General features: G+C 53.0%; 4 protein-coding genes, 2 long non-coding RNA genes and 1 other non-coding gene across 9 annotated transcripts; 4 read left to right on the plus strand and 3 right to left on the minus strand.

Moving 5' to 3' along the window:
- Positions 1-15,362: 15,362 nt before the first annotated feature.
- LOC124230363 (uncharacterized) lies at positions 15,363-20,004 on the minus strand. The gene is made up of 2 exons (XR_006886144.1): positions 19,917-20,004; positions 15,363-16,631 (listed from the first exon to the last, which is right to left on the minus strand). It is a non-coding gene; the product is annotated as an uncharacterized LOC124230363 (long non-coding RNA).
- On the plus strand, positions 18,287-23,453 carry LOC124230362 (uncharacterized). The gene is made up of 3 exons (XR_006886143.1): positions 18,287-18,473; positions 19,070-19,204; positions 20,489-23,453. It is a non-coding gene; the product is annotated as an uncharacterized LOC124230362 (long non-coding RNA).
- Positions 23,454-39,970: 16,517 nt separating this feature from the next.
- LOC124230189 (NADH-cytochrome b5 reductase 3) lies at positions 39,971-64,662 on the plus strand. Its single transcript, XM_046645993.1, has 9 exons — positions 39,971-40,099; positions 47,465-47,596; positions 50,807-50,879; positions 51,249-51,355; positions 53,596-53,725; positions 54,216-54,299; positions 54,520-54,605; positions 59,298-59,397; positions 63,484-64,662. The coding sequence occupies exons 1-9, from the start codon at positions 40,079-40,081 to the stop codon at positions 63,654-63,656; spliced, it is 906 nt and encodes a 301-aa protein (XP_046501949.1). The 5' UTR covers positions 39,971-40,078; the 3' UTR covers positions 63,657-64,662.
- A 3,073-nt stretch (positions 64,663-67,735) lies between these two features.
- LOC124230666 (U12 minor spliceosomal RNA) lies at positions 67,736-67,885 on the minus strand. Its single transcript, XR_006886269.1, has one exon. It is a non-coding gene; the product is annotated as a U12 minor spliceosomal RNA (small nuclear RNA).
- A 301-nt stretch (positions 67,886-68,186) lies between these two features.
- On the plus strand, positions 68,187-91,196 carry POLDIP3 (DNA polymerase delta interacting protein 3). Of its 3 annotated transcripts, none has more exons than XM_046645989.1 (9): positions 68,187-68,326; positions 77,817-78,207; positions 78,910-79,005; positions 80,179-80,274; positions 82,130-82,309; positions 82,882-82,959; positions 85,387-85,516; positions 87,675-87,741; positions 88,940-91,196. In XM_046645989.1, exons 1-9 carry the CDS (start codon positions 68,268-68,270, stop codon positions 89,115-89,117), a joined length of 1,275 nt encoding a protein of 424 aa, XP_046501945.1. In that variant the 5' UTR covers positions 68,187-68,267; the 3' UTR covers positions 89,118-91,196. The 3 variants fall into 3 exon arrangements, with proteins under 3 accessions (XP_046501945.1, XP_046501946.1, XP_046501948.1); XM_046645990.1 differs by having other exon boundaries at positions 78,910-78,996; XM_046645992.1 differs by lacking the exon at positions 68,187-68,326 and adding an exon at positions 68,515-68,905.
- A 12,240-nt stretch (positions 91,197-103,436) lies between these two features.
- RRP7A (ribosomal RNA processing 7 homolog A) lies at positions 103,437-109,840 on the plus strand. Its single transcript, XM_046646593.1, has 7 exons — positions 103,437-103,532; positions 104,788-104,930; positions 106,213-106,338; positions 107,058-107,175; positions 107,478-107,575; positions 107,978-108,176; positions 109,337-109,840. The coding sequence occupies exons 1-7, from the start codon at positions 103,460-103,462 to the stop codon at positions 109,420-109,422; spliced, it is 843 nt and encodes a 280-aa protein (XP_046502549.1). The 5' UTR covers positions 103,437-103,459; the 3' UTR covers positions 109,423-109,840.
- A 144-nt stretch (positions 109,841-109,984) lies between these two features.
- SERHL2 (serine hydrolase like 2) lies at positions 109,985-121,209 on the minus strand. The gene is made up of 11 exons (XM_046646695.1): positions 121,008-121,209; positions 120,785-120,898; positions 120,350-120,391; positions 119,890-119,909; positions 119,313-119,387; positions 117,731-117,840; positions 117,024-117,103; positions 113,809-113,843; positions 112,835-112,917; positions 111,219-111,312; positions 109,985-110,282 (listed from the first exon to the last, which is right to left on the minus strand). Exons 1-11 carry the CDS (start codon positions 121,207-121,209, stop codon positions 110,163-110,165), a joined length of 975 nt encoding a protein of 324 aa, XP_046502651.1. The 3' UTR covers positions 109,985-110,162.
- Between the last annotated feature and the right edge of the window lie 17,979 nt (positions 121,210-139,188).

Here is a 139,188-nt window from a genome sequence, read left to right on the forward strand (position 1 = left end):
GCTGGCAGAGGACCCCCAACTGGGCTGACGCAACTCCCGTCTGTCCCGGCTCCCACTGCAGCCCCGGGGGGTGGAGGATCCCTCAGTCCCCTGGGGCTGGACAGGGCGGAGGAAGGAGGCAGGAAGGGCTTACCTGGCCCTCCGAGGTGTGGCCCTGATTTGCCTCTGCAGCTGCTCTCACTGCTCACTCTGTTTGTGTCTGAGAGCGCCTCCCCCATCGGGCTGGGAGCTCCTCCAGGGTGGGACCCATGTCTGACTCGTCCATGAGCCCCTCAGCATCACGCTGCCTGGGATCTGTCACAGCGGAGGTATTAGGTGACTGTTGACTAAATGAATGAATGAGAGAAAGGAAGCGTGGTCTCCGTGTTTCCGCCAGGGTCCAGTCAGGAGAATAGAAACCTTACCAGTTATTTTGTCATAAAGCATTTAAGATCAGGAATTGGTTAAACAGGAATTGAAAAGCCGCAAAGAGAACCCAGAGGTCAGCAGCGACAGCCACTCCCCAGGAAGCAGCTACTGCATCTAGAGCTGGGGGACAAATGGAACAGGTGGCAGTTTCCAGAACCTGGAAGCTTGGAGGAGGTGCTCCAGGTGCTGGGAGCCCACCTCTGAGGGGGAGACGCTGCCCCCAGAGCTCGGAGGGAGGATCCTCGGAGCCAGCCCCCAGGCTCTGAGGAGGGGGCGCCCGTCAGCTGGCGCCAGAGTCCCTGAGGAGGGGGACGTGGCTGGTTCTCGGAGTGTGGAGAAAAATTTGAAATTGGCACTAAGTGCCACTGCGGCCTGAAGAGCGCAGAAATAAACCTTTACACTTCAGGCCAATTGACTTTTTTACAAGATAATTCAATGAGAAAAATAGTATTTTCAACATATGGTGCTGGAAAACTGGATATCCACATGCAAAAGAATGCAGCCGGACCCCTTCCTCACCCCATATACTAAAACCGATCCAAAATGGGTCAAAGATGTTAACGTAAGAGCTAAGACTATAAAACTGAGAAGAAAACACAGGAATTAATCTTTATGACTTTAGATTAGGCAATGGTTTCTTAAATAAGACAAAAAGCACGAATGACAAAAGGAAAAAAAATTGGACTTTATCAAAATTAAAATTCTTTGCGTTTCAAAGGATGCTATCAAGAAAGTGAAAGGAGAAGCCACCGAATGGAAGCCAATCTTTGCAAATCATGTATCTGATAAGGGACTTGTATCTGGAATATATCAAGAACTCTTAGAACTCGAGAATAAAAAGGCAACCCAATTAAAAAATGGGGAATGGATTCAAAAGGCATTTCTCCAAAGGAGATACACAAATGGCCATAAAGCACATAAAAAGATGCTCAACATCATTAATCATTAGGGAAATGTGAGTCAAAGCCACAATGAGACACTGCTTCACACTCCCTAGGATGGCTATGACCAAAAAGACAGGCTATGGCAAGCGTCAGCGAGGATGTGAGCACTTGGAACCTTCATACAGTGCTGGTGAGAATGCGAAATAGTGCGGCCACTGTGGAAAATAGCTTGGCAATTCCTCAAAAACCGAAACATAGAATTATATGACCCAGAAATTCCTTTCCTAGGTATAGACCCAAGAGGATTGAAAACATAGACCCACACAAAAAGCCTGTACACGAATGTTCATACCAGTGCCATTCATAATCGCCAAAAGGTGGAAACAACCCAATATCCATCAACTGATGAGTGGATAAATTCACACCGTGGAATATTATTCAGCGATAAAAAGGAATAAAGTACTGACAACATGGATGAAGCTTGAAAACATGCAAGGTGAAAGAAACCAGACAGAAAAGGCCATATATTATATGATTCCATTTATATGAAATGTCCAGAATAGTCAAGTCCATAGAGACAGAAAGTAGATCAGCGGTTGCCAGGCGCTGGGGGGAGGGGGAAGTAGGAGTGACCACTAATAGGTACAGAGTTTCTTTTTGGAATAATGAAAATGTTCTAAAATTAGTGGTGATGGTTGAACAGCTCTGAATATACTGAAAAAACCACTGGGCGAATGTTATGCTATTCCAATAATGTTATTGTTTTAGAAATATATAATATATATTTTATATATTACATATCTGTTTATGTTTTTAATTTTTATTTATTGGGGCCGGCCCAGTGGTGCAGCAAATAAGTGCACACATTCTGCTTCTCGGCGGCCCGGGGTTCACCAATTCGGATCTTGGTTGCAGCCATGGCACCACTTGGCAAAAGCCATGCTATGGTAGGCATCCCACATGTAAAGTAGAGGAAGATGGGCACGGATGTTAGCTCAGGGCCAGTCTTCCTCAGCAGAAAGAGGAGGATTGGCAGTAGTTAGCTCAGGGCTAATCTTCCTCAAAAAGAAAAAAATTTTTTTTAATTTATTTATTTTGGTTCAGTGGACCAGGAGCCTAACATAGCCAAGTGACAGTCTCAGTTCCCAATTCAGTGGGACCATTGTTCTGTCCCCTGACAGTCCCCCCTCCAAATTTCAGGAACAGAAAACAAAAATTCCGTGAGTGATTACTGAGTGTGGTCATGACTCTTGGCTGTGTGTTCTGTTTGGGATATGCTGGTCTCTGAGCACATGCGCTCAGTCACCTGAGCCTATCTTCTGTATCCTCTAAAACAGAGCCCCATCTTTTCAGGTGTTGCCTCCCAACTATAGGCCTAGTTTTCAAGTTCAGTAGGTCCTGCCCCATTCTACTGGACCAGCTGTTTCTGGGTGGCAGGGCATCTTAGCTTAATAAAGGCCCACTCTGTGCTGAAAGATCCCCATCTGGTCTGTGGATGAGGTCCCTACAGCCGTGCTCCCCAACGCTGCTGAGCGGGGCTGGGGGTTGGGGGCTGGGCTGGAGGGGGTGTCAGCTTCGACCCCAGGTTGATCTAAAGTCAGGAGATGTGATCCTCCTCTAAGCTAAAATATTTAGGAGGAGTTCCTTCTACTCGAGTCTGGGGGCAAGAACAGGGACTGATGACAGGGGAGGCTTAGGGAGAAATGACAAACTTGTTCCCCAAGATCCTGCAAGATAATATTAAGAATAAAAGTGACCATGAGCCACAACACTGTGAATGTGCCTAATACTATTGACTTTACACTTAAAAACAATTCAGAGGATGAATAGTATGTTATGTATATTTTACCACAATTAATTTTCTATTCTTTTTAATGCTTGGTTTTTGTGAGGGTTTTTTTTGGTGGGAAAGATTGGCCCTGAGCTAACATCTGTTGCCAATCTGCCTCTTTTTTTCTTCCCAAAGCCCCAGTACATAGCTATAGGTCGGAGTTGTAAGTCCTTCTGTTTCTTCTATGTGGGATGCTGCCACAGCATGGCTCGATGACCGGACTGCAGATCTGTGCCCAGGATACAGACCTGCCAACCCCGGGCCACCAAAATGGAGCACATGAACTTAACCACTACGCCATTGGGCGGGCCCCTTGACATTCTAAATAATAATGAAAAGGAGATGGGAAGTGTGAGGCAAGGTCGGGGGAAAAAGCACTTGAAACTCATCCAACGGGTATGTGTCATTGTCGACTGAGCTTAAAAGACAGAAATCCCGACCCAAGCTTCCTTGAATTTCGCAGAAATTGAAGCGCCTTCCTTATTTGCCTTGAGCAACCACTGTTTCCAGCGGCATGAAGCTTTCTTATGAGAAAGCCTTTCTTGGTCATGAGAGACCAGGGCTGACTCCAGGGAATAACTGTCTGTTTAAGCTAGGACGGGGGGATGATGATGGCAATGACAATGGTGATGATGGGTGGTGACAATGGCAGTGGCAACTAACATTTCGAGCCGTTATTCTCAGCCAGATGCTATCGTAAGTACTTTCTGTGTCTTAACTCACTTAAGCCTCACATTCGCCCTTTGAGGAAGGCGCGATACTGACTCCAGTTTGTAAGATCTGAAAGCAACTTCTACGTCAGGATGATACATTTGTGATCAGTGTCATTTTTGTGTGTGTGTGTGAGGAAGATTGTCACTGAGCTAACGTCTGTGCGAATCTTCCTCTGTTTTATGTGGGATGCCGCCACAGTGTGGCTTGACAAGCGGTGCTAGGGCCGTACCTAGAATCCGAACCTGCGAACCCCGGGCCTCCGAAGCAGAGCACATGAACCTAACCACCATGCCACCGGGTCGGCCCCACGGTCAGTGTCATTTTGATGTTGGCCTTTAACCAATTTCCACTTCGTCCATGTTTGGCCAGTCTGACTCTTTGCTTCTCTGCCCTTAGACCTCTGTCCACGACTGATGCTGCCCTGTCATGTTCTCCTCCGTTTCTGCCTCTGCCTGAGCCTCGCCATGCCTGGGGCTCCAGGCCCCATCCCCCGACAAACCCTCACCCCATCTCAGTTCGGCTTTTGTCTCTGCCAACCCCTGAGCCTCCCCATTCTGTTTCCTGTCCCAGGGAAGTCCCCATGTGCCCAACAGCCTCAGAGAAGCCAAATAAATCTGAATATTTCTTCAGCAGGAAGGTCCACACCTTAGCCGTGCTGGGAAAATAAAGTGTTTTGTTTTTTTAAAATCAGAGTCAATAAAAGCCCTAAATGACTCTGACGTTTTGGCAGAGGAAAAAAACAAACAAAAACAGCATTTCACAAAATGAATTTCTGGCCCCTGCAAAATGATCATAAATTATCCCAACTTCCCAGAGGAAAGTTCATCTGCAGACAGCTTCTTCCTTTCCATTTGGGTTTTAAATGCAGCCCAGCCCCAGTTCAGTTACAGAAGGTCAGAGCTGAGGTGGAGGGAAAATAGTTCACGTGAGGAGAGGAGGAAAAAATCAACATCTAGTCCAGAGCCTAGAAACTGCTGGAAGCCCTCAGCCCAGCCCAACCCTTTCCCATCACAAAGCCACAGAATTCCAGGGCCGGGAGGGACCACAGACCTACCCGCCCAACTGTGACATCCCTGGACAAGCATTACCCTTCCATTCGAAGATAGCCTGTGAGTTATGATACAGTTTCAGATGCAGAAACAAACACTAAAATTAACAATGGCTTAAAGAAGGTAGAATTTTATTTCTCTCTCAGGTAAGAGGCCAGAGGTGGGCAGTCAAGCTCAAGGATTAGGCTGCTCCCCAAAGTCATCCAAACACCCTAAGCTCCTGCTACCCTGCTCTACTTCTCCACGCTCAGCTTTCATCTCATGGTTCAAAGCAGCTGCTTCAGCTCCTGCCATTGCACCCACACTCAGCCAGCAGACCCAGCTCAGAGATCACCCCATCACTTCTGCTCTTCTCCTCATTGCTCTTAACCCTTAATCTCCTTAGTTGCAAGGGGAGCTGGGAAAAAAAGTTGTTAAGTGGAGAGCCAGGTGATCAGCTAAAAGGTCTGTTGCTGCATAAGACAGAGAAATGGGTACTGGGGAGAAACTGGCCGTGAAACTGCCACAGAGGGCTCCTGTGGGAAAATGCAGGCCATTCTACGGCACTATTTTCCAGAACGTACTGTGCTCAAGCATGAAGAATGTCGCATTTTGTTTGATTTGGAACTCTCTAGCGTCTTGGGTACAGTTCCACTTTGTTGTTAGTGCCAAAACTGGGTCCCAAGACAAAACATGTAATGGTTTTTGGACTCTGCTGCTGGTTCAGAGGCTGGGCTCTGGAGCCAGACTCTCAGCTTTGATTCTGGGCGCTCCTCCTACACGCCATGTGGCTTTGGGCAGGTTTCCCACCCGCTTGTGACTCAGTTTCCTCATCTGTAAAATGGGGATAATAATCCTTCCTGCCTCAGGTGATTGTTGTTAGATTGCAAGTGGGAGCAACCAGCGTACTGGGCACGTGGGAAAAGCTCGATAAATGCTGAAATCTCTATTATTCCTCTGCCCCCTGTGCCCCCGGTCCCACTGCTGAGTCTCAGTTTTCTCACGTGTAAAATCAGGGGCGTGGTAGCTAGCCTCCCAAAGATGGCTCTGAACCACCCCTCCCCTCTCTGTAGACACATGCCACTCCTCCTCTTGAGATGTGGAGCTTACATCTAACCCCTTGAGTCTGGGCTGGGCCCAGGACTCGGCAGAAGCGGCGGCATGCCTCTCTGGGCCTGACCTTTTGGAGCTCAGATACCATGCTGTGAGGAGGCCCAGGCAGCTGCCCGGACAGGCCCACACGGGGGCTCAGGGAGGCTCCTGGCCCACCGACCGTCTCAGCTGAGCCCCCAGCCACAGGAGGGAGCCATCTGGGGAGTGGATCTTCCAGGCACTCAGCTATCCCAGCCGATGCCGTGTGGAGCTGAGACGATCCTGCTGAGGCCGTGAAATTGCAAACTGTGAGCAAATGAACGACTGTTGTTTTCAGCTGCTAAATTTGGGGGTGGTTTGTTACGCAGCCGTAGAGGACCGGAAGACAATTTGATACGTAGAAGTAGGATGCTGTTGAAATAAAAGCTTGAAACGTGTGGCATTGGTTTGGGGACCAGGCAGTAGGAAGGGCCCTGAGGAAACTGTGAGTGAAAGCTTAAAGAACGGCGAGGACATAGCCGCGGGAGGCCGAAGAAAACAGCACCCCGTTGCAGAAACCAAGTGAGATAAAAGCAGACACTTGTTTTAGCCTCTCCCTCTTCATCTCAGTGGTGACATTCCCGTAACCCTTAGGGGATGGGAATGGCTGGAAACACGACACCAACACTGGACAGATGAGACGGACAGCAGTTTGTGAGTCACGTAAACTCCCAGCCCAGCGGAGGAGGACACCGCATGCCATGTGGGCTCACACCTGGCTTGCACTATGAACAACCAGGGGTGGTGGGAGCCAGGCTTTGGAGAATCAAGAGGGTGGGGTGCGCCTGGTTCCCCTGATGGGCTTGTTTGTGTAGTTCCATGGGCTGCCAGGGAACCGAAACCAGCTACACAGGGATAAACAGGAATTGTAGCTGGCCCACGTGATAGGAGGGTTGTTTAGCTAGGGGACGTCATCCACAGGAGCAGAGCTGGGGTTCTGCGGACTTGCCCTTAGGCCATTTGAGGTCCTCCCAATCTCAACGGAAGTCAAGGCATACATAATATCGGGCCTTAATTTTAGTCTTTCTACCACAATACTTAGCAAAACTGTTGCATTTGGTGATAGGGAAAATAGAAAAGGTGTCCAGTATATGTATAGAGCCGGTTAAAGTGACTTCCGGGCAGAACGTTGAAAATGCCAGCCCTCTTCTTTTAGCTGCCTGTGATAAAAGACAAGAGGAATGAGGGGCCCAAAGAGGGACTGTTCAGATTTTAATTAGAATTAAGAGGAAATATAAAGGAGCCAGGATTTGCTGGCCTCAAACATATAAACCACTATGTAATTTCATTTTTTTAACGATGCAGTTGATTTCTTTGATAATAAAATTAATCTCAGAATGAACGTTAAAAAGAAAAAATCTTGGCTGTCTTGGTGCCTAGGACGGAGCCCGGCATGACGCTCACCCACATGAGTATTTGCAGAGATGCAGTCCACCACCAGCCTCTGTCAGTTTCGGCAGGTTCTCTACCTGCAAAGTCTTCTTCCCACGCAGAGCTTAATTAAGCAGAGCAAGCGACCCCAGCAACAAGCAGGCTGCCTGGGGAGCTGAGGTGACCGGAAGTTACCAGGAAGGTATTTTCCAGGCAAAGTTATTTTTTTTCTGAGATGGCATCAAGGACCGCAATATTGCTGCCCAGAGAAAATGGTCTGTGATGTCTAATAGGGGATGCTGAGGACTCGGGGCTGGTTGCTCTAATCTTCCTCCAGTGTGACCTCGGGCATGTGGGGAACGGGCAGATGAGTTCAGGCTGCCACAGTTCCAGCTCACTTTGCGGGTTTAATTCACAGAACCACCTTACTAAGCTGTCATAAACATTCCCATTCTAGAGATGAGCCTGTTGAGGCTCAGAGAGGCAGCCACACAGTCAAGATTCGAATTCATGTCTCTCTGCAGATAAAATTCATGCTCTTTCAACCACACCAGGGCGTCCCAAGCTGTGTCCCAAAGACCCTGCCCTGTGACAACCCAGGGGACCCATAAAAGTCCTACATCTCAGATGGGGTGAAAATACACGGCAAACCCCACCCTTTTCATGTTCCAGTGCAAAAACCTGCAGAGCTCATCTGTGTCAGCGAGCAGGGTGGGGTGTGGATGTCCGCGACCCCAGTCTGACTTGGTGTGTCAGCACAGTGGGCCACACCCTCTCCACAGGGCACTTTTACAGCATCATTCATTCAACCACTCTTTCCTGCGGGCTGCTACGCCCACACATCCCTGGTGGAGTGGCCTGTGTCCAGAGAGGCGCCAGAGCGCCAGACTGCCTGGGTGTGAATCACCCTCAGCTGTGTGATGCGGAGTGCGTCACTGGCCTCAGTTTTCCCATCTGTAGAATGGTGGTAATACCGATGTCCACCTCCCAGAGTGGTGGGAGGCATGGAGGAGTTCAGTTCTGTGCACACTACCAGACGTATAGCAAGCACTCTCCTTTCTTTATTATTGTCATTTGACGAATGGATGGATGGATTGAATTGCAAAACTGTAAGCTAGACAGGAAAGGCTATGATTAACTCCATTTTACCAATGAGAAAATTGACGCTTGCAGGCATTAAAAACGTTGCCAGAGACAGAATAGGTGTAATTATTCTCATTTCATAGACGAGGAAACTGAGGCTCAGGGAGGTAAGTAACAAGCTCAAGGTCAAAGCCAAGCCCAGGCCAGACCCCTCTGGCGCAGGCCCCCCATCCCTCAGTAATATCTCCCTCTTTGGAGTTCTGCACCAACAGGGCAGGGTTTCTTTGAGGGGAAAGTGGCCCTGGCCGCCACTGCCCGGGAGGAAGGGTGGCCTGGGATGGTACAGGTCCTGCAGTACCTTGTATCCTCCAGGCGAATCTGCCGGGGCCTCACCTGCTCTGGCTCTGCAGGGCGTCCCCTGGGAAACGCAGGCTCAGGAACGCCCCTGCCCCCTACTGGGCTCCCGCACCTGTGCCCGACTGGCTGGGAGGAGCCGGGGGAGGGGGAAGGAGCTGAGACCGGCTGGGACCTGCTGACCCTCAGGACCCCACTGTCGCCCTGCTGGATTAGAGGAGCCCGGCGCTGTGCCTGCAATTCCACGAGGATCACTTCCTTTGGGTTTAAGGTGCTATGAAGTCAGAACTTTCTCGTAAAATAGAATGTTACCCTGAAGGGAGACTATTGCGTTCTTAATAAGTAGAAGACGGAAAGGGAGGGGCGGGGCGTCTTTCTTGATTTTCTATAAAGGGAAGCAAAGGGAGGGCGGTGGAAAGGGATGGAAGAAAGTTCCAGAGTGGGAAAGTTGGAGGGGGAGTGACTGGCACCTATGGGGCTTGGGGGGGGAGACCGCAATGAAGAAGCGCTCCCTTTGATTAAGCACCTCCTTTGTGCCGGCTCTGTCCTCAGCACTGACCGGCGTGACCTCATTGAACCCATCGGGTGGGGACGCCTAGGGGACGCCCTGCCCCGCGGATGCCAACTCGGCCTCCATTCAAGCGCCTCATCCCACCATCTGGAGTCCCCGGGGCGCTGGAGAACCGGGGGACCACGCCAGAAGTGCTGAGCGCAGCGCGGGTTATAAGCCGGATGATCGGGTGGCACCGGGAGATGGGGATTTCCTCGCGAGCACCGGAGGTTGGGTGCTGCCACCTCGAGGCCGGGCGGGGGACCGAGACCGCGGCCCCGAGGCTGCAGAGGACGCCCCGCAGCCTCCCGATGGGAGCCGCGGGGGTGGCGGCGCAGGTCTCCGCAGGCCTCCCCCTCCCCGGGCTCTCGGTGCGTCCAGCGCCCCCAGCTCTCCCACCTCTGGGCCTTTGTTCAAGCTGCGCCCTCGGCCTGGGACACCTCACATTAAACTCCTCCTCGTCCTCCCAGGCCGCCCACCCGACCCCTGGGCAGAGTTCGTTCTGTCCTCCAGTGTCCCCGGAGCCCCACAGCCCGAGGACACAGCACCGCCCTCGGGGGTCCGGCTTCTCGTTCCCACCGAGGGGTCTGCAGGGCCCTCGCGGGCTCGTTGAACAGACGCCAAATGAACTGGAACATCTCCCGGAGCAGCGCAGATGAGGGGCGGGGTGGATAAGCCCCCGCCGACTCTCACACACACCCCCTCCCAGGGCTGGGTATTATGGATGGAAGAGACTGCAGGACCGATCCCGGGTCCTGGCTCGGGGGCGCCCCCTGGAGGCCGGAGCCTCCCAGCTGGCGCGAACCTCTGCCCTGCGGCCCCCTCATCTCAGGACCAGCCCGGGCCTCCTGAGACCCTTAGGCTGGGTCTCCCCCGGCCCGGCCTCCCCACACCTCTCCCCAGCGTCATCGCGGTCTGGGGGTACCGATTGCCGGTCTATGAAGGCTGTGCGCCTCCTCCTGGGTGTACACCCGGGGGCCAAGGGAGGGAGCGGGCGGAAGAGCTGACGGCCTGTAGATCCGAATCCACCGCGGACCAGGCCTTTCCGTCCCGGCTTCCTTCTCCTCTCCCCACCCTGGATGACACGAGCACACCGCGAGCACAATGCACGTGCAGGGTGCACACACTCAACGCACGACCCACTACGCGCATGCAAACAGGCACTCAGTGTGCGCACGCACATGCGTACAGGCTCGCAGGCACACTGCCCTGCCCTTTCTGTGTGGTCAACCCTTTTGGCTCCTTCACCTCACCTGGTTCATCACCAGGCTTGTTGGTGCCCCCGGGGCATCCCCCACCCGCGGCCATCGTCAGAGACTGGGGGCCCTGTTCCCCCAGGCTTGGGTCCCCCAAATCCCTCTTGCTCTCAGGTCAGCTGCAGGGCAGAGGAAGTAGCATCCCCAGCTTCCCGGAATCCCAAGGTGGTGCCCACCGCTCAGACCAGGCCCCTCAGTTCCCACCTCACAGGTAACCTGCTCCTGCGCCAGGCCCCCTGGGGGAGCAGAAGACAGGCCAATGTGACCACACCTGCCCCCAGAGTGAAGGGCTCTGGGGGAATTTTAGGTCGTGTGACAGGTGAGGGGAAAGCTCTCTAGCAGGCTGGGAGAGCCCTTCCTCACAACCCCGTTTATCAATTCATCTTCCCCCCTCCCCCACTGGAAATGCCACCTTGGTACTTAGGGCCATTTCTGGACTCTCAAATGCTGCATTGCTCTCTATACTGCATTGGACAGAACAGTTTTCCTCATCCAGGGATAACAGGGGAGCTTTCTGTGGGGTTGGGAGCCTCCGCCCCTCCCCTGCTGCCCTGCTGCGAAGGGGAGGAAAACTTCCTGCCGCTCCTTTAGGTTCTGTGGCTGGCCTGAGAGTTAACTGGCATAAGATGAACCAACAGGAGAAAGGCATGCACATTTATTTAATATTTTCACGTGTACACTGGAGTCTTCAGAAGAAAAATGAAGACTCAAAGAAACCGTTGGGCTTAAAAGCTTATATACCCTTTTCAACAAAGAAAGAAACATTGTGGGGAAGTGACAGACGAAGGGGTTTGGCTGGGGCAGTAAGTGGGGGGACAGTGACTGGGAAACATACGGAGGAAGCTAATGGAGGAGAAGGGTTATTTTCGCAGGTTTGTTTGCACAGATCCGTTTTGTCACTGCCCCCCAGTCTCTGGTGATGAGAACGCTCTCTTCCCGGGGCAGGAGGGTCCTTTCTCATGGGAAATTTGACGACCTGCTTGTAGGTAGAAACAGGAGAGCAGAGTCCTTGCTGCATCTGCTGGTCCTCAGGGGCCGTCAGCTCAAAATAATCAGTATTCCAAAGCAGCATGTTTTGGGGTGGCATGTTCTGAACTCCTTCACCTGGAAGGGATTTTCCCCAATACTTAGATCTCTGGCCGCAGGACAGGAGAGAGGCTGACCTGACTGGTGAGTTGGGATGAGGAACTGGACATTGAACCAGGATACCCCCGCTCACCCTCACCCCAGAGAACCCCTCCCCTCCTACCTGGGGGACTGGTGGCATTCATGGCTGCCTGCAGCTGGATGGGGAAAGTCTGTCCATCTCTGGGTTGGTTTTCTTTTCTTTCTTTCTTTTTTTTTTTTTTTTTTGAGGAAGATTAGCCTTGAGCTAACATCTGCCACCAATCCTCTTCTTTTTGCTGAGGAAGACTGGCCCTGAGCTAACATCCGTGCCCATCTTCCTCTAGTTTATACATGGGACGCCTACCACAGATGGCTTGCCCAGCAGTGCCATGTCCCCAACTGGGATCCGAACCAGTGAACCCAAGGCCGCTGAAACAGAACACGCAAACTTAACCGCTGCACCACGAGGCCAGCCCCCTCTTTTCTTTCTTTTCTCTTTAAATTAATTGATAGACTTTATTTTTTGGAGCAGTCTTAGATTTACAGAAAACTGAGTTGCTAGAACAGAGTTCCCACGTACCCTCTTTCTTCCTTGCTCACAGTTTCCTCCATTATTAACATCTTGCATTAGGGTGACACATTGTTGAAACTGATAAACTAGAGCCAGCCTTGAAGGCCTAGCGGTTACAGTTCGGTGCTCACTGTTTCCGCCGCCCTCACTGTTTCCGCCGCCCAGTTTTGCTTCCTGGTCATGGAACCATACCGCCCATCTGTCAGTGGTGGCAGCTCACACAGAAGAACTAGAACGACTTACAACTAAGCTATACGACCATGTACTGGGGCTTTGCGGAGGGGAAAAAAAGAGGAAGGTTGGCAACAGATGTTAGCTCAGGGTGACTCTTTCCTTGCAAAAAAAATAATAAATCGATGAACTAATACTGATACACCACGATTAACCAAAGTCCATAATTTACATTAGAGCCCCCTCTTTTTGTTGCTTAGTTCTATGGGTTTCAAAAAATTCAAAATGTCATGTATCCACCATTGCAGCATCACAGAACAGTTCCCCTGCTCTAAAAATCCACCGCGCTTCGCATACTCGTCCCTCTCCCCGCTGCCCCGGAGTCCAGGGCAACCGCTGATCTTTCTAGTGTCTCTATAGTTTTGCCTTTTCCAGAACGTCAGATAGTTGGAATCACACAGTTTACAGACTGGCCTCTTTGACTAAACAATTTGCATTTAAAATTACTCTATGTCTTTTTGTGGCTTGATAGCCAATTTCTTTTTAGGACTGAATAATATTTCATTGTACAGACATATATTCCATTTTCCATTCGCCTATTGAAGGACATCTTGATTGCTTTCAGCTTGGGGCAATTATGAATGAAACGACTATAAACATTCATGTGCAGGTTTCGGCGTGGACACGCATTTTCAAGTCAGTGGGGTAAGTACCAGGGCGCGTGATGGCTGGATCCCGTGCTAAGGCTGTGCTTAGCTTCGTAAGAAACTGCCGAACTGTCTTCCACAGCGGCCGTGCTATTTTGCATTTCCACCAGCAACGAATGAGAATTCCAGCTGCTCCACATCCTCACCAGCATTTGGGCTTTTTTATTTTAGTTTTTTGGATTTTCATAGTTGTGTAGTGGTATCTTGTTATAATTTGCGATTGACTGATATACATGCTTTTGGCCGTCTTTCCCTATGCTTATTTGCCATCCGTATATCTCCTTTGGTGACGTGTCTGTTTAGATCTTTTGCCCATTTTTTAATTGGGTGGTTTGTTTCCTTATTGTTGAGTTGTAAGAGTTCTTTGCATAGTTTGCATACAAGTTCTTTCTCAGATAGGTGTTTTGCAAGCGTTTTCTCCCAGGCTGTGGCTGGTTTTTTTTTCTCTTGATGGAGTTCTGCTTTAAGAAGCTCCTTGTTGCTACTGCCTCTGCGTCACCCTCACCTAGCTTCTGTCAGTAATAAGAAGTCTGTGTGGCCCTCTGCGTCCTGACCTGCTGTCCTCCTCTCAGTGGGTGTGGACTGGGGCAGCAGGAAGAGGGTACATGTCCTGAGCCCCTAAGACCCTAACACCTACCGCCTCGAGTGCTGTGCTGAAGATCAAATGGTTCAGTCTCTATGAAGCCCTTGGAGCAGGGCCTGGAACATGGTGAGTGCCCAGTTACCTCGGATAATTAGGATTGCGAGCATCGAGCATTTTAACAGCTAATGGAGTCAGTCCTCCCCCATAACTCCTCCCTTACAGAACCTTCCTGGCTATTTGCACACGTTCATTCTTCTAGATGAATCATTCGATTAATTTTGAAAATATCCTGTTGGGATTTTATGAAATGCATAAGTCATTTAGAAAAAATAGACGTTTTCACGGTGTTGCGTTTCTTCTCCAAGAATAAAGCCTGTCTTTCTTTCAGGTCTTCCTTTAGGCCCCTTTTCTTCATAGAGAACTTACACAATTCTTGCTGGATTTACTTCCTGGCATTTTACTCTTTTTTTTTCTTGAATGCAATTATGAATGAGGTCTTTCCTTCAGAGGCACATTCTAATCGATTGCTATATATCCATTTCTATACAGAAGCAATTGATTCTTTAATAGACTTTATTTTTTAGAGCAGTTTTAGGTTCACAGCAAAATGGGTGGAAAGTACAAGGAGTTCCCGTTTACCCTGTGCCCCGCACATGCACAGCCTCCCCCGTTATCCACGTCCCCACCAGAGGGGGACATTTGTTACAGTTGCTGAGCGTGCATCGACGCAGCAGCATTGTCGAAGTCCACCACGTTCACTCTTGGTGTACATTCTGTGGGCTTGGACGAATGTGTAATGACACGCATCCACCAGCATAGGATCACACAGAGTAGTTTCACTTGATTTGCGAATATTAATCTTTTCTAATCTGTTTAAAGTTTCTAATAGTTTTTTGAACTGATTCTCTTAGTTTTTCTGGGTAATAATCCAATCTAAAAGCAGTGGGGTTTGGCCTCTGCATAGCCAACACTTATCCCTCTTATTTGTGTGTCCTGTCTAATGGCTGGCTGAGCTCCTCTGGAGCAGCAGTAAATATTAGTAGTGATAGGAATTCCTTGCCTTGTTCCAGAAGTTAATGGAAATGCATCCAGTCTTTTGTCAGTGAACATAAATGCTGGCTTTTGGTGTCAAATATTTATATATATATATTTTTTACCATGTTAAAGCATAAAATCTATTCCTATTTTAATAAAGTCTTTTTTCTAAAATCAGGAATGGACATTGGACTTTATCAAATACCCCTTTAGATCTATCGAGATATTGATTTGGTGTTTCTCCTACAATCAATACATTTGGTAAAAGATAGGTTTCTCTACAGTTCAGCAAACAAGGCTCAGAGAGGTCAAGTCACTTGCCCAGGGTCACACAGAAGCAGATAGCAGAGTTAGGGTCTCTTTCTTTGGGCCCATGCTCTTTATCCATGCCCCCAGTGCTGCCTGCTCTGAACACCTGCGACCTTGCAGCTCCTGGGACATCCCGTCCCCTGGCCCCTCACCAGGCCTTCCCCAGCCCTTGCCCACAGTCCACATAGCCTCTGTGGCCCCCACAGCCCCGCTCACCTGCAGGAGAAGCCCGTCCAGCTCAGCAGTGTCAACAAAAACAGAAACCAGTCTAAGAGGCAAAGCGTTTATTTGGGATCAAAGAATTGCAATTCGGGAGCAATTCAGGTAGAAACCCAAATAGTGCCCCGATTCGAGGAGACGGGCTCAGGGTTTTTCCGGGAAAAAGGGAGGATGAGTTGAGTTGTATTAAAGAAGAGTTCGTTGGTGCTGGATGAGGTCAGGCTAGATTTGCGCTTCGTAGATTGGCCGAGGTTCGGTCATCAGGCAGAAGGCCAGCCTCGTACTCCGTCGATTGGTTAGCAATCCAGTCCTCAGCTAAGTCCAGTTGCATGAGTCCTTGCAGACAGGATATTCTCGTCCTTTCTGACTTCTTGGGATGTTGGCGGTTTGGTTCAGTTTGGAAGATAATGAAAACAAGATGTAAAATGAAATTCTTCTGAAATGGCTGCCCTGGCTGTATTTTAATATGGCTCCACTCATGTCGTCTTTCACAGCGGCCACCCGTGTCTCACCGTGAACACGGTTTAAAGTCACAGGAGACAGGCCTGGGATGAGTGGGGTTTCAGGCAGGCCCAGGGTCGCAGAACCTAGGAGGGCAGAAGAGAAGCATGTGTTCCTTCGCTTCCGCCAGGCTTGATAAGACACAGAGGAGCGCGGGGTTGCCTCCAGGCCGGTGTATGGCTTTGGGGGTGGATTTGCAGTGGGCACAGAGAGGGCGGGTCCCAGTGGGCATCTGAGTTCAGATGAAGAGCCTCGGGCTTTGGTTCAAGTCCATGCTGGCCAGCCCATGTCCTTGTCTCTGTGTGAGGAAGGCCCTGGGGTCTGGGCTGGCACACAGGCAGGCGGCAGGGGAGGAGCTGGCCCACTCTGCCTTCAGTCGGGGTGCCACCTCCAGGTGCTGCCTCCCTGGCCCCCAGCTGGAACAGCTGAGCCCGGAGGTGTCTCAGAGCCCCAGCAGGACTAGCATTTACCACCGAGATTCTGCCCGAGGCCACATATTTTGCATGCACTGTCTCATTCAATTTAAATTAATTTGCTGTAATTAAATCCTCGTGTGACCCCACTTGGAAGCAGACAGGGTCTTCTCAGTGTCGAGTGCTTCTCACACCATCACATTCACCCACTTTACAGATGAGGCTGAGGCCAAGGGATGGAAAATAACTTACGCAGGTTGTTCAGGGGACGGTGGCGGGGATGGCAGTCGGAGCCAGGGTCCCCTGCCTTTGATGGCAATGTTAGTATTTCTGCCTTCTGTAGATTTCCTGAGACCTGCACGGTCTCCGTGTGGCTTTGTCATGCTGTCACCATTTTCCACGCCACTGAAAACAAACGGTGTGGCTGAGGATGGAACCCCATTTCACATACGACAAAACTGAGAATTCGAGTGGTCTGCCTGAGGCCCTGGAGCAGGTAAGTGGTAGAGGCCGGATCCAGGTGGGGTGGCCCGACGCTGCTCCATGGGGTGACTTCACCTCATCTGGGGAGTAAGGGCAGGGCCTGTTTCCTTTCTCCTTTTCCAGTGTTTTCAGCCATTCTCAAATGGTCCACCTGGGGGCACTGGATAACAGGCTGTGGCAGGAGCTTTGCAGAGCCCTCTCTGCCCACCGGCCTAGGACGTCGGCTCAGGGCCCACGGCTCACCTGCACCTCCTCCACGGCCACGCAGCAGCCCGGGCAGACCCCCTGGTGCCATCCTTGGCTTGCCCTCTCCCGCCCTGAATGTGAGAGGCCCAGCCTGTGCTGATCAAGTTCACATATCTGGCAGCATGGCACCTCCACCTCGCGGGCCTCTCCCCTGGCCAGCTGGGCCCTCAGCCATGCCCCCTCGCCTCTTCCATCTCCAGAACTCCTCCTTTTCCTTCATCTTCGCTCTAAAGCTCTAAAGCCTGGAGCCCAGACAGGTTAGGGGTGGCTGTGACCTCTGGGAGCTGCTCACAGGCTCACGGGAGACACTTGGCCTTCCCTCCTCCTTGGTGCCCCACGTCTCCCTCTCTATAACCACCTGTTTCTGGGCCTGAGGCCCTCGGACCTTCAGCTTCTTTGTGCAGTGCACTGAATGCCCAACAGCGCAGGTCCCCTTGCAGGCAGAGGGGTGCGTCCACACAGGACAGGGCCTCTAGGGCCAGAACCGGGGGGGGGGGGCGGGTAGGGGGCTGCGGTCGGGTCCTCTGCCCCTGGCATTCCCAGCAGGAGTGGACTGTGGGAATTGGCTGTCTGCTAAGCAGATTCCAAGAAACTGCCCAAGATCCCAGAATGGCCAGGTCCAAATCCACGCGGATGAACACACCTGTGAGGCGACCTGCCTGGGTGGGTGGCAGCCAGCTGTGGGAGGCCTTCAGCCACAAGCCCAGCACTGCTCCATGGGAGGGGCTTTTGGGTTCACCAGACCAGCCCTTTCCCACTCCGCTCGGTGGGGTGTGTCCCACTGCAGCCAGGGGGTCCTGGGGTCATTTAGTGCTACATGGACGTGGCCTTAACTAACGCGGAGAAATTTCCTGCCTTTTCAGGTCTCTTCCCAGCCTTCTGATCAGGTCAAGGAGAGAGCCTCCGCTCAGTGTCAGACCCCTGGTGGTCTCTGTAACTCTGGCTGAGCATTCTTTTTAACCAGAGGAGAACCTTGCCCCCCCTCACCCCACCCCCCACCCCCAGCAAGGCCTCTGGCCGGCAACAGCCTGCAGCTAGAATTTAACCACATTATTTCCATGTGCTTATCTTTATGGCTGCTTTCTAATCTCTTGAGTAATACTTGTTCTCTCCCTGTGATGACAGAAAGTTACCTTTTTTTTTTTTGAGGAAGATTAGCCCCAAGCTAACATCTGCTGCCAATCCTCCTCTTTTTGCTGAGGAAGATTGGCCCTGAGCTAACATTTGTGCCCATCTTCCTCCGCTTTCTATGTGGGATGCCTACCACAGCATGGCTTGCCATGTGGTGCCATGTCCACACCCGGGATCCGAACTGGTGAACCCCGGGCCACCGAAGCGGAACGTGTGAACTTAACCAGTGCACCACTGGCCCAGTCCTAAAGTTTCTTTTTCTTAAGGAAAAAAGTGTATCAATTTAAGGGCATAAAAGAAGAGGTGGGGCTCAAATGGAACAAATCTCTCGAAGGACTGGTGTTTGGGAAATGAAGAATGCGCTCCTCTGACCCTCCCAGCCACCCGGTAGGTGCCCAGCTGGGGTATTGTCCCCCCTGCACAGATGAGGAATTTGAGGCCCTGAGGGGGGACGTGACCATGACAGAGGAGCCCCTTGACTGTGTGGGATTCTGCCACCCCAAGCCCTGGCATCCCAGAGCCCAGGCCCCTCCACTCGGGCCGTGGAGCCCATTCCTCTGCTGGCAGCCTGGGCCTCGGGACCCCGGATGGCAAAGCCCTTGAGTGTCAGGAGCCTGAGCAGCAGTTCTGTCTCCAAAGCACTCACCACTGGCCCGCGTGCTCCCTACCTTAGCCCTGCGAGGCCCCTCTCACAGAGGAGGGAGCGCAGACCCACAGAGGGCGTGTGCATCACACAGATGTGGCCATCGCCACTCTGCAAATGGGGACGCAGACTCCAGCCAAGGGACATGCCCAAGGTCACACAGCCGGTGGGTGGAGGGGCTGGGCCTGGAACCTGGGTTCTTTTCCTTTGTCCATCTCGCAGCTCTATTAAAGATCTGAATCCTGGAGGCCCGCTCCTCGGGGACCCACCCCAGGCCTCTCTCTGGACTCATTTCTTTTTGCCATGTTTGTTCCCATGATGCTTCCTGTTGAGGCTGTAGAAGCATGGAGTGAGCCCCACACTGCAAGTCCACCCCTTCTGTGAGCCTCGGTTCCAGCCCCTGGGAAACGGCGCCGTTAACCCTGCCCGCATCCTGCACCGGCTGCTGCGTGGGTCCCACGAGGTGGGAGACAAGGTGAGATTGAAACCTGCCCCTCACCTCACTTCCCTCCGCTCCCTGTCCAGTGGTCTCTCGTCTCCATCTCCCCACACAGCACCTGGAGCACAGGATGCTGTCCTGGAGTCACGCAATGAGGACCGTGGACGGTCAGTTATTGAAGAATAACTGGACTTGAGGGCCATAAATAATGAGTGGCGCGTGCACGCCTTAAACAGTTTGCTTTAACGGCCGACCCCGTGGCACAGTGGTTAAGTGCGCGCGTTCCGCTTCGGTGGCCTGGGGTTCGCCGGTTCAGATCCCAGGTGCGGACATGGCACCACTTGGCAAAGCCATCCTGTGGCAGGCGGCCCACGTATAAGAAGTAGAGGAAGATAGGCATGGACGTTAGCTCAGGGCCAGTCTTCCTCAGCAAAAAGAGGGGGATTGGCAGTAGTTAGCTCAGGGCTACTCTTCCTCAGAATAAATAAATAAAACAAAGCAAAACAGTTTGCTTTAACTTGCATAAGTGGACATCTGTTGTCCTTGGAATCTGTTGACGAGGATTCCAGACCTTTCTGGAGACTGGGGCTGCTTGCCTAACCCACCCCCATCAGGCAGCACCTGCAACTTCCAGGCATGGCTCCCAAGGTGGAGCTTGAACCTACAGAGGCTGGAGAAGCCATCTGAGCACAGAGCCCTTACAGATTTTGGTGGTTTCCTCCCAATATTTAGCAGTCGTCTCACTCACCTCATTTGCAGAAATTTGTTAAGCAACTTGCCTTTATCAGGCTTTTCCAAGGGATTCAAGTTTATTTTCACAGAAACTACCCTTCTTCTGTTTGCCCTCAAGTTTCAGCAGCTTGTATAACACAATTACAGCAGGGGTTACAATAACAAGGACACAATGGGCGCAAACCGGTTTGGGGACAAACACCTTGGACCTCATTCTGGTGGGGGTGGCCTTGAGAGGAGCCAAGTATAGGCCCTCCGGGCACCCTGTGGGTGTGGAGGGTGAGTGCCAGTGATGGGAGCAGATTCTGCCTCTGTTTTGTGCCAGCTGCAGGGACCCTGAGAGCATCCCCAGAGACAAACAGGATGGCACCTTCCCTGCATCTCCCAGGGCCTGTGCAAAGACAGGTGCCCCAGGTGGTCCCCACTCCTAGTGTCCTGCGGATGGCGGCATGCCCTCTGACCCCCTCCCCTCCTCACACCGGGACACCCGTCCCACCCAGAGTTAGCCCACACCCGGTCACTGAAAACCTCTGGGATGGATGAGATGCCCATTACCAAGGCCCACGGCTGCTTGTTCTTTTCTTGCAGATCAAGATCAGCACTTGGGTGAAGCGAGCGGGGCACACCCCTCAGGCCCCAAATTGAAGGGGGTTCCCTAAAGCCGTAATCAAGACAGACAGCCCAATGAATAGCGGGAAAAGGGTCTCAACAGACATTTCTCCAAAGAAGATACACGAATGGTCGACAAGCCCGTGAAGAGATGCTCAACATCACTCACCGTTAGGCAACTGCAAATCAAAGACCACAATGAGATACCCTCTCACAGCCACTAAGATGGCTAGAATAGGAACAAGACAGACAACAACTAGTGTTGGAGAGGATGCGGAGAAATCGGACCCCTCACCCAGTGCTGGTGGGAATGCAAAATGGTGCAGCCACTGTGGGAAACAGCGTGGCGGTTCCTCAGTAAGGAAAACACAAAATTACTGTGTGACCCAGCACTCGTTCCTCTTCCAGGTAGACCCCCGGAGAAATGAACACACGTGTCTACACAAAAATGTGTACACAGATGCTCACAGCAGAATTATTCATAATAGCCAAGAGTGGAAACTTCCTAAATATCCATAAACAGACGAACAGATAAATAGAGAATATTTCCGTGCAATGGAGCATTATTCAGCAGATCTTTGTTTTGAATACCACTCTCCAATAAAAGGAGCCGAGGTTCCTTGGAGAAATGGCTGACTCTACGACCAGGGATTACACAAGACGAGCCTGGAGCACCTTGTAGGAGCCAGGAACTAAGGATGTGCTTACACACCCACACACACTGTGTCAAAGACACACACGGGCCAACTGAAAGAGCTCCCAGTAGCCAAAGATGGAACCATTCGCGAGGAAGGGGAGAATCAGATTATAACCCAAAGTAGGGAAAATTCTAAAAAATATACCCGTGATTCCATACTGATAGAAACAAATGTTTGGATAAACAAATGAATGGGGAGAGCAGACAAATCCCTCACGCGCAAGAAACGCACGATAACTACTGTAGGTTCTCCCCCTCAAGCGGGCGGAGCGTAACTCCCCTCCCAAGGGCCGCCCTGCGTGCGCGTGGAACCTTCCCTCCGAAGAGTGTGATGACCTGATTGGACCCTTTCAAGAACTCCACTGGGTGGATACCATTCTTATCCCCATTTTACAGATGAGGAAACTAAGCCTCAGCGAGGCCAAGCTCTGGGTCCTTGGCTCTAGGTGACACGGCTGGTGACTACAGAACTTTTCAGCTCCTCCAGAGGGTCCTGTGCTGTCCATCCAGCCTGTTCCCCGCAGTATGCCTAGGGTCTCGCAGGGTGTCAGGGGTGTAATGGGTGCTCAGTAAGATTGTCAAATGAGTGAAAGAGAGAGCAAGCAGAGAGGAGAGGACAGAAGTGGAGAGAGAGAGATGGAACTAGAGATTGGGTGGTCCCTGGTGCCACTGCTGTGGGTCTGTGCGACTCTGGCCAGGTTCCTTGACCTATCTGAGTCCCCGTCCCACTTTCCTCATCTGGCTTTCCTACCTCATAGGTTGATGTGAGAATAGAATGAGGGCGCTGGTGTGTACTCTACGTGAATCTCACTCCCTGCACACCGTTGTGCAAGAAACACTGTTTTCTGTTTTCTAAGAGGCAGTTTCAGCCTCTAAGCCGCCTCTGCCAGGCCGGCAGGAAACAACTTCAGCTCTGGAGTCTGTTTTAGGTGCGGGATGCGGGGGTCCTCGGTCACTGATCCTCACAGGTTTCCGCCTGGACGCCATCTTCACAAATCAGCGTGGGGTGGCTGAAACTGAGCAGCTCCTGGCGGCCTTCTCATCCCCTGGGGCCCGGGAGGCTTTTCTGGGGAGACTGCCTGGGGTCCACTGGCCCACAGACCCCAGGAAGGCCCCTGCTCTCTGGCAGCGTGGCCCACACAGGAAACAAGTATAGTTGAACCCTCTTGTCCTGTTGTGCAAGAACTCAGCAGAGGTGGGAGTGGAAACCCAGCGTGGCCTCTCACCTAGCCCAGGCTCCAGGGGAGGGGCGGAGGTGGGGACATCCCCTACAGGGGCCCCTTTCTCCAACTCACACAAAGGCATCCCATGGCCCAGCAGGAGGGCTGGGGGAGGCCCCTTGGCTCCAGGATCTGCCGACCTCCTTAGCCTTTCCCCACTTGCCCCAGCCCTGGGTCCACCTCCCTGGTCAGGGCTGGGAGCCGTCCATCCTCCAGGTGTCCTCCAGGAGCTCTGTCCAGGCTGGGAGTCCTCTCCCCAGGTGGGCTGCAGGCTTGCTGCCCCACCTCGCCCTTCCCCTGGGGCAATGGGTACAGGGAAAGGGAAGGAGTAAAATACAGGGGAAATGGGGAGGAAGCAGAGTCCAGATCCACATCTCTGATCCTGTCTCTCCCACAGGCAGAGCGCCTGGCTCCTGCCAGGTCACTGTGCCGCTGTCCCCGGGCCTCCCTTCCCCATTCATTTGCATGAAATCTCGCAGCGTTTTGAGGTTCTCAGCGCACCTTCTCATCTTCTCCTTGCCCGAGGTCACACAGCACATCAGGGATGGAGATCTTTTGGCTCTGGGACCCTGTGGTGACCCCCACGGGATGACAGCCAGCTTACTTCGATGCCTCCGTGGCCACAGGTGTGCTGACCCCTTTCCTGGGGTCCCTCCTGTGCCCACCTGGCAACAGGCCTGTGATCCCAATGGGAGTTATCAACCCCCCACTTCGCTCTGCCTCCCTCAACAGTGATTGGTGAATGGGTAGGCACCTGATCCAAACTGGGCCAACTGGAGAGTGCCAGCCCCCTGGTGGCACTGACAGGCCCAAAGATGGACACATGACACATGACAAAACAGAGTAATCAAGTCCTTCCCTAGGATTTCTCTACCCTGACGGGCGCAGCTGGAGGCCAGCCCCTTGGCGGCACTGATGGGAGCCAGCCAGCCCTGGCTTTGAGTCCCTTGCAGCACTCGCTCGCTAGCTGTGTCACCTATGGCATATTGTGATTTATAAGAAAGATAGATCTTGTCTTTGCCCCATTTCTGGCACAGAGTTCCTAAAACCTTTGGAATTTCCTGAGATCAATAAAGGTGTTGTAGGGGAGGAGGACATTTCCTCTCCCCAAATGTGGGTTCATCTGGCTGGAGAACGAATTAAATTCACATGAGACAGAATAGCAAGAGAAAATTAAACAAAGCTTTATGAGGCACCAACATTTTCTCCTGCTAATCTAAATTTAGAAGAGCAAAAAAACTCACCACTCTTGCTTCCATTGGACTCTGCCGGCAGAGATCCGGGAGACTGACGTGGTAAGAACTCTTACCTCTTGCCGGCTCTCGTCAGGGGTCCGGGATCTCTCGGCCGCAGCAGTCCAGGAGCAAGCAGTGTCCAGCCAGCGAAATTTCATCCTGCCGACTACGCCAAAACTGTAGGGGAGGGGAGTCAGTTACAGGAGGTTCCAGACTAGCACAATAAAATGCTGATTTAAGTCCTTGCCTTTGGTATTGATTAAGAGTTTCTGGAGAGAAGGTCATCTCTTTTCTTCTTCCTGGTACAGAGAGGGAGGCACATTTTACAGATAGAGATTTACCTTACAAATGTAAATGTGTCCTAAGGAAGGGCAAGTTCCATTCCTCAGAGCCTCCTTCCCTGTCCCAGTTTATCAAAAGCAATCAGCCTCAGATAATCCTGATGCCAAAGAGACATATCTTGGGGTGGCCAATTCCAGGTCACTTACAGTGTCTTTTGCAATGTCAATGAGGTGACTTTGGGATCCCACCTGAGGAGGGGCACCGGCTGCCAGAAGAACCAACCTTGGGATTAGAGGACTGGAATTTTCAGTCCCCACCACCACTTCCGGGGAGGCGAGAGGAGCTGGAAGTTGAACCCATTGCCCATGGCCAGTGATTCAATCAGTCACGAGTACGTAACAAAGCCTCCATAAAACCCCGAAAGGACAGGATTCTGGGAGCTTCGGGGCCGGTGAACACATGGAGATGTGGAGAGAATGGCATGCTCAGAGAGCATGGAAGCACCATGCCCATTCCCCATACCTCACCCTACGCATCTCTTCCATCTGGATGTTCATCTGTATCCGTTATCGCGTCCTTGTCTGATAAACCAGTAATCCAGTAAGTAAAAAGGGTTCCTCTGGGCTCTGTGAGTCACTTTAGCAAATTAATCAAACCTGAGGTGAAGGGGGTGGTCACAGGAACCTCTGATCTATAGCCAGCCTGTCAGAAGCGCAGGTAACAACCCGGGCTTGTGACCGGCATCTGAGGCAGAGTCGGGGGCACAGCCTTGTAGGACGGAACCCTTAACGTGTGGAATCCAACGCTGTCTCCGGGTGGGCGGTGTCAGAATTGAGTTGAATTGTGGGACACCCGGCTGGTGTCTGGAGAATTCCTTGGTGCTGTGAGGGAAAGCCCTGCTCCACACCGTGGAAACTGAGTCAGAACCATTTTACTCAGTATCCCGGATGTAACCCACATTGGCTTGTTGTGGGCAATTAATGAGTTATAAGCTCACCTGGCACACAGGAAGCCCTTGATAAACACCAGCTCTTCAACAAGGAGCCTGGTGGGTCCCACGTCTTCTGGGACCCCCGGCAGCTCCTGCCTGGTGCCCGGAGTCGGCCGGTCTGTCCATCACAGCAGCCTGGGCGTGGTTTGCTTCCTTCCCACTGAGGGCTGGACGCTGACCCTGGTGACGGAGGCTGCGGCGGTCAGCCCTACCCTTACTGGCCGTGAACTCTGAGCAGAGCTTCCCCGGGTGGCTCACCTTGGCTGCACCGGGCGTCGGTTGGGGTGCCTCCTCGGGGGCTGGAGGACCTATTTCCGAGCTGGGATTGTCACATGGCTGGCAAGTTGGAGCTGGCTGCTGGCTGTTGGCTGGGAGCTCAGCTGAGCTGAGGCCTGGAGGCCTCAGTTCCCCCCAACCTGGGCCCCACCGTGGGCTGCCTGGGCTTCCTCACAGCACGGCTGGGTTTCCAGAGCAAGCATCCCAAGAGACAGGAAGCAGAGGCCACCAGTTTCGTATGGCCTGGGCACCCACAAAGTGGCACAGTGTCGCTTTGGACATACTCTACTTGTCAAAAAGTCGCAGAGCCCAGATTTAAGGGGAGGGGACACAGACCCCCATCTCTCAATGAGTGAGATATCAAAGAAATGAAAGACGTTTTAAAACTGCCGTAGCGTTGCAGTGAGGATTAAGTCAAATCATGTAATCACAGTCTCAAAGGATCATCCCGTGGATGACTTATTAAATACAAAGAGGGAAAGGACCTTTACAAGGAGAAGCCTGGCAGACGTGGCTGAGCCAAGTAATCAAAGCTGGCATCACAGTAAAAACTGACATCATTGTTGCTTCTTAAAGAAGCCAAGCATACGGCTGCCTCAGGGCCTTTGCACTTGCTGTTCTCACTGTCTGGTTATCCACAGGGCTTGCTCACTGACTTCCGTCAGGTCTCTGCTTCAAGGTCATCACCTCAGGAAGACCTTCCTGGCCCCTGTATAAAATAGCCACTCCCACTGCCACCTGATTCCTTCTGGCCCTGCTCTGCCTTTCCTTTTCCACTTCAGGTTACATGTCTATTTTTCTTTAATTGTTTCTTTATTCTGTTTTCCCTCACTAGAATGTCAGCTCTTCAATGGCATTTTGTCTGTCTTGCTCATGCTGTAACCCTAGCACCTAGAATGGTGCCTGGAACATAAGAAGTGCCCAGTAAAGATACAAGGAATGAACAAATGAATCCGGTGGTGGCAGCTCAAATGTCACCTCCTTTGTGAGGTCTCCCTTGATTTCACCCATGAGTGAAGCACCTGGACCTTGGGTTCCTCTGCACTGTTTTCAGCTTGGGGCTTCTCTGTGTCTCTGGGGACTGAGCCACGTTTATCTCTGAGTCCCCAGCCTCGCCCTCAGCACATCACAGACATTCAGGTAATGGGGCTTCTGGGTCTAATTTCTACTTGTCCGCAGACCAGGCTTTGTAAAGCTGCTTTATATCTGGAATCTCAGTTAATCCACACCACGGCCTTCTGAAATGGATGTGATCTCTCCTGTTCACAGACATGGTCTGAAGAGGAATGGCGGCTGGCCCAAGGTCAGACAGTAGGTTGGGGCAGAACCAAGCCTGGAACCCCATCTCCTGCTTCCCAGGGAGAAAAGTGCATGAGAAGTAACCCTGTGGGGCCCCCCGGGGGCATCTGAGAATGGGCTCCACTAGCGGTTGCAAACCCAGTACCTGCAGGGCCCCCAGCTGGGAGCTGCTCCAGCAAAAGCCTCAGATTTGTCACAGGAAGGCAGAAATCCGGACTTGACAATTGATTCATATGAAGCCAAACTCCAGAACAGATTATTCCGTGGGCAGGATGCCATCCTTTGGCCAGCAGTTTGCAACCTTTGCTCTATCTAGATTCTATCTAGATTCTGGATGATCCTCCATTTTACAGCCAAGGAAACGAAGGCCCAGAGAGGGGAGTGACTTGCCCAAGGTCACACAGCAAGAGCCAAGATTTGAAAATCTCTGGTCTGGAGAAGGCAGGATTTGGGGGGAGTGATACAGAGCCTCCCACCCCTGAGTCAGTCCCTGCCATCTGCTACGACATAGCCCGGGCCAACGAGGAAGACGGAAAAGATGCCTAATTCCAGGGGTAGGCGGCTGCAGGGAGAGCTGAGTTTCCGGAGCAAACAGACCCGGTTGAAACTGTGGCCCCAGCCCGCACCAACTGTGTGACCTTGGGCAAGGCTCTTCCCTCTTTGAGCCATGGTCAATCCTCTGTGAGATGGGGACAGGATGCCCCGGGGAAGGGATGACTCGCGGTCAAGCTCGGCTGGCCCAGCGCTCCTTCACCCACCTCCCAGGTCCTGGCCGGCTTCCGCTGGCCCGCGGGTCTGGATCCTCCAGACTACAAAAGTGCTTTAACTGCCACTTCAAGGAGCGCTCCCGATGGGTTACCACCCAGCAAACGCGCACGGCGCCAATTCCCGTTTCATCAACGTCCCGGCTCTGCTCCCGCGGAGACCGTGCCAGAGCACACTGTGTGGCTTCCAAAGCGGCCTGAGCAGGACAGGCTGGGGGACGCTGGAGCCCACCTCTCGTCCCAGAGCCTCTCCCTGCGGAAGCCAGCGCCTTCGCAGACTGAGCAGGTGCCCGAGATTCCACCGAGGACGCTTTGGTCTCTGGGGAAGGCGCTCTCCCAGCCCTGCTGTTGCTTTTTTAACACGCTCCCTCCTCCAACTGCAAATGCCCAAGAAGATTAATGCATCAGCTCCCAATAAATCGTTTCATAGGCCTCTCCAGACACTCAGCTAGGGGTGGGGGTGCGCCAGCGGTCCAGCTGGTTCCGGCTTCCCCACTCCAGGAGGGAGGAGATCTTGCCCTCCCCTCCCAGGGCCCTGGGGTCCAGCCAGCTCCTCACAGCAGAAACGAGGTGGGGGGAGTCACTGGGGTAGAAATGCCTCGGAGGAGGTCCCCACACAGCCCGCCACCCTGCCCTGCCTCTGCATCCCCCCTTCCCTGCCCTCGGGCCACTCTCTCCTCCTTGGCTCAGCCCCTTTCAGAACGGCACACACTGCCGGCTCCCACAGTCCCCCCAAGCCTGTCCCCTCCCACACCCGGTCAGAGGCCTCCTGCCCACCCTCCCCGGCTGATGGACCTCAGACCCCATTGGTCCTGCTTCCTGAAGGCTCTTTTCATCCCCTGGCCATTCGCCTGAGCCGCATGGCATGTTGTTGGCCACTGCGGCCGCCCCCAGATTGGTCCCTGGCCTTTAGTGTTGCTCCCCTCTGCCCATGCTCCCCTCCATCCCATAGCCAGAGGGAGCTGTCTAGAACTGTCTGGCAATGGCCGTCCAAACTTAAGTCCCTTCTTTCAGGGCTGTCATCTTCTTTCAGAAGGGCAGCTCATCCCGGCATTCAAGGCCCCACAGACTTCACCTGCCTCATTTCTTACATCTGATAACACCTGCCACACACGTTTTAATTCCCCACATCTGGGTGAAAAATTATTCATTGTTTCCCCAAAATTAAAATGGAACTGGGTGTCCTATATTTTGCCTGACAACCCTAGTGTCAGCCCAAACCGCCGAGACGTCACGAGCTTCTAGTATAATGGTTTAGTGTAATGTTTAAGTGCAATATTTGGGACACACTTATACTAAAAAATTATTCACTGTTTATCTGAAATTCAAATTTAACTGGGCGTCTTGTGTTTTTATTTGTTGAATCTGGCAAGCTAGGTCCTGCACAGGAAACGAGGACCAGGGGGACTGCCAGGGGTCCGACAGCCCCAGCCTGGACCCCAAAACTCTGACCTGCAGCCGGGTTGAAGGCCTCCTTTCCAAACTCCCTCTCGGTCAGTGGAGGGGCTGGAGCCCAGAGACCCCTCCTCCGGAGCTGCCCGGAGCTGCCCTGCGCTGCCCACGTCTCTCCGTCTCTGGGCCTGAGTTTCCTCCTCATAAAATAAAACATAAAATAAGAATGGTGTCTCTGCCCTGCCTCCCAGCCTTTCCCAAGGACCAGACGCTGGAGGAGAGGAGGGGATTCTGGCGGACCGGACACACTCAGGAGGCCAACGGGCTTTCGGGGAGGGACCTGGAGGGATGGGTAGGACAAAGGTCTTTGTTTTCAAAGCCTCTTGTAAAACCCCCTCAATAAGAACTGATTCAGGCAAAGATCATCAATAGATGCCAAAACCATTGGAGGGAAGTTTGTTGGGGATTCTGACATTCACACGGTATCAAAGTAAATGCTACCTTCACAACAGGGAGAGCAGGCGGGCGCCAACGCGGGGTGACCGTCACCTGCCCTCTGAGCCGGCCTGTCCCCAGGTTAAAGGAGACCAGAGACCTGCCAAGTAAACACGACAGGCTCTTGACCTGAGGCTAGAGCCTGGACCAGAGCAAATAACAGCTGGAAAGGACTTTAAAGGGCAACGGGGGCAGGCAGTGTGGACTGGGGATTAAATGATAGTGTCGCATCAGTGTTAAATTTCCTGAGTTTGGGCACTGCACTGCGTTGTGTGGGAGAACGGTCTTGTTCTTAGGAGATATGTGGCGGAGTATTTAGAGGTCAGGGGTCACATATTTGCAACTAATTCTCCACAGTTGAGCAAGAGCAAACAGACAGATCCTGAGGAGGGGGGGAGGGCGGTGGCAAATGATAACGGTGACTCCAACAGTTCACCGGACTATTCCTGCAACTTGTTTGTCTATTGGATATTTCTCCAAATAAGAAGTCCAGGGGACACACACTCAGAATGAAATATCAAAAGTAGAAGTGTCTTAAGGATGCTGTGGCCCACCCCCACCTGCCCTTTCTCAGAGGGGACCCTGAGAAGGGCCTGTGGTCACGCAGTGAATGGCAGCTGAACCGCCCCCCTTGCTTTGAGGCCCAAGAGCAGGAGGGGCCACCTGCTCGGTGTCATCCAGTTCTTCTCTCTGCTCCCCTCCAGCCACCCCCCATCGCTGTGCCCCCTGAGGCAGCCTCACAGCCAGTCCTCCAGGAGGGGAGCAGCCCCCATGGAGTCTGTGGAGAACCCGACCTCTCCCCCTACAAAGACACCGGGCCACGGCTCCCTCAACCTGCACGCCCACCAGCTCCAGAGAGACATCCCACCTCCCAGGGTGCAGGCAGGGTCAGGCGAGGGGAGGGGGGGAGAGGCAGGCTCAGAGAAAAGGGGACAGGATTTGTGACAGTGTCCCCTGGAGAGCAGTGAGGCCTGGGGCCTCCCTCGGCCACCACAAGCAGCTCCGAAGCCCCGGACGGAACTCTGTTTGGAGGTGAGCCCCAGGTCAGCAACAGGTCAAAATCAGCGCCCCTGGGCTAGTCCGCAGCCAGGGCTGGGGGCAGCCAATGACAGGATTGCCGGGCCCGGGACCCAGCCGACTGGAGGGTGAGGCTGCAAGGGGTCTCTGGTGAGCGGGAGCCTTCCCAGTGCAGACTCCCGAGCAACTGTCCTGACCGCAGGAGCGCCGCAAGCACATAAAATCTGCCCCCACTTTTGGCTTTAGTTTCAGCTTTTGCCCTCTTTCGCGATGGGTGTGGCCTCCCCAGGTTCACATGTGGCCATGGACTGTGGTCACACAGCCAAGGAGGAGCCAACGCCAGCATGAGGCCAGGCCTGGCCGGCAGGTCACTATCTAGGGAAGTTTCCAGATGTAACCAGGAATGAAATCTCCTTTGGCGCTTTACACACTGAAGCGTGTCAGTGGACTGAGCTGTAAACACAGACGGGACTCTTAGAGCAAGAGCAAAATGCTTCAATAATTTATGCTGTGAACGACGTCAAATTTTATCTACAGAAACAAGTATGAAGGAGCTGAAACAGCTAAGGAAGGAAACAGACAGTTATATGATCTTGAGAGGCAGTAATCACATGATGACTTTAGGAGAAACGCTAACTCCTTTTTGAGTCTACGAATACATAGAACAATTTATAGGACAACGCAAGGCAGAAGAATAGGGTCCATCCTAATTCTGATTTTGTGGGGTCATTGGCTGGAATAGCATTTACAGCCTTAATCTGAACAATATTTAAGCTTAGTTGGTTTAATGCCATTTAGGCCATGAGTCATTCTAGGAAAAGCCTGGGTGAGAATTTCTCTCGGCTTGTGAAGATGACTAAAAGGAGAAAGCCAACTTAGTCACCTCCAAATTCTGCAAGGAGAAGAAACGCCAACCTCACACGCCCATCCGTGGCAATCAGCACTGATCCGGATGTAACAAAGAACAGGAAGAAAAGCAGAAGCGACTGGGGAAGTGAGGAGGTGCAGAATGATCTGCTCCATTGGCCACGTGGGAGCATCCATGGAGAAGGGCGCCTGCGCCCTGGCTGGCCCGGGAAGTGCCCAGCAGCGGGAAGTTACTGGTCACACACACTGAAGCCAAGCTTTCTGATTTGATTACTTCCTTTTGATATTAGAATAGTGATCATTAAAACGGCAATAAGGCCTAACTGATCTGCTGTCACACTGACCCTTGTACTCTGTGGTAGTAGACCCCTCTCTTTGTCCCTCTCTCCATCTTGTCCCCAGTGCCCTTTTAAAACCAGCCAGTCACTTCCTCACCTGCCTACATCCTCCAGGGCTCTCCGCATTCCCCCACGTCCCCCTACATGCCTGTTCCTTCCACCCAGGTCCCCACACAGCCTCACCCTGACCTCACATCACGCCACTCTGCCTCCAGCTCCAGCCTCACCAGCCCCTCTGGCCTTGCTGATTCTGCGTCTGTCCACCTCCTTCCCGCCTCCAGGCTCTGCCCAGTTCCTTCTGCCTGGAAGCCCCAGTTCTCTGCCAGGAACACATCGTCCACGGCAGGAAGGCTGCTCAGAACACCAGGAGCTCACTTCTGGGCCCAAGACCACGCCAGGAGGGCAAGGCCAAAGAGGCCCTGGGCCCGCAGGGGCCTACACAGAGGAGGGGCCCCGTCTGCTGAATCTGCTCATTTAACAAGTGTTAAATAACAATTGAACACCTACCATATGCTAGGCTCTGTGGTGGGCTCCAGTCGTGCAGCGGACTTCAAACTGGAGTCCTGCCCTCGGGGAGCCCACTGTCCACTGGGATGGCATGGGGCTGGGGGCAGACCCTCCCTGAGGGAGCACACAGGATGACTCCAGCTCAAGGCTATGTGCTAGGAATGACACGGGCTTGGTGAGCCGAGGAGTCGAAAGAAAGATTTCTTGGACTCTCAAGGTCTAGCGTTAGTGCTCCTTTACTCAGAGACTAGCATGGAGTAGCATGGGGACAGGGCCCATGGGCAGTGAAGAGCTGCAAACATGGGTTGAGGGTATGGCTAAATTTATGAGGCATACGCATGTGAGTTATTTCTTTACAAGACAAAGGAAAGATGATGAAAAAGTCGTTAAAATGGTATCAGTGCAGGTGGGATCTGTTATTGGGTGGTCCTATAACTTTGGATACGAATCAAGCTGGATCAGGTCAGGACGTCCTATGCTTCCTGGAGGATGATGCAGATCGGTCTGTAGGGCAGGACGCCTTGGACTTCTCTCCCTGGGGCAGACTTGATCCTCATCATAAACCCCCCCGAACCCATTGGGCCCCGAAATCTTTTGGGGATATGGATGATGGTCAATCTTCTGTAATTACTTCCGGCTGTACAAGGTCGTAGAGCTGTCCTTAAGTGGGGCCATAGGGGTTGAGGCAGGAATTTCAGTGGACCGGAAGGTTGCGTCTGCAGAGTCCAAGGCTGATGAGGTGTGCAGATCCTCTGGAGACGAGAGAATCATTTGATGAAAAGTGGTCCAGGAGGCAAAACTTTGTCGACATGAGGAAGACAAACAATGAAATAGACAACAAATTACAATAAGAAATCCAAGCAATATGATTAACCCAGTGGATAAGGCTTTGGTAGGAGTCCAGAGACCTAGTCCTGACCGGGAGTCCAATCGTTTAGGGATAGGGTGGGGTCAGACATGGATTTAATTTGGTGGCTCATATCAGATAGGAAGCCAGAGATATTTTGATGGTAGTGAGGAATGAATACAGACACAACATTCAGCTTTTATAGTGGCACAAGTGCCTCCCTGTGCTGCTGTCAAGACATCCAGTGCCGTTTGGTTTGGAGGACCGCCTTATGCTTCTGGGATACTTCTAAACAGAGCAGCAAAACACCACGTTGTGTATGGTTTAATGCTTTCACGGTAAATTTGTTTAGGGCTTCCATGTGCCAGATGACACTTTCCATTCCTAATTGGGGAAGGAAAATTGGGGCAAGGTGATCACACCACTGGAAGACAGAGCGGGTCCAGCATTGTTGTGGGTTGGGTAGGCTAGCAGGAGGAGATAGAGTAAATGTAGTTCTACCTTGCATCCAGACAAAGCTGAGGGTGTGTCGTCCAATCCATCCAGGCAGCAGCCAAGGCCATAAGATGGAGCCACATAACCACTGAGTGCCGTTAGGGGCTAACCAACATGTGCTGGGCCGTCTATCCCAGTCAGTCCCAAACCAATCAGTATTTTTTTAAGGCTATGATATGAGAACATATATAATGGGGACTTCGGCCCATAGGTCAGGTGCTATTAGCCCACGTTATCACAGGTGTGATTGGTTTGTTACCAACATAGAGTGGCCTTGTGACTGAGTTGACCACTAGTAGGAGTGAGCCAAATATATTCGTCCCAAATTCGGTATAGTCCATCCTGTGTGTATCGATAGGTTGGGGACTTTACCTTTGGAACTTGCTGTTTATGATCCACCTGTGACAAGGCAAATTTAGCTGGTATTTGGGCAGTAGAATTGAAGGAAAATGTTTGATTGTGGCCAGGGAGCTCCCAGGTATCAGAGACAGATGGCCACAAGGAGACACTATGATTAGTAACAGATGAATCTTGTGGAAGAGAAGAGCTAGAATCTAACATCCATGAATACATACTATAGCTTCTACTGAAATAGAATTTTTCTCTCTAAAATCATCCTCATTTTTACAAAAGGTAGCCAAGTTAAGATCAACTGGTTTGCAAAATAAGTGTAGTTTCCATAAAACTTGGTCCAGTTATTTACATAAGTGCAGCAAGAATAGCAATTGATCATATAGGCTCTGCTTTGCTGGAATTTTTTATGAGGAATCTCAGACTGAACTTTAAAGGCCTCTTGAGGCCAGAAAAGCCAAGCCAAGGACTTGCCATCAGATTTTGCCTGCAGTACCTACAGATTTGGGTGGACTCCTCTCTTTCCAAGGTCCCCCCAAATATTTCAAGGTTCCTTGAACCTGCCAGATAAGTGAGCTTCCTTACTTACCAGGAAAGATTGCTGGAATCTCTGTAAACAAGGTACCAGGCCCATATTTCCAAGTGGCTTTATTCCAGAAAGTCCAATCTTTGTTCCTGAAAAGCTGTGTTGTCATATCTGAGCCTGTATGTTTCTCTCAAATATGACATTCCAGTCAAAGCCTTGGTAATATAACCAATGTGTCCTGTATAAGGAAAACAGGTTCTTACTGAACTTATGCAAATAACTGTATTGCTACGAAATAACCATACTCACTCACAAGAGTTTCCAAATTCTGGAGGGACCAGGTAGGGAGAAAAAGATAAATGTCTCAGTTCTGCTCACCAAGGTATAATTTCACCAAATTGCTGTAAGTCATAGTTAGCATAAGAGAAAAGAGAAAAAGTTTTCCTTAAATCTGAGAAAACAAAACAAAACATCAAAAAATTCAACATTTCAAACAAAAGTTATAAAAAATTATAATCATCCTCATCAGTTCACACAGTCCTGTATAATCAACTCTTGATCTTAATCTTCTGTTAGCAGTTTTACGTGGTCATCAGTTTCTCCATTAGAATTCTGTAATTTCTTACCCAGTTCAGTTTTATGATCTGCAAGTTTATCAGAAAGCTGTATTTTAGAATTCTGTGTCAGAATCCTTTCCATGAATTTCTCTGAAGACAACATATTTGCAAAAGCAAAAAGCATCAGAGTAAAACAGCAACTATCTGCAAATGACAAAAAACTCAAAAGGGCAATTAACAAAGAAACTAGGCTACTTCTGTAACATACAACACTTCAAGATAATAACTAAAATTATGGCTGACAACCAGGACAGATCAGAATTTTAGGAATGTTATATAATTTTAAAACATTTATATCAATAGCATTCACCCACATAACACCACCTAAGAAAGTTTATCATCACTCATTTGACAATGCTTCCTGTGTAATTTAATAGATCAAATAAGCCTAATTAGTTTAGTATCTTTTTTATAGGAAGAGAGAACAAATTTCTTTGAGAAGTCTCAGGGGCTCTCTGAAAATCCGCAGAGAAATTTTCTTTCTTCTATCAGGTCAAAAGAAAGCCTTCATTTCAGGATTTGAATTTTTGAGGGAGAAGCTTGTCAAAAATATCAAACTAGGGGCTGGCCCTGTGGCCCAGTGGTTAAGTTCACGTGCTCCGCTGCAGGCGGCCCAGTGTTTCGTTGGTTCGAATCCTGGGCGCGGACATGGCACTGCTGATCAAACCACGCTGAGGCAGCGTCACACATGCCACAACTAGGAGGACCCACAACGAAGAATATACAACTAGGTACTGAGGGGCTTTGGGGAGAAAAAGGAAAAAAAATAAAATCTTTAAATCAAACTATTTTAAAACACTTGTTCAAATAGGAAACAATGCTTACTGCGAAACAATGGTCAGGTATCTATTCAAAGTGACAACAGAAACAGTCAATAAATCTTAATAGAGAGACTTCAGTCCTTCTGAACATAGGAAGTTATTTTAACAAAACAGATTTTCTGTCTTTTAGGTAGACTTACTCAAAGAAACACCTTTTATAATCTCTTTATCAGGAGCAGACCAAAAGTTCAAGAAAACTATCCTTTCGAGAGAGAAAACCAAATTCTAATTTATGCACCAGCTTATTATTAAAACTTAATTACTTAATTGGATTTACTTTAATCTTAGCCAACTTGACCAGGCATAAAACTCTCTCAGAACTTCTCTTTCACAAACCTATAACTTTTTACACTCAAAATTTGTCCCATGCTTGCTTTCTTCCCTTCCAGCACTTTAGGACAAATTGATCTTTCTTAACCCAATAAACAATAATAATTCCCTTCTTTATACCCTCTTTACTGAAAACATTTTAATTTCCTTGTATACAGAGCTGTTTTCCTTAGTAATTTTTAGTAGCTTTAATTACATACATTAATTAGAATTTTTAACCCTTGCAGACCCTAGCAAAAACTAAAAAGTAAGCAACTATGAACTATCTTTTGCATCAGCATTCTAAATACTTTTCATAATTTCTTGGAAACATGCTACTTCACAGTAGTAAAACACAGGTATGTTTACTAACAGGCCCAAACACTTTTTAGTTTCTCTGTAGTAAGAAGCCAAAAGCAGATAAACTTAGACATGTTCAGCAATAATGTTTCAGTGTTCCATTCCGTCCCAAAATGACCCAGATACTCAACAGATTTTTATCATTTAACTAAACTTGGCAAAACTCTAAAGTTTTAAGTTACCAAAAAGAATTTGGAAGCTGTTTTTTCCCCAGGTATACAGACCATAAAACATAATTATTGTACCCAGAACCTCTTGCCCATTTTTATCTATTTTTTTCTATATTTTATCTATATTTAAATCATTGGTTTCCAACACTTATGTTCAGATTACCCACAAAAACTTCATGAGACATTAGACAAAATTAGCTATCATTTAAAGCTGTTATTTTGCTGATGAACTTCTAACAGACAACGTGAGCTTATTTGACTAGTAAACCCAGGCTACATGTCTGCATCATATCCAAATACTGACAATTGAGGACATGCCTATTTCAATCAAACCAATAATCTTAAACAAGCTTTCATTTACCAAAGTTAACCTATAGCATGTTAACTTGAAAGACATTGGGTTAATTTCTACTACATTTAGAATTTATGTAAGCGCTTACTTTAAGCCAATTAAACGGAGCCCTTAATTTTGGCCATACCATCCAGAGGTAAAATATCACACACATGTGACATACATATAGACATATAGACCAGTTATGAATCCAAATTTTGTTTTGAGCCTTTTTACTAATATTTGTGGAGAAAACATTTAAGATGCTAGATTTTTTGGCAAGGGCACGCTTATGGCTGTTTTTTCCTTTTTCCCTTTTTTTTTCTTCAGTCTTAGGAATTAGTGATGGGCTAGGTAGTCCCCAGAGGATTTGCAAGCTCTCTGAGAGAAGGGAAATGGGTGGAAGCGGAACCACCTCTAGAGCTGCTTTTCCAGCCTTACAAGGATTTCCCAAGGACGGTTGCTGTTGATTGCTCAGAAACTGGGTTGCAACTCAAATGACATTCTAGGTTGATCTACCTGTCCAACGACATCACTAAGGCACAGAGAAACCCCTCAAGTTTTCTCCATGATGCAGTTTCTAGGGCATAACCCATCCAATTGAAAGTGTTTCCAATTAGTTAAAATGCACCCAACGGGTGAGTCTCTGGGTATGCTTGGGGTGTTCCCCATGGCAGTAAAGCCAGTGTCCAACTGACAGCTGCTGGAGAAGGGTGCAGAGCCCGACTGCAGCCATCAATATAGTTAAAAGATTTAGTCAAATCCCGCTCAGCCCGGGCACTTAGTCCCTGAGCCAGCACAAGGCGAGCCAGGGAGGCAAGAGGCAAAGGCCTAGAGCTGGCTGGGGGTTGGGACTCCCAGCACCAGGGTTGAGAATTAAGTCCCTGGCAAAAGGGTTTCAAGTTTTCAATTTTTTTTTTTAAAGATTTTATTTTTTCCTTTTTCTCCCCAAAGCCCCCCGGTACATAGTTGTGTATTCTTCGTTGTGGGTTCTTCTAGTTGTGGCATGTGGGACGCTGCCTCAGCGTGGTCTGATGAGCAGTGCCATGTCCGCGCCCAGGATTCGAACTAACGAAACACTGGGCCGCCTGCAGCGGAGCGCGCGAACTTAACCACTCGGCCACGGGGCCAGCCCCCCCAAGTTTTCAATTTTACAGATGGTCCAGGTTCTGCTCAGGTCCAGCCTGACCTTAACCTCAACTTGGTGACAACAGAGGAGGTGACAAACGAGACAGACAAAGAAAGGAAAAGAAGAGATCAGGCCTCGCCCTCATGGCCTCTTCCCAAGGGTTATCAAGGGTCACACAAACCCAGCAGGACAGTTCGCAGAATAAGTCACAGGTCTCCTATCTGCACAACTGACTCTGTAGGCGCCCAAAATACTCAACAAGTCAACTGCAAAGAGAGGGCACCCAAGTTAGGGTTGCTGGGGGATCAGGCCCAGAAATCAGAGTGGGGGCTCCCAGGGGTGCAGCCTTTGACTCTTTAAAGATGTCTTTGTTTCTCGGTTGCAAAGCTCAAAAGGAACCCAAAATGGTCACTGTAACTTTAAGAGAGACAAAAGAAAAGGGTCCATTACCTTGAAATCCCCCCTGAGCCTAGGGCAGCATCCTACCCATTGGTCCTCCTGTGGGGTTCCTATAGCAAGGGGTGACAGGGTGTCCCCTGCATTGCATCCCTGTATATCTTCCCTATTATGCCTGGCAGTAATAGGTGCCTGGTGAATGGTCCCGGAAATAAAAGAAGAATAGAGAAAAACAGTGAAGAATTTTCTGCAGGTCTGGGGGACATTCTACCCAATTGCGTCCTGGAGCCATTCTCCCAAGAAGGGGTTCCCATACTCAACCGAAGGTTAGAGTTTGGTACTTTCCTTGAACCGGAGTCCTGATTGGGACTTTCCCACGTCTCAGAGTGTGGTCAGGAGCCAGAGAGAGGGATCCCAATCCAGCCTTAGGAAAAGAAGCCTGCCACGGGAGTCTTGGAGATTGGCGACCATCTAATGACTTAAGTGGTGGACCGGTGCCCATGTAAAATTTATATATTAGAGACAGGATTAGGAAGGAATGGATAAATTCATTCTTCATCACCCTCGGGCTTAAGGCACTAATTCTCTTTGGGCTGATGCCATGTTTCGCCCCATAGAGTAGCCATGGGCAGCAAACGTGGATTCACACAGCTGTCTGAGAAGGTTCTCGATGAAGAAGTGCTTTTAGCTCTATCCTTGAAAAAGAGGAAGGCACAAGGAAGAAAAGTGCACTTACCAGAACTTTAGCTCACAAGCCAGTGAAGCAAGATCCCAGTACAGGCCCCCAGAAGAAATGATGTGGGCTCGGCGAGCCAAGGAAGCGAAAGAAAGATTTCTTGGACTCTCAAGGTCTGGGAGTAGAGCTCCTTTACTCAGAGACTAGCATGGAGGAGCATGGGGACAGGGCCCCTGGGCAGTGAAGAGCTGCAAACACGGGTTGAGAGTAGGGCTAAATTTATAAGGCATAGGTATGTGAGTTATTTCTTTACAAGACAAAAGAAAGATCACGTAAAAAAGTCATTAAAATGGTATCAGTGCAGGTGGGGTCTGGGTTATTGGGTGGTCCTATAACTTTGGATATGAATCAGGTCGGATCAGGTCAGGACGTCCTATGCTTCCCGGAGGATGATGCAGATCGGTCTGTGGGGCAGGACGCCTTGGGCTTCTCTCCCTGGGGCAGCCTTGATCCTCATCAGGAAGACCACGGGGGGGCGGCCTGGAGAGGGGGTCACGGCAGGCTCTGAAGAGGGGACGTTTGACCTGATACCCAAACACTAAGCAAGGGCTGGCCCTCAGGCAGCTGGGGACAGTATTCCAGAGACAGGGAAGGACATGTTCAAAGGCCTGGAGATGGGACCAAGCTGAGCAGTTTCAGGAACAAGAAGACCTTGTGGGGGCGCAGCAACGAGCTCAACAAAGCGATTTGAGGTCAGGGCAGGCGCGGCTGCAGCGAAGTTTCCGGATTTTATTTTACATCCCATGGCTGGAGGGCGCTCTCTTCTTCCCTTTATGGTGGTAAACGAGGCCCAGAAGGGGCCAGCATCCCACCGGAGGCCACAAAGAGGGCCGGAGTCCAGCCGCGGGCTCCTGGGGCGACACTGCCCGCGGGCCCCCACTCAGGGCGCACCTAGCGAGCGCCCAGGGTCACCTGCCAGGCGCGGGACCCCCCAGCTGCATTTCCCGGGCGGAAGCGGCTCGGCCTCCGCCCCCGCGCGCGCCGACTGGCCGCTCGGGCCCCGCCCTCCTCCGGGTGACGTGCGGGGGGCGGGCCTGGGTGCGGCGGCGCCGGTGTCTCGGCGGCGGCGGCGGCGGGGAGCGAGCGCAGCGCGGCGGCACCATGGGGGCTCAGCTGAGCACGGTAGGCGGCGGGGGCGCAGGGGACCCGGGCGCAGGGGAGCGCGGGGGGCGCGGGACCCGACCCCACCCCGCCCGCCGTCCCGCTCTCCGGGCCGGGCGTGCCCCGCGGGCGCCGGGATTCACGCCCTGGCCTCTGTCGCCGCGGCGCAGCCATCCTGCCCGAGGGGCGTGCGGGAGGCGGCCGCCGGGGCGCACGGGCATGCGGCGCCCCGCCCCCGGGCCCGGCCGAGAGAGCGCAGGGGTGTGAGCGTGAGTGAGTGTGAGAGCGTGATCAGGAAAGCTTGTGTGTGACAGCGTGTGCGAGGGAGAGCGAGTGGATGTGGCTTGTGAGTGTGTCCGAGCCAGTGTGAGTGAGTGAAATGTGCATGTGTGTGTGAATGCACATGAGGTTGTGAGAGTGCAAGGGTGTGTGACTGTGGATATGTGAAGTGTGAGTGTGCATGAGAGTATGAGTGAGTATGAGTGTGTTAGTGTGTATGTGTGTTGAGTGAGGATGTGAGACTGAGCGAGATTGTGTGGGAGTACCTGTGAGTGTGAGAATGTGGGAGTGTGTGCATGTGTGGTGTCGTTCGATGGTGGGGTTTTCATGCCCCTTTGAGCCAGGCGGCAGCCGGGGCCCTGTCAGTGCTGGCGTGTCCCAGCGCCAGGCTGCGGCTGTCCGGGGCCGCACTCTTAACCTGACACCTTGCCAGGCAGCTGCCCTTCGCCCCGTTTTGCAGGTGAAATGCAACTCAGACTTGGCCACAGTTCTGCAGCTGGCCGAGCCTGAACTTGTGGGGCTCCAGAATCCACTGTCATGTTGTCACTTTTGGGTCCTCCCCAGGGCCGTCCCCCCTCCCCCCTAGGCCCACCTCCTCCGTCTAGTTTCTCAAAAGCCACAGGGTGGGGCTGGAGGCTTATGCTCCGCCTGGAGGCTGTAGCCAGAGGGCAGCCCCCAGCGCCGACTCTGGTCCCCTGGTGCTGGCTGGGCGTGGGGAGGGCTGGCACTGGGAGGACTAGGCCCAGGGCCTCTTGCCTCCTCCTCACCTCCACCTCCACGTCCACCCCAGGCGCCCGGGACCGTGCAGGGCACCTGCCTCCCCCCTCTGCCTCTGTGAGGCTCCTCCTCGGGACGAGGCCAAAGGCCCCAGGGCCTGGCTGTTTGTTCGCAAACGCGAACGTGTGGCCCAGCCCAGGACTCTGGGGGACGTTCTGACCAAGGGGCAGCCTTGCCTGGGGTGAACCTGTGGGCATCACCCCAGCCTTGGTGTAAAGTCATGACCGCCTTCCCAGCGATTGCCTTCCTCCTTCAGTGCTTGACCCCCTGACCCCCACCCCTGCACTGTTTTCCCACGCTGATTTTCCCACACTTCTTACCTTCTAGCCCCGTGGATTGGGTTTGTCACTGCATCCCCAGCATGTGGCTGCTCCGTACGTGTTTGCTGAGCAGCCCGGGCCCTTGCGGCCCTCTGTGAGGGGCAGAGCCCTGTCTGGGAGGTGGGAGACCTTCACCAACTCCCTGGCCTCCACAGTCCAAGGGGTGGGCCGGGAATGCCCCTTTTCTGTGGGCCCTGCTGGGATCCCGCGACCCCATAACAGACCCAGCCGGGCCTCCTGGTGTAGGTGCCCCCTGCGGTCTGCGGGAGGCTGGCTTGCCTCCGGGCACAAGGATTCTTATCTGGGGCGTGCAGGCTCCGAGGGACGCCTCTTCCCAAACTCCCTGGGGCCCACCAACAGCTTGGCGCTTGAGTCTGCCAGCCACCTGGAGGGAGCGTTGGGGGCTTGGCGGGCCGTTCTGGACTCTGGCTCCCATGCCCGCAGCGCAGCTGTGAGTGGCTCTGGGCCCTGACAGGCTGTCACCATCACAGGTAGAGTCCAGGGCTTTCCCACAACCCCTGGCAGCCCCGTGCCCAGTCCACGGCCTGGATCCCCAGCCCCTGGAAGCAGGGCCGTGTCTCCCCTGCAGAGGGCAGCTCTGCTGTCCACCTGCCCCTCCTCCCAGCTTCCCTTCCCCCACGGTTCCAAGCCAGGAGCCCCCCGTTGCAGAACTTCCTCCACTCCCTCCCACTTCCTCCCACTTCCGGAGAAGGGGACCAGGAGGGAGGTGGACGCTCAGATCCCAGTGGGACAGCTGGAGGGAGGGCGGCGAGCAGGTAAGCCTCAACACAGGCAGCTATACCTGGGGGGCCAGGCCTGCCAGCTGGGGGGTCCTGGCAGGTCCCTCTGCCCCCCTGCACCTGACCTAGGCAGAGCCTGTGCCAGGTCCCAGTGGGGAGCTCCAGAGGGTGAGCAGCTGGGCAGGGTGCCCTGTGGGGAGGAGCAGGGCTCCCTAGCCCCTCAGCTGTGCTGGGAGAGCTGGGGGCTTTCTGGAGACACCCTGGGACCCTGGAACCCGTCTCCGTCTCCTCCTGTGTTATCAGAGGCGAGGAAAGGCAGGGGGTGGGTTCCCTGGTGGCGCAGAGGACGGGCAGCAGATCAAGGCCTGGGAGACAGCTGTCCCCTAGACCCCCTGGGTGGCTGGGGTGAGGTCGTGTGTGTGTACACGAGCCGCACAGCTAAGGAGGAGCTGGGGCGAGGCCTTGGCCTCAGCCATCTGCCTCCTGTTTACTCGGTCCACTGCTTGCAGGGGTGGGAGTGGTGCTGTGGACTGGGAGGGCGAGCAGAGCCACCCCATCCCCAAGTCGTGGGAAGAGGGCATCCTCCCCCCGAGAGTCTGGGAAAGCCTCTGACTTTGTGCAGACGAAGCCTTCCTTCCCCCACTGCACCTGGCCGTGTGTACACCCTTTGCTCTGCCTGGGTCTGTCTCCCCTCCTGGCTCGAGCTCCTCAGGGGCGGGGACCGCTGGCCTGTGTCCCCCACACCCAGCATGGGCCCTGGCCCAGGTGCGCCCACTGGGGTTTGTGGCCTGAAGGACTGACTGACAGTGAGGGTCTACCCACAGCTGCTCCCCAGATAGCAATTTGTACATATACAAAGTCCCCCTCTGCTCTCTCCATGGCCAGATGGTGTCCACGGGCGCAGAGAGGCAGCATGGGACCGTGGCTCAGTGCACAGACTCTATTCCTGGGTTCAAATCTTGGCCCTTGGGCCCGGTCTGTCACCCAAGCCTCGGTTTTCTCACCTGAAATGGGGGTGTAACAGCTCCTGGCTCCCAGGCTTGAGGATTACGGGAGATAATACGAGCAGAGAGGCTGTACCTTCTCTGCCTAGCCGTGTTGTTGGGAGGAGGGGCTGGAAGAAAGGCCACTGCATTTATCAGCTGCCCACGTGAGCAGCTCCTTCCAGCAGTGGCTCCATCCCCCCCCCCCCACACCTCTGGGAGGCAGGGGTGCCCAGCAGGTAGGGAAACAGCCCGGAAGCCAGGTTGCTAGCCTGCCTCTGCCTGTGGCCTGTGCTCTGTGGAGGGCCATGGGTTAAGACGGACAGGATGAGCCAGGCCCCACCCTCACCCCGGAGGGATCTCGCCTCTTGCCCTGGTTCTTGAAACTTCCAGACAAAATAAAGAATCAGAGAGAGACTAGAGTCTGGGGGCTTGTTGTCCCCTCACTGATTTGTCCATAAGCATTTGTTGAGGGTCCCTGCTCTGAGTGCTGGGGATGCAGTAGTGGGGAGACACACGGGTCCCCTGCCCTCCTGTGGCTTCTGCTCCGGGGCCTGCCGTTTCTTGTTGGCCGTGACTAGGCGTGGGGAGCTGGCCCAGCCTTTGCAGCCCAGGGCTGGCATCCAGGGCCTGAAATGAGATCCAGGATGGGTGAAATGCCACATGGTGCCCAGAACTTGGCAGGTGCTGGTTACAGAGGCAGGAGGCCAGAGACCCCTGCTGTGTGGCCCTGGGCTGGGGGGCTGCACTGGGCCGGCTCCTGTGGGCCTTCTCTTCAGACCCATCGGTCGCATACCGGGGGCCCAAGAGGCGAGGCCTTGGCTGCACCCGGCGGAGGCCCTGCCTGGAAGAGAGGCACATTGTTCTGAGCCCAACAAAGGGCCTGTAACCACAGCCAGAGCGGGGGAACTGGAAGCCGCTGGGCTGGTTTCGGGGGCAGAGGCCAGGCCTGGCATGGCATCCTGGTGCCTCTGCCCTCTGTCACTTGGGTGTTGCATCTCCGGGTGGTAGCATCCCCACGAGGTGGGAGGGAAGCTCCTGCGTGGGCGCACACATTCCCCGGGCTATAGACCCCCTGTGACCCAGCCCTCTCCGTCTCATCTCACGTGCCAGCTCCTCTGGGAGGTGGTGGACAGTGACTCTCACCTTCCTTCTATAGATGAGAACATCTAGGCTCAGAGAGGCCTCAGATCTCAGCCAGAGGGCCCTCCTCAGTTTGATAGAGAGTGGGACGTCCTGGCAGGACTTCCAGGAAGAGGAGAGCAGCAGGGCTGGGCGTTGAGAGGTGAGGGTCATCTCACCCAGCCCTGAATAGGGCAGGGGCACCTTCCAGGTCTGTGTTCTGCAGAATACATTACCTCAAGAGGCCCACAAAGGAAGCACAAAGGGCCCTGTGCAAGCAAGGAACTTGGCTCTGAGCTTCCTGGCAGCCAAGGCAAAAAGGGGAACTTGTAGGGTTGTGATAAGAAGAACATACGTGGTCGTCTGCTGAGAGAACTAAAGTCAAGGGAAGTATGGTAGGCAGGGTAGTAGACAAGCTTCTTGGGAACCAGTTTTTGAGAACCAATGTTCTGTGTGAACTTTTCATTCTCAACCTTGCTATTTGAACCACCAGTGTGGGCTCCTCCTCCTCACTTTATTTTGAAATAATTTCAAACTTACAATGAAGTTGCAAGAATGTGTAAAGAGCTCTTGTATACTCTTCACCCAGATGGACCAAATGTCAACATTTACTATATTTCTTTATTATTTGTGTTTGTATATTAAAAAAATTTTTTTCAACTATTTAAGAGTAAGTTACACATACGATGCCCTTTGGCCCCTAAGTACTTAAGTGTCTGTCTCCTAAGAACAACAACGTTCTTTGCCCAACTGCAGGACAACGAGCAGATCCGGAAAGGGGTGGTGATAAGCGCCGTTGGCTAGCCCACGGCCCTGAGTTGGTGTTTCCCCACTTGTCTCGGTATCGTCCTTTGTAGCTGGTTTTTTCCTGGCCCAGGGTCTGATCCACAACCACACGCTGCATTCACTTGCTCTGTCTCTGTGACCTGTGTGTGAGTGTCCTAGAGCCGCGTAAAAATTACCATGAACTTGGTGGCGTAAAACAGCGGAGTTGATTCTCTCACGGGTCTGGGGGCCGGAAGTCTGGGTCAAGGTGTGGGCAGGTGGCGCTCTCTGGACGTCTAGGGGACGGTCCTCCCTGGCTCTTCCCGCTTCTGGTGGCTGACGGCAGTCCTCGGCCTCCTTGGCTTGTGGCCACACCGCTGTAGCCTCTGCCTCTGTCTCTGCATGGCGGTCGCCTCTGTCCCCTCTCCTCTCTTGTAAGGCCTCTTGTGGGATTTGGGGCCCACCTGGGTAATCCAGGATGATCTCGTCTCAAGATCCTTGGTGTAAGTGTGTCTGCAAAGACCCTTTTCCAAGTCAGGTCACATTCCCAGGACCTGCGTGGACATGTCTTGAGGGGCCCCCATTCAGCCCACCAGAGCCTCCTTTGTTCTGGGCCAGTTTGCTGACCTTCTGTTGTTTCTGGTGGCGTTGACACTTTGGGGTTGTCGTGGCTGTGTTCCTCGAGAATGGCCCTCCGTCTTTCCTCGTGGCTAGAGGCAGGTCGTGTGCTCCTGAAGAAGCCCCCGGGCAGCGCAGCCCTTCTGGCATCGCGTCGGGAGTGCGCAGTGTCGGGGGGCCCCTCTCCTGTGCTGCTCGCAGGTTGGGGTGGGGGTCTGCGGGGTCTCCACTGTAGGCTTGTGCCGAGCCGTCTTGAGGCCATTCCTGTTTTCTTCCCGGTCTCACGTGTCGTCCAGATAGTGGAGGCTGCCCGGGCCTGACTTCCGCGTGGCCACGGGGTAGCTGCCGAGTGTCAGGTACCCTGTGGGGTCGGGGCTGCTGGGGCCCAGCCTGGGTTGGGCGCTCTCATGGCCTTTGTCCGTCTTCACGCCCCAGGGCGTGTGGCTTACGGTCCCCATTTCACAGCTGGGGAACAGCTCAGAGAGGCTGAGGGTTTTGCTCAGGGACAGAAACAGCTAGAAAGGGCAGAAGGCTGGTGGTCTTTCTTTGCAAGGGCGTCCTCTCCGGGGGCACCCTAAGCAAGGAGCTCTGGCCATGGGATTCGGGTCTTCTCTGTTTTTAAAAAATCCAGACCACCTCTTAGGGTCTTTGTGAGGCTGAGATGTGGGGGCAGGGGCTGGCAAGGAGGGTGTCTCAGGGCCACACAGGAGGCTGAGCATGGGCCTGAGGTTTGAGAGCATGACTGGGGAGGCAGGTGGACTCAGGTTCCAATCACAGCTCCCCACCTGCTGGCTGTGTGACCACAGGTGAGTTGCTTCACCTCTCTGAGCTGTTGCCTCTTCTATAAAGTGGTGGTGATGGCAGTGCCTACCTCATAGGGCTGTTGAGGGGTTAACACTTGTGCAGGGCTCAGCTTCGGGGGACCTTGCCGATCACCTGGTCTAGTTCAGTTCAGAGAGGGGAAGGGACTTGCCCAGGGTCACACAGCCAGCAAGGAGCAGAGCTTCCCAGTGCCCAGCTCAGTGCCTTAGCTGCCTGTCATGCCTAGAGGCAGAACCTCAGGGCTCAGGGGTTTGTTTGTCTAAATAGAGCTAACACTTGACATCACTTAATAGAGCCTTGGAGATTGACTAAAGGAAGGAAGGCAGGGAGCACAGATACACAGTGCTCAAGATTAAACATCATTATTCATGACATTTACTCTGAGTTTCCTGGCAGCCAAAGTGAAAAGGGACATGTACTCAGTTATGTAGCTTTCTTTCTTTCTTTCTTTCTTTTTTTTTGAGGAAGATTGACCCTTAGCTAACATCTGCCGCCAATCCTCCTCTTTTTGCTAAGGAAGATTGGCCCTGTGAGCTAACATCTGTGCCAAGCTTCCTCTATTTTATATGTGGGATGCCTACCACAGCATGGCTTGATAAGCAACATGTGGGTCCATGCCCAGGATCCGAACCGGCGAACCCCCGGCCGCCAAAGCACAGCGCACAAACCCAACTCCTATGCCACTGGGCCAGCCCCTTCTTTGTCCCTGTTCCTCAGGGGAAATGGAGCTTTTCCAACAACTCAGTCATGTAGTGATGGGTTTCATGAGTCTCGTTTTTGTAGCTTCTCCCAGCCAGTGCCAAAATGGGGTTCCCAGGATGAGGACGGTGGGGAGAGAGCCTTTTCGGCAGAGGGGACAGCCTGGAGGTGTGAACCAACTGGTGTGTTTGGGGGAAGGGCAGGTGGCAGGCCCCTCGCTGTGCGTGTGCTGACCTCGTGCGTCTGTCCCTGTCATTTCAGTTGGGCCACGTGGTCCTCTCCCCGGTCTGGTTCCTCTACAGTCTGCTCATGAAGCTGTTCCAGCGCTCCAGGCCGGCCATCACCCTCGAGAACCCGGACATCAAGTACCCGCTGCGGCTCATCGACAAGGAGGTGAGTGCTGGGGCCTCGTGGGGTCACAGAGGTGGCCCCCAGAGGCACACCTTTCCCCTTGCCAGCCTGGCACCTACTATGTGGTCAGGGCGGGGTTTCCCTCTGAAGTAGGTCCTATCATCTGCCCATTTTGCAGATGGGGAAAGCGAGGTGATACCTCTTTCTAAGGCTCCCAGTAAGTGGCAGAGGGATTGGAACCCAGATCTCTGACCACAGAGCCCGTTCTCTGAACCACACTCACTAGCCCACAGGAGGTCGGGGGGGGGCACCTCTCTGGACTTTAGGGTCCAATGCCCATTTAGCAGATGGGAAAACAGAGGGCAAGAGAGGAGTTAGGGGCATTTGAGGTCACATGTGACTTAGGAGTGGAACCAGGACTCAGGCCCAGACCTCCTGGTGGTCCCCAGTGCCATCCCTGAAGATAAGGGACCCCCTACCCCAACCCCAGGTCATCTACTCTGGGCCTGGCGTTTATAGGGCCCGCACGTCCTCTGCATCTGTGCAGTTGCCCGTGGGGCTCCGGCTGCCCCGGCCCAGAGGCTCGCTCCTGCCCCCTTGCCTGGCACTTGTCCTTTTCAGACCTCTGATCCTGATTTTAACCCGTCCTCTCCCTCCTCTGACCTCCGGTACTCTCCCTCTTCACAGCCCCTCCCTGTGCTATTTCTGGCCACTCGCGGCTGCCTCTGGAGGGGTGTGACAGGGAAAACTGAGTCATGGAGCAGAGCAAGTCGCCTGCCCGAGTCCCCACCCGGGCTCCACGCGAGTCTCGAGTCTCCCCGGCTCAGAGCCAGGGCTTCCTGCAACTGGTGGGATGTGTGTCTGTAATTGTACCAGGAGTTCATAGAAAAGTCAAAAACTGGACTGAGGCCAAAAAAGAAATCACCACTTCCCAGAGGAGACCACGCTTAATCCTTTCAATATGATTTATACCCAATTTTCTTTTCCTGTAATGAGATCATAATGTTTTGCATCCTTTTCCTTTTTAAAAGTTCTTTTTCTCTGTTGTTATTGGTATTTAATTCCAGCAGTAATGTGTGATTTATCTGTGCCCACTATAAAAATTCTGTCTGTGAAGCATGAATGTTCCCTCCCATCCCCCTGTGTGGAGGGTCCCTCACCCCGTCAGCGTGAGCCCTTTCTGGGTGTCCCATTCGTGTTTACATGACGTGTGAGGTTCAGGGGTCTATAGCTTCTCTTTCTTGATAACCGGATTTTTTTACCCGGCCACACAACATGGACAGCTCTTCATGTCTAACCCAAAGCTGCATCATTATTTTTATTTATTTATTTATATATATATATATTTTTTTTTTTTTGAGGAAGATTAGCCCTGAGCTAACTGCTGCCAATCCTATTCTTTTTGCTGAGGAAGATTGGCCCTGAGCTAACATCCATGCCCATCTTCCTCCACTTTCTATGTGGGATGCCTACCACAGCATGGCTTGCCAAGTGGTGCCCTGTCTGTACCTGGGATCCAAACCAGTGAACCCCGGGCTGCTGAAGCGGAACGTGCGAACTTAACCGCTGCACCACCAGGCCGGCCCCCCAAAGCTGCTGCATTATTTTTGATGACTGTCTAGTATTTCATCATAGGGATGTCCCACAGTGGACCCTCCAGGCCCCTTGGAGCATGTGGCAAATGTGCTAGCAGTTAAATCTTTGACCCCCTGCCCTTGAGCCCAGGGGTGGCTTTGTGGGGTCAGCAGGTGGGCCTGCTTTTTGGTACTTCCGCTGTGCTCCACCACTGGCACAGGGAGGGGCCCCTGCCACCTGCCCTGCATCTCTGAACTGGACTGGACCAGGTGGTCCGCAGGGTCTGCCCGAAGTTCTGAGCGTCTCCGACTCGGATTGTCACTGCCAGCAGCCTCCTGGATGCTGGCTCCACGTGGGCCCCGCACAGGTGTGACCCCAGGCCATCCGTTGGGCGCTGCTGGGACTTATCTGGCACAGTACTTATGAGTGTCTTTCCTTCATTTCTGTTCTTCCTCCAAAAATTGTCCAGCCTGTGGGTTTCTGACCTTGAGCCACAGACCCGTCCATAATCCTGGAATCCACTCCCAGGAGGCCTTGGGGCTCTGTGTGCCCAGAATGCAAAGGCTTCCAGAGGAGGCAGCTGCCGTCCTGGGCTGTTGGGACAGGCCTGCTGGCCACCAGCAAGCCCTGTGTCCTGAGTAGTGGCTGGGCGCCGTCTTTCCGGAGATCCAGGCCACCTGCCTCTGCTCTCACACTTCGGCAACGTTCACAGTGATGCCCGGTCCCGTTGGAGAAGTCTGTTATCCCTCCTCCAAGTGATAACGCTGTCCAGCAGTGAACCTTGCAGGTCCTCCTGTGCTGTGCACAGTGCCTGCCTTCTGAAGGCCCCTCCATACCCCCACCGGCTGCACCTAGGTGCAGGGGAGACCCCAGAGGGGCCTGCTGGGGCCAGGTCAGGAGTCAGGGCACTGGGTTCGGCTCCCAGCTCTGACCACAGCTCGCTGCCCAACATCGACCTTCCCTGACCTCAGTTTAAGATGCCTCGTGGGGATTTGGGGGCCTAAGTCTTGGCTCCTTCCTTAGCCCACCCTGGCTCTTAACCAGCCGCCGCTCCACCCGGGACGGGAAACGGCCCCACCCTCCCACCCATTGACCACGTCAGGGTGCCCACTCCATACAGGCTAGAGGCCTGGCTTTGGGCTCTCGGCCGCGGCCAGGCCCAGGACGTCTCAGCAGTGGAGGCTGCCACGCCTCACGCCTCGTGCAGCCCAGCGAGAGTCACATTGCCCTGCTTCTCAGGCCTTTCAGTGTAGTGACTTCTAGAGCCCTGCTCTGGAGTCCCAGGCCTGGCCACATGGGGCCTCATCCCAGCTCTGCCCCTAGCCTGCCAGCCCAGTCCCCAAGTGTCCACCCAAGGCTGCTGGTCAAGCTGATGGCAGTGGTGGATCCCTCCCTCCCACTTCTGAAATTTTCTGTGCTGTCTGGCATCTTTCCTTTGGGATCCTGAGTTCACTCCCCATTCTGACCACATTGCTCTGTGGCCCTGGGTAGGTCACTGGCCCTCTCTGGGCCAGCAAGAGCAGAGGCACACCTAGTGTGTGCAGGTTTTACATCCACATGTGGAGTCAGCGTCACTTTTCTCTACGACACTCCGGGGCACTGGGGACGGGTGGGGACTCTGAGGTCTGGTGGCCCCTCTGCCCTGGGTGCCCTCTGACAGCTCGGGCCTCATTGCAGATCGTCAGCCATGACACCCGGCGGTTCCGCTTTGCCCTGCCGTCGCCCCAGCACATCCTGGGCCTCCCCGTCGGTGAGTGTGACCCTGACCCAGCCCAAATGGAGCTAGGGGCTAGCTCAGAGAGGCGGGGCCTTTGTGCTTCAACTAGGGAGAGCAGGGAAGGCTTCAAGGAGGAGGTGGCAGCCACTCTGGGCCTTTGAGGGTAAGTGTCAGAATGAGAAGGGAAGCGTCCTGGTGTCCTGGGCAGTGGCACCAGCATGACCAAGGATTGAAGGCAGGAAGCTGGGATGGGATGGGAGTCCCTGTCGGGGACGGGGGTGCAGTGGGAGCTGAGGCCAGGCCAGGCTTTGAGTGCTGGCGGGGCACAGGGCAGAGGGTTGACAGGACCCCGTGGACCCTGCAGAGATAGCCCGTGGCCCAGTCACCCCTCGCCTCTTGCAGGCCAGCACATCTACCTCTCGGCTCGAATCGATGGAAACCTGGTCATTCGGCCCTACACGCCCGTCTCCAGCGATGATGACAAGGGCTTCGTGGACCTGGTCATCAAGGTGAGGCCTCGGGGGCAGGGGTGACCACGTCACAGCCCAGTCCCCGTGGGCCCACGTACCCCACAACCTGGTCTCTGAAGGTCCCGTGCTCCCTTGTGCCTGGTCTCTGAGTGAATAGCAAATCGCAGTCTACCAGCAAAAGCCCAGTGTCGGGGCCTCGGCAGAGGGCAGGGCCTGGGGTTCGGGCTGAGGGCGGGTCCCCTGCAGAAGAGGAGCTGGGAGGCCAACTGGCTCGTGCAGGGCTCACTCCCGCTCTGACCGGCATGGCCCAGGAAGCTGGGCGCCCGCACCATGGCCTGGGGCAGCCCGCGCCACTCCATTGAGCTGCAGGGTCTCTGTGACCCTATGCGTCCTTTTCTGAGCTGGTTTCCCTGAGAAACATCCCCAGGCCCAGAGGGCGAGCAGTGTGAGGAGCTCCAGGGGCGTTGTCTGGGGAGCGGGGGCGAGGGGCCTCCTGGGATCCATTATGGTTGGGGGTGGGTGCATGCCATGGACAAGATGCAGCCCTTAGAAGCAACAGACCAGAGAGACACAGCACAGCCAGCAAGGATCTTAGAAAACATCATGCTGAGCGGATGGAGAAATGACAACTGCAGCCTGGGACACTTTTATGAAAATTAGACACACAGGCTTCACAGCAGCCATCCAAATTCTCTGATTACATGTCCAACACGTGTGCACCAGCCCTGACCCTGGGCCTGGGGTGTTGGAGACCGTCCCCAGGCAAGGCCCAAACCCCCACGGCCACCCTGGCTCTGTGCCCCTGGGGACCAGGCTTACAGTCCTAACTCCACTGCTTGGGCCCCCAGGGCCCCCTCTCTGGGCCCTTCTTTGGGGGAGGGAAAGAGTCAGAGACCCCCACTGAAGCTCATAGGGTCCTGGGGCAGGTGCTGGGTCTGTGAGGGCAGGAAGGGAGCTGGGCCTGTCAGTCGCTTCTTAGCTTGGTGTCATTTAGGCCCCATGCTGGGTGCCCAGGCCAGGCCTCGGGAGCCTGTCTTTGGCTGGAGAGTGGATAGTGAACGCATGTCGCACAAAGGTCAGTGCCTGCTCCAGGGTACTGAGCACCTGGAACTGGCACCAGCGCTGGGCAGGGGTGCGGTGACAAGAGCTGCTCCCCTGAGCAGGCTGTGGTGAGGTGAGAGCCGGCAGCTGAGGAACCATTGGCCAGCTGGAGAGGGAGGGGAAGGCCCTTCCAGGTGCAGAGGCCCTTAGGTCAGAAGGAGCCTTGAAGACTGAGGCGGCCGAGGGGCCCTGGCTCTAGGGGATGGGGCTCGAGGGGACGAGGGGTGGGAGAGGTCGGGGGCCAGGCAGGGCCCTGGAGGACCCATAAGGTGGCGGCTTTGTCCAGAAGCAAAGGGCAGGTGGTGAGAGTTGAGCCCCTGTTCTTGCTGCACTCGCTCCAGCCAGATCTGGAGGAGGTGGGTGGGGATTCAAGGAGAGAATAAAAAACTCACGATGACCAGGCCCCTCCTGGCTTGGAGACCTCGCTGCCCCCCATTGGCTCTGGATAAAGGTCAGAGTCCTGGCCTGGGGCATGGTGTGCTCTGCCCGCCTCTCCCTCTCCCCGCTTCCCCCTTACACACAGGCACCTCCCCTGTGCTGTAGCCACAATGAGCTCCCCGCTTGTCCCCCCCACCGACCCTGCCCCCGGCCGCCTGGCCTTCGCACACTCCGTCCCTCCCAGCACCTTCCCCTGTCTCTGCCCATCAATCTGCCTGCCCTTCGAGGCCCAGCACAGATGCCCCCAGTGCAGCCCTCCCAGCCCTGGGAGGCAGGGAGCTGCTCCCCCTCCGTCTGCCCGTCCCTTTGGAAGAGGCTTGCAGCACTTCCCTTTTTCCAAAGCTGGAATCCCAAAGGGCACAGGGAAGGGAGTTGTTCCAAGAGCAGCGTGTTTATGGCAGCACAAAATGGAAAGAATGGGACATCCACTGGAGGGGTGTGGCTGAACCAACTTCCGCAGCCTTTGCTGCGCTCACAGTGTTGGAGTCTCCCATTGGAGACGGTTCTTGGTGGAACATTAACACATCCAGCCCTTGGGTCCCTCGCGCACCAGGCTGACGCTTTGTGTTCCAAGGGGGTGTTCGGGGAGGGCAGACTCTTGGGGGGACGGGACACAGAAGTGTAAGTTTCCGTGGTGGATGGGGCACTCTGGAGAAGGAGGCGCTTCCTTCCCGCGGTGGCCCAGAGCCTACCCGTCGGCCCTGGAACCGGTGGCTGAGGACCGTGGGTGTGTCTTGCAGGTTTACTTCAAAGACACCCATCCTAAGTTTCCCGCTGGAGGGAAGATGTCCCAGTACCTGGAAAACATGAAGATCGGAGACACCATTGAGTTCCGGGGCCCGAACGGGCTGCTGGTCTACCAGGGCAAAGGTGATTCGGGTTGGAATCCCTTGGGGATGCAGCAGGCGTGGGGGGCGCTGGCTGCAGGTCCCGACTCCACTGCTGTCTGGATGGGCCCTCCTTTGGGTGAGCCACTTCCTCTCTGGGGCCTCAGTTTCCCCAGCTGTCTAGGGGATAAGCTGGCCAGCGTAGAGGCTGCAGACTGGCTCCCCTTGGGGGCCAGATCTGGCCCACAGACCAGCTTTGTTTGGCTGAAAACACATAAGCCAAAGGGTGGAGCTGGCACGCCTGCTCTCCAGCCTCTCTGCTGCCCCCCACGCCTCGCCCTGGTGTTCCCCTCGGTGTTTGAGTTGGTCCTGGTATCGCCACCTTCCCATCCTCTCCCTCACCCCAACTGGCAGAGGTTGTCTGGTAGCCGCCAGCCTCTCAGACCCCTGAAGCAGGGGCAGTTTCTCCAGCCCGTCGGACCCCAAGCAGGGCCCGTTTGAGAGCTGGGCCTCCCCCCTTCTCCTCTCCCCAGGAAAGTTTGCCATCCGTCCAGACAAGAAGTCCAGCCCCGTCATCAAGACGGTGAAGTGTGTCGGCATGATCGCAGGAGGAACGGGTATGTGGACTCCACAGCCCGTCGCTGGGTCCCCAGCGGGCAGATGTCACGGGTCAGCATCAGGGCGTGGGACGGGGCGTGGATTACCAGTGACTGTGAGCTCCCCGAGGTCTGGAGCCCAGGCCAGCTGTCCTGGCGCCTCTCCCCCCGGGCGCCTGCCTGGCGCCGGGCCTGTGTGTGCCGCGGGTGCTCAGTCCGCGTGTTGGCCACTGTTTTGCAGGCATCACCCCGATGCTGCAGGTGATCCGCGCCATCATGAAGGACCCGGACGACCACACCGTGTGCCACCTGCTCTTTGCCAACCAGGTCAGTGGGCATGCCGGTTCCTGCTGAGAGGGGCGCAGGGCCTGGCACAGCTCTGCTCAAGGGTCCGTTTGGCTCTCTGGAGATGCTTGGGACGGCCGAAATGCGAGGCTGCTCTGAGCCGTGCGTGGGCAGCCTTCGCAGCCACGGGCGTGAGTCGGCCTTTCGGTCCAGAGCCCGGAGCGTCCAACCTGATGCCGTGGGGCGGGGAGGGCAAGGCCTGGAGCACCCCCACCCTGAGATTTGCTCCCCTGGCTGCTGCCTCAGAACCTCGGAGTGCCCTTCCCCACAAGCAGCTTCTGGCACCCACCAGTGCAGTGGGAAGAACGCTGGCCTGGGCCAGCCTGGGGACACAGGGGCCACTCCTGTGGATGAGCTGCTGAGAGATGTCTGAGCTCGGGGCGTTAGGGCAGGGGTGGGCCTGGTCTCCCTGATGCGGATTGCATGGCCTCCTCCCCATCCCTGCTGCCTGCCTGCCCTGGCCTGCTGTGTTCCCTTGGACAAGTCACTTTTCCTCTCTGGGCTTTGCTCCCTCACTGTGGAATGAGCTGATGAAGCAAGGTCATCAGATGGGTCTTTCCAGGCTCAGTGTTTCCTGGCTCAATATGTGGTCTTGTAAAGTGACGCCCCTTTGGGAGGAAGCCAAGATGAGACACCCACCCCTCCCAACAGTGTGGGGGCCACACCCGGGTCCCCTGCGCCTCAGATGTGCTGTAGGTCAGCTTGCCCTGGGGCCACCTGGCTGAGGCTGTGCACCTTCCGTCCTTGAGGAGACTGAGTCCGGAGGGGAGGGGCTCGCCTGAGGTCCTTGGAGGAGCGTCCTCAGCTCCCGCACAGCTGCCAAAATCTGCCCTGAGGACACCGAGGTGGCCTCGACTAGGCCCCGGGGTGGGTGGGAAGAGCCGGACGTTCCAGCTGGCTGTGGGCCGGGCGGGCTGGTGGTGCTTGCTGGGTCTCTGGAGCCCGGCGGCCCTCTGTCGTCATCACAGGGCATCTTTGTGCCCATCAGCCCGTTCCCCCGGGGGGTGGACTCACCCCGCATTGCGGCTCTGAACACGGAGGCCCAGGGAGGCTGGGACCTCCTTGTCTCACAGGCGGCGGTGGAACCAGAACACGTGTTATGAAAAATAACTATATTTTAGAAAACGTTGTTTTATTTTACATTTTTGCGAACCTTTGTGATGTTAGCATGATAGAAGCAGCCAGCTTCCATCTCCGTGTCTGCGTTCGGTCGGTGCAGATCCCGCGTCACGGAGCCTCTGGAGGTTCGGCCACGCGCCCGTGGGGAGCGAGAGTGAAAAATGCAAATACAGTCTCAGTGTCATGTGACCATTGTTTTGACCCCCACGGGCCCTCTGAAGGTCTCGGGGACCCCGGGGGTCTGCAGGCCACTCTGAGAACTGCTGCTTTGCTCCAGTCAGGTCATGGCCCCTCCCTCCTTCCCTCCAGTGACTTCGGTGCCTGTCTTTGATGGGGGACCACCCCCCTGGGGCTGCAGCCCTTCCATTTCCTCATCTGCCGCGTGGGGTGATGGGGTCCCTGCCTCTTGGATGGTTGTGAGGATTCAGACATGAGACACACCTCGGCCTTGGAGGGGGGCCTTAACATTTCAGAGACATGCCTTCTTCCTGGAGAGACCCGCGTGGAGCCGGAAACGGGCAGGGCTGAGGGTGGGCGACCAAGTCGGGGAAGCCCCCAGCCTCCACCTAAAGGATGCTAGGCTTTCCAGGAGGGCGCGAGAGAGGCTGGACCAACAGTGAGATGTGCCTGGTGCTTGGACGGGGGACTCCACGCTCTAAAGGTGCTGGTTCTTTCTAAAGTAGGACTCAGATTCCCAGTGGGCTATTTTTCCCCCTTTGATATGACAAAATGATGCAAAATGGTCTGGGAGACAAAGTATACATGCACAGCCAAGAAAGTTTTGAAAAAGAAGAGTAACAAGGATCAGCACACTGGCTGTTAAGACTAAAAAGTGTCAGGGATGAAAACGATGTGGTTCTAGAGGCACACCCGAGACCTGGGCTTACTAGACTTACTGCACTTCTGGGTAACACAATGCAAAGTCTAGACTGTGCTGGAACATTCTAGAACATGTGGCTGTTTCATTGAAATTAAGATTAAGTAAAATTTAAAATTCACTTCCCCAGTCTCACTAGCCACACTTCAGGGGTTCCATAGCCACGTGCGGCCAGTGGTTATTGTATTGGGTAACACTGGAACATTCCTGTCACTGCAGAAAGTTCTGGCGAACAGCGCTGGCCTAGAAACAGACCCAAGGATATGTGAGACTTTGCCTGTGATGCAGGTGACATCTCAAACCTCAGGAGAGAGGTGAAAAGGAGGTTTGGGTTAGTTTCTAGGCATTTGGGAAAAACTGAATAGATCCCTACTTTATTTTATAGTGAAATAAAGTTTGGGTTAAAGATGTGCATGTCAAAAAATGAAGCTTTGAAAGTACTGGGTGAGCATTTTTGTTGGAAGTGTTGTTGAATGAATGCATGAGGACAGTCAGTCTGATCAAGGCACCACGGGAGCCAGCCCGCAGAGGAAAAGTCTGATGGCGTCATCTGCTTAAAAATGCCACGCTCCTCTGGAAGAACAAACACTGTAAATGAGGCAGAAAGATAAATAACTGGGGGGAAAGCGTACAGTGTGTCACCAATAAAAAATATCTTTAATATAAAAAATTTTTACAAACTAAGAAGAGAAGATACATTTGGAGCCAGTGACAAACTTGTTTTCTATTAATAATAAAAAATACATCCCACAACTAGAAGGACGTGCAACTAAGATATACAACTGTGTACAGGGGGGGTTTGGGGAGATAAAGCAGAAAGAAAAAAATTAAAAAAATAAATAAAGCATGAGATTTACTCTCCTTCAGTCTAACTGCCAAAGATTAAACTGTCATTACCGAGTGCTGGCAGGCGGGTGGGAAGGTGGACCCTCTGGGGCGTGCTGCTGGCGTGCAAATTGGTGTGAGCTGTCTGGGGAATAAACTGGCTGCGTGTGTCAACACGTTGACCATGTGGAATTTTCTACTGCGAATTCCACTTCCTTAAATTTATCCTTAGGAATTGGGCGGGCAGGGAGGGTGGTCAGAGGTGTTGTTTATGAAGGAGGATGTTCTGTTGGAAACAAATGTCCTCCAGCTGGGGACAGGTGGTCCCTTTGTCCAGCGCAAGCTGGGCAGCTAGTAAGGAAAGTGTTGGCACTTGGAGGCTGCTGTGTTCTTACCTGAAAAAAGCAGGTGGCAAGGTGGCATGCATGGTCTGATCTTATTTTATTAAAAAAAAGGGAAAGTATACCTTGTTATTAGGGAAAGGAATCTGAAAGATACGCAGTGAAATCTTAATGGCCTTCTCGCTGAAGAGCTCCAGGTGATTCTTGTTTTCTTCCGTGTTTTCTGGGTTTTTCCCCAGAGCTCGTCCAACCTGAGCCCTCCCTGTCCTCACCCCATCGGAGCAGGAGGGCCCTGGGCCCCGCCTTGGAAATGGGAAACCCTGTCGACACCCCTCTCTGGGACGGGGCGGTGGCCTGTGCTTCCCGCCTGGAGGGGAGCACCGAGGAGCCGGGCCTGGGTCCAGTGAGGATGGGGACACAGCACGGGCTGTCTCTGTCCCTCCTGTTCTCAGCATGGCGCCCACTGTGCCGTGGGGACTTGGGGAATATTAATCGCTGTGGCTTTGAACTGCCCGTCCTCTCCCGCCCGCCCTACGGCTGCAACTCGGCCCCTGGCCGTCCCCCTTGCCGAGGGTGCTGAGGCGCTGCTGGCCGTGTGGGGTGGGCGCCACTCCCGCACTAGGGAGCAGAGAGGGCGCATCTCCGCTTGCCTGCTGCCCTGCCCCGGCCTGGGGGCTCAGAGAGGTACGTGAGCTGGTGACCTCTTCTGGTTGCCAGAGCTCCTTTGCCCCCAGTTTCATAACAGTCCCATGAGGTCAGTCACGCTGCCCACTAGCCCGAGGAACCCTGTCTGTGGGTGACCTGCAAACACATAGGGCAAAGGCCTGTGGTCAGAGATGGAAAGAGGGGGCGTGTTGGGAGCAGATCACTGATCCCCCCTGGGGAGTCTAGGAAAGCTTCCTGGAGGAAGTGACACCGGGCTGAGCCCTACAGGACCATGTGGGGCTGGCCAGGTGAAGACGTGGGGCGGAGAGTGGGGGGCTGTGAGCCATGCAGAGGGGTGAGTGTGGGCATGGCTGCGTGAGGGGCAGATGTGATCCGGGGGGAAGTGTCTGTATTTCCTGATGGATGGAAGTACAGCCTGAGATGCCGGAATGTGAAAAGACTTGTCCGAGGGATGAGGGTGGAGAACCGTGGTGCTTTTTACTGAACTATTCGTTATTCCAAGTCCCCCAGCCACCCCTGGGGGGACGCTTATTAATGTTCGGTGTACTTCCTTCCGTCTTTCTCTTCTGTTCTGCCGTCGAGCGCCCCGTCTTCATTTTGTTTTCTGGTTCGTCCGCTGTTGTCGTATTGCGCGTGTCAGCATCCGTTTGCTAGCTCCGTCTGTGGTGACCCTCTTCGGCGGCGGCTTTGATCCGCTCCTCAGGCAGGAGGAGGACGGAGGGCGGGAGCACGGCTTTCCTGGGAGCTCGGCTAGGCGGGTGGCCCACGGGTGGGTGGGATGATGAGTGTCTCCAAGGGCAGTCCCTGCCGCCATCCCCCTGACAGCTTGGCCCTGTCCCCCCCCAGACCGAGAAGGACATCCTGCTGCGGCCTGAGCTGGAGGAGCTGAGGAACGAGCATTCTGCACGCTTCAAGCTCTGGTACACGGTGGACAAAGCCCCTGAAGGTGAGAGAGGGACGCCCAGGCCGGCCGGGCTTGGGGGGCACCAGCCCACAGCTCCCCTGTGCTCACGTGGTCTCCTTGGGTGCTCACTGTGGCCCTGTGATGGGGGTGAGAGGGAGAAAGGAGGGATCAGAGAGGGGAAGTAAGTGCCCCACGTCACACAGTTGGAAAGTGCCAGAGCTGGGGCCAGAACCCATAGGGCCCGAGGCCATCCCCCAGCTGCACTGCTCTCCACGGGACAAAGCAGGCGGCCTTCTCCCCTTGAGCTGGGGCTCCGTCTGGAGCAGCTTTCCAGGGCCAGTGCTGGGGGTGGGCTGGTTGTTCCCACTTTGTAGTTTGTAGCCTGAAGGGCAGCTGTTTTCTCTCTGGTCATCAGCCCGGGGGGGAGGGGGCTGACATATGATTACCCTCCTTCTGCCTGTCCAGGTGTTTAAGCAGTTTGCCAGAGTCTCGTAGGAGGCAGTGAGTGAGGCTGCTCCCAAACGAAACAGGGTTGCCCTCTGGGAGCTAAACTCTACTTCAGTCTCCTGCCTTGGGTAGATGTAGACACAAGAAATACCTGAATTTCTTCTTCACTGTGAGAAAAGCAGCAGCTCAGGCTTCTTGGTAGATAATAGGAGTGTGTTTGGCTTCCAGGTCGGGAGAACAGACTATAGGGAGGGGTGGGGACTGTGGTGAATTGGAGGGCAGCTACCCCATCCAGAGGGGGCAGCCCCCTCACGGCTGCGGGCAGTCCTGCTATGCAGGATACAGCCCTGTGTGGCCAGGCCTTTCCGCTTCTCAGGGGAAGCTGAGGACCTGCATTTCCGTGGGAAATTTCTAAACATTAGAAACCAGACATTTTTGAAGCACCCCTGTGGGTGCATCCTGCTCTGCTTCCTGCTCCTCACAGAGCCCTGCAGTCCCCGGGGGACTTGGCCATGTGGTTCCCCCAGAAATGAGAGATGGGCTCTGGGGGCGCCCGTCTCATGGGCTGGGTCATCTGGGCCCACCCCTGAGCAGCCAGGTCCTGGGCCACCTGGGCCGACAGCCAGGCCAGGGCCTGGGCGGATTCAGGGACCTGACAGCTGTGTCCCGAGGCCTGTTCGGGACTGGCTGTCCTGGACCAGCCCATCTGAGCTAGGCAGGTCCCCTCCTGGCCGGCCCCTCCACCCTGTGTGCTCTGAAGCCCACCCGGCCCCTGAGCGGATAGTCTGCCGAGGGGAGGATGAATAGGACGTGGGTCTGGTGGTAAATTGTAGGGCAGAGGAGCAGGTGGTAAGTGAGGCCTGGGAAGCACAAAGTAGATTGGGAAGGGGGTCAGAGTGGAGGCCAGGCGCGGCTTCGGGGGTCAGCTGCTGTTTTCCTTCTGGTAAAAGAACATTTGTTTTGCACCCATGTCTCAATCACAGGGGGCACGAGAGGTGGGTTGGCTCTCTTCTGGGTCTAGTTTCTAATCGTGTGGTGGGGTGGGCGCCTTAGCCGCGGCCGGACCCTCCTGGGGACCTCCTGGCCTGGCAGGAGCCCCTCCCCGGTTGCCAGGAAGACCCCCTGCCCGCAGTGGGGGTGGGGGGGTGATGCTGACCCCTCATGGTGGCAACACAAGACCAAAGGCTGCCTCCTAGGGACTGCTTTAACAAGAACAGTTAGCGGCCAGGGAGCAGTCTGCTGGGGTAATCTCCCAGCATTTGACACTTACATTTATTATTACCCTGCCCCACCAGTCAATAGTTGAGGTGTTGTTATACCGTCAGGTATAAGCTGACATGCTAGATGCTGAGAAAGAAAATGGGGACAAGCCCCACGGCTGTTGTGGAGCTAAGCGAAGGAGCAGGGGCGGGGCCGGCTCACGTGGCCAATGCAGCTGACTGTGTTTCCCCGACAAAGTCGCCTTCAGTGCACGTAGAAAGCAAAATATACTGTCGAAGAAAATCCTTGTAAAATTGAGATGTCTTGTATACCTGCACGCTTTATACACTGGCACGTACAGTTTAGTCCCATGTTACTTTTTACGAAATTCTTTCAGCTCTATTGTTCAGCTATAAAAATGTTATCTGTCTGTCTGTGCCCTGCCTTGTTCCAAAAGGGATTCTAGGCAGCTTACAGAGACTCAAAGGGTGAGTCAGAGTGGTACAAATGGAAAATGAGAGTGAAACAAAAACAAGGGCAGGGCCATAAAATGCAATCAGGAGTGAGGTTTGTACAAAAACATGGACTGTGCCACGGATGGGCCATGCCTATCACTCTGAGCTTCCCAGCAGCCAAAGTGAAAAGGGAGATGTGGTCAGTTTCTTAGCTCAGGGTCCATGAGGTAAAGATACCTCATTGCTCAGCACGGCAGACTCCTCCTGGTCCTGAGATGGGCTGGGACCCTCTTGGCCCCTCCCATGGGACCTCCTATAGAGTGGACATGGCGTGATGCAGTGAGCGTTAGCCATCTAGACGAGGTCCCTCGGTGACCTCCTCCTGACCTTGGCCTCCACAGCTGCGTTTCTATTGGTGTTAAGGGCTTAGCGGGCTCTTTCAGACTGTGAAAAACAGAGACAAGCCAGATAATCGGCTGCCTAGGGCTGGAGGGACTCAGGGGACAGGAAACCGTCCCCCAGCCTCAGCCAGGCCTGGTGGAGCGCTGGGCATCTCTGAGAGAGCCCGCATCCCTCCGTCCCCACCTCTGCCACTTCCACCTGCTCCTCGCACTCCTGCCAGCCCTGCCCCCTGCCCCCGGACCTCTGCCTGCAGCCTCTCTCTGACCACCCTCTTCCCCGCTCCAGACCCAAGCTAGGGGATCTGCCTGGGTGGTCACCCCACCCATTGGCCAGAGCTCAGAGGCTGGTGGGGCTGGGCGCCCACAGTGGGAACAGGAGGTGGCCAGTGGTGGCTCCTCAGAGGGAGGGAGCACGGGGCAGGCGGCGGGCATCTGGCAGGTCCCTCTGTCTGTCCGCCCCTCTGGGGCTGAGTTCCCGCTGCGCTGCTTGGCACGGGGTCGTTAGGCCAGCGTGTGCCCTCAGTCCCCAGGTAGTGTTTGCCCCACGGAACATTAAAGAACCATGAGGGGACTCAGCTTCAGCCCAGGGTCCCCTCCTCGCTCACCCAGAGCTGGTCAGCTGGTTAGCAATACGTTCAAAAGAAGACAGGGAGGCCTTCTCTCACGCGGACCCTAACCCTGCGAGGCAGGCAGGCTGGTGAGTGGTGCCGGTTGCCCAGCAGATTGGAAGCCAGAGCTGGGGCCAGAGTGGGCGTCCATCTCCTTCCTCTCTTCTGCCCCCACGCAGCCCCCTGTCATCACAGCCCCTGTCTGACCCCTGCCAGCCCACGGTCCCCATTAACCCCCTTGCGCCTGGGCTGGCTGGTCCCCTCTCCGAGCAGCCTCTCCTGGTGGGTCAGTCTCCGAGGGTCCCTGTGGACTAAAGCCTTCGCCAGCCTCCGGGTGCTGGACCTTCGCCATGCATGTGAAGGTCATGCAGCCAAGAGGTGTGACCTCACTGTCTCCAGGCTCCTCGACTGCTTCTTTGGGACACGTCCCTTAGTTCATTACTTACTGAGCAACAGCTGCAGGCCTGGCTCTCTAGGCCCTGGGGACACACTGTGGACCAGACACAGCTTCTCACGGCCGACCCCCTGCTGGGGAGAGAGTTAAGAGCGTGGCTCCTGGAGGCACTGGCGGTAGGGAATGTCACCTGACCAGCTTGGGGCTGGGCACTGGCTTGGGGACCTCTTGGACCTGGAGTTCATATCCAGCCGTGTCCATTGCCCCATTGTGCGACCTTGGACAACTCAACTCTGGGTTCTCTGGGCCTCAGTTTCCACATCTGTAAAATGGGATCAGTAGCCCCTGGCCTGTCCGCCCTGTCTGAGGGCCACATGGAGGCCAAATGGAAGTGAAAGGCTTGGCAAGCTGTGAAGTGTGTTGGGGCGCCCTGAAGGGCTGGCGTTTGTGTTCTGGGCGAGTTGGGCTGGCAGGGGCCCCGGGGCGGGGCTGGGGCTTTGCTTCGGTCATGCTCCTCGTTCTTCACTGTTTGTGGATGGAAGAGAGGAGCACAGGGGCCGAGCTGTTGGGCAGATGGGCGGTCATCGGTCACACGTGGGCTGCCCTGGTCTCCCGCCCCGCAGCCTGGGACTACAGCCAGGGCTTCGTGAACGAGGAGATGATCCGGGACCACCTTCCGCCCCCGGAGGACGAGCCGCTGGTGCTGATGTGTGGACCGCCACCCATGATCCAGTACGCCTGCCTGCCCAACCTGGAGCGCGTGGGCCACCCCAAGGATCGCTGCTTCACCTTCTGAGGGCCGGGCCCTGGCCGCGCGCTTGCCCGCCCCACATCCTCACTGGGCCCTGGCCTCACACCACCCCCCCTGCCGCCACTGTTGTTTCATGTCACTGTCCCCCACGTCTCCTGCCGCGGCCCCGGGTTCAGCCTGGCCTGCCCGTGTGCCTGGGTGGTCACCCCGCTGGGCTGGCCCCCGAGGGGCTCCTTTGGGAGCAGGGTTCTGTTACAGATGGGCCACTGCCACTGGCCACCTTCAGGGCAGGTTCCTGTTTGCCCCTCACTGGTTCTTACTGGTGATGCCTGGTCCTGGCCCTGGCCCCGGCCCTCTTCCCCACCCCCACACTACTGGGCCGAGGAGGCCAGCACCATGCCCCACCTCCCTCTCCCAGAGCAGACCACACTCTGGAAATAAACATGAAGGTACGGGCAGCCCAGAGCTGCGGGTGCCCGGGAGCCCCGGCCACCGCCTCGGGACCCTTGCCTGCCCCTCACGGCCAGGCCTCAGCACCTGACACTACATGACAGGTAACACCAAAAAGCCCTCTTGGCAGGGGCCGTGGGGGCGAGAGGCTGCCCCCACCCTGGGGCCCGGGCCGGCCCGGCCCGCAGGGAGCTTGGCTCTTCCTGGGGCTGGAGTGGGAGGAAGGGGCTGGCCAGGGGCCCCTCCAGCTGGCACCTGGGCCATCCCGAAACCTCAGCATTTCCCCCAGCACGCCCAGTGGGGCAGCCTCGGGAGTTGTGGGCTGTCAGCTCGGCAGCCTGACCCACCGCCTTGTGTCCCGGGCCGCAGTCCTGATGGCAGAGCTCAGACAACGTTTATTTGCTCCTCTGTCCCAAACGCCTGCTCCTGCTGCCCTCGCCCCCATCCGGGGAGATTCTGAGCAGAGCCTCTTGTCTGAGAGATGTTCTCAGCGGCCTCGACGTTGCCTTTAGACGACCGTGTGTCGGCCTCTTGCATATTGGCTTTTTTAGAGTCATTTATGAGCAGAAAAAACATTGAAGTAAAACTTTGCTAATATGAACCCTCTCCCGCTCCTTGAGCCTCTGTCACCCATGTCCTTGGGGGGTTGGCAGGGAGAGGGGACAGGATGGGGCTGCGCGAGGCCTGGCATTTATTTCTTATGGATATGTTTGTTGTAGAAAATTTGGAGAGGACAGAAAAGCATACACAGGAACAAAAAACACTGGACATCCAGAGGCATACACCTGTGACTGACGAAACCAGGTCATCCAGTGTGTGGCGGCCGCTTTCCCCCTGGGGGCAGACGCTGGCCATAACTGATGGGCCATGATTTCTCATGTAGCAAATCCCCCATCATTGGACAGTTAGGCTGTTTCCAGTTTGTGGATTTTAGGAATAACAGCAGCCATCTTCCCCCACCTGTCAAATGATTTTCTTAGGATCGATTCGTGGAAACAGAGGGCTGGGCCAGGGGATACTGATGAGAAAGACACCAGACAAGTAACAGATGCTGGTAAATGCCAAGACGGAAATTAAAGATGAGTAATGAGACACTGTGGGCGTGAGCGCGCTTCCTGCAGTCGGGCAGCAGGAAAGCCCTTTCTGAGGAGTTGGCCTTTATGCTCTGATGTGAAGAGAAGGAGCTGGCCCTATTGGGCCAGGTGTTCAAGGTGGTGGAAACAGCAGGTGCAAAGGCCTTGTGACTGCAACAAGCATGGGGAATAAACTTCCAGAAACAGATCAAAGAAGGCAGGTGGCTAAGGGGACAGTCACAATGAGGCTGGAGAGGGAGGCAGGACTAGATGTGCTCTGGAGGGCGTGGCCAGCAAGTGCAAAGGCCCTGGGGCTGGGACCTCCTGGATGGCCCAGGGAACATAGTGAAGGCCAGTGTGCCTAGAGCGGAGTAGGGAAGAGAAGATGTGGAAAGTTCGCAGGAACACCTGTGGCCAAGCCTTGGGGCACGGGAGCCCCTTTCTTCCTATCTCTCACCTTCCATCTGTCCCTGACACATACTGGAGCAGGACTGGGACTCCTCAGTGGGCAGGGAATCCCTGGCCTTGATGGCCTTTGTCCACACCTACTGTGTGCCGGGGACTCTGCTGCCCACTGAACACACATTAGGTCTCATTCCTCTCCCCTTCTGGAGGATAAGAAAACAGGCCTTCAGGTTGGGATTTGATGCAAATTTGCCTGAGCCCACCAGAGGGTGTCTTCTGGGGCTGGAAAGGAGGGCATGAGTTGGACCCGGTCCCGCCCCTCCCTCCTGGTCTCAGTTTCCCCGTCTGTAAAATGGTGAGTGAACTAGGTGGGTGACTCCCCTCTCAGCGCTGACGCCCTTCTAAAGGAACGTTTATAACAGCCCCTCCACGCTCCTGAAGTGAAATCGCCTGTAGGTTCTATCACCTCCCTACACACAGGATTTTCAAAAATTAGCACAAAGCTCCTACTATGTTATAAAAGAGCAGGAAAGGAGAGGAATTTATAAAAGGGCACACATTTCAGCATGTAAATGCTGGCCCAAGTTCCCCAGAAGGGGGGGGTGGGGGCAGGGGTTTGCCCAGATGTGGGGTCCTTGGCCTGTCACGGCCCCACACGCAGCCGACTCCGGGCTCTGCTGACGGGCGGGCTTGTTGCCGGCGGCACGATTCTCGGTGGATTTCCAAACTCGGGCTGCGGTGCCGCTGCATGGCTGCATGGCGGTGCCGTGTCTGTTCACACCGAGCAGAAAGTGCTGCGTGTTCCCACAGGCACGGAGGGAAGTCAGCTCCGAGAATTCCCGGGCCTCTCCCTTCCGGCACCGGCTCCCGGAAAGTCGCGGGCGTTGGCGGGGCCGGCGGGCCCGCCCCACCCCGGTCCCCACCTCCACGTGACCACCGTCTGTGTGGCCTGGACGAGGAAACACGGGCAAGCCAGACTCCGAAAGCTCAGAAGTGGCCCTGGGGGAGGGCCACCCCGCTGACGATCCCAGAATTAGTTGATCTCAGTTAATGACCCTATTGTGCGGGCTTTCAAAAGTCATTTCAGTGACCTTTTTTACATTTCACGTAAGGCGAGACAGGGCCTCAGCTCGTGCGTTCTGGCCGCGTCCTGGTTCCTCCGCACCTGCCCCGCGCGGTCCCGCCGCGCGCCCTCCCTGCCTGCTGCCGGGCTCCGGGTTCCTCCCCGCCCCGCTGGGAGGGAGGCGGCGGGGACGGGTTCGCGGTCCCGTTTCACAGCTGAGCGAAGGCGGCCCGGCCAGCGCCCCGTCCCTCCGCGCAGCTGGGTCCCGATTCCCCTGCCCCGTCTGGCGCCCAACCCAAGACCCTCGTGGCTTTGCCAGCTTTTGCTCGTTTCTCCACGGAGCCTCTGATGCCAGATTTTTAGTTGCGGTGTGATGTTCAGTTAAGAGCACCTAACTCCACTCGCAGTGTTGGGCTTAGAGCTCATGGAGCACTTAATCCATGCTCGCCACTCTTTTAAAGGCCCTGCTTGTTTTTGTTTTGTTTTTTGAGGAAGATTAGCCCTGAGCTAACATCTGCCGCCAATCCTCCTCTCTTTGCCGAGGAAGACCGACCCTGACCGACATCCGTGCCCATCTTCCTCTACCCCACATGTGGGACCCCTACCACAGCATGTCCTGACAAACGGTGCCATGTCCGCACCCGGGATCCGAACCTGCGAACCCCGGGCCACCGAAGCAGAACGTGCGAACTTAACAGGGGCACCGCCCGGCCGGCCCCCCTGCATGTATTTTTATTGATTGATTCGACAGATATTTTGTGTCGAACACACGCCTCACGCCAGGCTCAGTGCCGGAGGCTGGGGTCGCATCGATGGAAAGGCAACGCCACATCCCGAAGACCTCGGTGAATGAGTCTGTTGAACCCTCGCGACAACCTAGGTGATCGGCCCCACTTTTCAGATCAGAAAAACAGGCACCGAGAAGTGATTCGCGTGTGAAGGTCATGCGGCCAAGAGGCGTGGCCCGTGAGACATGACCCGCGCCGTCGTCCCAGCTTCCCCCTCGCCCGGAGGAACACCTACTGGGTGCAGCCGGGAGCCGCACGCTTCTTGATTCGTCAACCACGAAGAAGCAGCAGGTGTCCGCTCGCTCTTTATTTCCCGGTGAGTCTGCTTTTTAAGCGGAAACGGGACGGGCAGACCGCGACTCCCAGGCATCCCGCAAAGTAGGCGGGTCACCTTAGGGGCGACCTTTACCCGCTCAAAAATTCGTCTCACATTAGCAGTGAGGACTCGGGCGTCACCCCGAATCGTTATTTTCCTTACTCATAAGTTTAAGGCATAAACATACGCTCCCCTTACTTCCCGGGTAATGAATTCTATTCTCATTAGACCTACGGCGAGTAGCAAAGTGGACCATCGACCTAAGAACTCCGCTCTTTCGAAGCTTGTCTTACTCGGTAATTAATTTTTTATGTCGCTTTGCATTTTATTTGTTCGTCTGGGGAGAATAGGGAAAGGTAATTCTCCGAGCCGCCGTATGCAGATAAGCGGCCGGCGTCGCGAAGGCTCACGGGGAGCTCCTGCCCCTTCCGGTCTTTGCCTGGTTTGAGCTGTCGCGAGAGTTCCTCGGCCGGAAGCAGCTAGTGGCTCCGTAGCGGCCGAAGGGGCGGGCTCGCGGGCTGAGGGAGTGTAAGCTGCTCGCGGCTCGCTCGGCGGTGCAAGATGGCGGACATCTCCCTGGACGAGCTCATCCGGAAGCGCGGGGCTGCGGCGAAGGGGCGGTGAGCATCCTTTTCTTCCTTCGGGGTTCAGGGCTGCGGCCTGGGGGGCTCGGGGCGGAGGAGGGAGCGGCCCGGGCGCGACGCGGAGGCCGCCTGCACCCGCCCCCTGCCGCAGCCGCGCTCCTCATTGGCTCGGCCCCGCCGCCGCCGCCGCGGGCCCGGCCGCCAGGCCGCCCACTGGCTGCAGGCGCCGGCGCTCCGGGGCGGCTGAGGGCGGCGGGGCCGGGCTCTCGGCTCGTGGGAGCGACCGGGGGGCGGTGCCGGCCGCGGAGGGGAGGGGAGGCCCCGGGATGCGGAGGGTCTCCGGCGCAGCCCCCTGTCCCGGGCGGACGGGCATCGGGCCCGCTGCTCCATTATCCCAGCACCACTAAGTTTGCGGGGACGTGGCTCGCTCAGAGTGCGCCGTCTGGGGCTGCCAAGCCGGGACCCAGACCTCTGGTTTCCGAGTCCTCGTCCGCGTCCCCCGCCGGCCGCCTCGTGAGCGCTGCCGCCCGCCGGGCGCGTTTTAAGTTCTCGGGGCGCTTTCGTGTGCATGCGGTCCTGTTGCTCCACGCGCAGTCCTGTCGGCCCCAGTTACAGGTGAGAGCGGGGGCTGGAGAGGAGCGTGCTCCGAGCTGGCCGAGTTGGCCTCAGGCACGCGGCAGAAAAACAGGTGGGACGCGCTGGAGGGTGGCCCGGCCTTCGTGGTTCTGGAAGACCGTGCTTGATCTGGGGCAGGAGCTGGGGAGATGCCGTGCAACTGCGTGCCCCAGCCTTCGTTTGGACCCTCCAATACTGCTAGTCGTTTCCAGCCTCTCTGAGCTCCAGTTTACCTGTATGGAGAAGTGGGAACTTGGTCAAGAGTTTTCCGGCGCACGTTCAGTTAGTTCCGATGTCTCTGTAAACAGCCAGGCTGGCTGTAAAGCTGTTCGATACCGTTTTCTCTAGAAAATAGATTCTCTGTCTTGTTATGTGAAATGTATTCCCCAACCCCCTACACACACAGCCACTGCAGCCGCCGCCACGTAATTCACCAGCCAGCTCTTCACCTGGCTTCTGTTCATAACAGGCGGGCAGTAAGTAGTAATTTCCTCAGCCGTTATCCGTGAGTAGCTCTCCCCTAGGTCTTTCCTCTGGTGACAGGTGTGGAATTGGTGCTGGGTCCTCTGGCCCCGTCTAAACCCGTCCAGGTTTCATAGGTTTCCCCAACAGTTGCTGAGCGAGCCTCTTCCCAAGACGTGCTGTCTCTGCAGCCGCTCCCCTGCGCCCCTGACCGCCGGCTGTCTTGATGTTGATGTGCTCAGGGTCTCGTGTTGGGCCGTGAGTGGGGATGCAGGGAAGGGAGGATGTGTGGATCCATGGGAAGAGCAGGGACTGTGCAGCCGGGCAGACCTGGTCGCCTGGCAGGGCCTGTTGTTGGGTTCTGTGTCCCCCTGGCTAGATGACTTGTGAGCTGTGCAGTTTTCCTACTTGTGGTTCACAGTAGTGGTTCCTGGTAGATCGTTGAGAGGATTAAATAGGAGAATATAAGAATGTATGCTTTAAAGTTTGTCCCAGGTAGTTCAGCAAATGATGGCGGTGGTTGCGGATCTTTCCCCAGAGGAGGAGAAGCCTGAACCCCTTTCCAGGGGGTGTGATAGGTAAGCACTGGGGCCTGGAGTCACTGCCAAGGTTCAGTTCCCTGTGTCTCCCCCTTTCCCTATGATCTTAGACAAGTTACTTAACCGTTCCATGCCTCTCTTTCCTTATCTATAAAACATGGATGACGTTTCCTTTGTCAGGTTATTGTCAGGACTAAGTGAATTAGTACATCTAAAGTAGTTCACAGAGTGTCTGATGAGTACTAGGTGGTCGATGGATGTTGGTTATCGTCATCGTTATTGAAGGCTTTTAAGTAAAGTAGCAGCATCCAGTTGGCAGTGTGAGGATATTGCTTCGCTGTTATGTGAAGATTGGATTGGGGAAGTGCAGGCAAAGAAACTGGCATTGAAGAAAGTGGACTGCATGCCGCATTTGAGTTAAACCTCCTGGAAACTTCATTTTCGTTTCACTTGCACAGCCAACAGAGAAAAACTAGATCGGGGGCCGGGGGTCCCCGTGAAGAACTGTCGAAAGTCTAAACATGTCATTTCCTACAGTAAATCTATCCTACATGCTTCCTAGAAGAGCGCTCCTTCCTGGGAACTTAGGTTTAATGTCGCATGGATGTCCCAGGAAGAGCTTTATGGTTAATAATTTAGGAAGAACCTGTGACTGTCTCGGAAAACTGCCTTCCTCCTCTTCGTGGAAATAGCAGAAGACTGAGCCGGTGGAAGTGTGAATACCTCTTTCCCGCAGGTCATGGAGTGTGCTTGTTTTTTAGAGCAGCCGTTCTGTTTTGTGTTCCTCTCACCTTGTGAGTCAAGAAAGGGGTCATTATTATTACTATCTGGGCCCCCACTTAATCGTCAAAAGGCTCCTTGATTAATGGGAACTTAGAGAAAGTGAGGGAGTGGTTTTGAGTGCTGCTTCATCCAGGCCATCTTGCGGTGCTGTCCTCCCCATGCACAGCACTCTCCAGTGACCTCATTTGCTCCAGACCCATGGATGAGACTCCCCAGGACAGCACTGGCCCCCAGCTCCAGTGCAAGCCTGCCCCTCTTGTTGATTTTGTCCTTTAGGTATGAGAATATCACTGATAAGTTAGTGGAGGCGTCCCCTCTCTTGAGTTTGCTTAGTCTAACTCTGAGGCTCGCTCTGTCCGCTGCCTGCACATAGTTGGCTGAAGGTGGCAGGCAGCCTTAGTGGGACAGTTGGAGTGTAGCAGCTCCAGGCCAGAGGCCTTGTCTGGGGAGTCCTTGGAGCCCTGGGGGGAGGGGCTGGTGCACTTCTCAGTTCCCACTAGGGCTCTGGTCCTGGTGCTCATTGCTTGTTGCCTTGTTGAAATAGGATAAAGGGAATGTAGACCCAAAACAAAGAGGAGGGAAGCGAGTTATTACGTAACTTGGAGGGGAAGAATTAGGATTTAAAATGAAACATCTGCACAAGACTCTCTCGGAGGGTAAGGGGTTAGTCTCGTTTTTCTTTGTCTCTCTAAAGCACCTAATTCAGAATTGATCCTCAGTAAGAGTTAGAACTAAGCTGTGTTTTCGTCCCATAAAGATGGTCTCAACACACAGGTATTCTAACCTAGAGACACCCATGGATTAAAATCCACTTTATAATAATCCAGGGCCCCCCTCATGAGCCTGAATCCTTTAGACTGGACATCTGTCCAGAGCGGCTGCTGCTTGCCCTTCACAGACAGAGCCAAGAGGGTGAGGCGTTCTAGCCCCAGACAGACCCTCCCTGGTCCTCACGTGTGTGCCCGGCTCCAGTCAGGGGCTGGGGGCAAGCTCAGGCTCCAGTGGGGCATTTGCCCTCTCACCCACACCAGTCTTCCTAGGACCCACAGAGTACCTGGCAAGGGTCTGGACGTGGTGCAGAGTTGCAGTGTTTCTGGTGTGACAGGGCAGGGCAGTTAAGAGACTTGCTCACAACCTCCCCCCCGTCCCCCCTCCCAAACATTTTCTAAGGGCAAAAGTGCAGAATGTGTTTTGGGAACATCAGATAGTCTGCAGTGGGAGGTGAGGCTGCAGGCAGAAGTTGGGAGCAGACGGGAGGCTGCGCTGAGGGGTTGGGCTTTGTTAGGGAGCCCTCGGCAGTTCTGGGAGCAGGAGGGTAACAAAATTGACTCTATGTTTTAGAGACCTACCCCTAGCAGGAGTGTTTATTTGAAGAATTCCTGATGACTAATGCTTGCCTTATAACCAGCACGGCTGCCTGCTGGGATGAATAGCTGCCTTTTCATGCAGGAAGAGAAGCAGTGGTTCTGAAAAGCCTGCACGCTGAAGCCCCCTAAAGCTGTTTGTGAAAGGAGTTGAAAGAACTGGCGCAACCAGGGAACTGACTGCATAGAGCTGAGGGAAAGCAGCGGCTCACCCCCTGCATCCGCAGCTCCATCACCTCCCGCCCCCAAATGTATCTTTTGCGCTGTTCAGATGGATACAAATACCAGCACAAGGCATCTTGGTGGTCTTTCTTGCCAGACAGGCAGTATGGTGTGTGGGTCCCGAGTGAGCACAGTCTGCCCTCCTCGGCGTGTGTGCGCACCCTCGGTCACTAGAGAGCCCTAACAGTTCCTTAGCCTGGAGACAGTGCTCACCCTTCCTTAACTGTCAAGTTCTGGTCTTTATTTTTGACCCATGCTTAATTTATTGGTGCTTTGACTAGATAGAGTGAAGTTCAGATCCAGCCTTCACCATTATAGCTCTGGGATTTGAAATAGTTCTCCTTGAATCTCAGTTTCCTCATCTATAAAATGTGGATAATAACCTAATTCTCAGAGGTATGAGGGTTAAAGGAGGTTGTCAAAGTTTATGGGCCTGTCGTAAGTGCCCAGAAATGTTGGTTGAGATCACCATCTTCATAGTCTTTCATAAGCCCTGATAGCCGGTTGCCCCTTGTGTTGCTGGCGTTGCTTGTCAACCAGAGACTCCTGTGCATTTCCAATACAATGCTTCAGACAGCCACTACTGGGGATCAGAGAAGAGAAATTGTTGAGGCAAATGCGTAAGTTCAGGTTGCAGAGGCCCAGCCTCCCCTGCCCGTCCTGCACAGGTTTACTATTCACACAGAACTGCAGTGAACCAGAAAACTTGGGAATCTGCCCCTCTCTCTGTTCTCTGCCCAGGGATGTGATATTTGTTTTTGAGAATCTCACTGTCCTTTCATTATTTGAAACAGTTGCTTTCCATTTTTTTTTCTTGACGGTTATGTTGAATTGCTTGAATGATTTGTGAAATTGGGTGACTTAACTTTTTGAAAGCATAATTGATGCCATGGGGTCTCGATGTGCCCGATTTTATGGTATTGTAAGGTCATGGAGTATTACATGATAATATCCCCCCCACCTCCTTTCGTTATAAATATCAGGGACCTTTGGTAACGAGGGGTACCCTGGTGATGCGAGGAGGTGGGATTTGGAGAAGACAGATGAAGATAGGAAATCTTCAGGACAGACTCAGGTTTCGAGTAGGAGTGTCTGGCCCTCACTGTGTGGTGGACATGGTGGTCATCAGTGACGTCTTCCACTGTCGATGTTTATGCAGTCTGGTTCCGTTCATAATGTCCTCTCAGGGCAGAGACCAGCTGCTCTCTCTTCCAGGAGCCCTTTCCTGAAGCTCTTGCAGCTCGGGGCTGGTGAGATTTTTGTGGGGTAAGGGCTCTTAGGGTAAGGGCTCGGGTGGCCCTGTGCCATGGCTGTGTGGGTGCCACTCTCTCCCCTAGGAGGAGCAGTTGGTGGCCAGGATCCTAGCAGGGCACTGGACTAGTCGGTGAGGGCTGGGTAGAGGGCTGCCCTTGCAAAGGAGAAGCCCTTCTGGGGCAACCATCGCTTCTCGTGTCTTCCCTCCGCTAGGGCTTGGAATAGGAAAGAAGGAATCTTAGAGCCTGTTATAATGGAAAGATTTGGGGCTCTAAAGTCAGGTAGAGCTGAGGTCCAGTCTCAGCCATGCCACTAGCTCTATGATTTGGTTCCTCCTATAAGATGGAAGTGATGGCAGCTAACCTCAGAGATTGTGAGTCTGAAAGGAGAATGTGCCATAGGAGCCCTGTAGGATACCTGACAGCAGGAGCTCAGGACTTAGAAGCTCTTTGAGCCTTTGTCATTCCCCTGGTGCAGGGTTGACACAGGTGAGGAGATGCATGGAGTACCCCTAAGAAGCTCTTAGTCCTACGGGAGATGCAAGCTTGTAAACAAAAATCATTGTGATACCTCATGGTAAGTGCCTTAATAGAAGTTTCGACCAGTGCTTTGATGCTCCAAGGAGGGAGCCTCCAGCCGTGGAAGTGATGCGCGAGAAGTGAGGGAATGCTCTCGAGGGTAGAGAGGTGGGGAAAGCTGAGTGCCTCCACGGCTGCCCGCCAGAGCTGTAAGAACAAAGAGGCTGCCAGCTGTGGGCTGTGGGGGGCATTTCCCACGTTCCATCTGCCTAGAATGCCCTTTGACACTCTACTCTTCCCAGACCCCTGGGCCACCTCTAAGCCTTCCCACAGCCCTACAGGTGTCCAGTTGCTGTGGTGTCCCCGCAGACTTTGGACCGTCCTCTCCTAGAGCAGGAGTGTGATGATGATTTGCATATCTGTATGCGCCCCCTCCCATTTGGAGCCCCTGAAGGCCTGTCCCTCACCATTGCTGTTTTTGGTGACTCGACTGCCCAGCCCAAGGCCTCTGCCTTCAGAGCGGTCCAGTGCATGATAAGCGAAGGGTTTCATCTGGAGTCCTTTCCGCGAACTCTGGGTTCGTCTGGATCTGCATGGTGAGTGTTGAGCAGAGTCCTCTCCACATTGTGAGCAGGGCTTCGGTGGTAGCTCCTCGTCTGAACTGATAGCCTGTTGCTTTTCTTTGGTGGGTATCATCAACAGATGATGGGAGTTGAAAGCATTAGGAAAAAAGCCAGTGGGGGTACCTCACCTGCCACTTGGTCGTGGCGTAGGGCTTTGTTACGAAGTTCATGTTGTTGCCTCCGTGAACACCAAGGGCCCCCTCAGTGTCGCTGCAGGTTTCTCAGGTCACCACAAAGCATAGCTTCACTATTGTCAGTGGCTTTGCAGGCCACGAAGCCCAGGGTAGCCCAGTCCAGGGAAGGATGGCTGCTCCCTAATTGTGCGTGCTGCCTCCCTGAACACCTGCACCTTTTGGCCTTGCTTTTTCTAGTGCCTCCGTCTCCCAGAATCTTTACATGAGAAAATATAGCAGGGACGGACAGGCAGCTCCCGCTCACCCCTTAAATCTAACCTGATCAATTCTCTAAATGACCTCTTCCACTCTCTCTCCTACCCAGTTCTTGTATAAACCCACTGGAAAGTATTTAACTCCTAAAGTCATTTGCCATGCTTTCTAAGAAAAATGGTACTGTGCCTCACTGCCTTAAGTCTGGCTCTGGCATACTGGAGGCAGCAGGTGTTTTCCATCATTCTGAGGATAATAAGATGAAGGTGCAGGTTTTCTTTTACTCGTACCAGGCAGACTCACCTTTGGGTACACTCCTGCTGTTGGCAGAGGAGCTGGTAGACAGTCTCACTCCAGCAGTTGAGGAAGAATGAGGCAGGAGGAGGATCCTGGTGACGTGCCCACAATGAGGGGTGCCTCCTGGGAGACCTGGACAGTGGTTGGGAACAGCACAGGAACTTGTTTATTCAGCAGTTTCACCTTCTGACAGCAGGTCAGAGATTGTCAGCACTGCTGTTCTCCGGAATCACCTGTGGAGTGAAAAATGCAGATGCCCTGCCTTCTCCCAGATTTTGGGTTCAGTAGCTCTAGGGTGGGGTCTGGAGAGCTGTACTTTTAAGAAGCTCCATAGCAGTTTCTGATGCTCAGCCAGGGCTCAATGCCACTTACAAAAGACTGGGCCCTGAAACAGGAATGAGCCCCATTCTCCCCTCCCCTCCCAGTCCAGGGTGGGGAGAGAAGACAAGCAGATGTAATAATAGGCACAAAGGAGGGCTGTCCTGGAAGAATTAGGGAGGGTTTCCCAAGGAGGAGTCATTGCCCTGGGAGTCGGCGGCTCCAGGCTGGGCGCCAGCCGCAGGAGCAGTGTTTGTGCTGGTTGGAGTGGAGATGCCTCGTGGTGGGGTGGGCAGGTGGGGTGAGGCAGAAGCCCGCAGACCCCAGGAAGGACTTCCAGGATCGTACTCGGAAGAGTCTTCTGTTTACTCTCAAGCCATTGAAGGGCCAACAGAGGAACCCCAGAAGAGAATGGGGCTTGTGTTAGTTTAGTTCATTTCCAATTTTAACAGTTTCTGAATTTGACATTTTTATTGTTGCAAGTGTGATGAATATATATTTGGTCTTTGTCCCTGGTACACAGTTCCTAAACCCTTGGAATTTCCTGAGTGATAAGGGTGATAGGAGCTGCTTTTGTTCTAATGAGGCCGCTCTTGGTGGGCCCCTAGGTAGCTTCAGGTTGGGGCTGCTTGCCAGAAGGACCTAGGCATGATTAGCTGGTTGGAACTTGTAGCCCCACCCAACTCCCCACCTGGACTCCAGGGAGGGGAGAGGGGCTGGAGATGGAGTTAGTCATCAATGGCCAGTAATTTAATCAGTCATGGTCATGTAGTGGAACCTCCATAAAAACCCCTATGCAGTGGGGTTTAGAGAGCTTCTGGGTTGGTGAAGACATCCACGTGCCAGGAGGGTGGTGTGCCCAGAGAGGGCATAGGCACTCCACACCCCTTCCCCATACCCTGCCCTTTGCATCTCTTCTGTTTGGCTGTTCCTGAGTTATATTCTTTATAGTAAGCTGGTAGTGGTAAGTAAGCTGTCTTCCTGAGTACTGTGAGCTGTTTTAGCAAATTGCCGAACTTGAGGGGAGCATGGGTCAGAAGGACAGGCAGCCCCGGATTGGGACCGGCGTCCGCAGTGAAGGCAGTCTGTGGGACCCAGCCCTTCACCTGTGGGGTCTGTGCTAACTCCAGGTAGTTAGTGGTAGAATTGAACTGTAGGACACCCAGTTGGTGTCTAGAGAGTTAGAAAATTGGTTGGCGTGAGGAAAAACCCCACGCATTGGTGTCAGAAGTGTTGTGAGTAGAAACAGTTCAGGGGCCAGACCCGTGGACGAGTGGTTAAGTTCACATGCTCTGCTTCAGTGGCCCAGGGTTTCGTCGGTTCGGATCCTGGGCGCGGACATGGCAGCGCTCATTGGGCCGTGTTGGGGCGGTGTCCCACGTGCCACAACTAGAAGGACCCACAACTAAAAGTACACAATTATGTACTGGGGGGGCTTTGGGGAGAAAAAGGAAAAATAAAATCTTTAAAAAAAAAAAAGAAAGAAACAGTTCAGACAGAGTGACTGTTTTTCTTTTTTATCGAGTCTTCGTGTCATCTGTTAGTCCACTAGCTGCAAGGCAGACCTGCTTGTCGGCTTTCTTGCTCCCGGCCCAGTAGGGGTGTCTGCCAGCACTGGAGGCATGAGGCTGCTGGAGGCCAGCTGGGCGCCCTTTGCTAACCATTTAGCCTCGCCAAGCCTGTGTCCGCAGCTGCAGAATGGGCATATAATGGACACTTCACACAGCGCTGAGAGGGCTGGTGGAGAGCGGGGGCCTGGGAGAGCTTTGGAGACCGAAGTTGCTCTTCAGATGTGTGAGGGTGTGATATTTTGGGGATATTTGATTGGCGTCATTTGGAAGTTATTGTCCATAAGGGTGTCTTAAAACACCTGATCTAGGGAGCAAAACTAGGGAGACCAGCAAGACTAGGGAGTCTTGGGTAGTGAAAGAGACCACCAGGCCCTCCTTCCCAATTCTGTTTACAACGTGTAGTTAAAGCCACAAACTAGGGAAGAAGTCTCTACATAGGTTTAATTGTTTCCTCAGGCAGGAAGCAGCTTTCTGTTTCTCCACGGCCACCTCTGTTCCCAGTATTACCACAGCTCTCCTTCTGTGGGCTACTGCTGATGTCCAGATCCACTTAATATTGCCATTTTCTTTGCAGGCTCAATGCCAGACCAGGGGTTGGAGGTGTCCGGTCTCGTGTTGGGCTCCAGCAGAGCCTCCTCAGCCAGCCAGCACGCACAACCGCCTTCCAGCAGAGGTTTGATGCCCGGCAGAAGATTGGCCTCTCGGATGCCCGGCTCAAGCTGGGAGTCAAGGATGCCCGGGAAAAGCTTTTGCAGAAAGATGCCCGGTTCCGGATCAAAGGGAAAGTGCAGGATGCCAGAGAGATGCTGAACTCCCGCAAGCAGCAGAGCACGGCACCCCAGAAGCCCCGCCAGGTGGCCGATGCCCGAGAGAAGATCAGCTTGAAGAGAAATTCCCCTGCTGCCTTCATGAGCCCACCCATCGGGACAGTGACCCCTGCTCTGAAGCTCACTAAAACCATCCAGGTAGCCTATGGCTCTTGTCATGAATTCCCAGAAGCCAGTTACAACTGCAGCTTGAGGCAGGGTGCAGGGACCCAGGAGTGTTTGGACAAAATGACAATTCTCCTAAGTGTTTGTATAGTAACCATATGAGGAAGGCAAGCTGTTGTCTCAGTTTTATGTAAAAGGAAGGGGGGGGTCTGCTGGAGGTAAGTGACTTCCCCAAGTGCCATTGTGGTGGAGGGACGAGAGGGGAAGGACAGAGCATTTGCTGAGCACGTGCTACGTGGCAGGCACATAACATGTATGACCTTAGTTGTTCCTCACTGCAACCCTGGGATTATCACCCCAGTTTATAAAAGAAGAGTCTGAGGCCCTGAGATGTGAATTGTGCCCAAAGTTACACAGCCAGAGTAGGAGCCCAGTCAGACCTGGCTCCTAGTGCTGGGCCTGGCCACCTGCACAGCCGCCGCCCAAAGGGAGCGGAACAGTATCATTTAATCTGCACAGCGACTTTGGGAACGGGAAGAGCCGCCGCAGCAAACATTTATGGAGTCAGGTTCCTTGAGCCCTGCACATGCGTTGTCACCTGGTCCCTGGGAAGGCGAGTCTTCCTGTCACTCTCCTGCTTTGGACTTGAGGCACTCTCTAGGGCCTTTTACCATAGACCAAAACTGTGTCCCCACCATCTTTGTGGGATGAGTTATGACTCCTGGGTGTTTCTAGGTTCCTCAGCAGAAGGCCATGGCACCACTTCATGCCCATCCTGCTGGAATGAAGATCAATGTCGTCAATAACCACCAGGCCAAGCAGGTAGAATGTGTATGTAATTTATGTGTGATTTATGTGTACGAGAGTGTAAACATACTCACTTGTGTTTTCATGGGAGGCACTGGGTGAATTAACTGAGGCCTGGCCCAAGGTTCCCACTTTGAAGAGTTGGAGGATGGGTTATAGTTGGCTTTCTGCAGTTTGAGTTTTAAGAAGAAACTTCTTAAGTGGAGGAGGTGATACATAAGGGGCAGAGAGGCAAATTAAAAGTCTTTATTATTTTTTTATGATAAAAGTAGCATGTGCTTGGGGCTGGCCCAGTGGCATAGTAGTTAAGTTCTGACACTCTGCTTTGGCGGCCTGGGGTCCGCAGGTTCGGATCCTTGGTGCAGACCTCGCACTTCTCATCAAGCCATGCTGTGGCGACATCCCACGTAAGATAGAGGAAGATGGGCACAGATGTTAGCTCAGCAACAGTCTTCCTCAAGTGAAAAGAGGAAGATTGGCAACAGATCTTAGCTCAGGGCCATTCTTCCTCACCAAAAAGGAACAAAAAGTAGTATGTGCTTAATATAGAAATATTAAATAGAGAAAGATTAAGAAGAGAAAAAGAGTTCCTCAGGCTCCTGCACTCCAAAGCCAGCCACTGTGGAAATTCTGCCCTGGTTCCTGCCTGTTTTGTTGGTTCTTTAAGTTGTCATTGTTATTTATTTAATGCCTACTGTAGTTGTGGTTATATTGTTATCCAATTTTGTGTCATTCTGTTTTCACTTTATAACTGAAGCATTTTTATATGGTTCATAGTTACTCTAAGCATTTTTAATAATCACATAATCCTTGAATTGACGTTTCAGTTTATTTAAACCATTTTCTTGTGATTTTCACTGTTAGAAATCCTTCTCTGAACGTCTTTGTGGTTAAAGCTTTTTCTAGGGTTTGGGTTGATTTCTGTAGGCCAGATCGCCAAAGGATATAAGCAAACATTTTAGGGACTCTTGATGGGTACTGCTCACTTGTAGGAAGGTACTTCAGATGTACCTGGAGGCACTTTGATCCGGCCCTTGTGGGCCAGGAGCCAGCCTCCCAGGACAGTCTCCCCAGGCACTTCCCCTGTGCCCACTCTCCCTTGGCCTCACACGTCCCAGTAGTCATCTGCCCGCTGCCCTCGCTCCAAATGTCTGTTGAGAACTTGCATGCCACGCTGGCTTCTGTCTCTATTTTCAGAGTTCATACGACCCAGAGGAAGACGAAGACGTGGTAGCTCCCACTCCTAGTAAACAGATGAAATTCACCACCTCAGGCAGCTTTCTCCACCACGTGGTAGGGCATTTTCTGCTTTTCCTACACTCACTCTGTGTCTGATCAGGTGGATGGGGAAGGTGGTGGAGAGTAGGGCCTTTCAATTCAAAAGTATTTCTTCATTTGGGTCATAAGCTGTTCAGAGCTGGAACTAATCAAGCACTCGTTCTATAAATGCTGAGCGCAGGGTGTCCAGTGACTCGTCAGAGCGCCCACGGCTAGCGAAGGGCAGAGCTGCAGCTCCCAGTTGCTGTGTTGATTCCCGTTGGGGGAAACGGGTGCGCCCCACAGAAGGGAATCCTGTTTTCTTCCCTTTCTGGCAGGACGCTCTGTATGTTCCCCTTCCCTCTGTGATCAGCACTCCGGCCCCGTTCTTGAATCTGGATTCCCTTGGCTGGTGTGTAGCAAGAATAAGCTGAACCTTGCCTGTGGGCTCTGCCATTGCAGCCTGCATGCAGGGGAAACTTGTTGACTAGGATGCTGGTCAGATACCATGAGAGAAGGAAAGAGAGCAGTATCGGTATGGGAACATCAGGGAGGTCTGCCCGGCTCAGCTCATGGGTATAACAGATACAGACAGGAGGCCACTGGGTACCCAAGCCAAGTGCCTTTGTTTGGCCTTCAGAGGCCCAAAGACTCAGTTTTGGGTACTGCATTGAATGTGCAGTGTAATTTCCTGGTTACCCTCGAAGCTCTTAAAGGGATGTGGGAAGCTGAGTGATCCAGTGTGTTACAAAGGGGCTGGGCCTTTCCAGTGATTAGACTGCTCGGGTCTGCACCAGGGGGCCTGTCAGCCAGCTCAGTTAGTGGCTAACCCTAACTGCAAACACGCTGTGTTCTTACTAACTCATGTAAGACTGCCCTTCCCTCCGTCCCTGTGAGATGGGTACTGTTATCACCCCTGGTTTATGGATGAGGAATGAGGCACAGAGAGGTTAAACACACCTGCTCAGTATCACCCAGCTTGTAAGTAGTAGTGGATCCAGGAGTCAAGCCTAAGCAGTCTGGCTCCGGGGCCACGGGTTTACACCATACTGGCCCTCGAGGCGCAGGAAGCGGCTTGAGAAACGTGGAATCCAGCAAGGGGGGAGCATTTCAGCTAGACTCGGAGAAGCTGGTAGATCAGCCCGCCCCATACTCTGCCTCTCTGGCTGCTGCATTCCTCCGTCGTCCCTGAGTCAGTACCTGCTAGACCCTATCCTAAATCAGCAAGGCCACCTGCCACTTGTGCCTCATGCATCTTTGTCCTCAGACGCATTAATAGCCGGGAGTTCACTGGTTTATATTTCCAAGGGACCACATCCTGCCTCAGGGTAGCAGGGGAGGGAGGGAACTGTCACTGCTGGTCTGCACATGCCAGCTCTGCCAGCACGTCCCTGACAGTCTGGAAGCTGGTGAGGCCGGGGCTATGTGTGGAGCCTTTGTGTGGCCGCAACAGGGACCGAAAAGCTGTGAATCTGGGCCTTAAGAGTGGGTTCCTATGCCCAGCCAGTCCAGAGCTGATGATCAGCCTATCGTGATAGAAGCATATTTGGGAATGAACATGACCCCAAGCTTTTGGCCTTTTGACTGGCCCCAAATTGTAGGGTTTGTATAAAGTCTAAATGGTGTGGGTGAGCCGGTGTCTCCTGGTCAGGGCTGCATGGAAGCTTCCTGCCAAGAGCTTCTAACCCTGGAAGGTGGCTTCTGTGCAGGCTGTGTGTTTCTCTGTCCTCCCGCCCCTTCCCTGTGGCATGTTACTGGCAGCCGGCAGCCTTTTTGGCTCCAGACTGGTAATGGAACTGGGGAGCTGGGAGGCCTCGAGGGTGGTGGTTGTCAGCCCCTTGGGGCATCGAGGTCTCCGGCCTCTCAGATTCCTGTCTGCCTCTTTGTTTAGGCCGGGCTGAGCAGTTCCAAGCTTTCCACATCGAAGGCCCTCCCTCTCACCAAAGTGGTTCAGAATGATGCGTACACAGCTCCTACTCTCCCCTCTTCTGTTCGAACAAAAGCCTTGACCAGCATGTCCCGGACGCTAGTGAACAAGGAGGAGCCCCCCAAAGAGCTGCCGCCTGCTGAGGTGAGGGCAAGGTGAAGGGGTGGAAGAGACTCAGCCTGTGCTGGGTGGGTGGTGTGCTGTGTGTACCCTGTTGAGTCCTCACAGCGCCTCTGTGAAATGGGCTTTGCTGCCCCTCTTTACAAGTGAGCACACCGAGACCCAGTGGCCCCTACTTGCAGGCGAGTGGGGAATACAGAGCTGCAGACGAGCACTGTGTCTGCTGACACAACAGAGGTCTGCTCAGAAGAGTGCTGTTGGGAGCACTGAGAAGAGAGCATCTAATTCCGTTGGGCAGATTCGGGAAAGCTTTAAGGAGAAAGTGCCGCCTGAGCTGCGTGGGTCTTGAAACATGAGTGGCGTTCCAGGCAGAGTTCAAAGGCCTGAAAGGACCTGGCGTGTTTGGGAAATGATAAGAGGTTCCATGCCTTAGCATCGGGTGATGGGTGTGCTGGGCGCTGAGGTTGGAGGGGCCTGGTTGTGACAGGCTCTCCGTGATCGTTCCCTCCGGGCCTCCCTCGTGTTTCCCTGGAGTGAGTGCTGCTGTTTGAGTGCACAGCTCTTCTTTGATTTCTGGTAATGCTCTTGTCTGGCAGCCTGTCCTCAGCCCTTTGGAAGGCACCAAGATGACTGTGAATAATCTGCACCCTCGAGTCACCGAGGAGGACATTGTTGTAAGTACTGTGGCCTGCCAGAATTTAAAATCTCAAACCACTTCTCTGTCGGGAGTCCCTGAGACCAACCCCAGGTTCACTGATTCTCTGGGAGAACTCACAGGATGCAGCATAGAGTCGTATCAGGGCCAAGATTCCTTACAGGGCACAAAGCAGAATCAGCAAAAGGAAAGGCTCATGGGACAAAGGCTAGGGGAAACCAAGCACAGCTTGCAGAGTCCTCTCCCAGTGGAGTCACACAGGATGCACTTTACTCCCCCAGCAGTGAGTTGTGACGACACGCGTGAAACCAGGGAAGCTTCTTAGACAGTCAGGGCCCAGGGTGTTTACTGGGGCCTGGTCACGTAGGCACTCTGCCTCACGCGTACCAAAATCCCAGACTCCCAGAAGGAAGGCAGGTATTGAGTATAAACCGCAATTGTTGGCACAAACAGCTTAGGCACAATGAGTCACTCTTCTCGATTAGGGTAGTTGGAGCCCTCCTAGAAGCCAAGTTCCCAGACACCAGCCAAGGGCCTACCTCGGAAGCAGGCCTTCTAAAGGATAGCATTCAGGCTGGCAGTGTTAGCTCTTTTCCTCCCAGCTTCTAAACCAGGGCCAGGTGTCCGGCCTGACTCTCAGGGCCAGGGCATTGTGCTGGAATGGGTCTTGAATGGGATCCTTTAGTCCCACTGTGCAAAATCTGGTGGTTCATATTTTCCCACGAGTCTTTGGAACTTCTGCCTGCTTTAGAGGTTTTCGTTATGATTCAAAGTAAAAGGAATGAGATGGGTTGGTGTTAGCTAGTGGTTGGCCCCTCTGGATTGCCTTTCTGGGCCATCCTCTCCCACTCTTGGCAGTCATGGGCAAAGCCTAATTCAGGTGCCTGGTGAGGGGGTGCCCAGATGTAGCCAGGACTTCTTTTCAACCTTGTTTTCATTCAGGCACCAAAAAAAGCTGTAAGTTTAACAATCCAGGTACCCTTTTAACTCTTAACTGTCACATCACAGAATGAGTGTAACTGGCTTCCAGCCTCTCCCTGCACCCGAGTCCCAGTTCTGTAACAGCCACACTGGCCACCATGTTTGTTAATGATTTTAATTGTGAAATACGTGAGTGCTGTGTGGTTGCTTTTAGAACGAAGCAGGCATGCCAGTGAACAGTGCACACAAGAATGGAAATTGCAACCTACTTTGTGTAATACTTGACAAGTTTTAAAGAATTAAAACAATTTTTTTCCTGATTAGAAAATAATAGCCATCATTTACTGAGTACTCACTGTGTGGCAGGCACTTTGTATGCAGGATCTTTAAGAATACTGAATAGTGAAAAAGGAAACAGCTGTAATGATCACCACTCAGAATAAACTGCCAGTAATAGTCACCCTCGCCTCTTTTCTACCCAAATAGGTAATGTTAAAATTTAAGAACAGCAGTAGTAAAATTGGGATCACACTTAGTATTCAGTTCCATGTCTTGGTTTTGATATTTAACATTTTCCGTTTTATCATTAGAAACAAATCATCTCAATGACCTCTTCATGAGTCTTCTCTTTGTCCCCATAACCTTGTGAAGGCCAGTTGCCCGTGAAGAAATGGCTCGGGCGCTAGTTGGCCTCTGTGGTCCATCACGACATTGTGTTCCCTCTCTGCCCTCAGTCTCCTGGTCTGTAAGATGAGGAGAGACTGAAGTAAATGACGATGGTAACACGTGTGTACTGCCTTAAGAACGCTTTCATTTGCACTTTTAGCAACCGTGAGAGGTAGGCTAGACCAGTCCTTTTCTTCTTTTCAGAAGAGAAAACTCACCCTCAGAGAAGTTAAATAACTTACTTGAAGCCACACAGCTGATAGGAGGCAGAGCCCCAGGGATCAAACCCAGGTCTCTGACTTAAGGTGACCAACTGTCTTGATTTTGCTGGAGACTCCTGGTTAGCACTGAAAATCCCATGTCCTGGGAAGTCCCTCAGTCCAGCCAAACCGGGATGGTTGGTCACCCTGTGTAGAACTCCAGAGTTTGTGTTTCTAACAGATTCCCAGGTGACATATTAGCCACTATCTTTGATGAACCTAAACATTCATTCTCATGACAGAGCTCTCTGAGAGAAAGTCCATATTCCATGACTATTCTTCTTGTGGAGGAAGTGGATACTGAGGCAGGAGGACTTTGGGGATGACTTGCTGAAGGTCACAGGGACTCCAAGCCTTATAAGCCCAGACCTATTTCTCCCTGCCAGCACAGCTTGTCTCCTTATCTGGTCCCATGTTGAGGCCCATGGATGTCCCAGCAACACCACCTAGAATGGAGCTTCCCTGAAATCTCGGGCACTGGGCGTATTCAGCTGGAGTGCAGCCATCACTCAACCCAGAGCCCTCTGGAGTGTGTGAGTGGCAGACAGGGTGACAGCCTGCAATTCTCCCCTAACACCAGCCCCTCTTGTTCTTTGCAGGAGCTTTTCTGTGTGTGTGGAGCCCTCAAGCGGGCTCGGCTGGTCCATCCTGGGGTAGCAGAGGTGGTCTTTGTGAAGAAGGATGATGCTATCACTGCATATAAGAAATATAACAACCGGTGTCTGGACGGTAAGTAGAGGGAAAGCAGCCACCTCACCTTCCTGCTTCTCACTGTCAGGCAGTGGGCATTTGGAGCAAGCCTTCCTCTGAGATGGGTGGGAAGACATCCTGGTGCACTCAGCCTTCTGGAGCCTCCTGTGCACCGAGAACAGGCAGGGATGTGCAGTCTCCTGGTAGTACTAAGCTGCCTCTTCCACAGGACCCTGGGTTTTCACTCAGCCCTAGCACTTAAGTCTAGCGAGCAGAAAAACACCATTTCTCCCTGGATGGTTCTCTTAAGAGATCTTTGCCAGGGAAGCCAAGAGTCATAGCCTCCCCCTTCCAGTGGTTGGTCTGCTTACAGCTTGGTCTCGGGTTCCAAATGTTGGCACCTGGGTGCACTCTGCTCTTAGTGAGTAAATTACCGATTTTACCTCATTCAGATGCACGTTATTCATCTCAGGATAGCCTGTAGAGGGAAACTGCCTGCCAGACCCCTTCTAGCCACTGATTTGTTCCGTCAGTGATTGTTGAGTGCACTTGTGGGCGAAGGCCCTGTGCCAGAAGTGGAGATGCCATTACTGAGAAAACAGTCAGTGGGATTTTGATTTGCGTTTGCTGAATGGCTAATGATGTTGAGTATGTTTTCATGTGCTTGTTGGATGTGTGTATATGTTGGAGAAATGTCTGTTTGGACTATTTGCCCACTTTTTAATTGAGTTTAAAAGAATTCTTTATATATTCTTAACATGTCTCTTATCAGATAACTGATTTGCCAGTATTTTCTCCATTATGTACGTTGTCTTTTCACTCCTCTTTTTAATCTGTGCATTTACAGCTATATATTTCCCTCTAACCACTGCTTTAGCTGCATCCCGTACATTTTGGTATGTTGCATCTTTGTTTTCATTCATCTCACAGTATTTTCTAATTTCCCTTGTGATTTCTTTGACCCATTGGTTATTTAGGATTGTTTTTTTTAATTTCCATATATTTCTGAATTTACCAAATTTCTTTCTGTTCCATGAGTGTTTGAGGAGAATATATATTTTGCTGCTGTTGGGTAGATGTCTATTTTAGGTCTAGTTGGCTTATAATGTTGTCTTCTTTTTCTTTGTTGATTTGCCTGTTTGTTCTGTCCATTACTGAACATGAAGTATTGAAAACTTCAACAATTATTGTTTGTTTACTTCTTTCAATTCTGGTAGTTTTTACTTTGTGTATTTGAGGTTATGTTAGTTGCATATACATTTATAAGCATTTTCTTCCTGATGGATTGACCCTTTTATAATTATAAAATGTCCCTCTTTCTCTCTACTTAACATTTTTTGTTTTAAAGTCTATTTTGTCTTATATTAGTATAGCCACTCTAGCTTTCTTAGGGTTGCTGTTTGGGTGATGTCTTTTTCCATCCCTTTACTTTCAACCTTTTTGTGTCTTTGAATCTGAAGATAGCATATAGTTGGATCTTTTTTTTAAATCCAGTCTGACAGTCTCTGCCTTTGGTTGGATTACATTCACTTTTAATATGACTTTGCATTACATGAATATTTTCTAGTGTAACATTTTAGTTCCTTTAATGATTTTTTCACCATTTTTTTTGAGTCACTTTCTTAATGGTTGCTCAAGGATTTACAGTATATATCATAGTTTATCAGAATCTATTTCAGATTAACATTGATTCCAGTGACATAGAAATGTTACTCCTGTATGGCTCCATTCCCTCTTCCCCTTTTTTTGTGCTGTCATTGTTATACTTAGCACATATTATGTAAAGTGGGAGTGCGGTACTTGTAGCAGTTAATCCTTCATGGACAAAGTGGAAGTCCGTCCATACATATACTTTTGAATCCACTTTTCACTTAATTTCATAACGTAAACATTTTCCCTTACTGCTTGCTTCACAAACAAGTTTCTCCCTTAGTTGGACTCTTATCTCCTGCATGAAGCAAGGTCTCGTGCCACTTTGCTTCTTGGTGCTATCACTGCAAAGGTTTCATGGACCTCATGCTCTGGGGTTTTCTTAGTCTCTGAGTTTTGCTGAAACCTGGCAGCCCCATCCCCAGCCGTGGAGCCAGAGCTGCCAGTGGTGGGTGCTTTGACCCCAGGTGGTAGAGGTGGTAGCCCTTGTCCTTTTGCCTGAGGAGCTGAAATCTCATGGCAGATCTTTTCTTTTTTGGTTTTTCAGGACAACCAATGAAATGCAACCTTCACATGAATGGGAATGTTATCACCTCAGACCAGCCCATCCTGCTGTAAGTTCCAAAGGCAGGGGTGCTGGGGAGCGGGTGGAGCTTTTCTGCTTGCTTATTACTCTACGTGATCCTCTCTTTATTCTGAGGGGTAAATTGCCTGCATCACAGCTCCATTTCATTTCCTCTGCTCTGATGGCAGGTGGTCAGTCAGGGTGCTAAAATTTGTACAGAGTAGGTTGTCTCATTTCCACGGGGACTTCCCAGGGGCTAACATTTAAGACTTCATTCCCAGCCTTCTAATTTAGAAACACCTGAGAAGAAAGTGGAGAGCAGGCCAGTTGTGTCCCTCTTTGCTACAACTGTGTGCATTGTCTAAGTGAATGGAAGACCCGGCCTCCTTGTCATTGACTCTGATGGGGACAGTGCCAGGTGCTACCCCTCATTTTGTTACACACACCTGGGCATATGTGCCTGACCTGGGACTAAGGAATTTTTTGGAGCCTGAGACGTATAAAATGTCTAGACTGACATGACATCCTTTTATAATAAAGACAAGGAGACAGAGACCTTGCAAGGATATTAGACTTGCCAAGGTGGGTGGGGTAATGTGAGGCAGGCCTGAAACAGACTATGAAACTTAGAAAGACCAGAATTTGAACCCTGGATATTAAATTGTGTGATTTAGACAAGTTTCTCAAATGATGTTCCAGAAGTAGGTTGTATTCTGAAAAACGTATATCGATTTCTTTACTTCAAGATTTTGGGGCTGGCCCCGTGGCCGAGTGGTTAAGTTCACACGCTCCGCTGTAGGTGGCCCAGTGTTTCGTTGGTTCCAATGCTGGGTGCGGACATGGCACTGCTCATCAAACTACCCTGAGGCAGCGTCCCACATGCCACAACTAGAAGGACCCACAATGAAGAATATACAACTATGTACTGGGGGGTTTGGGGAGAAAAAGGAAAAAAAAAAAAAGATTTCTCACAATGCATAATATACTAATGTGTGTGTGACCATCGCAGGGGCACATGCAGTGTCTCCTAAACTTCATATCCCACAACACAGCAAGCTGCATCTCAATTTTGTCATCAGCAAATTAAAAAATGAAAGGTTTGTTACAAGATGAAATGAGATAAGGGGGTACAGAAAGCATTCCATTTGCCGCCTAGCTTACCACAGGTGCTCAGTAAATGCTGGGTGGTCCCCTCCCCGTCTAAGGGAAAACTGACAGGGATTTTGACTCTTCTCTGCCCTCCGCAGACGGCTGAGTGACAGCCCCTCGGTGAAGAAGGAGAGTGAGCTGCCTCGCAGGGTGAATCCTGCCGCGTCCTCCAACCCCCCTGCCGAAGTGGACCCTGACACCATCCTGAAGGCCCTCTTCAAGTCCTCAGGGGCCTCTGTGACCACACAGCCCACAGAATTCAAAATCAAACTTTGAGCAGGGGCGTGAGGCAGCCAGAAGCAGGGGCAGAGGAGGGTGGCTCTGTTTCCCAAAGCAAAGCCTTGACCAATGGGCCATTGGACTGGAGGCCCCTGAGCGTGGGAAGGGTCACTGGGGGCAGAGAGCTTCCTCACTGGACGGAACCCACCTTTCCGTGTTGTCTTCTACCCTGTGCTCTTGTGTACATTAACATTCCCTGTAGTATGTTTCTTGCCCCTCCACCTCATCACCAAGGTAGGCTCGTGTTGCTCAGAGTCTCTCTCCCCCAACCTCAGCCCCAAACTGATTTCTTGTCTGGAAATGGTGCCCTAAATTCTCTGAGTGGCTTTCTTGTGGCCCCGTGGAACGCAGGGCAGGGGCTGTTTGAAGGACACTGCTTTCTCCAGGGGTGAGGGGTTGCCTCCCCTGTCTCTTTTTTAAATTTTTCAAACAAAGCGGGGAATGGAAGCCCCTGCCATCCTAATGGGAGCCAGGTTAGCTTGAGAGCCGTGCCACTCACCCACCGGCTCAATGGAGATGGCCCTGGGCGGGGGTCAGCTCACAGGCCTCTTGTCCTCTCCCCATGACTGGCTCCAGACCGTTCTGGTAAGGAGAGGGCCCCCAGCTCTTGCCTTGGAGGCCCATGCTGTCACAGGTGACCCCGAGTAAATTCTCACATTTCCCTTTTCCCTTGGGTTATGGTCTGTGCCCCACTCAGCTCTTGGCCTTCTGGGTGTCCCCGCTGAGAGGGGCTTACACTGTTAGCCCTCCCAGTTCTCACTAGCACAGCCCTCATCTCACTCTGGTTTTGGTGCAAATGCCAGCTCTCTGCTAGTTGGGTTTTTCAAAGAGTCCGCCTCGTGTTTTATGACACAGGGATTGGGTTTGGAGGAGTCCTTGAATGGGAGATGGAGGCTTGCTCCTGGCTCTTTCTTTCTGGCCTCAGGTGTCTGCAAGATAATAGGGATGCTGAGAGGCATATATCCAGCTGCCACCAAGGGGCACTGTCTCCACTATTGGGAGACCCATCCCAATACCTATGACCAGAGGGGTATTTTTCCTGCCTTGGCGGTGTGGGAAGGGAGGGAGTTGAGAGAGCAGAGTAGCCCTTCCAGGAGAGCTGGGGGCTTGTTCCTTTGGCGTGGTTCCAGGCAGTTGGGGCAAAACTAGAACCCAGGGGCAGCCCCTGAATACCAGGAGCGCATTGCTCCGTGTCATGCGCAGTCTCCTCCTGGCTTGCTGGGACTAGAAAGATCCAGGCTGGCGGAGCTGGAGCAGGATGCTGGGAGCACTACAGAATCATAGCAAGTGCTGTGAAGGGCACAAACCTAGGAGGTAGAGGGGACCTGAGACATTAAGAGCCTCTGCTGACTGTATGGGGCCAGCCCGGTGAAGAAAAACCTGGAAACTCATGTTTTCACTGAGTTAAATCTGTCAAGCAGGAAGGACCCAGGGTTTGAACCCAGCCCAGTCCTCCAGCTCAGAGGTGGCCCAGGCCTGGGATGTCCAAGGAAGGTGCCTGCTGGTGCTCCACTTTCCAGCTTTTTTAAGAATGCTGCTCTTGTTCTCTCTCTCCCCCTTTCAACGGGTGCAAACTTACTTCTCTTCAGCAGCTGGAAGACATTCCTCCTACACTGTCCCTTCTTGGCCCAAGGGAGCACCCACAAGGCAGTAGGACCTGGTTTCTCAGGTACTGGGCACAGTTGGATCACTGCTTGGACTTGCTTTGAGTAGGGTTGGTAAATATCCTGCCTGCATGGCTTTACCCTCCGCTCTCCCTCCAGTCCCAGCCAGGCTGCTCTGGTTACCAGAGTCCCACTGACCCCAGCCGCAGCCGCCTGGCTGGCTGGGCCCTGTCCTCTGGATAACTCTATGGTACATCGCAGGGTGGAGGCTGTTTGCCTTCCCTGCTCTGCAGGATGTCATTGTGGGAAACAGGGAAGAGAAGGTGGTGGGCCAGTCCTTGTGTCCCTCCCCACCTCCCAATCCCCTACATCCCCCGTCTGTGTCTCTTGTCCAAAAGGAGAGGAAGAGGCATTAAGGGATGGAGGAGACTGTGTTACTTATCCATTTCTGAATAAACATTTGTTATTCCTACCTTTGAGCTGTCATTTCTTTTTTTTTTTTAAAACAAAAGATTGGCACCTGAGCCAACAACTGTTACCAATCTTGGGTTGGTTTTCTTTTCTGCTTTTTCTCCCCAAATGCCCTCAGTACATAGTTGTATATTTTAGTTGTGGGTCCTTCTAGTTGTGGCATGTGGGACACCGCCTCAGCATGGCCTGATGAGCGGTGTCATGTCCGCTCCCAGGATCCGTACAAGCGAAACCCTCGGCCGCCGAAGTGGAGCATGCAAACTTAACCACTCGGCCCCCGGCCCCCGAGCTGTCGTTTCTTAAAAGATTCTGCTAAGTGTTCTTTTGGAACTTGGCACCAGAAAACAGCGATTTGCTTCTGCTTCGCTACTCACCAGCTCTGACTGTGGGCGGCTCCTCACAGGACTCGCTGAGCCTCAGTCTCCAAAGCTGCTGGCCGTGAGCACCAGTGTCTGGGGAAGCGCCCGGCACTGTAACTCAGCACCTCCGGGGCCTAAAGTGCCTTGCTGGGTAGTAAGCATGGTCGCTCCAGCAGAGTTGGATCTGTTCCCAGGGAATGAGGGAGCCTTTGCCTTGGTTTGAAGAGGTTAGACTCAGAAATTTACCTCTTAGATCAACTATACATTAGAATAAAACTAGTTGTTTTATTTATTGTGGTAAAATACACATAAAATTTACTGTCAACTGTTTTTAAGTGTGCAGTTCAGTGGCATTAAATACGTTCACGTCGTTGTGCAATCATCACCGTCCATCCCCATAACTCTTCACCTTAGAGAACTGAAACTGTCCCCATTAAACAGCAACCCCCCATTCTTCCCTCCCCGGCCCCTGGCAGTCACCACTGTACTTTGTCTTTATGATTTTGACTACTCGTATAAGTGGAAACATACAGCATTTGTCATTTGCAATTGGCTTATTTCGCTTAGTGTGATGTCCTCAAGGTTCATCCATGTTGTAGTATGTCTCAGAATTTCCTTTCTGAACAACATTCTGTTGTGTATATGTCCCATGTTTTGCTCATTCATCCGTTGATGGACACAGGTTGCTTCCGCCCTTTACATGTTGTGAATAATGCTGCTGTGGCCGTGGGTGTACACATAGCTCTTTGAGACCCTGCTTTCAGGTCTTTGGGGTATATACCCAGAGGGGGAGTCGCTGGTGGGAAGATGGAGTGGAGGTACTTACCCTCTCCTCTCCACTAAGTACAACCCTGGACGTTTCATATAAAAGACGTAACTTTGGAAAGGTAGAGAGAGGAAGGCAGACTGGCTGGGGACCTCAGACCCAAGGAATGATGACGGGCACTAAGCTCTCTGGGTTTTCTTTTTGCTTCACATATGCTGAACTGGGTGCTGGAGAAGCATACAAAAAAAACGTCCTAAGGAAGGGTAGAAAAGAGATTCCTGAGCAAGATGAAAGTCCAGCCCCAACTTTACCAGCAAAGGCCAAGTTGGGAGCCTAGACTTCCATCCTCACTGGGCTGTCCTGGGGGCACCCCAAAATCCCTGCTGAGGTGACTTCAGAGAAGGGCACGTAGGGAGCTGGGACTTTTTCAGTGGAGGCCACTTGAGGAGGAGAAATGAGCCCCAGCCTCTCCCAAGCAGGGTGTTGGCAGCAGAGGTGTAGAGGGATGATGGGGCTCAGCCCGCCTGGCAGTGACCAGGAGACGCTCCCACCCTGGGTGTTAGCAGACAGTGAGTGAGGAACCTGGCAGTAATGACGTGGGGCCTTGCCTTCCCTGTCAGAGGAGGTCTCCTGTAACAGAAGATTGAAGTAAGAGCCCGTCTTTTCATGACATAATTCCCAAAATGTCCATGTTTCAGTCAAAAACCACTCATACCAAGGACCAGGAAAATCTCGAAGGAGAAAAGGCAATTGACATCAACAGTGAGATGACAGATGTTAGAATTATCCGACAAGGATTTAAAAAGCAGCCATTATAAAAATGTGTCAACGAGCAATTATGGACACACTTCAAACATGTGAAAAATAGAAAGTATCAGCAAAGAAATAGAAAATATAAAGAAGAATCGTTTAGGGTTGAAAAATACAATAGCCAAAAACAAACAAGCAACAATGGAGGAGAAAGGAAAGAATCACTAATCTCGAAGACAAAACAATAGAAATCACCCAATCTGAACAAAACACAGAAAACAGACCAAAAAAAAAAAAAAAACACTAAAGGACTTCAGGGACCTATGGTGCTATAACAAGAAATCTAAAATCTGTGTCCTCAGGATTCCAGAAGGAAAGAAGAAAGGGTAGGGCTGAAAAAGTATTACAAGAAATAACAGCTGTAAACTCCCCAGAAATGGCAAAATATATAAACTTGCAGATTCAAGAAGCTCAGAGAACCGTAAACAAGATAAACCTAAAGAAATTCTCCCCAAGACACATCACAGTCAAACCTGTGAAAACAAAACACAAAAACTCTCAAAAGCAGCAAAAGAGAAATGAGACCTTTATCTATAGGGGGAAAGAATTTGAGTGACAGCACATTTCTCATCAGAAACCACGAGGCCAGAAGGAAGTGGCACATTTTTCAAGCAGTGAAAGAAAAGTACAACTGAGAATTCTATGTCCAGTGAAAAATATCCGTCAGGAATTAGGGGGAATTTAGGCATTCTCAGATGAAGAAAAATAGGAGAATTTGTTGCCAGCAGATCTACCCTAAAAAAAAATGGCTAAAGAAATTCTCTAAACATAAAGGGAAAAATGAAGAAAATCGGGAACATCAGAAAGGAAGGAGGAAAAAACAATAGAAACAGTACAACTCTGGGTCAATAATATACTTTCCTTCTCTTGAGCTTTCTAAATTATGGTTGATGGTTGAAGCCAAGGTTATAACATTGATGCGGTTCTCAATGTATGAAGAGGAAATATTTAAAACAATTACAATGGGAGAGGGCACAGGGATATAAATAGAGGAAAGTTTTTTACATTTCACTTGAACTGGTAAAATGTGGACAGCAGTATACCGTGGTACCTTATGTATATATAACGGAATTCTTAGAGCAACTACTAAAACATAAGAAATACACCCAAAAATAGGAGATAAATCAGAATGGAATTCTAAGAAGATGTTCAAGTAAATCACAGGAAGGCAGAAAAAAGACAACAGAACAGAATACAAAAAATAAAATGGGACACTTAAGCCCTAACATATCACTAAGTATGTTCAATGATAAATGGTCCAAATATATCAATTGAAAGGCAGAAATTGGCAAAGTCAATAAAAAGATACAATCTAACAGTGCTGTCTACAAGAACTAATTTCAAATATAACAATGTAAGTAGGTTGAAAATAAAAGGATGGAAAAAATATATATCATGCAAACATTAATTTTTAAAAAAAGAAATGGAGGCCAGCCCCGGGGGCCTAGTGGTTAAGTTCAGCATGCTGTGCTTCAGTGGCCTGGGTTTGGTTCCCAGGCATGGACCCTCACTACTTGTCTATCAGTGGCCATGCTGTGTCAGCAGCTCACGTACAAAATAGAGGAAGATTGGCAACAGATGTTAGCTTAGAGCAAATCTTCCTCAGCAAAAAAAAAAGAAATGGATTTACAGGCATACATTGTTTTATTGTGCTTTGCTTTATTGCACTTCACAGATGCTGCGTTTTTTACAAGACCTTCCACCAGCAAAAAAGACTATGACTCGCTGAAGGCTCAGTGATGGTTAGCATTTTTTAACAATAAAGAATTTTTTAATTAAGCTATGTACATTGTTTTCCTAGATATAATGCTATTGTGCACTTAACAGACTACACTATAGAGTAAATGTAACTTTTTTACGCACTGAGAAACCAAAACAATTTGTGTGACTAGCTTTACTGCAGTGGTCTGGAACTGAACCCTCAATATCGCCGAGGTATGTCTGTATTCATATCAGATATATTATACTTCAGAGCAAAGAAAGTTACCAGGGACATTACATAATGGAAAAAGGCTCAATCCACAAGGACGACATTATAATCCTAAATATGTGTTTACCAAACAACAGAGCTGCGAAACACGTGATGCAAAAACTAGTGGAATTGAAGAAGGAGCAAATCCACACCTATGTTTGGAGACTTCAACACCCGTCTCTTAACAACTGGTAGAACTAGATGGAAGATCAGCATGGGTGGAGAGCTTAACACCATCGACACAGGATCCAAACAGCATAGGACACTCCACCCAAGAACACAGCTCTTTTCCAGTGCCCACGGCACACACGCCAGGACAGGCCACATCCTGGGCCGTAAAGCAAATCTCAGCAGATGCGAAAGAACTGAAATCACACAGTGTGTCTTTGTTCACAGTGGAATCAATAATCTCCGGGTCAAAGATTGAGCTCTGCCTCTGAGATCAGACACAAGACAGGATGTCTGCTTTCACCACTTCTGTTTACCATTGCACTGGAGGTTCGAGCCTGTGCAATTAGGGTGAAAGAAAAAGCATCCAGACTCAGGGGAAGAAAGAAGTGAAAGTATCTCTATTTGTAGATGACATGGTCTTGTACATAGAAAATGTTAAGGAATCCTCTAAAAGACTACAGGCACTAATAAACACAGTCAGCAAGGTTGCAAGACACAAGATCAATTAATATACTTACAATGAACAATCTAAAAATCAAATTAAGAGGGACCGGCCCTGTGACCTAGTGGATAAGTCAAGCACGAGCTGCTTCAGCAGCCTGGGTTCGCAGGTTCAGATCCAGTGCATGGACCTACACCACTCATCAGCCATGCTGTGGCAACAACCCACATGTAAAAAAATAGAGGAAGATTGGCAGGGATGTTAGCTCAGGGCTAATCTTCCTCAAGCAAAAAAAGAGGAAGGTCGGGGCCAGTCTAGTGATGTAGTGGTTAAGTTTGCGCTCTCCGCTTCAGTGGCCTGGGGTTCGCAGGTTTGGATCCCAGGCATGGACCCATGCACTACTCATCAAGCCATGCTGTGGTGGCATCCTACATGCGAAGTGGAGGAAGATTGGCACAGCTGTTAGCTCAGGGCCAATCTTCCTCACCAAAAAATTAATTAAATAAAAATAAAATTAAGAAAACAATTCCACTTAGCATCAAAAAGAATAAAATACTTATGCATAAATTTAACAAAATAAGTGTAAAACTTATATTCTGAAAACTACAAAACACTGTTGAAGAAACTAAAGGGACCCAGAGTAGCCAAAACAGTCTTGAAAAAAAAAGAGAATTGGAGGACTCACACTTCCTGATGTCAAAACTTAACTACAAAGCTACAGTAATCAAGACAGTGTGGTACTAGCATCAGCATAGAAAGCTATATCAATGGAATAGAATGGAGAGTCCAGAAATCAAGCCTCTTCTATCTGGTCAATTAATTTTCAAGAAGGGTGCCAAGACAATTCAGTGGGGGAAAGAATATTCTTTTCGACAAACATTGCAAAGACAACTGGATAGCCACAAAAAATAAATTGAACTTCATCAAAACCAAAAACATCTGTGCTATAGAAGACGCCTTTAACAAAGTGAAAGGACAACCCACAGAAGAGGAGAAAATATTTGCAAATTGTGTATCTGATGAGGGAATTGTATCCAGAAGAGAGAAAGAACTCTTACAACTCAACAATAAAAAGACGACCCAACTGAAAAATGGGCAAAGTATTTCGCTAGACATTTCTCAAAAAGAAAGATTAGATAATGGCTGATAAGCACATGAAAAGATGCTCAACATCATTAATCAATAGGGAAATGTAAATCGAAACGACAATGAGATACTGCTTCGCATCCACTAGGATGGCGATAATGAAAAAAAAAGACAATAAGTATCGGCGAGGATGTGGAGAAGCCAGAAACCTCATACATTGCTGGGGGGAATGTAAAATGGTGCAGCCATTTTGGAAAAAGTCAAACATAGAGTTACCATATGACCAAGAAATTGCACTCTTGGATATATACCAAAGAGAAATTAAAACACATCTGCACAAAACTTGTACATGAATGTTCATAGGAACGTTATTCATAATAGCCAAGAGCACAAAACCCGAACAGCCACTGACAGATGAAGGGATAAACAAAATGGGGTACATGCATACGATGAAATATCATTCAGCCTAACAAAGGAAGGAAATTCTGACACATGCTACAACATGGATTAACCTTTAAACCATGCTAAGTGAAGTAAGCCAGACACAAAAGGACAAATATTACATGATTCCACTTATATGAGGTACCTAGAATAGTCAAATTCATAGAAAGTAGAATAGTGGTTACCACGGGCTGGGACGAGGGGCAATCAGGTACAGAGTTCCAGTTTGGAATGATCAAAAAATTCTGGAGATGGACAAAGGACACATTTTCACAAAAATGTCAGTGTACTTAATGTCACTGAATTGTACACTTAAAAATAGTTAAAATGGTCAATTTTATGTATATTTTATCACAATTTTACAAAAGGAACAAAGTACCGATACAAGCTACAACATAGATGGACCCTGAAAAAATTATGCTAAGTAAAGGAAGCCAGTCACAAAGACTACATGTTGTCTGATTCCATATATACGAAATATCCGGCACAGGCAAGTCCGCAGAGACGGGATGTCAGAGTAGTGGTTACCGGGGTTGCGGATGGAAGGAGGGATGGAGAGTGACTACTAATGGGTATGGGGTTTCTTTTTAGGATACTGAAAATGTTCTAGAATTAGATAGTAGTGTTGGTAGCACAACCTTGTAAATATACTAAAAAGCACTGAATTGTATACTTTAAAACAGTGAATTTTGTGGTATGTGAATTATATCTCAATAAAGCTGTTATAAAAAACAGCTTAAGACAACAAGAATAGTTTATTTTCTCACTGTTCTGCAATTTGGGCAGGGCTTAGCAGAGATGGCTTACGTCTCCTCCACATGGTATTATTGGGGGTCACTGGTGCAGCCTCATTTTGTCACTTCAGCTGGGGCTAGCACATCCGATGCAACTTAACTTGTGTGCCTACCACCTGAGCTGGCAGCTTTCTCTCCATGTGGTCTCATCAGAAATCTAGGTCAAGGGCCGGCCTGGTGGCGCAGTGGTTAAGTTCCCACGTTCCGCTTCTCAGTGGCCCAGGGTTCACCAGTTCGGATCCCGGATGGCACCGCTTGGCAAAAGCCACGCCATGGTAGGTGTCCCACATATAAAGTAGATGAAGATGGGCATGGATGTTAGCTCAGGGCCAGTCTTCCTCAGCAAAAAGAGGAGGATTGGCAGTAGTTAGCTCAGGGCTAATCTTCCTCAAAAAAAAAAAAAGGAAGAAAGAAAAGAAATCTAGGTCAAGCTTCTTTACACTGCTGGATCCCAAGAGGTTGGAAGCTATAAGCTTAAGTCCTGGGCTTGAAAACTCCAGTTTATGACTTCTGTCACATTCTGTTGGACAGAGCAAGTCACAGATTGGCCAGATTCAAGAGGAGACATAGACCCCCCATTTGATGAAAGCAGTGGCATGCACATACAGAGACGGGAGGAATCGTTGGTGGCCATCTTTAGAAAAATCTCCCACAGAGACCATTTGAGGCTGAAATAACAGGACCTTTGCTTCCAGCAATAAGCAGGACTAAGTAACATGGAAAACCCTTCCCTTACAAAACCCCTACAGACTCTTCACATAGCAGACAACCTTCCTTTCAGAGCTGTGCACCCGGGAAAATAAGGAATCTCTCCAGGTACAAAAGCGAAGACTCTAGCTTCTGGAATGTGAAGTCAACAGTGGAGCTACGCTACTCCGATGTTATTTGTTGATCACAAGGACTTAAATGCCAGATTTCAAAGGCTGACGAGGGAACAGGGGACAAGGCTATCAGCCTACATGAGGCGGAGTGTGGGAACTTAGAGCCATCACCACATTCCCTTAGTGCTGTCTCCTGTGATCGCCTACCAAATAAACTACTTGCACCTGAATCCTTGTCCCAAGGTCTGCTTCTGGGAGAACCCACTCTACAACAGTTGGTACCAGAAGGGGGCCTATGAAATAGATCCTCAGAATTTGACTCCGACAGTGGAAGGCTCACCAGCCAGATGGCAACAAAGGCCTAGCTGCTGTTGGAAACTGGGATGGTGTGGTGGATTAAATATGACAGCAAATTATTTGACGCTCTTCCCTTCAAGAGGTGGGGTCTGTGCCCCTCCTGAATCTGAGTGGCCTCTGTTACTGCTTTGACCGGACATGACCCAGCCAGCCTCTGGGCCCAGACTTTGAGAGATTGGCAGCTTCCCCATTTCCTGCACCTGGAGCGCACTTTGGGGGCCTTAAGCCACTATATAAGAAGACCGACTACTGAGACCACATACTGGGAAAGCCATGGGTAGGCGCTCTTGTTGACAGTCCCACATGAACCCAGCCTTCCAGCCATCCCTGCTAAGGTGCCAGACATGTGAGTAAAGCTGACTTGGACCCTTCAGACCAGCCCATATGCCGGCTGAATACCACTGAGCGCCCTGAGTCAATGCCACATGGAGAAAAGGCATCACTTAGCTGGGCCCTGCCCGAATTCCTCGCCCATAAAATCATGAGATATAATAAAATGGCTACTATTTTGAGCAATTAAGTTCTGGGGTAGTTTGTTACATAGCAACAGCTAGCTGGACCGTGTGCTGATAACACCTGTGCTGAGTCCTCACCATTCCTCAGACTCATCTGTTCTGCACTGTGATGGCGCGCAGTGGGGAGGGGGCGCCCAGGCTTAGGCAATCTCTCTAACAGGTGAGACACAGGGGGCAACTGTAATTTATAAGGAAAGCGAAGTTGATTGATTGTTGTTAAGTGGCGTCCATGTGCTGACGGAAGAAAATAACAGGCTCAGGACAGCCGTTTATCAACTCTTGGCCCTGTGTCCAAGCCAGGAGCCCTCCACGGCAGTGTGTAAAGACTCTCGTCTACCGCAGCTGGAGGGCGGACTGTGCTGGTGAAGGCCCAGAACCTGCTTGAGGACAGTGGTGTTCCATAGCAGGCCAAAAAGACAGCTCTGTAAGGCCTGTGCTCAAGTCAAGGTCACAAAAGGGAAGGAGCGGGATACTGACAGCTAGCATGGGGACATCCGAGTAGATGGGCTTGAGAATCTTGAACCCCAGATTCCCCTCTGAGCCAGCAGAAGTGGCCCATTCCTCCTTGCTCGAGAATAGCAGCCTCTTGCCTGGAGACCATGCAAAGAACTCCCTGTGATGGTTAATTCCGTGTGTCAACTTGACTGGGCTAAGGGATACTCAGATAGCTGGCAAAACGTGATTTCCTGAGTGTGTCTCTGAGGGTGTGTCCAGAGGAGATGAACGTTTGAACTGGGAGACAGTGAAAGTTCGCCCTCACCAACGTGGGCGGGCGCGATCATCCAATCTGTTGAAGACCCAAAGACAACAAAAAGGCAGAGGAAGGGTGTTGCTGTCTCTGTCTGAGCCGGGACATCCATCTTCTGCCCTCAGACGTCGATGCTCCTGGGTCTCAGGCCTTCACACTCGGACTGAATTAGACCACCAGCTTTCCTGGGTCTCCAGTCTGCACACAGCACGTTGTGGGGTTTCTTGGCCTCCATAATCACGTAATTCCTATAATAACTCTCCTCTTACATATATATCTATATCCTGTTGGTTCTGTTTCTCTGGAGAACCTTAAGACACCCCTAAGGTGAAGCCATGCTTTCCTTCCTCAAGATCCACCTCCAATTTCCCTCTTTGCTTCTAAACCAGTAACTAGGATCCAGTCTCGCTGAGGCCCGACTGGGGAAGTCCCGTCCCAACTGTGGAAGAACAGAGATGATTCGCTGCACTAGCTGCAGGAGCTGGCCCAGGTGTGCCAGCCAGAACTAAGAGAACACGCCCGGGCCCGCGCAGCAGCTAGGTGCGCACTTTCTGCTTCCGCGGCCCGGGGTTCATCGGTTCGGATCCCGGGTGCGGACATGGCACCGCTTGGCAAGCCATGCTGTGGCAGGCGTCCCACATAGAAAGTAGAGGAAGATGGGCACGGATGTTAGCTCAGGGCCAGTCTTCCTCAGCAAAAAGAGGGGGATTGGCAGCAGTTAGCTCAGGGCTGATCTTCCTAGAAGAAAAAAAAAGAAGAAGAACATGCCCGAGGAGCATCTTGAGGGGGCTGGAGTGGAAGGAGTAGAACACTTGGTGGGGGGCAGAGTGACGTGGGACGACCCTCCTGTGACTCGGCATGTGAGGTTCTAGGAAGGGCACCTGGAGCCAGTCCTGATGGGTCACTGAGATGGCTCCCTGAAATGTGGAAGAAATGGTGGCCTCCGGTAAATAAGAGGGAGTAACCGAATGGTCTTGGCAGGGTATTGAGAAGTGGCCAACAGGCTCAGAGAGGTGGCCGCACAGAGTTCTTATGTGAGACCAGAGGACCCAGCTGACTGTGCTCCCGGAGGGCCCACTGGAGGCTATCTTCCCTCAAGCAATGGTGAGACACTAGTGAGGGGCACTGGTGTCACGGGGCACCTGACTGCTCTGAGCACAGGGTTGAAGAGGGTGAACACTGCCCTGGAGCTGGCTCCCAGGGGTCCTGAGCGATGGGAGGAGTCCAGAGAGCAGAGGTCCAGATGATGTAAGTACCAGAAGAGGAGCAGGGCAGAGTGGTAGCTGGGCAGCGTGGGCCTGCAGGGTCTGTGCTGACGGCTAGCAGACCATGGTTATTCCCAGGGACCATGGCAACCAGGAGATTGCTTGGCTCTTAGAATCAAAGAAAGATGGAAAACAAGTGCACGGGAGGCGAATGCCAGCTGCTAGTGGAGAAATCTCAATCCCTCACCCAGTTTCCAGGCCTAAGTCAGTCCTCAGACCTGGAGGTCACCGCCTGAAAGGGAGGCTGGGTGCCCTTGAGAAGAACCCTGTAACGCCACAGCAAACACCTGCGGTCGTAATTCCCCAGTCCTTGCCCAAAGGGACCTATAGCCATTTCCAAGAAGTAACCATACACCGAGAAAGGAGGGTCCTGGCTATTTCAAGGGCAGCTGGGTACATGCTGAGTGGGCCTCTGGTCGCCAGACAAACGGAATCTTTGAACTTCTCTCCTCTGTCTCACTCACTCCCGGGAGACTGCATCCTCTCTCACAGCTTTAGCAACACATACTCATCGCCAGCTCCCACGTGTCCATCCCCAGGCCGGACCTCTCCTCTGATCTCCAGTCTCCTATCTTCCTGCCCACCAACATCTCCCCCGGGGTGTCTAATGGGCATCTCAGTGGGGGCCACAGTGAGCTCCCCATCTGTCCACCCTTTCCTGCGCCCCCCCCGCAAGTCTTCCCATCTAAGTAAATGACAACACCACCCTTCCAAGTGCTCAGACCATGGATTTCTCTTTTTCTCTCAACTGCACAGCCAACCCACCAGCAGATCCTATTGGAATTCTTCAAAACATACCCAGAATCCCACCACCTCTCATCACCTCCACTGCTCCTTCCCTGGGGACCAAGCCCTCCTCTTCTCTCAGGATTATTGCAATGCTGTCCTAAATGATCCCGCCACTGCCCTTGTCCTCCCACCGTCTAATTGCAGGACAGCAGCCAGAGTGATACTGTTCACACGGCACTCCTCTCTGCTCAAAATCCCACAGTGGCCCCTCACACTCAGGGCAAGAAAGGACTTCTGGGGGGTCTACCGGGTCCCATAGGATGGGCCAAGCCTCCTCCCCGTCACTGATTCTCCCTCTGCTCACTGTGCTCCAGCCACACGGTCTCCTTGCTGTTTCTCTACCACACCAGGTAGGCTCCAGCCTCAGGGCCTTTGCTCTTGCTGTTCCCTCTGCCCAAGATGCTCTTCTCTCAGCCACCTGAACCTCCTTCAAGTATTTGTTCAAATGTCACTCCAACGAGGCCTTCACCTTATTTAAAATTGCAACTCCTCCCCTCAACACACGCCTCGTCCTCCTTCAGTTTTCTCTGCAGGATTTGGCACTGATACATATGCTTTCCATTGTGCTTCGTTTTGTGTGTGTTTCTTTCCCTCATTAAAATAGAAACTCAAGGAAGGCTGGATTTTATTTCACCTCTCTTTCTAGCGTTTAGGCCAGAGCGTTCAGGGCTCTTTGTGGAATGGATGGCTGAACGGATGAAGGAACGCACGAACGGAGAGTTGAGGGCGCTCCCGTGAACCGCCCCGTCCACGCCGACCTTTACTCCCACACTGGTGCGCGGACTTCATCCCGAGCGGATGAAGGTTGAGCCCCGGGGTGACGGGGCCGGCAAGGCGGGCTGGGAACCGGCAGGGCGGGGCCCACGCGACGTCGTCGTCATGGAAACGCGCGCGCTCCCAGCGGCCCCCGCGGCTTCCGGTCGGCAAGATGGTGGCGCGCAGGGGGCGGCGTTCGGCGCGGGGCTCGGACGAGGGGATCCCGAGCCCGCCGGGCTACTCAGGTGGGGCTGCGGGCCCTGGGGGCCGGGGCGACTCGGGGGCGGCGGCCAGGGGCCCCAGCAGCGGCCGCGCGGTTGGGCGTGGGCCCGGCGGGTCCTCGAGGCCCGGCGGCGCCCTGCTCCCCTCTGGCCACCCTCTCCCTAGCCGAGCCCATTGGGGGCCACGCTTCCCTGGGGTGACCCCCCGCTGTCCACACTGTCTCGCGAGGCGAACCGGGGCTGTCTGCCCCCTCCCCCAGGGGAGCCCGTCCGCTTCTCGTCCGCCCTTGCTGTTCCCAGGTCGGCCCCTCAGCCCGCGCCGCGCCGGGCCTCTTAGTGGCCTCCTCATAGGTTCTGCCGCTTCTCCTCCTGCCCCAGGTGCCAGAATCTTCTTTCTAAAGTCAGATTTAAGTCCGATCTTGCCTCATAGGCCCTATACCTATACCCCCAAACCTACTGAACTCTCTTCAGTGGCCAAAGTTCGCACCTAAAACAAAACCCAAACTTCTTACCCTTGACCCGCGTGGCCGCACGTGTTCGGGCTGGTGCTCACCGAGGGTTCCGTGTCCTGTTCCTCTGAGCAGCGGGCTCTTTACACCTTCCTGAATTTGGCGCTTGCTGGGCCCTCTTCCTCAGAGTTCCACAAGCAGCTTTGCCCTCGCCGTTGCACCGCTGCCCTCACTCAGGTCTGAGCTTTAAAGTTACTTTCTCAAAGAGGTCGCCCCGATGCCCGCCTAAAGGCTCGGCCCCCCGTCTCCCCGCACTACTTCACCCTGTGTGTTTCCTTCATATTTGATGGAATCTGGCCACATGCTTAGCTGTTCAGTGTCTCCCACCACTGAGCTTCCTGAGGGCGGGATGGCAACTGTGTCCTCACTGTGCTCAGAAGAAGGTGGTGAGGAAAACAGGAGGCATCCCCGAGCTTTCTGAGGGTTAACGCTGATGGGAATGCCAGCGACCATCCAAACAGTCACACAGAGACTTAGACGCGGTGAGGAGTTTGGTGTTTTCCCCGAGAGCCCAGAGTGTGAACTTCCCTCTCACTTCGCTTCCCACTTGCAATAATTGCTCGATGTGCTCACTCTGCCCCACAGCTTGGGAGCCCCTCCCGGGCAGATGATGTGTTCCTTCCCTCTCAGCCTGCACATCATCCTGCACAGGCCTCTCCTACGGGAGGGGCTCAGGGAAGGATGCTGATGGATGGACAGATACACGGGACTACAAAGGGACAGCCGAGCCTGACTTTCCTGCCATCCCTCTCCGCCCGTTTCCCTTCCAGCCATTCCAGTCAAGTTCTCCGGAAAGCAGCAGGCGTCTCATTATCTCTATGTGAGAGAGCACAGAGTTCGAGAAGGCACCAAGTCCTCCTGGCCTCAGAAGCGGACCCTTTTTGTCCTCAATGTGCCCCCATACTGCACAGAGGTAAGCGGGTGTGTGGGAGGAGACCGTGGGCTCAGGCAGGGCCTCCAGGCAGAGCTGAGCTCCCACTGGCCCCACCGGGCCCTGGGGGGCGTTGGAAACTGTGCGCAAAAGCCTGGAGGGAGGGTGTCTCGAGGGCTTCTTGTCTCTCTTCTGACAGGAAATCTGTTTTTAAAGATGCGTTTTAAAAAATAGACTCCTGAGGAGCCCAGAGCTTTTTATGTATCACCCAGCATTGTTTTGAATTACAGGGTGGTTCTCCCTCGTTTTACTATGGACATTGATACATGTCCATAGTGAAAAGTAGCAAAAGTATAAGAAAGAAATTACCTCCAAATCTATTATCCCAACATGTCTGTTAATTTTTTTTTCACAAAAACTAGTATTATGTTAATTTCCAGAAGAGAAACTAAGGGAATTTCTGAGTCTTTGATGAATTTTTTATCAAAAAAAGAAATGTTCATTTCTGAAGGTTTCTCTCAGTTAGAAGCAGTAAGAGGACAGGGTGTCACTGTTCAGCTTCACTGAGGAGCAGCGGGCACAGAGGGGCCGGCCGAGGTGCCAGCTCGCTGCAGGTCGCTAACCGCACGGCTCTGTGTAGGCAGCACCCACGTGGAGAAGCAGCGTCGCCGGCACCCCAGAAATGCCCCATGCCCCCCCCACCACCAGGGACAGCCACCACCCTGAGTCCCACAGGCAAGATTGAACTCTGTTCTTCAATGGCTGATTCAGGCAGTAAAACTTAGTTGATTGTCTCATAAAATCAGAATACTCAGAATAACACCAAAAATGTCCCCACTTATTCTTGTAATAATTAAAAAGTAAACAAAAGTTGAGAACCCAGTCCTGGGGTAGGGATCGTCCCCCCAGAGGGATTGCTAGGGAAAGGCTGATCCTTCAGCAAGATGGCCCTTCAAAGCGGGCAGATCCTCTCAGGAACACCGAGCACGTCCTGGGCGCGTGCTTCCAGCGGGCCCTGTCCTAAAGCCAAACAGCTTATCCCTGAGTCCCACCTTGCAGGCCGTTCCCTCCCTCCCGAGACCCCGGCTAGTGGAGGGGTGGCTTTTTACCCACAGTTTCTATCATGAAGATTCACAAGATCGTTGTTTCGGGCCGCGGGAGGGCAGGAAAGGTGACCTCCGTGTTGCGGAGGACGTGGCTCCCAGGCCCTCCCTGCGGGGCCCCAGGTTGGGCAGGATGGGCTCTGAGTCCTTCAGGTCCCCTGGCAGTGCCGCCGGGGTGGAGGGACACTCAGGCTCATGCAGTGCTTCCTGGGCCGTGGCAGGAGTGCCTGTCCCGCCTCCTGTCCCCCTGTGGCCCTGTCCGTTCTGTGGAGTTACAGGAGAAGCCAGACCTCGCTGAGAGCCCAAAGGAGCCCCAGTCCAAGTTTTTTCAGCCCAAGCCCGTTCCGGTAAGCCTCCGAGCACGCGGGTCTGCGGGAATGGGGCTTGGGGGGTGAGGGCCAGGGTGTGAGGGGGAATGGGGCGGCAGCGGGTGGCAGTGGGACTTTCTCAGCACTCCCCGGGGTCCTAGGCCAGTCCTCACTGTGGGGGTCTGGGAGGGCTGTCAGGTCAACAGTCTCCACTCCTTTCCCCGGCTTTGCCACATTCTTTAGCTCCCTGTCTGGCTCTTCCCGCTGTCCTGGGTGAAAGCTCAGAGACCATCTCTGCAGGCGCCCTGCGCTCCCGCCTGCTTCTCCTGCCAAAGTCGATTCTTCCTCAGGCTCAGTGGCCGGGGTCTTGTTTCCCTGTGGCCCGTGAGCTCACACCTCCTGGCATAGGGGAGTGTGAACTAGTGTGCGCCCAGTGTCTGTCCATTCCTGGCCCAGAGGGAGCACGCTTTCCACTGAGTCCGTCCCATAACTGGAGACAGGCCTGGTGTCGCCCCTCTCCCTGGGGAAGAGACAGGCATGGGTCACTTCCAGCAGAAGCTGGAGAACTAGGGGCGCAGCCGTCCCACCCCAGACTGTGGACGCTCTCCTGGTCATCTTCACAGTTTAGGAGCAGCCCGCCACACCTGCCCTGGTTCAGGGACATGTGCGGCCGAGGGCAGTGGGAGCCCTGTGGCAGGCGTCGGGCAGCTGGGAGGACAGGAAGGCTCCTGACACTCTGTCATCTCTCCATCCCCCAGGGCTTCCAGGTAGCCTATGTGGTGTTCCAGAAGCCGGGGGGGGTGTCAGCTGCCTTGGCCTTGAAGGGCCCACTGCTGGTCTCGACAGAGAGTCACCCTGTGAAGAGCGGTGTTCACAGTCAGTATTGCGGGTGGCGTCGGTGCCCCCTTTCTGGGCCCTGGGTTGGTGGGTAAGCTTTGTGGGGCAGTCCGCGAATGCCACGAGCCGTGTCTGCTCACCGAGAGCAGCGTGTTGGGGGCTCGAGCCTGGCACTCAGGGTGGGCAGAGGTGAGGGCCCAGCTTGCTGCCGCAGAATCTTCCTCACCTCCTGCACCCTGGGCCAAGGCCTCCAGCCCTGCCGCCTGAGTGAGAAGATCGGGACTGGCCCGGCAGGTGCTGGGGTGCGGAAGCCCCATTTCCCTCCCTCCCTTCTCTCTCAGAGTGGATCAGCGACTACAGGGACTCCGTGCTGGACCCTGAGGCCCTGAGGGCGGAAGTGGACACGTTCATGGAGGCCTATGACAAGAAGGTGGCTGAGGTAGGGCTTTCGCAGGTGCAGCCGAGCATCACCTGCGCAGCCTTAGGAAAGGTGTGCAGCTCCTGAGAGGGAGGGATGGTGGCAGCCTGTCCTAGTAACCATGTGGAGTCCAGGCCCCCTTTTTCCCTGCTGAGTCCTGGGCCACCTGACTGGGGGACGTGTAGTCTCTAAACGGTCTGTAGGGAACGAACGGTCTGAGAGTGGCGGAGGAGGCAGCATTGACACGTCTGCATGTTCCCCTGACACACAGCCACCAACACTGCTCCCCAGCAGAGGGAGCAGCAGGCGCCCGTGCATGCCCATGGTGATTCTGGGTGGGGGAGGGGAGGGTGGGCGATGGGCTCCTGAGGCTGCAGGGCGGGTCCCAGGCAGCTGCCCATCACAGGGTTGTGTTCCTTGCAGGAGGAGGCTAAGGCCCAGGAGGAGGAAGGGGTCCCTGATGAGGAGGGCTGGGTCAAGGTGACCCGCCGCGGCCGGCGGCCTGTGCTCCCCCGGACGGAGGCAGCCAGCCTGCGGGTGCTGGAGCGGGAGAGACGGAAGCGCGCCCGCAAGGAGCTGCTCAACTTCTACGCCTGGCAGCACCGCGAGACCAAGATGGAGCGTAAGAGAGCGCCCCGGCCCCTCCTCTGGCCCCAGAGCCCTTGGCACCCGGGCCGCGGGTGAGGCCTGTGGCCAGAGCGCAGAGCCTTAGAGGGCAGGCCCTGGGCCTGGGGACCTGGACCACAGCCCTGTGGTGGTCCCCCTGTGGCTCCCCAGCGGCAGCTGTGGCGGCCCCTGGGTCATTTAGAGGCTACAGAGGCACTGGGATGTAGGACCCGCCTCCGGAGCCCTGAGCAGTTGGTGCTTGAACCTGTCAGCTTCTAGCAAGGAGCCACCTGGCAGAGGGTGGATCTCAGGTGCTCGCTGTGGGTGCAGAGCGGGCTGCTGCTGGCTGTGTGAGTGTGAATGTGTGAGAGAGACGGTGTGAGTGTGTGTGGAGTGCGCAGCGGGGAGCACCCCACCGCCCGTGGCCTGCTGTTGGCGGTGAGGGTGCTGAGCCTACTGCCCTGGCCGTCTTGTCTCCTCACGTGCGGGATGGTTTCCCCATGGGCCCAGAGAGGGTCCTGGCCCCAGCCTTGGCGCAGGGATGGGCCTGAGCACCCCTAGTTGCACAGCTCTCTCGCCTCCCTCACTGCCCCTTCCTCCGGCACCTTCGCTCCTGCTCCTGTCCTCTCCTCCGCGTTCACCTGACGGCAGGCATCCCTCAGCCTTCCCTCCCTTGGGCTCCAGAGCCCACATACCCCTTGGACCTGGCTGTTCGGTGACCAGAGCCTCCATCTGAGTCCTCGGCCCCCTGGGGTGGGGCCCTGTTACCTCCTGACGGCCTCCCCTGTCTGATTGCTGCCGTGGGAAGGGCTGCAGAGGTGGCCCGGCGTCTCCGGAGCCCCCGCGCCGCCTCCCTCACCTTTGGGGTGGGGGTGGGGAGGTAAGGGAGCAGGTCCCTGTTGGCCTTCTCTGTGCTTTTTTACTGGTGAGTTTCCTATCTGAGAACTTGGGCCTGCCGTCTTCTCCACGCAGCCCGTGCCCTCTCACCGGGCCTGCAGTCCACTCCACTTCCCTGCCACACCAAACCGTTTTCCGAGGCAGAGGCGAGGAGGGCGGCAGTGCTGAGCTCCCTCAGCTGGTAGGGGGCGCTGAGGGGAGGGCCCGGTGAGCTCTCTAGTCTGGTTGGTGGGGCGCAGCTCCTTGCTGATCCCGGCCCTGTTTTCCCTCGTTCCCCAGATCTCGCACAGCTGCGCAAGAAGTTTGAGGAGGACAAGCAGAGGATTGAACTGATGCGGGCCCAGCGCAAATTCCGCCCCTACTGAGCTGTGCTGGCCCTCAGGCCCGTGGGGGTAGTGAACGGGCGGCGGTGCATGGCCAGAGAGGGCCTGGAATGCTGGTCTCAGAGGCTGTGCCCAGGCCCAGGGGCCACCGCGTCAAGCCGCCCAAAGATCTGAGGCACACGAGGTGGGGTGAAGGACTGTGTCGCCCTCCGTTCTGGTGCTTCAGCAGTCCTGGGGCCCAGTGCTGGGGGGGCCTGCCCAGCATGAGGACTTGGCCTTCAGGAAGCCACTGGCCCAGGAGTGGCTCCTTCCCTCTCCTCGTCTGTTCTCAGCCTGTCTCTGGACTCACCTCTCCGGGCTGAGCATCTGCTCTTTCCCCCCCTTCCCCTCGGCGGAGAAGCCCCCGCTGCAGTGAAACAGCCTCCAGAGCAGTGATAATACAGGAATAATTTCTCTTTCATCCTGTCTGGCAGCGGGAAAAGCTACAGAAGCTGCTGGGCTGCGGGCCCCTCCTTCCTCCAGCTGCTCCCAGCTTCCTGCAGATTATCAGCCCCAAAACGGACAAGCCCCCAAATCCAGGCATAGTCTCCCCCTTGAAGTCACAAATGTTAGAGTCAACATCTTGCCCCCACCCCTCCACTCTGCCAGCCCGTGCTGGTCTTCATGACCAGTGAGGCCTGGCCCCACCACACCTGGCCTGGCTGGGGGGGCTTGGAAGCTGGAAGTCTGAGTGGAGGGTGGTGAGCAGTGGGTGGGTGGTCTCTGTAACCCTAGGCACAGGGCTACAGCTGGTCTGGGACCCTGTCCTTGCTCTGTAAGAAGGCGCTGATGACACCGGCCACGTGCTGGGGTTGGTTCATGTGGACGTAGTGGTTGCCCGGGACTTCCACGAACTGGAACCGCTGGGGAAGGGAGGGCATGCGTGGTGGTGTGAGGCCCAGGGGAGGTAGCTCTGCAGGCCCCTCTGGTGGGGCTTTCCCACAGCCTGCTGCCTCCCACCGGTTCAGAAGTGTTCCCAACCGTGAGCCTTGGGGCAGTGACTGATGCACAGCTCCGTGGGCCCCAGTCCCTCCACAGCCCCCTGTGGGCAGGTCGCCCTGGCTCTGAGCCAGTGGGAAAGGCCTGATCGGGAAGGAAGGGTCCCAACCCTGGGCTTCTGAGCCGTTCTGAGCTGAGAGGTTGTAGAGCTGGGCTGGGGAGGGGGCCGTAGGCAGGGGTGCCACTGGTTCTGATAATTGTATAAGGCCAACTTGAAAAAAGATGGAGCAGCCTTTCCTACTTGCTCCTGCCTGGAAGAAAGCAGCAGGACCAGAAGGCACCGCCTGTTGGCCAGCCAGCCACGTGTGGACTTTCCTTCCCAGGGGACACTGTATTGTCCGCCGAGGCCTCAGGCTCAGGTGTTAGTGGCGGATGATGTTAAGATGCCAGGTGCTCCCAGGGACCTTGGCAAGGTCCAAAGTCACAGCACAAGTGTCAGCCCTCCCCCGTGGAGGCTTACCCCTAGCTGCAGCCAGCACCCACGGAAGGGACTGGTCATCAGTTCCCGTTTGGGACCCCAGAAAGGCAAGGGACCACCTCTCCCCAAGTTGGGCTTGGCCCGGGGCATATGTGAGGACAGTAAACCCGAGAGTCAGCCAATGAGGAGTGCGGTTTCTCTGCTGACTACACGTGACCCCAGGCCTCTGGGGAGTGAGGCCTGGTAGCACCTGGTCACCTGTTAGAGCTGGGGCCAGGCCAGACCAGGAGTCCCAGTCCAAGCAAAAGAGAGGGTGAGAGGGAGCCCAGAGCGGCCTGCGGCCCTGTCCTGGCCCCCTGTCCCCTGAGCCCCGCACACCTACCTCTTTTAGGACAGATTTCAGCATGCCAAGTACGAAGTGCAGGTGTTCCCTGTCAGCATTCTCTCTTCTCACGTTGTAATATCCATGGCTTGCTCTGGAAAAGAAGGCAGGGTTCAACTGGGGGCTGCCTCCATGCACTGCCATCTCACCAGCCTGGGTCCCCTCCCATTTCCCCACAGCTGAGCCCTGAGCCCAGGTTTAATTCAAGGTGGAGGCCTTCAGTGTCCGCTGGCACTCAGGGCTCCCTAGGCCAGGCACGAGCGCAGTGTCTCAGGTGTATCTCACCCTGCTCGGGTCATAGGGCCTGCCTGCAGTCACAGCCACTGAATGGCAGAGCCAGGATCTGGACGGGCTCTGGAGCCCATGTTTTCTCTTTATCTTTTAAAATAGCTTTATTGAGATAATTTCACCCATTGAAGGTGTAGGATTCTATGGTTTTTAGGATATTCAGGGTTGTGTCATCACCAGAGTCAATTTTAGAACATTTTCATCACCTCAAAGGAAAAATCCTGAGCGTGTAGTTTTCACCAACACACGTGCACACAACTCCCCATCTCACAACCACTGAGCAACTTTCTGGCCATAGAGCCCCTATCTGGACTTGCACAGGGATGGAATCCTAGAATCCGTGGACTTTTGGGACTGACTGGTTTCACTGAGCAGAATGTTCTCAGGCTTCATCCACGTTGTCACATGTCAGCACTCCATCACTTCTTATGGCTAATAGTCCATTGTATGGACAGACCATATTTTGCATATCTGTTGAGGGACACCTGGGTTGTCTCCACCTTTGGGCTGTCATGAATAATGCCGCCATGAATGATCGTGTCCAGCTTCTATGCAGACGTGTGTTACCCTTTGTGTTGCATATATACCTAGGAGTGGAATTAAATTGCTGGGTTATATGGTGACTTAGCTTGAGAAACCGCCAGACCGTTTTCCAAAGTGGCTGTAGCATTTTGCAATCCCACGGCAGTGTGTGAGGGTTCTGGTTTCTCCACATCCTCGCAAACACTTGTTCCCTCACTTGTAGAGGCTAGCTGTCCCAGCGGATGTGCAGTGGATCTCACTGTGGTCTGGATTTGTTTGTCTTGAGTCCATGCTTTCTAAAGCCCTGTGCTCGGCACCAGAGACACAGATGTGTCCCTGGAAGTCACAGTCCTGCCTCAGTCCAAGATGGCTGCAGTGGAGTGGGGAGTGGCATCTGAACCACACTAAAGGATGTTTGGCTGTGGGAGCCTGAGGCTATGGGATTGCTCGCGGCTGGGTGCTGGGGGTGGGGACTGGGAGGAAGGCAGCTGGAGGAGCAGCGTAGGCCTGGGGATGGGAGGCGTCCGGGCGGCTGGGGGACTGGGTAGGGCAAGGGCCAGATGGTAATGTCTGCCCATCTCTGCCTTACCTGGGCTTTCCCCCAGACACTGTCGAAAGGTGCAGTGTAGTCCTTGCCCCACCCACTGCTGCCCAAGCTCTGCCTGCCTTCCACACACCAGTCACCGGGGGCTTTCCCGGGAAAGATGGCAGTGTGGTCTCACACCGGGAGAACTGGGGACCTCGTGCCAGGGAGACCTGGAGATTCCTGGCTCTCAGGCCTGGGCTTGGCGCTCGGTCAGACTCACTTGACGAGCAGGACGCGGGCCCGCAGCTTCTTGATGGAGTGCACAAACAGCTCCTTGCTGATGTAATCCGAGCTGTGCTCTGGCTGCAGAGACAAAACCATCGTGAGTTCTCACCCCCAGGCACTCCTGTGGGTGCGAAGCCTGCCTCTCTTGGGGTCAGCGGGTACCGGGAGGGGCCGCGTCGGCCATCACCTCAGGACTGAGCCCGGTGCCCGACCACATCACCTTAACAAAGGGCTTATTACCTCCCATGGGCCCTGGGTCTTTTACCCCTGAATCTGTTCGCTATCTTCCTGGGCTCATGGCAGCCCAGCCAGATGGCATTCCCCAGACTCCCTTACAGCCAGGTATGGCCATGCCACTGAATGCAGAGAGGTGACCTGGGCTACTTCTGGGCCTAGACTTTAGGTCTGAGGTATGGCCTCTCTTAAGAAAGCCCTCTTTATCAATATTGCCATTGATTCGCGATGTGTGTGTGGTGTTCTATGTAAAATATATTTGTCTGCCTCAAGGTCTTAAAGCTATTCCCTATGTTTTCTTCTGGAATCCTTGCTGCTTTACATTTCCTCTTCTGACCTGTGATCCATCTTGAGTTAACTTTGGTGTCTACTGTGAGCCAGGGATCTGGGCTCTAAGTGAAATAAGCCAGTCACAAAAGGCCACATGTCACAGGATTCCACCTACATGAGGTCCCTCCGGGAGTCAGATTCACAGAAGGGAGACAGACGGCGGTCACCTGGGGCTGGGGGAGGAGGAATGGGGAGCTCGTGTCTAACGGGATGGAGTTTACTGGCGATAATGAGAGATTTGGGGGGCTGCACATCACGGATGCACTAAATGTCACTCAACTGCACACTTACAAATGGCTTAAAAATGACAAATGTTATGCTATGTCTATCTTACCGTGATGAAAAAAGAACAAGAAAGAGGCAGGCAGGCAGACCAGGATGGGACGGGAGCCCAGCAGCACTCACCCAGGACATCCTGCGGTCCCTGTTCAGCACCAGCCCTGGAGAGAAGCACAAAGATGCTGGCTTCAGTGCCACCCATCAGGTGAGGGGACTCAACTCCATTCCCCTGGGGACCCTGGGCCCTTCCAGCCAGGGCTCATGGCATCAGCCTAGACTGATGGGGACCGCCCCCGACATCCTCTTGGGGCTCAGCTGGAGTGGAGCTTGCCCACAGCCACCTGGCCAGACCTCCCTGGCCACCCTTGCGGGCGGGGCAGAAGGATGATGCTGGGAACAGTTATGCTACCTGGCACCCGTCGTTCTCATCTCTGAGATCCTTAAAACGTACATTCGGATCTTTTTTTTTTTTTTAGGAAGATTAGCCCTGAGCTAACATCTGCTGCCAATCCTCCTCTTTTTGCTGAGGAAGACTGGCCCTGAGCTAACATCCGTGCCCATCTTCCTCTACTTTATATGTGGGATGCCTACCACGGCATGGTGTGCCAAGTGGTGCCATGTCCACACCCAGGATCCACACCGGTGAACTCCGGGCCGCCGAAGCGGAACGTGTGCACTTAACCGTTGTGCCACTGGGCTGGCCCCTCATTCGGATCTTTAAACACCAGGAAGCACCCAGTAGCTAAGAACTGGGTTGTCACTTGTGGAAGAGAAATGGAGCGACAAAGAAAGGCTGGAGGGGTCGAGAAGAGCGGGTGGTCCCAGCTCCAGGCTGAGCCTCAGTTCTCTGCCGCAATGCCAATGGTGGACAACTCGGCCTCACCTGGGAAGGACGGACACCCACCAGTTCCATGCCTGGGCCCTGATCTTGAGAAATGGCTGCAGGGGTGCCAGGGAGAGTACAGATCGCAGACCCTGGAGGCAGCCTGATGTCAGCAGGGGACGGACAAGTGAGCTGGGGGGTGGTTGTTTGGGAGCCTCTCCAATGGGGACCTGGTGGAAGGGAGCCGAAGCGTCAACATGGGTAGATCCCACAAATATGCCACCTAAGAAGTCAGCCTGCTCCCTCCTTCCTAGAGTCTTTGCTCAAAATCCACCTTCCCAGCCAGGCCCCGCAACCTCCCATTTAAAATCACAGCATCTCGGGGCTGACCCTGTTGCCGAGTGGTTAAGTTCGCGCGCTCCGCTGCAGGCGGCCCAGTGTTTTGTTGGTTCGAATCCTGGGTGCGGACATGGCACTGCTCATCAAACCACGCTGAGGCAAGGTCCCACGTGCCACAACCAGAAAGGACCCACAACAAAGAATATACAACTATGTACCGGGGAGCTTTGGGGAGAAAAAGGAAAAAATAAAATCTTTAAAATCACAGCATCTCCAGGAGCCTCTCCAGCCCCTGATGTATTTCTCCCCAGAATACCCAGTGCTTTCTCACGCGCTCTACCATTGAAGATGGAATGGGGCTGTCAGGGGCTCCAGGGCCCGAGGGAAAGGACTTGGGAGGAGTCTGGAACACGATTTCCCCAATGTCACCCACAACCGCGGAGGCACCTGGTGGGGTGCGGGAGCCTGCTGTGTCTTCTTTTAGGTTAACCCCAGGCCCCAAAGGGCCACAATGGCTGCAGAGGGGCTAGTCCTGACACAGTGATCCAGTCACCTGCCCACGCCTGCAGCACCTCCTTCCTGCTCTCCTCTCCCTGCTCCCTCCACTTCCCTGCACAATGGTTCAGTGTCTGTGCTCCCCATTTCATGTGACCCCGGGCGGGCCTAATCGGCTTCCCCAGCCTTGCCAGGAGCACGTCTCATTCTGGATTAGCCCACTTCTGCACCTGGGGCCTCCCTGGCCCGGCTATCTGTGTGGGGCATGAGAGGGCAACCTGGGCCCACAGCCCTCATGGCCTTCTGCCCTCGACCTCTCTATGATGGATTTGCGGAGGGTGGGCGGGGGGGCAGACAAAGGTTCAGAGATGATAACTAAGACAATCCTCCAAAAAGGGTCACAAACTGGCAGCAAGAGGCCAAAACAGCTCCTAGGTATAGTCCGTCTGACCTCAGAGTATGCTGTTAATTTCTGGAAAATCAATACAACACAGCAGACCTCTGGCTTCTCTTAAGCAACCGGAAATTCTGGCCATACTAGACTCGGGTTTCCACACAACAACCACCGCCTGGGTTGCCTGGCTGGGCATGCTGGCTCCAGTTCCACCGTCCCCACTGCTCCCTATTACTCACTCCCAGCAGCTGCATTACTTCCATGACTTGTCCAACTCCCACAGGCACTGGTGCTTTTGACCTCTGCCTCATTGGTGCTTCATAAACTGAAGCCACATTCACTACCTTGCTCGATGCTGTAAGCCTATGAGGCCAAAAATCCCAAGACTGTCACCTGAGAGAGCCAGAGGGTCCAAAGGGGAGGAGCTTGTCCAAGATGGCTGAGCCAGCAGAGGCAATGCAGCGCAGGTTGCATCCGCCCTGCACTGTCTCCCAGGCTCCTCCTGGGAGCTGCTTCCCAGACCCGTCCAGAGCAGGCCCGCCCACGGCTCTCTCCCAGGGCTCCCTGTACATCTCCTTTCCTACACTTGGAATGAAACGACTATTGGCTTGTCTGTCTACTAGTCTATCATTTGTTTCTCCTCTTAGAATGGACGTTCCCCACCCTGCCTCCTCCTTGCTCAGCTCCTAGGGAGTCATTTCCAGTGAGGGCACTTGTGAACGGCGTCTGGAACTTGGGCCACCAGGAGAGGGCCGGGGTCTGCTGCTGCTCACCGCAGCTCCACAGCCTGGCTTGGGCTGGCACAGAGCAGACCTTCAGGAAAGGTCTCCTGAACAAATGAGGAGAAGCAACTGCCGGCCCAAGGCTGCCCCGGAGCCGAGGTACCACCCACTGCACTCCTCTGTTTAAAGACTCTTCAGAGTCACTTGGCCCTGAGGACGATAATGCCTCTCCCTGGCACCTGGTACGCACCCCACAGGACCAGCAGAGCACGGCTGGGACATTCCCCAACATTTAGTCCCAAGAGCCCTGACCAAGCTCCCCACAGGACGTGGCCTTCTGGGATGTGCGGTCGCCATCGAACCCAGCACGAGTCGCTTGGCCTCTCCGAGCCTCAGTTTCTCCTGCTCTAAAGGCATGAGTAGAGGGCAGTAGGAGGACTAAAGGAGATACCGTTCGCAGAGCTCTTAGGATTTGCCTGGTCCAGAGCGAGCAGCGATGAAGCAATGTCATTATCATTTCTCAATAACCGTGTTGTTAAGCCACGGCGTTAGATGCCGCGTCTCTTACCTCCAGCCACGGGGGTGGTTCCCCTCTGCAGGAGGAGCTCCCCAGACTCCTCACTCACATGACTGTTGTTCTGCAGGAACCTGGGAGAGACAGAAGGACGCCGATTGCCTGGGGCAGGGAGGACTGCTGCCGGGAAGGAGAGGAGGGCAGGAGAGCGAGGCCACTCCTCAAAGGATGCAAGCATCCGTCAATGGGATGTTCACATCAGGGGCGTGAGTGTGTGTGAGTGTGAGTGTGTGTGTGAGTGCCAGCCAGCTGAACCCCAAAGGAGGAGTGGGGAAGTTAGCAAGGCACCAGCGAGAGGGCCAGGTAGAAGGAGCCACAGAAGGAAGAAACGGTGTGGAAAAAGACAGTGCACGCATGCGTGTGTGCATGTGTGCGCGTGAGTGTGCATTTGTGCACGTGTGTGTGTGCGTTTGTGTATGAGTGTGTGTGCATGCACTTGAGTGGGGAGGATTTGGGGGCAGAGAGCATGTGGAGAGGGGGCGCCTAAGTGAAGGGCATGGCTATGGAAGGGAGAGAGTGGAAGGCAGGCGAGTCCCAGAAGGGCCATGGGAGGAGGGCCAGGAAGCCTGCTGTCGGGGTGAGCGTGGCAAGAAACAGGCTTGGCGTGGATTTGTGGGTAGGAGAGAGAAGCTTCCTCGAGGCCCCAGCGATGTCCTCCCTCGGTGACCCTCAGTTCCCCCGGGCTCCCGGCAGGCACCCACCTCCACAGCATCTCCTCCCAGCTGACCACACTCGAGGGCTTCTTGGAGGCCTCCACCAGCAGCGTGTGCTCGATGGCTCTCTGCTTGTAGGTCAGTAAGTTCTCCATTTCCTAAGGATTCGTGGGTTCTGCTGGGGGGGCAGGGCTCCCAGCTGCAGACAAAGGGGCCCAGCCCCCAGCCCGCCCTCAGCAGGCCCTCAGCCTCGCACCCTCTGCACCCTCTTAGCCCGTGATTCATTCTGGCCCAGTGAAGGGTTGCAGGTTAGCTAGCCCTGTGAGTCGGAGCCAGTCGTCTGCCTCAGTCACCGCCGGCCCAGCCCTGCCCATGGCCAGGGACAGCTGGAGGGATCAGACAGGATGATGGAGGAGAAAGGAAACCTCTGTCAACTGCCAAGTGTCTGCAAAGGTGCCATATTAGGGTCCACAGGTCATGAACCACCCAGGGTCAGGGTTCAACCATGACAGCGTTAACTAACGCTATCACCCCAAAGGGAGGAGGGGAGACTGGCAGAGGGGTGCAGCTCGGGGACCTCCAGTGCCCCCTCAAGTACCCATTGCCAGCCCAGCTCACTCAGAATGGCCTGGAGTAGCAGGCGGAAGTGACAGTCCCATCCGTGGCCCCTGAGAAGGCAGGACACGGAGGACCAAACACTCCCCAGCTGCCCCAGGAGGAAGACTCCGGGGGCACTGTGTTCGTCCGTCAGAAGGGCAAACAGATGAAGAAGCGAGAGGGCAGCCACCGCAGTCTGCTGCATCCTCTCGCCAACCCGCAAGCTCCGTTCACGCAACGAACATTCGTGGAGCACTTACTACGGGCCGGGCCTGGGCGTGTGCTGGCGAAAAGACAGCCATGCTTCTGGCCCTTGTGGACTTTGTGGTCATTTTAGGGACGAGAAAACGGAAAGTGATGAAGGAGCTATGTCACAGCTGAAAGGCTGAGCCCTTGGGAATAGAATGACAGAATGTCAGAGCTGGCAGGGCACCTCCAAGGTCGTCTTCTCCAACCTGCTCATTTTACAGGTGAAGAAACTGAGGCCCAGAGAGGCAAACTGACTTGCCCAGAGTCACACAGCAGGTAAACGGCAGAGCCAGGGCTCAGATGTAGGGAGAACACTGGCTGTTGTCATGGGTGGTTGAGGTGAGAGGGGTCAGCACGTCTCCTAGCCATCCACACTCCAGGCTGCAGTGTGCGGTTGTACAGTGCGTGCACAGCACAAAGGCATTTGACTGAGCACAAGTGCAGGTGGGCTCGCCAAACTGTATGCCCCTAGAACTTCCTCAACCCACTACTCCTACCCTCTCCCACCCCCTGCCACTTTGTGATCAACCTGGCATTCTGCAGATCCCAGGCCACACAGAGGGTTTCCAAGGATAACAAAAGCCCCTGCAACCCTTTCTCTGCCCACTCCTGGGGTACCAGCAGCATAACCCATCCCCTGGGAGGGGCCCTGTGACTCCCCCTGGTCTACCCTCTGCCACCTTCTCCCGCCTCCCTGGTACCCACCAAAGGAGACAGGGCCAAGGGCAATGGCTGGGCCTGGGTCTCCCCCAGTGACAGTGTACATGGAAGACCCCGTTCTTACGTTGGAGTCCACGGCAAATGGGGTCGCCTCCAGCAAGATAAGTTTATCCACCATCTCGGGGAAGACACAGGAAAACTATGATGCGACACACAAAGAGAAGAATAAATAGGAGAGGAAGATGGGAAAGGGGCTCAAACTTTGCCCTGGGGATACTAGTGCTTCCCGAAACATCTCTCGGGTTGGGGGAAGGGTGCTGACCAAGAGGCCAGAACAAGAATCTTGTCCCTTGGGATCACCTTCCTCTTTCCTCCTCCCACAGTCTGCGCCCAGCACCGAGCTCCAGACCCCGGGGATGGCTGCACTCCAGGGTGCTCTGTGACGGGGCGGTGTGGGGGGTGGTGGGGAGCGTCTAAACGCAGCTCCATCAGGCAGGAAGCTCCACTGTTCCCTGGCAGTCACAATTCCCGCGGTAACGATTATTACTGCCATCCACAGAGCAAACTGGCTCTGGCTGACAGAACGCCAAGATTCACCTCTCTTCCCAGCTGACTGCCCCTTCCTCCTCCTGCCCTTCCCATCCCACCTGCAGGAGAGCCCAAGGTGGCCAGAGGGGGTCGCTGCAAAGCCATCTACTCACCATTCCGCCCACAAGGCCACCTGGTGGACAAAAGAGGAGGCCAGCTGACATTTCCCGGCTCTCAAAATCCTACCACACCCTCCTCCCAGGAGCTGGCCCACCTTCACATAGGGGGCTGGCTCCTCTCCCCTACCAGTGGCTGGAGCTCTGTATGTGCTGTCAAACTTGGGGTTCCCTCCCTGGGGCCATATAGCCCCTTCATCACACCTGGCCACTCCAAAGGCCACATTTTCCTCATCAAATTGAGAGACACACCACCTGCGGGGCCCTGTGTCTCTCAAGGGAGTTGCCTGAGGCCAAAGGGCCCAGTGCCCAATGTCTAACAGACACCTCATCTTTCCTTGCAATTCCCAGAGGCACAGGGGACGTGTACCTGTGTAGCAACTCCGCTCCCTCCCTCGCATCCCTCCCTTGCAGCCCCACCACTGGGCACTCTCAGTCCTGGCCAAGATGTACTCACCAAAACTGTGGCCCATGAGGGAAAACTGATCCCACTTCAAGGCTGAAAACACACACAGCCAGGTCTGGATGGGCTAGCCCGCCCCTGCCCCCCTGCCACGCCCCGTCCTGCAGTTCTTGTGCTCGGGAAATGCCTCCCCAGCATCTGGGGTGCCCCACTCAGGACACCAGCTTAGAGGGGCCCCAGCTCCACTGCAGGGGTGGAACCCACAGAAGGAAGCAAGCTCTTCTTGGCAGCCCTCCTCAGCTTTCCCAAAGTCACCCATGCACTCCTGGAAGAACTGGGGCCAGACCCCAGGGCACTCCCACGCCAGTGCCGCTTCCTGGCTAACACCCCACTCCAACGATGAGAGGGGATGTCCCAGGGCAGCGGCGCCCCCCTCCCCGCCCCGGCCCCAACACACACACACACACACACACTCTGCCTCTTACTCACCTGCCGCGACTCTTCGAACCTCACTCACGAAGTTTTGCTGGTAATACGGGAGACCTGGGCCATAATGCGATGAGAGCCCATGCCCTCCGAAATCCACAGCAACGTAATGGAAGTCTGAGACAGAGATAAAGGGGAAGAAGGCATCTACATCAGCCTTCCCTCCGCCTCATCCTCCTCAGGGCTCCCACCTGGCCCCTCGGCTTCCTTTTAGCCCCAGCCTCACCTTTTGGGAGAAGAGGGATGAGCCGGTCGAAGGAGTTGGCATTGTCCAGCCAGCCGTGTAGGCAGAGAACTGGGGGGCCCTGCTGGGAGCCCCAGGCTTTGGCAGCGATGTGGCCCCAGGGCACGTCCAGCTTCAGCTTTGAGAATAGACCTGACAGAGACACCCCCTCACTCAGGAAGCTGGCACTTCCTGAGCCCCTCATCTATGACCCAATGGGTCCAGGGCACCAGTGCTACCCAGGGGGCTCAGACTCCCATGCTGCCCCCAGGGCATTATGGGGAGAGAGCCAGACACGAGTGTGGGGATCCCCAGAGGAGGGAAAGATAAACTGGGTCATCTGGGTGAGGAAAACCTTGGGAGGGCTTCATAGCAGAACTTTCCAGAATAGGCTGGGAGGTTGGCTAGGCCTGGGCCCTGCGACTTGCTGGCTCTGTGATGTTGGGCAACTTACTAAAACCTCCTGAGCCTCAGTTTCCTTTTCTGCAAAACAGGAGTAAAGAGTAATGGCAATAGCCAACATTTTCTAAGCCTTAGCTGAGGGCCAGATGGGGTGGCCGGTCTCCCACATCCTCACAGTCACCTGGGTCACTACCATCACCCTCCCTTCGCAGACCAGGAAGCTGAGGCACAGGGAGGTGCAGTCCATGCCCCAGATCACACAGGCACAAATTTGCTGGCCTCCCACGCCGCCCCTCTAACTTGGGGCTCCTGGAACCCGTATGGCCGTGTCCTGGGCCGGTGAAGGAGCTGCCACAGGCAGGAGGGCGGCGTGGTCGGCGTGCCCTCCCCTCCACTGCCCCTCAGCGGTCCCAGGTAGCTGGATGCGAGAAGGAAGCGCGCGCCGCCTCCCCCATCCCACTCGGTCGGGGCCCGGCGTCCTCACCCATCGCTCGCGTCCCACAGTGCACAGCTGCGGTCTCTCTGCCGCCTCTCTGCCACCCAGGCCCCGCTCCTCGCTGACGAGCCGGCCCCGCCTGTCTACCTCTCCCGCTCCTCCGGAAGACCTCCTGGCGGCTCCCTGGAGCCCAAGGGCGGCGCGACCTGGCCCTTGGTTCTGGCCGGGACGGGCCTGCCCTCCCGGACCCTCTGCCTGCGCTGGGAAAGCCGCCGGCGCCACCCCACGGCGGAAGCTGTGAGCAGAGCCCCAGGGGATTCCCAGGGCGGTGACCAGACCACCTCCAAAATTCCCGCACCTGGGGCTCTGCTTGACACGTGGCCGGCCCCTGACCCCTGAGCAGTCCCCAAGGCCACCCCACCCCTACCCGGGACCGGCATCTGGCGAAGGCCCAGGGAGCAGCCACAGCAAGCGGGGTAGCCCCTGGGTCCTCGCTGGCCCTCACTGTGGAGCTGAAGGTGGGGTGACTTTCTTTAATGGTTTCATGTCCGCGTGGAAGGCCGGGCTGCGTCCACCGTGTTTGCCTAGAGTTCCTGGCAGAAACCAGCCTTAGTATTTGTTGTGCAGGTGAACAAATGAATGTAGACACTGGGGACGTGGAGGAACTCCCCAGGTGAGGAAGGATGACAGACAACAACATGCTGCCTGCAAAGGATCAAGAACTCCAGGTCATGAACTCCACATTGTCTTTGATCTGCCCTTCTATAGAGGGGAATTTGCAGTTTCCTGTGTTTTGCTTTACAACAATACTGTAATGTGCAGCATGACGTGGTCAGGGACAGCTGTAGGGTAATCTTACAGATGTCCGAGAGCTAGCGCGGAGGCTGAACACATTGGTAATGTTGCCAGCTGTTTCTCCATCACCGCCCTATCTCCTGAGTTCCACCTGTGCTGGGCAAGCCTGCCTGTTCCCCCGGGCCTTGAGGGATGAGGAAAGCATTCAACTTCTGAATCTGTGTCACTTTGCTAGTTGAGAAATTGTATCACAGGGTGCTTAAAATTAGAATTTCTCTTGTTACATCTGGGCTTAATCTTGTTTATTTCCTTAAGAGCCATTGATATTTTTTAATGTCCTTTCTCCATTTTTTTCTATTATTTCCTGATTTCTTAGGACTCAACTATTAGAGAGATTAGTTCTTTCTCTATGACATGGGTTGTATATTTTTCCCCAAATGCTTGTCATTTGACTTTAGAATTTATTTATTGCCATGCAGAAGTTTTTAAATTTTTATGTAGTCAAATTGGTCACTCTTTTCTTATTTCACTTCTAGATTTTGTAGGGGAGGAAGACATTTCCTCTACCCTCTGGGTGCTTCTGGCTGGGCTGTGAATCGAATTGACATGAGACAGAATAACAGGAGAAAACCAAACAAAGGTGTATAACATGTACACATGGGAGAGACTCAGGAAAACTGAGCAGCTCACCAAAAGGGCAGAGGCTCTCATCTTAAATACCATCTTCAGCTAAAGACAAAGGAGGATGTTGGGGGGTTGGTTTGGGGGCTTCAAAAGGGAGGAAGGCAAGTCACATGGAAATGGAGAAGCAAATGTTTGGTAAACAGAACTTTGGTAAGAGTGGGCTTAGCAAGGACCCTCCCAGCCTATGGGATACCCAGAGTTCTCTGTGCTGATGGCCTGTCCTGGGGACAAGCCTTTATTTTAAATCTCTTTTAGGTAGTTAGGGGGAAGGTCAAAGATTTTTTCAGTCTTTTGTTCTTAAAAATAATCAAGGCGAGGAGACATATTTTGGGGTGGCCAAGTCTGATCCCCCACAATTTTGAGTCTTCCCAGAAAGGCCTTTGTCATTAAGTTTTGGGTTGGCTGGCTATTCAGTAGGAGATTACTGGAACAGCAATGGCACACGAAAGGAGCTTGGCAAATTCTTTGTTAAATGAATGAATGAATGAATAATAATACACAAACCTGGGAACACCCGGGTACCCCACAAATCGTATGTTTCTTTAGTTGCTTGGAGCGCCCATCAGAGCGCTCAGGATGTTTGGGGGCCTCCTTTCCGGGTTGATGGCTTATTCTCCCTCAGACAGTATGGGTATCTCTGGGCAGGATGTCACCGATATAACTTGTCATCAGTCTCCTTGTGGGTCAGTTAGTTTCACACAGAGGAAACTGTTGCAGAAGTCACTACTCCACACAAATGTCCACCCGGTCACGGGGCCCTGACAAGGTGACCTGCGTCGTGACAGGACAAATGGCAAACAATAGGATCTATTGGAGTCTATGAGGAAGCCATTTGGTGTAAACCTAATTCGGCCTGACTTTGCTTTTCCAGAAGGGCCTGACATGGCCTTTGAGCATGCATTGTGTATGTGCTTTAAACATTTGCTGTGTCCCAAAGAAAGAACGAATGCCCTTAAGATAAAGGTGCAACTTCCCCCACATTGGCATTTCCTTAAGGATAAGCATCTCTCCCTAGGCTCAGAACTGATTGCTGTGCTCACCTGTGACCACCCACCTCGAGACAACAGACCTGCCCCCCTGCTGTGTCCACCAACACAGCAGACCTACTACCTGCTGTGTCCATCAATCGCTGTGCTGACAGAGCAGTCCCGTGACTACTGCAAAAGGGGCCTTTCAATCATATGTGAAACATGCCCTTTGAGGGTATACAACCAGTCTGTGCACCCCACTTCTTTGGTGCCCTTCCTTCCTTGGGCTATATGGTCCTCACATTTGGCTCAGAATAAACTCCCCCCAATTTTCCTTTATAGGTTGGTTATGGATTATTTGCGTTGAGAGTTGGCTTGGCTTCAGAGCACTTTCCCGGCCTTCCAACCCCCACAGACTGGACAAATGCCCTCAGCATGGGCTGGAGTGAGTGGCCGCACACCCCTGAGGCTTCAGGACTGAGCAGATGCTCCTTAGTTTGGGCACAGATGCAGGCATGCTAGTGGGGAGTCAGGCGACACAGCGTGCAGCCAGAGCAAACTGAGACAGTGACGGATGACGGCCCAGCCTGATGTGACCAAGAGGCTGCTGGGCCAGGAGTCCCGACAGCCTGAGGGTGCAGAGGAGGCCTCGAATGCCTGGAGGTGGGGATGGACAGACATGCCGAGTCACTGTGGTGTGTCAGGTTCTGGTGCAAGTGGCTTCAGAGTGAGCGACATACTCCAAGGTGGCTTGGCGATGTCTCCAGAACTAGTAAGAGCCCTTTGCTGACACCCAGTCCTGGGGCTGGTAACACAGCCATTGGTGCTCCACCACACATAGTCCTCAGAGCGCTCCGTGCTCTGCTGTCTGCAGGTCGAGGTGGCTGCCAGCCTGCCCTGTCCTAAGGCACAGTCGTGTAAGCACCCTCTGCCAGGCCGGCTCTGCCCTCCTCCGTTGCCCTACTCCATGTCCTGGGGTAGGGCCAGACCAGTTTGCTTAGATCCCTAAGATGACTGCCATGGGGGAAGAAAATGACTGATCTGTATTTTTTCTCAACAAACAAAACCCTGTTTTTGGAGAGGCTAAATAGCAAGCACTTTCTGAGAATACCTACGGCTTCTCTTTTAATTCTTTTGCCCAGGGACACAGGGTTTTCACTTCATTTCAATTAAACCTTAAAAGTCACAAAACGAGGCTCACCCAAACCAACAGATCTGGACGCAATGAAACAAACTCCCGTCCCAAACTCCCTATCCGACAGTGATGTTCCGAATGTGCAACCGCCCTGGAGGCCAGGGTCTACCTTAATCCCTGGTTGCTGGGGAGGTCGACAGGGAGCCCCTGGGGAGGAGCACAAGAGGATCTTTACCATCAGGTGTGAGAACATTTCAGTAGTTCAGCAACTGGTACAGCCGCTCTGTCAGCCCGACACCTCCTGTTGCCTCGGGTTAGAAAGGGAAGCCACTTTCTCTCTTGATTCCAGAATGTCTTACTGGAGAGATCTTATGGTTCATCTGTCCCCAAACCTTTGTGTTTTCACATTCATTAAAGAAATGTTTCCTGTGTTGGAGGCTGTGTCCAGCTTCCTGTCTTTTGTTGCTTCAGCCCTAGGAGCTGTGTTGACTTCTTGCAATCACTAACCTTGCAATCTTTCTTTCTTTGTTCTTCCTTCCGTGCCAACCTTGCGCTTATTAAATTCCCTCTGTTGAAATACTTGAGTTTTTCTGTTTACTTAACTAGACGCTGGTTGATACCATTACACACTCTCTAGATCAGCAAAAGTGAAAAAGTCTGATAATCTCAAGTATTGAGTAGGATATGGAGCAATCGAAACTGCCAGTGGAAGGTGTAAATTGAGACACCTTGAAAAACAGTCTGGTGTTACACGGTTTGGTTACAGCGGCAGATGGATCCTCTATGACCCAGCAGGTGCACTCTGAGTCTAAAACCCAGAGAAACGTGTACACGTGCCTCAAGGTATATGTACAAGTGGTCATGCTTGTGAAAGCCAAAAGCTGAAATGATCTAAATGCCGTCCACAAAGACAAGAATGAATGAAGTGCGGTGTACAAATGGGATGGCCGACAGCATAGCAATGACAAAAGAGTGAATGACTGCTACACACGTCAACATAGATGAACATTGTTGCAACAACTAACGTTGTTAATTGCAACCATTAACGTTGTTGTAAACAATGTGGAGTGAAAGAAGCAGGACGCAAAAGAGGATGACAGGATGACAGGATGATGCACGTTACAAGAAATTCAAAAAGAGGAGAAACTAAAAAGTACATTGTGATTGGCAGAAAAGAGGCCTCCCCAAAATGCCCATGTCCTAATTCCTGGGACATGTGAATGTGTTACTTTACATGGCAAAGAGACTGCAGATTTCATTAAGATAAGGACCTTGAGAGGAGAGGATTAACATGGATTATCTGCTTGGGCTCAAAGTAATCACAAAGGTCTGTAAAAGTCTCTAAAAGGGAGGAAGAGGAGAGGACTCAGAAGGGGAGATGTGACTACAGAAGAAAGGCAGAGAGAGATGAAACATTGCTGGTTTAGAAGATGAAGGAAGGGGCCAAGAACCAAGGAGTGTGGGTAGTCTCCAGAAGCTGGAAAGGACAGGAAATGGATTCTTCCATAGAGTCTCCAGCAAGGAACACAGCCCAGTGGACCCACTGGTTTTTAGCTCAGTGAGACCCATGTCAGACTTCTGACTACAGAACTGGGAGACAATAAATTTGTGTTCTTGGGCTGCTCTGGTGGCTCAGCGGTTAAGTGCTCACATTCCGCTTTGGCAGCCTGGGCTTGCTGGTTCAGATCCCGGGTGTGGACATGGCACCGCTTGGCAAGCCATGCTGTGGTAGGCGTCCCACATAGAAAGTAGAGGAAGATGGGCACAGATGTTAGCTCAGGACCAGTCTTCCTCAACAAAAAGAGGGGGTTTGGCAGCAGATGTTAGCTCAGGGCTAACCTTCCAAAAAAAAAAAAAAAAAAATGTGTTCTTTTTAAGGCACTAAGTTTGTGAAAGCAGGGATAGAAAACTAATATATATATATTGTTCTGTTATTTTCTCTCTGTTCTTCAGATTAGATAACTTTTATCGTTTTGTCTGTAGGTTCATTGATTCTTTCTTCTGTCATCTCTAATCTGTTGTTAAATCCTTTGAGTGATTTTAAGTTTCAGATGTTGTACTTTTCAGTTCCAGAATTTCCGTTTGGTTTGTCCTTATAGCTTCTATTCCTGTGCTAAGATTTACTATCTTTTCATTCATTATTAGTATATTTCCTTTTATGTCTTTGAGTTTAGTTATAACAGCTACTTTAAATATCTTTGCTAATTCCAACATCTAAGTTCTTTTGGGGTTAGTTCCCGTTGATTTCTTTTCTTTTGGTCAAATTTTCCTGTTTCTTTGTATGTTGAGTAATTTGAATTGTGTTCTGGTTATTGTGAATGATGTGTTATGTGGAGTGTGGATTCTGTCATGCTCCTGCAAAGAGTATGGATTTGTCTGTTTCAGCAGATGATTAACTTGGATGAGCTCCTTCTGTAATCTTTGTCTCCCTTACAGTGAGAAGCAGCTCAAGTTTCAGTTCAGTTCTTCTAGCCTTAGCTGGGCTGCTTGCAGTCTGCCCCACGCCTACATAGTTTAGCAGTCAGAGATATAGATAGAATATATGCACAGATTTTGGGACTCCTCCTCTCTGGCTCTCTTTTTCAAAATTTCTCCCCTTAATAACCAGCTGCTGTGGTTGCCACAATCTCTGTTCTCTAGTTTTTCAAGCCAATAAGACTGGGTTTCTATCCAGGTTTTAGCTGCCCAGATGATGAAGATTAGGGCTTGCTTTTAGGCTAAAGGGCTCCCCCCACCCTCAGTACTGAGGAAGATTTACCCTGAGCTAACATCTGTGCCAATCCACCTCTTTTTGCTGAGGAAGACTGGCCCTGAGCTAACATCCATGCCCATCTTCCTCTACTTTCTATGTGGGACGCCTACCACAGCATGGCTTGCCAAGCAGTGCCATGTCTGCACCTGGGGTCCAAACCGGCGAACCCCGGGCCACCGAAGCAGAATGTGCGAACTTAACCATTGTGCCACCAGGCTGGGCCCTAAAGGCCATTTTTAAAAAGTGGGAAACTCACTAGGTTTCTTTCTTGTCTTCCAAGTATCAACCTCCACCCAGTATGTGTCTTGTTTTAGATGCTTTCTGGTAACTTCAGGTGATCGTTTTTTACGTTTTCCCCAGAATTTACAATTTTTGACTGTGGAAGGTTGGTTCACTTGAAGCTGCTTGGCCAATACTAGAAATGGAACATCTGAAAAATATGGTTTATGGATTAATACACACTGGTTAACTATAAGGCACCGGAAAGGAAGGACTATTATCCCCAAAAGTGTGATCATGGAGAGGCACAGAGGGACCATCTAGGATGATGGCATTCTTCTAGTTCGTAATATGTTTGTTGGTTATACAGGTATTTGTATTGTTATTTTTATAAATCTTTAAAATGTCCTAGATATCTTGAACAGTCTTCTATATATGACATGTAATAAAAATTACAATGTTTACTGTTCTTACGGATACAGACAGAATTAGAAGCATGGGCGTACAGAGGACAGGTGATGCCATGGAGATGAATGAGGTCTGCTGGGAGGGCGTGTGGTGCAAGAAGGGACAAGGTCTGGGAGATCCTGAGGAGCCCTAGCATTTCCTGGACAGGCAAGGGGAGGGGAGCCCACAAAGAGAGCCTTAGGCAGCATGGTGAGACCCACAGGAGGAGAAGCAGCAGTGCGCGGTCTCCAGGAAGCCAAAGGAGGAGAAAGTGTCAAGAAGTGAGTGGCCAACAGAGTCAAGAGCTGCAGAGAGAGTGCCAAAAATTGAAGACTGAACCATGCTAACGGATGCGAAATTAGGAGCTCATACTTTTCAGTGATGTGACGGGGTCAGACTCCTGATGCAGAGCATTGAGGAGCGAGAAGAAGGTGAGGTGGGGAGGCAGTGAGACCAGGCTGGGGCTTCCAGGGGCTCCGTCTCGAGGATGGGCCGGATGCGTAGGCCCCTGGGAGTATTTGGAAAACAAGTACTATAAAACTCAAGTCAAAAAAGTAGAAGAGGAAAGATAGGAGTCAGAAAAAAGATGAGGTCAGGCCACATCCCTGCCAACTTTACTCTGTTGATTTTAGCCCTGTTTAAACCATTCAGGGCTTATTTAGAGATTGGAATGGGGGAGAAAAGGAGGCACCTTTGTTTAATTTGTGTACTCGTGTTGTAATTGTATAATCATGCATCTGGCCACCTGTCTGGAGTGAGTGCGAAGGCTCAGGAGACGGTGAGTGAGGCACAGCCTGGCCTCTGCGCTGGAGAGGACCACACTCCATCATGGCGCGGCCTGTCGAAGCCTGTCTCCCCATCATTGCCCAGTTCTTCTGCACGGTCCTGCCAGAGGGGTTCTGGGACCAGCATGGCAGCCATTTCCAGCCCAGCATAGGCTCCGGCCTGGGATGACCTTCTGTTCCGAATGTCTCCCCCTCCTTACTTTTGCCTTTAAAAGCAGCTAGCAGAGGTGGGTGTGGGCGGAGGTGAGATTTGGTGACAGGTGGTATTAGTTTGTCTGGGACCAAGTACCACAAACTGCAAGGCTTCAACGACAGAAATTTATCGTCTCGCAGTTCCAGAGGCTGGAAGACCAAGATCAAGATGTCGGCAGGGCTGGTTCCTTCTGAGGACCCCGAGGGAGACTCTGTCCAGGCGTCTCTCCCAGGCTCTGTGGTTTGCTGGCGGTCTTTGGCGTTCCTTGGCTCGTAGACGTGTCCCTCTGGCCTCTTCCTCCATTGTCACGTGCTGGTTTCTGTGTCTTCACATCATCTTCTCTGTGTGTGTGTGTGTCTCTGTCCCCCGATTCCTCCTTTTTATAAGGATACCTGTCGTATTGGGTTACAGCCCACCCTAATGATCTCATTTTAACTTGATTACCTTTGTAAAGGCCCTGTTTCCAAATAAGGTCTCATTCCCAGCTACTGAGTGTTAGGACTCCAACACGTCTTTTTTAGGGGGACACATTTCAGCCCGTAACATGAGTATACAGGGGTTTGTTATACCAAACTCTGCTTTTGTATGTTTGAAATTTTCCATAATAAAATATTAAATAAACAAAACAAAACAAAAACCTCGTATATCCCCTCATCCCCTTTCAGCTTTGGCCCCATTTCTCAGTTCAGCTTTATGTCCAAATTCCTTGAGAGTTGTCTCTTCTCACTGACTCGCTTTCTGTCTGGCCTTCTGTCTTGAACTTACTCCAAACAGGCTTTTATTTCCACCAGTATCTGTTGGAGTTCAGGCAGGAGGCAAAAATCATACAAGTGATTTGAACAGGAAAGTTTTTTTTCTTTCTTTTTTCTGGTGAGGAAGATTGGCCCTGAGCTAACATCTGTCCCAGTCTTCCTCCATTTTGTATGTGAGACACTACCACAGCATGGCCTGACAAGTGGTGTGTAGGTCTGTTCCTGGGGTCCAAACCCTTGAACCAGGGCTGCCGAAGCAGAGCACGTGACTGTGAACTTAACCACTTCGCCACTGGGCCGGCCCTTGAACAGTGAAAATTTTGATACAAAGAATTGTTAACTAGGTGAAAGGTGGTTCACTACTGAAGGGAACAATGGAGGACTCTGAGATGTGACTGAGGTAGCAACCCCAAAGTGGCTAGCACCCCTAGGGCTGAGGGAAAAGTGCATAAGGAAGGAACGAGAAGCTTAGAGGAGGAGGCCCCAGAAGGCCGAGATTCAGATTTCTGACATGAGGCCCTGGCTGGCACGGGAACGTGGTACCCTCACAAATGGAACAAAAGGCAGCAGAGAAAGAACGGTGGGCTAAGAATTACTGAATTTTTAAAAGTAAGTTAATAACCACAAAGTTATACACAGCGGGACCCGTAGGCGTCTCTTGCTTTGCCGCCTGCTCGCAGACGCTTTGGGATGGGAGCACAGCCGCGTGCGCCTCTGCAGGGAAGTCCACGTGGTGTGAGCCTCCAGAAGCCTCCGGTCATTCTTCCGCACAGTGACCCAGAGTGCAGAGTGGGTGAGGGGCTGAGACAAACCCAGAGTCCTTCCATGAGGTGGAGGGGGAAAGGAGTGTAGCCAAAGGCACCAGAAACATGTGCCGGATGTTTAAGTGAAACCAGGTCGTCACCTTGCAATACCAGTGACGGACCACACTGCCTGTAGACGCCTGATGTTACCAGAACACGCGCCCCAAAGACCTCTGCATTTTCCAGGAACCAAACGCCCCACAGACCCTTGCTGTTGCCCAGGCATTACCCATACGTCGTTGCTATTGCCCAGGTATTATTCATAGACCCTTGCTGCTTAGGGCTGTATTACTCATAGACCCTTGCTGTTGCCTAGGTATTACCCACTGACACTTGCTGTTGCCTAGGTATTACCCATTGACCCTTGCTGTTGCCCAGGACTGTGTTACCTATTGACCCTTATTGCTACCCAGGCATTACCCACAGACCTTTGCTGTTGCCCAGGAGATACAATGCTGACAGGCAGTCAGAGATGCTCTCGCTTGGGGCTTCTCTTTCTTTCAAAGGTTGCAATTAGGGGAACCGTAGTCTAGGTTTTCCTTCCTTCTTCAAAATGTCAGTATAGATTTGGCTCATAGGTGGTCTTGCATATGGATAATTGATTTTTAATCACAAAATGAAAAAAAATCTTATTGTAAAAATTCAAATAATGTAGATTATCTTTTATTAAATAATTGTCTTATAAGAGACAGAGGGAAGGGAAGAGAAGCAACCCAGTCAGTACCTAACACCTGGCTCCCCGGTGAAGGAGTGCTAGAGCCGGAGGAAGCTGTCAGCCCGACGTGTGGCGGGAGCATTCAACGGCACTAGACACTGTTATTGTCCTCAAGCCGCAGGGGAGAGCCTGGAGAGAGGGACGGGAGTAGGGCGGCCCGTCAGACTGTCAGTGTCGTCATTGCCGGAGTCAGACAGATGGGCCCAGGACCCAGATCTTCCGTGAGGCATGAAGGGAGCACAGGACCAGGAGTCCCACTGTGCTGAGTTCCTCTGACTCGAAGTCACGTGTGGGACAAGCTTTCTTGCTGTAAAATGAAGCAGCGAGTGGTTTCCAAGGTGCCTCCCAGTTCTAAAGGGTTAGCAGCAGCCAGTCGGGTTCAGGGGCGCGTCCTCGGCCTGCGTCCTGCTCTCCCCTGGTCTCCACGGTAAGAGGAGGTAGGCTCTTCGTGGCTTATCAAGCGACAAGAACAACACAGACTAGAGTTCTCCAACCCCTACCATATAATGCAAGAAGTGGGTTTTTCTTTCGTTTTGCTCAATGATTGTGATGAGTCAACTCAGACTCTGCTGCTTTTTTTGCTCAACCTCTCATCGTAACACCTTGCTGGGGAATTCTTACAGGAGGTTCTACATCAGCATGGCTGCTAAGATCTCTTGGGCATGCTGCTTACCCTCTCTGTGGTGTTTGTCAGTTTGTAAGGCTGGTATGGGAACCCTCTGCTCACGGAACGTGCTGGTGAATTGACAAGTAAGCCTCAATCACCGCGGCCTCTGCTCAGGGTCCTCGCTGAGTGGCTTCCCTGATGCTTTATCTGAATAGCACACCCTCGCCTCATACCGCCTCCCCCCGCGCCCTGCCTTTATTTCTCCAGGGCAGGTGGCAGGCTTGCTCTGACGGCCAGGAGACCCTCTCCCTTGAACAGTGAGGTCTTGGATGGCATGTCATGCCAGTATGCTGCCAGACCGCTCCCTGCAGGACTGAGGGCCTTATTCCCCAGCTTTTGGGATGGGAAGGCCACTAGCCTCCCTGAGAATTGCCCCTGGCTGACGAGAGCCACCTTGCCCACGGTGACACTTCTTCCCCAGGAGCATCATGTATCCCAAGTCCAGTCATCTCGGGAGGGCCTTTGTGAGGCTGCACCACAGCCCAGCTTCTCCTCCTGCCCGCGCCTGCTCCCTTCCCTTCCCCCACAGGGATGGCCCTGAGAACACGCCCCAGAATACATGCTTGTCTCCATCTCAGGGCCGGCTTCCCAGGGAACCCAACTCACTCATTCACTCAACAAACATTTAATGGCCTACCAGTGAACAAAACAGACGAAAGCCCTGCCCTCGTGGCGCTCACTCTGTAGTGGCAGAAGACGGACAAAGGAAATAGAAAAGATGAAAAATACATAGTGTCACGTGGTGATAGGTGCCAGGGGGAAAAAGAGCAGCAAAGTGGAGGGTGGGGGGTGGAGGAACTGTATTTTTTAAGTTGTGGAGTTCGCAGAAGTTCTTCCCGAGTGGACGACATTTCCATTTGGGAGAAGACCTGCGGGACAGGAGAGAAATGCCCAGAGATCTGCAGGAAGGATCTAGGCAAAGGGAGAACATGGGCTGGAGGCCGGAGGGGGAGGCGTGCTGACGTGCTCCTGGACGCCCAAGGCGGCCTGCAAGGCTGGAGCAGAGCGAGTGAAGGGAGTGCTGGGAGTGCAAGAGATGTGGCCTGGGCCGCCACGCCTGACCACGGGCAGGGGGGCAAGCCATAAAGAGACTCGCAGGCCATCAAAAGGACGTGGCCTCCACTCTGTGTGAGACGGAAGCTACTGGAGGGTTTTGAGGGGAAAAATTATCTGAACGTTCTGACAGGATCACCCTGGCTGTCAAAGGAAAAGGGCCTGTGGGGAGCGAGGCCAGACCCGGGAGACCAACTGGGAGGGTGTTACCTGGACCAGCGTGGTGCTCAGCGCAGGTGCTGAGAGGTGGGGGATTCAGAATCTGTTTTGAAGGTGGGGCCAGCAGGGTTTGCTGATGCGGGTGGTGGCGAGAGCAGGAGAGGCGTCATGGGTGATGTCGTGGGTTGTGACCGGAGCAGCTGGAGGAACTGAGCTGCCATTAGCTGTGGGTACAGCCAGTTTGCTTGGTTGACAGACTGTTTTAGCTAATCCTACCTCCACTGACCAACTTTCCACAAAGGCACGTTGAAACCTTCAGATAGGTGGCCCGCATGCTTTGCTGGGCTGGGACCAAGCCCCCTGTCTTTTATTCTTTTTCTAAGATTTTATTTTTCCTTTTTCTGCAGGGGTAGAATTGATCAGCCATAGGATGTATGTATGTTTAGCCTTGAAAGGGTTTGTGGTGTTCTCATTCTTGCAATTTCACTGGCCTCTAATCCTAAATCTGGGGACTGATTGACATCAGAGAGATCTTCGTAAAACAGTGGTCTTGCCATGTCACTCCCCAGCCCACAAAACTATGTGGCTTTCCCAACACCCATAGGACAAAGCCTAGCCTGCCCGGGCTGGCATAGAAGAGCCTTCACAGGGGAGGCCCAGCCTATTTCTCAATCTCTTCTCCTGCAATGACTCCTGGGAGAGCCCATCCTCCAACCCCAAAGAAAGCCGGGTCCTCCTGATGCAGGCTCGGTGAGTCAAGGAGTCGAAAGAAAGATTTCTTGGACTCTCAAGGTCTGGCAGTAGTGCTCTTTTATTCAGAGAATAGCATGTAGCAGTGTGGGGACAGGGCCCGTGGGCAGGAAGAGCTGCAGCATGGGGACAGGGCCCGTGGGCAGTAAGAGCTGCAGCATGGGGACGGGGCCCGTGGGCAGGAAGAGCTGCAGCATGGGGACAGGACCCATGGGCAGTAAGAGCTGCTGGCATGGGTTGAGGGCACGGCTAAATTTATAAGGCAGAGATATGTGAGTTATTTCTTTACAAGACAAAAGAAAGAGCATGAAAAAAATCGTTAAAATGGTATCAGTGCAGGTGCGGTCTGGGTTATTGGGTGGTCCTATAACTTTGGATATGAATCAGGTCGGCTCAGGTCAGGACGTCCTATGCTTCCCGGAGGATGATGCAGATTGGTCTGTGGGGCAGGATGCCTTGGGCTTCTCTCCCCGGGGCAGCCTTGATCCTCATCCCTCCCACGGCTCGCAAGACCCTGTGGGATCTGGCCCTGCCCCTTGATGACATCATTCCTGCCCTCCCTCCTGGCCCCCAGTCATGCCGGCCTACCTGCTGTACCCCAGGCTCACCAGCAAGCTGCCCCTGGTCACCACCCCCTCCTGCAGGTCTTTGCTCATGTGTTACAGCTTCCTTGACCCCTGTCCGAAGAGCAGCCCCCTCACCTGCCACCACCCATCCTCCCTTCCTGGCTTTATGTGTCTCTAGGGGACTTACTGCCACCTGCATGTTTGCTCATTGTCTGTCTTCTTTCGTCAGAATGTCAGCCCCATCAGGACAGGGGCTGTGATGTCTTCACAGTTGTATTTCCAGCCTGAAATCGCATCTAGTTTTCAGCACGTGCTCAGTCACTACTCACTGAATGAATAAATGTATGGATTCTTCGAGAATGTCACACCCTCCGCTCTCCCAGACCCTGGCCTACGTTATTCCTTCAGTCTAGAAGCGCCTGCTCACTGCAGCAGTCACCTTTGGACACGTGTGCCTAACTCACCATGACTCTCCTCAGGGGGATCTGTCCCCCTCCCATCCACACGGTCACAAGGGTGGGCTCTGGGCAGCCATAGTCATATTTTGGAGTCCGTCCCTAGGCCATAACCAATTACCAGAGTGGGCAACCTGACCCAAGTTGGGCCAGGTTTCTGCCCTGGAAGGCTGGAATTGAGTTTGATATTTCAGCCTTACTCTGGGCTTATCTTTAGAATGGAACATATTAAGAAAAAAAATTAGGAGCTGCGGTTTGGCCAGGATGCACCCCTGCAGCCTTAATAGCAGGACAAAAACATCAAGCGTGCAGAGAGCAGAGGAGAATAAAGCAGGTGCTCTTGAGGATGCAGTGAGTGCTACTGGGCGCCACCCTCCTGGGCCGAGAGGCCGTTCCTCCAGCTGCCCTCGCCATGGCCTGTGACAGCTCAGTTTAGCTATCTTCTTCCCCGAGACTCGTGCTTCACTGAAGGGAGCTGCCGTGCCCAAGGGTATGCCCTCCCCAGGGCAGTCCAGCACCAATGACCAGTCCACGCAGGGGTACAAAGGACTGGCCCCCTTCTCTTGACTCGGGAAAACTCTGAAGGACGTCTCAGCTCCTGAGCTCCCTATGGAAGTGGCCAGAGCTCCCAAGTGCATTGTGGTTCAGCTTCTCTGCCCCGTTCAGCTTCTCTGACCTGCTCACGGGTTGCTTCCTCATAGTGCTGCCCAGAAGCTTTCTGCACACACATCTCAGAGACTCCGATTCTGTTTCCCAGGGAACCCAACTTAAGATGAGAGGCACGCAGTTCAAAAGTGCTAGGGGCACAACTGGCGGCTGCTATTGCAGGGGAGGAAGAAATTTTCTTTCAGCTTCGTAGGTTCTTCTGGCTGGTCTAAGACTTCAACTGACATGAGACAGAATGACAGGAAAAAATCAAACAAAGTTTAATAACATGTATGCATGGGAACACCCAGGGAAACTGAGTCACTCACAAAAACGGCTGAAGCCACCACCTCAAATACCGTCGTCCACTAAGGCAAAGGAAGATGTTGGGCATAGTCGTTTGGGGCTCCAAAGAGGAAGAAGATAATTCACATGGAGATGGACAAGCAAATGTTTGGTAAACAAATGTTTGCAAAGACCATGGGACACGAGAGGATCTTGATCTGATGGGCCTTGCTAGGTTCCTCCCCGTCCACCACACCTAGTTCATATCTACTGCATGGGGACAGGACCCATGGGCAGTAAGAGCTGCAGGCATGGGGACAGGACCTGTGGGCAGTAAGAGCTGCAAACATGGATTGAGGGAAGGTCTAAATTTAAGGCATAGGTATGTGAGTTAGCTTTTTACAAGAAAAAGGAAAGAATATGTAAAAAACGTCATTAAAATGGTATCAGGGCAGGTGGGGTCTGGTTATTGGGTAGTCCTATAACTTTAGATAAGAATCAGATCGGATTAAGTCAGGATGTACTTGCCTTCCCCATTAAGACTTTCTAGAGATAAGGTCATCCCCCCTTCCTCCCAGTGCAGAAAGGGAGACGCCCCTACAGATGGAGATCTCCCTTACAAATATAAACGTCTCCCAACAAAGGGCAAGCAAATTCCATTCCTCAGAGCCTCCTTCCCGTCTGCAGTTTTTTAAAAGTAACCAGTCCAAAATAATCCTCATCAATAAGACCCGCCCTATCTGCATTGCTTAGAAAAACATAATCATTGGTTGATCAATAAAGGGCTAGATTGAAATAGATTCCATCTCCCTTGGTCCTGTGGGGGACTGGAATTGGCCACCCCAAGATATGTCTCTTTGGCATGAGGATTATTTGGGGCTGGTTCCTTTTAATAAACTGCAGACAGGAAAGCAACTGAAAAGTAGAGTTTACTTACCCTTTGTTAAGAGACATTTACATTGTAAAGGAAATCTCCATCTGTAAAGGTGTCTCCCTCTCTGTACCAGGAAGAAGGGAGGATGACCTTATCTCTAGAAACTCTTATCAATGCAGAAGGCAAGGACTTAAATCTGCATAATTTATTCTTGTTTACTGTGCTTGTCTGGTAACCTCCTGTAACTGACTCCCCCCACCCCCAACGTACTCCTTTGTCTTTAGCTGAATATGATATTTAAGGTGGTGGCTTCAGCCATTTTGGCGAGTTGCTCAGTTTGCCTGAGCCTCTCTCATGTACACATGTTATAAAGCTTTGTTTAATTTTCTCCTGTTACTCTGTCTCATGTGAATTTAATTCATTCTCTGGCCAGAAGAACCCACAACAGGTAGGGGAAATGTCTTCCTCCCCTCCAGTCCCATCCATCCAGTTTATCATTAGGGAAAATGCCAGATGGATAGGAAAGAAGTAAGACTATATAGCTTCTCTTGTCCATAGGATTTGATTATAAAACATTTAATAAGAAAACTACTAAGAAACTGCTTCCTGAACATCTCAAGTTGTGACACTAGTCCCTCGCTCAGCGCCCTGTTGGTTTTCTTCACTTATCTAAGTCTGAGTATTTTCTGTTGGTCTTTGGTGTCTGTCAGCAGCACTTACCCCCCCACCTAGTCTGATTCTCCAGCATCAGCAGCATACCTGGTAGAGCTGTGCTCAGCAGACGCACGTTGGAGGCATGAGCCCTCTCAGAAGGTGTGTGCGACGTAGGGCCAGTTTTCATTTGGTTTTCTGGTCGTCCCTGCACCCTGTGCCCCCCCTCCCACAGATCTCCTCCAATTCCCACAGGAAATGAGTCAGGATTCTTCAGACCACATGGAATCTCCATTGTCATTGTGCTGTGTGTCTGAACTGGACTTAGGGTCGGTGGATATATTTTTTGACAAGCCACCAAATCCTTTCCAAGAATGTTCAGAAATCATGTGCAGTGAGAAGTGGCAGCATAAGAAGGCACAAACCTGATATCAGCTGGGCTGTGCTGCAGGCTGGCTCAGTCATTCTGGACCGAGTACCATGTCCTCATTTGTCCTCTTTTTTTTTTTTTTTTTTTTGAGGAAGATTAGCCCTGAGCTAACCACTGCCAATCCTCCTCTTTTTGCTGATGAAGATTGGCCCTGAGCTAACATCCGTGCCCATCTTCCTCTACTTTATACGTGGGACGCCTACCACAGCATGGCTTGCCAAGCGGTGCCATGTCCGCACCCGGGATCTGAACCGGCGAACCCCAGGCCGCCGAGAAGCAGAACGTGGGAACTTAACCTCTGTGCCACCGGGCCAGCCCTGTCCTCATTTGTTAAAATTTGAATAACTTTGAGGAAAGAGACTGTAGATAGAAAACATCTTAATGCCACTTTAGCCTATTGGAAATACTATTTATCTACACAGTCAAAACTCTTCTATTTTACAATGTAGATGAAAACTAATGTATAATGTTCAAAGGTTGCATTTTAACTGCTTTTTAGGCTTCTTGATGTGATTATTTTAAGCTTAATATCAAGTTAGTATTGTAAGTTACATAAATTTCAT

Source organism: Equus quagga, chromosome 19 (assembly GCF_021613505.1).
Source record: "Equus quagga isolate Etosha38 chromosome 19, UCLA_HA_Equagga_1.0, whole genome shotgun sequence".
Taxonomy (NCBI): Eukaryota; Metazoa; Chordata; class Mammalia; order Perissodactyla; family Equidae; genus Equus; species Equus quagga.

Bases quoted from the DNA above. Each gene is read 5' to 3' on its own strand.
- LOC124230189 (XM_046645993.1), top strand. From the start codon at position 40,079: ATGGGGGCTCAGCTGAGCACG. The intron at 47,597-50,806 runs GTGAGTGCTGGG...GCCTCATTGCAG, and splicing joins TGCGGCTCATCGACAAGGAG to ATCGTCAGCCATGACACCCG. The intron at 59,398-63,483 runs GTGAGAGAGGGA...CCCGCCCCGCAG, and splicing joins GGTGGACAAAGCCCCTGAAG to CCTGGGACTACAGCCAGGGC.
- POLDIP3 (XM_046645989.1), top strand. From the start codon at position 68,268: ATGGCGGACATCTCCCTGGACGAGCTCATCCGGAAGCGCGGGGCTGCG. The intron at 78,208-78,909 runs GTAGCCTATGGC...GGGTGTTTCTAG, and splicing joins AGCTCACTAAAACCATCCAG to GTTCCTCAGCAGAAGGCCAT. The intron at 79,006-80,178 runs GTATGTAATTTA...CTCTATTTTCAG, and splicing joins AGGCCAAGCAGGTAGAATGT to AGTTCATACGACCCAGAGGA.
- RRP7A (XM_046646593.1), top strand. From the start codon at position 103,460: ATGGTGGCGCGCAGGGGGCGGCGTTCGGCGCGGGGCTCGGACGAGGGG. The intron at 103,533-104,787 runs GTGGGGCTGCGG...TTTCCCTTCCAG, and splicing joins GAGCCCGCCGGGCTACTCAG to CCATTCCAGTCAAGTTCTCC. The intron at 108,177-109,336 runs GTAAGAGAGCGC...CTCGTTCCCCAG, and splicing joins CCGCGAGACCAAGATGGAGC to ATCTCGCACAGCTGCGCAAG.
- SERHL2 (XM_046646695.1), bottom strand. From the start codon at position 121,209: ATGAGGGGCTCAGGAAGTGCCAGCTTCCTGAGTGAGGGGGTGTCTCTG. The intron at 119,910-120,349 runs GTGAGTACATCT...TTTGTCCACCAG, and splicing joins CCTCATGGGCCACAGTTTTG to GTGGCCTTGTGGGCGGAATG. The intron at 111,313-112,834 runs GTGAGTCTGACC...CTTCTTTTCCAG, and splicing joins GCCCGCGTCCTGCTCGTCAA to AGCAAGCCATGGATATTACA.